Source organism: Gossypium hirsutum, chromosome D07 (assembly GCF_007990345.1).
Source record: "Gossypium hirsutum isolate 1008001.06 chromosome D07, Gossypium_hirsutum_v2.1, whole genome shotgun sequence".
Classification (NCBI taxonomy): domain Eukaryota; kingdom Viridiplantae; phylum Streptophyta; class Magnoliopsida; order Malvales; family Malvaceae; genus Gossypium; species Gossypium hirsutum.
The window spans coordinates 54,261,879-54,406,057 of NC_053443.1; the positions used below are offsets into that span (position 1 = coordinate 54,261,879).

At 32.8% G+C, this 144,179-nt stretch overlaps 12 protein-coding genes, 1 long non-coding RNA gene and 1 other non-coding gene across 24 annotated transcripts; 7 read left to right on the forward strand and 7 right to left on the reverse strand.

Moving 5' to 3' along the window:
- The first annotated feature begins 24,702 nt into the window (after positions 1 to 24,702).
- Positions 24,703 to 34,733, forward strand: LOC121219560 (uncharacterized). The gene is made up of 6 exons (XM_041097873.1): positions 24,703 to 24,901; positions 25,034 to 25,087; positions 25,203 to 25,531; positions 29,040 to 29,094; positions 29,552 to 32,140; positions 34,232 to 34,733. The coding sequence occupies exons 5-6, from the start codon at positions 31,855 to 31,857 to the stop codon at positions 34,600 to 34,602; spliced, it is 657 nt and encodes a 218-aa protein (XP_040953807.1). The 5' UTR covers positions 24,703 to 24,901; positions 25,034 to 25,087; positions 25,203 to 25,531; positions 29,040 to 29,094; positions 29,552 to 31,854; the 3' UTR covers positions 34,603 to 34,733.
- Positions 34,328 to 36,520, reverse strand: LOC121219559 (putative pentatricopeptide repeat-containing protein At3g25060, mitochondrial). Its single transcript, XM_041097871.1, has one exon. It carries the CDS (start codon positions 36,518 to 36,520, stop codon positions 34,769 to 34,771), a length of 1,752 nt encoding a protein of 583 aa, XP_040953805.1. The 3' UTR covers positions 34,328 to 34,768.
- Positions 36,521 to 36,628: 108 nt separating this feature from the next.
- Positions 36,629 to 36,701, reverse strand: TRNAK-UUU (transfer RNA lysine (anticodon UUU)). The gene has a single exon. It is a non-coding gene; the product is annotated as a tRNA-Lys (tRNA).
- A 54-nt stretch (positions 36,702 to 36,755) lies between these two features.
- LOC121219558 (GPI transamidase component PIG-S) lies at positions 36,756 to 40,765 on the forward strand. The gene is made up of 13 exons (XM_041097870.1): positions 36,756 to 37,018; positions 37,121 to 37,775; positions 38,000 to 38,084; positions 38,168 to 38,257; positions 38,417 to 38,490; positions 38,740 to 38,824; positions 38,917 to 39,006; positions 39,284 to 39,414; positions 39,660 to 39,741; positions 39,820 to 39,867; positions 39,963 to 40,035; positions 40,155 to 40,258; positions 40,403 to 40,765. The coding sequence occupies exons 1-13, from the start codon at positions 36,841 to 36,843 to the stop codon at positions 40,520 to 40,522; spliced, it is 1,815 nt and encodes a 604-aa protein (XP_040953804.1). The 5' UTR covers positions 36,756 to 36,840; the 3' UTR covers positions 40,523 to 40,765.
- A 76-nt stretch (positions 40,766 to 40,841) lies between these two features.
- Positions 40,842 to 44,707, reverse strand: LOC107925838 (ankyrin repeat and SAM domain-containing protein 6). Of its 4 annotated transcripts, XM_041097872.1 has the most exons (7): positions 44,448 to 44,678; positions 44,174 to 44,321; positions 43,246 to 43,322; positions 42,866 to 43,137; positions 41,933 to 42,007; positions 41,761 to 41,823; positions 40,842 to 41,256 (listed from the first exon to the last, which is right to left on the reverse strand). In XM_041097872.1, the coding sequence occupies exons 2-7, from the start codon at positions 44,281 to 44,283 to the stop codon at positions 41,212 to 41,214; spliced, it is 642 nt and encodes a 213-aa protein (XP_040953806.1). In that variant the 5' UTR covers positions 44,284 to 44,321; positions 44,448 to 44,678; the 3' UTR covers positions 40,842 to 41,211. The 4 variants fall into 4 exon arrangements, with proteins under 4 accessions (XP_040953806.1, XP_016712055.1, XP_016712054.1 ...); XM_016856566.2 differs by having other exon boundaries at positions 44,174 to 44,707; XM_016856565.2 differs by having other exon boundaries at positions 40,842 to 41,288; positions 44,174 to 44,707.
- Positions 44,708 to 52,361: 7,654 nt separating this feature from the next.
- LOC107925836 (UBX domain-containing protein 1) lies at positions 52,362 to 55,968 on the reverse strand. Of its 4 annotated transcripts, none has more exons than XM_016856561.2 (12): positions 55,728 to 55,968; positions 55,567 to 55,606; positions 55,394 to 55,492; positions 55,192 to 55,268; positions 54,366 to 54,445; positions 54,155 to 54,215; positions 54,025 to 54,092; positions 53,848 to 53,929; positions 53,689 to 53,769; positions 53,529 to 53,606; positions 52,729 to 52,848; positions 52,362 to 52,640 (listed from the first exon to the last, which is right to left on the reverse strand). In XM_016856561.2, exons 2-12 carry the CDS (start codon positions 55,580 to 55,582, stop codon positions 52,446 to 52,448), a joined length of 957 nt encoding a protein of 318 aa, XP_016712050.1. In that variant the 5' UTR covers positions 55,583 to 55,606; positions 55,728 to 55,968; the 3' UTR covers positions 52,362 to 52,445. The 4 variants fall into 4 exon arrangements, with proteins under 4 accessions (XP_016712050.1, XP_016712052.1, XP_016712051.1 ...); XM_016856563.2 differs by having other exon boundaries at positions 55,394 to 55,489; positions 55,728 to 55,745; XM_016856562.2 differs by having other exon boundaries at positions 55,394 to 55,489; positions 55,567 to 55,802.
- A 3,578-nt stretch (positions 55,969 to 59,546) lies between these two features.
- Positions 59,547 to 63,357, reverse strand: LOC107925839 (ankyrin repeat and SAM domain-containing protein 6). Its single transcript, XM_016856568.2, has 6 exons — positions 62,819 to 63,357; positions 61,958 to 62,019; positions 61,578 to 61,849; positions 60,693 to 60,767; positions 60,508 to 60,570; positions 59,547 to 59,991 (listed from the first exon to the last, which is right to left on the reverse strand). The coding sequence occupies exons 1-6, from the start codon at positions 62,926 to 62,928 to the stop codon at positions 59,947 to 59,949; spliced, it is 627 nt and encodes a 208-aa protein (XP_016712057.1). The 5' UTR covers positions 62,929 to 63,357; the 3' UTR covers positions 59,547 to 59,946.
- Positions 63,358 to 76,629: 13,272 nt separating this feature from the next.
- On the forward strand, positions 76,630 to 78,624 carry LOC107925736 (chaperonin 60 subunit beta 2, chloroplastic). Its single transcript, XM_016856456.2, has 6 exons — positions 76,630 to 76,852; positions 77,336 to 77,589; positions 77,700 to 77,825; positions 77,926 to 78,063; positions 78,311 to 78,397; positions 78,501 to 78,624. The coding sequence occupies exons 2-5, from the start codon at positions 77,353 to 77,355 to the stop codon at positions 78,356 to 78,358; spliced, it is 549 nt and encodes a 182-aa protein (XP_016711945.2). The 5' UTR covers positions 76,630 to 76,852; positions 77,336 to 77,352; the 3' UTR covers positions 78,359 to 78,397; positions 78,501 to 78,624.
- On the forward strand, positions 78,411 to 80,462 carry LOC107925761 (calcium-transporting ATPase 1-like). Its single transcript, XM_016856485.2, has 7 exons — positions 78,411 to 78,427; positions 78,501 to 78,703; positions 78,781 to 78,896; positions 78,986 to 79,117; positions 79,218 to 79,307; positions 79,793 to 79,922; positions 80,024 to 80,462. Exons 1-7 carry the CDS (start codon positions 78,411 to 78,413, stop codon positions 80,077 to 80,079), a joined length of 744 nt encoding a protein of 247 aa, XP_016711974.1. The 3' UTR covers positions 80,080 to 80,462.
- Positions 80,463 to 91,959: 11,497 nt separating this feature from the next.
- Positions 91,960 to 101,070, forward strand: LOC107925902 (uncharacterized). Of its 3 annotated transcripts, none has more exons than XM_016856643.2 (17): positions 91,960 to 92,165; positions 92,340 to 92,533; positions 92,680 to 92,806; positions 92,949 to 92,989; positions 93,425 to 93,518; positions 93,848 to 94,671; positions 95,439 to 95,570; positions 96,373 to 96,445; positions 96,770 to 96,815; positions 96,927 to 96,999; positions 97,315 to 97,380; positions 98,924 to 99,001; positions 99,094 to 99,266; positions 99,758 to 99,804; positions 100,129 to 100,381; positions 100,467 to 100,571; positions 100,657 to 101,070. In XM_016856643.2, the coding sequence occupies exons 2-17, from the start codon at positions 92,358 to 92,360 to the stop codon at positions 101,010 to 101,012; spliced, it is 2,664 nt and encodes an 887-aa protein (XP_016712132.2). In that variant the 5' UTR covers positions 91,960 to 92,165; positions 92,340 to 92,357; the 3' UTR covers positions 101,013 to 101,070. The 3 variants fall into 3 exon arrangements, with proteins under 3 accessions (XP_016712132.2, XP_040953808.1, XP_016712134.1); XM_041097874.1 differs by having other exon boundaries at positions 91,977 to 92,165; positions 96,957 to 96,999; XM_016856645.2 differs by lacking the exon at positions 100,467 to 100,571 and having other exon boundaries at positions 91,977 to 92,165.
- Positions 101,071 to 114,413: 13,343 nt separating this feature from the next.
- On the forward strand, positions 114,414 to 118,045 carry LOC107925720 (protein XRI1). Of its 2 annotated transcripts, XM_016856442.2 has the most exons (10): positions 114,414 to 114,609; positions 114,754 to 114,869; positions 115,703 to 115,746; positions 115,850 to 115,969; positions 116,065 to 116,204; positions 116,685 to 116,748; positions 116,850 to 116,952; positions 117,034 to 117,074; positions 117,235 to 117,318; positions 117,531 to 118,045. In XM_016856442.2, exons 2-10 carry the CDS (start codon positions 114,850 to 114,852, stop codon positions 117,806 to 117,808), a joined length of 894 nt encoding a protein of 297 aa, XP_016711931.2. In that variant the 5' UTR covers positions 114,414 to 114,609; positions 114,754 to 114,849; the 3' UTR covers positions 117,809 to 118,045. The 2 variants fall into 2 exon arrangements, with proteins under 2 accessions (XP_016711931.2, XP_040953809.1); XM_041097875.1 differs by having other exon boundaries at positions 114,555 to 114,869.
- Positions 118,046 to 125,463: 7,418 nt separating this feature from the next.
- On the reverse strand, positions 125,464 to 126,207 carry LOC121219188 (uncharacterized; the record flags this gene model as incomplete). Its single annotated transcript, XM_041096884.1, has 1 exon — positions 125,464 to 126,207. A coding segment is annotated over one exon (519 nt), but the record flags the coding sequence as incomplete, so codon positions are not given.
- On the reverse strand, positions 125,464 to 126,861 carry LOC107925952 (uncharacterized). Its single transcript, XM_016856717.2, has one exon. It carries the CDS (start codon positions 126,685 to 126,687, stop codon positions 126,208 to 126,210), a length of 480 nt encoding a protein of 159 aa, XP_016712206.2. The 5' UTR covers positions 126,688 to 126,861; the 3' UTR covers positions 125,464 to 126,207.
- Positions 126,862 to 139,630: 12,769 nt separating this feature from the next.
- On the forward strand, positions 139,631 to 140,753 carry LOC107925916 (uncharacterized). 2 transcript variants are annotated; one of them, XR_001692085.2, is made up of 4 exons: positions 139,631 to 139,870; positions 139,968 to 140,029; positions 140,158 to 140,252; positions 140,351 to 140,753. It is a non-coding gene; the product is annotated as an uncharacterized lncRNA (long non-coding RNA). The 2 variants fall into 2 exon arrangements; XR_001692084.2 differs by having other exon boundaries at positions 139,686 to 139,870; positions 140,136 to 140,252.
- Positions 140,754 to 144,179: the final 3,426 nt, after the last annotated feature.

Consider the following 144,179-nt stretch of genomic DNA (forward strand, 5'->3'; position numbering starts at 1 on the left):
AAAATTATAAGAGGAGGGTAAAATTCTAACCGTAATATAATTAATACAACTCAAACTTAAATCGTACTTGAAACGATAAATATTCTAATCATCATGTCAATATTTGACGGGTGAAGGTAAATTTTGGCACACTCTTAGAGGCTTGAACTAAACATCCTTACATTTATTTTCTTTCTTTTCAAAAAGGGATTGTAAATTTTTTAATATAAATATTATCACACGTGACTCGTTAAATATTATCATTCAAATTATACTCGGGATAATGGAATTTTATTTATACATAAAAATTAAAAAAAATTGTTTGACTAAGAATTAAAAAATTATGACTGTTTTAAATAAAATTTTTATAAATAAATTATAAATAAGGCTGGCTTGTTTGACAGAATGCCACTTGATCCACTTTACAGCCCACACATTCGTGTCATGCACTTATTTATTTAAAAAATTCCAATAAATTATCTAAACATATTACTTTTTTTTAACAATGTATTTAGAACTGTTCATAGATCGGATTTGATATGTGTCAAATTTAGGTTCGGGCCTAACTTAGAAATGTATTTAAAGTTTTGACCCAGTTCAAATAAAAAAATATTAAACTCGAGTTTGACTTGCCTTGTTCATATTAATTTTTTTATATAAAAATAAAATTAAAAAATATAATACATCAAATACACTAAAAATATTAAAATAAATATTTTCCTAACAAATTGAAAATACATTAAAAAAATCTTTATACTTAAATAACACTAAGATAATTGTAACTTAGCAAGCAAATGTTTATATAATAATAGCAAAATTAACAATAAAATAAGAGTTATATAATATTCAAACAATAACAACAAAATAATAACAATATAATAGCAAAACCACAACAATCAGCAGAAGGAAAAAATTTTAGGCAGATTCGGGATGGGTCAAGCCTGGTCGAAAAAATTTTATCCGAGACCTCACTTGTTTAGAAAACGTATCTTATTTTTTATCCAAATTCATTTTTTAGACTTATATTTTTACTTAAATCCTCTCACTTTTCGAACAAACCTTCGAACCTAAAGAGATGACTTAACCCATGATCAAATCTAATATAAATAATCTTATTATTTAATTTTTAATGATTTAATAGAAAAACATGATAAACAAATTTCCAGAAAACCATTGCAATGAAAATTATATATAAATAAAAACGAAAAAGTAAATGAATTTTCTACAAAACTTGATAGAATTTATTTTCTTACATTTCATTTAAAAACAGAACATGATAGCAATTTGTTGGCAGGCATGAATTTTTATCAAGAGTGAAGCTAGAACAAATTTTTAGGAGCCGAATGAAATTTTAATATTTTATAATTTATATATTTATAATTTTTAAAAGATTAAATCATATTTTTATATTTTTAGGAGGGGCCAAAGTACAATTTTATCTTTACTAATTTAAAATTCTTAAAAAGATTCAAATACCTTAATAGAAAATTTCTATTTTAGGGGAGGCCAGGGCCCCTGCCATCCCCTGTATCCACCTCTGATTTTGACAACCATTTTTATTTGGATTTTTATTACATCTATTGTTTTAGGTTTAGAAATGTTCTCATAATCAAATCACATCAGCCGGTTAATTTTATTGACTTAGAAAATACATGTCCAACCCAATTTAAACGGTGACGTATTATAGAAATTAATCAGAACCGAAAAGCGAAAATAGAGAAAATTGATTAAAAATAATTAGAATAGGAAAATGAATTAATAGCTCGAGTTAATCTAACACCAACCTAGTTGATAAAATAAATTATATTATAATGATATTTTTGTTTTTTATACTTTATATAAAATTAATAAAAATTCACCGTAATATAATTTAAATGTAAAATATACCTTAAACGTTATTATTTCAATCAAAATTTTATTTAATTTTTATATTAAATTTTAATAAACAATAATTTTACATATTCTTTTTTATTTATATCATAAATGTGTCATATAACAAGAAGAAATTATTTTATGGACCATTCCCACTATGTCATCTATGGTCCCATTCCAATTATTTAATGATATTTCAATAATTTTTTTCTATGTCATTGACACATAATATTGATATTTTTTTACCTTAAACCCCAAATCCTAAACTTGAACTTAAACCTCGAACTCCGAACCCAAACCATAAACCCAAGTTTAGAGTTCAAGGTTCGATATTCAAGGTTCGAATTTAGGATAAAAAATATACCCAAATTATGTGTCAGTGACACGAAAATAATTACTGAAATGTCATTAAATAATTAAAAAGTAACCATAAATATCATGTCTATAAAAACAACAATAAAAAAAAAACTTACCTGAAATTTGTTTGAATTGGACTCATAGCCAACTTATAAGGTTTACGCAGAACCCATTGCGTTATTGTTGCCTTACTTTTATTTTGGGTTTTTACTAATATAATATATATAAAAAAACCAAAATGACATATAACAAAAATTATGTACCAAAATGGTACATCCAAAGTGGCGGAGGCTGGTGCATAGGCGGCACCACTCTAATTTCTGACGGATCTAACACAAAAAAAAACTGATAAAAAATTGATGAAAAAAAAACAAAAAGTGGTGATGAGACAACACCGGTTGCTGCAGCGATGGGACATGTAACACCCCTTACCCGAGACCGTTTCTGGAGTCGAGCACGAGGCATTACTTAGCTTATCTTACCAGTTCGGAGCATAAAAACTAGGTTTGAAAATTTATTTCATTATTCGTAGCAAATCTGTCTAATCGCGCAGCAGTTACTAAATTAATTATAACTTGAGCTAAAGAACTCGAAATTTAATCCCGTAAATTTTCCCTGAAACTAGACTCATATATCTACTCACCATAAAATTTTTAGAATTTTTGGTTCAGCAAATTAGTACAGTTTATTAGTTAAAGTCTCCCCTGTGTCACCACCAGACTGCCCTGACCTCTAGTCACTAAAAATAAGTTTTCTCGCTATAGGATTTTCATATGAAGTTCTTACTTGTTTCTATAGAAAATAGACTCATTAAGGAATCTAAGCATGTAAATTTCAACTCATAACCATTTTTGTACAATTTGTAATTATTTTCTAAACTCAGAATAGGGGACTCAAAAAAACAGTTCTGACCCTATCTTACTAAAATTCACATATCTTAAAATATAAATTTCTACACCGTTATTTTTCCATGAAAATAGACTCAACAAGCTTTAATTCCATATATCATTCACCCTCTAATTCATTTTATACTATCTTGGGTGATTTTTCAAATTCACGTCACTGTGCTGCCTGAATTCTGTTTCTTTGCAAAATTTTATCCTTTCATGATTTCCATGCATAATTTATCACCTAATCTTTCATAACAACAAACACCTTCATCCTTAATCATTTTAATAACCATACATCATCAACTACTTACACATCACTCATTGTTCATATTATACCAAAAGTAGCTAAGTTTCTATACATGCCATACACAAAACAAAACGTCTAATTATACCGAGTTATTTCTTTGATAGTGTGATCGGCCTCCGACGTTTCCTTCGATCCCCAAGTGGCTAGATAAGTACTATAAGAAGAAGAAAATAAAGAGATTAAGCACTAGGCTTAGTAAGCTTACAAGCAAATAAATCACAACATTCAACATAATGGATAATTATGCATAATATCATCTAACATCATAAATTTCTTTACTTCTCAATTTCTATCTTCTTCTTTATTCCCTTACCTTCTTTCTTACCTGACCTTTCCGTTTTCATAAATATAATCTACTTTTCCTTTGCTGTTAATTCACTGTAATTTAACTCGTATTCTGACCCGTTGAACCACTCGGAATACTAAGGATACTAGGGTCATTCTTGTCTATCAATACCCTGCCAATGCCATGTCTTTGACATGGACTTACATGAATTATTCCTGTCTCCAATGCCATATATAATATGGACTTACATGGCTCAATCCTGTCTCCAAAGCCATATTTCTAATATGGACTTACATGGCTCATTTCTGTTCTGTCCTGTCAACCCTAATATCCTAACATTCCTAGGGTTCAACCGGGGCTTTCTAACACTTTTCCTCTGTCACTTCACCTTAAATTCGACTTTAAATATTTTCATAACATAAATATATAAATGCTAGAAATTGACAATAATAATGTAAAATAAAAGAATATTGCATTTATTTACTGTAAACTTACCTTGATACAAAATGTGACTAAACTTTACAATTTAGTCCTTTACTTTTTCTTTTCCCCGATCTACTCCCGAATTTCGTTCTTCTTGATCAATTGAGCTTGGAACCTTAAAACCTTAAATTTCCCTTTTTCTTTTTCTTTCTTTCTTTCTTTCTTTCCTTCCTTCTCTGCCCGTTTTGCTCTCTGTTTCTTTCTCTGTTTCGTCTCTTCTATTCTGTTTCTTTTCTTTCTTTTTTTCTATTCTTTCTTTTGTTTTATGTATATATATAATATAATATAATATATTAATGATAATATAATATAAAAACATAATCATTACTATAATATAATAATATTTTTAACACATAAAAATCTCAGATTTTTATACTTATGCCGCCTCAACTTTGGAAAAAGGCATAATTGCCTATTTGGTCCTTTTAACTTTTCTTTAATCTATAATTAAACTTTTATCCCTATTGCAATTTAATCCTTTTTCATAATTAACTATCGAAACATTAAAATTTCTTAACGAAACTTTAATATTATCCTATTGACACTCCGTAAATATTTATAAAAATATTTACGGCTCAATTTATAATATCGAGGTCTCGATACCTCGTTTTCGACCCAATTTACCTAATAATTTCTTTTAAATCACAAAATTCACTAATTCAAAAATATTTCTAACTTCTTCATCGAATTTAGTGATCTCAAATCACTGTTCTGACACTACTGAAAATTGGGCTGTTACAGGACATGTCATGCATGAAGGACCATGACTTGTTTGGAGACCATTATAAGGTCCCCAATGCCCATTTTTGGCCAGCCGGAAGAGAGAAAGAAGAGGAAAAGAATAGAAGAAGGAGAAGGAGAGGGCGGGACAAGACGGGAAGGGAAAAAGAAAGAAAAAGAGAGAAGCATAATAGAGAGAGGGAAAGAGAAAGAGAATGAAAAAAAATAGAAAAGGAAATGAGAGTGTGGGTGCCGCCTATGAGGATGGCGTGACCGGTGCCGCCTCTGCCCTAGGCGTGACCGATGTGCTATCCTATCAATTTTTTTCATCAGTTTTATTTATTGTTTTTTCATCAGGCACCACCCTCCACCATTTTGGATGTACCATTTTGGTACATAAATTTTAAAACACGCCATTTTGGTATTTTTAAAAATTTTATATTATTTTAGTAAAAAACCAGTTTTAAAGGCTTATAGACAATGTGAAAGCAAGCTATGAGGTTTTTTACTAAAACAATATTTTAAAAAAAATACCAAAATGGCATCTTTCAAAAATTATGTACCAAAATGGTACATTTAGGGTGGTGGAGGGTGGTGCATAGGCGGCACCACCCTAGTTCTGAAAAAAAAACAAAAAAAACTGTTAAAAAAATAAAACTGATGGGACAACACACACTGGTCATGCCTATAGCAGAGGCGACACCAATCAAGCCTTTCCCATAGGCGGTAGCAGTCAAGCCATGTAACACCCCTTACCCGTATTCGAAGCCGGAATAGGGTACGAGGCATTACCAGAAACATACACTTATAAACATGTTAAACCGAGTTATAAAATTTTATTCAAATTTAAACTCTTCAAATTTTTAACATGCTTTTATAAATCTTCAGGTTATAACTTCAAAATACTATATTTGTAACAAATAGGGCTTCTGAGACCCAATACAGACTCATGCAATTCAATACTTCATTTTCATTTCATTTAATTCACGATTCTCATGTTCACGATTCAATTCAATTTCTCAATCCAATATACATTTCAATACCACAATAATTCATTTAATTCAAATCATATCATTTACAATTTCCATTTAATTCACGTAAAATTCAATTTCGTTAAGTTCAATGCTAATACATATTTATCGTTTAACTTAACGTCCCCTTTTTGCATCATTTTACACTTCAAGCATGAACTTAGTATTTCATTTCCTTTCCACTCATGTTTCCTATGCATATCACACAAGATATAAACATTACACTCAACCATAGTCGCAAGCTAGTCTTTTTGAAGACTAACCACATGATAAATCATTTTAATAAAGATTACAAACTTTAAACCTTACCACCTTTTTATGATCACAAGCATATTTCCATCTAGACATTTACCATCTCAATGCATAATTTTATAAATTTAATGTGGCGTAATCTAGCCACAAATTGGACAAAGCCTAAGAATACACACCAAACATGCTAGCCAAATAAACATATAGTATAAGCATTATAAGCATGGATAAACACCACATTTATTTATGTATCAAACTTATCAACATGAGTTAATTCATAAACTATTTCTGACATTGCTACATACCAAATCATATACCAAGTATACCACATACACATACTATGAAACTTTATTTTCTCACATGAACTTTAACTATATAACTAATAATGCACAATTATAAACATCATTTCTTTTCAATCGTTTATCGATTATAATCGAGCATATGACCAAATATACACAAATCATTCATATGTTCTTCCAATTTTCCTCCTCTTCCTCTCCATTCCACATCCTTAATGTGTATAACACACTTAAACAACACTAACTACAATTTCACAATTCACTCACATGTATTTTCAAAGCTGTCTATTCGAGTCAGAGTCACTAAATTATTTTTACTCGGAGCTACAGAACTAAAAATTAAGATCTGTAAATTTTCCCTGAAACTAGATTAACATATCTTCTTACCATAAAATGTTTAGAATTTTTAGTTTATCCAAATATTATAGTGTATTCTTTAAAATTTCCCCTATTTCACTGCTCGACAGTTCTGACCTCTCTTCACTAAAAATTAATTATCTTATTTTATAGGATTTGGATGTTGTTTCTTTTTATTTCTCTTGAAACTAGACTTGCTGAGGATTCTAACCATATAAACTTTATCCCATAATTATTTTTTTACAATTTTTGACAATTTTCCAAATTCAGAACAGGGGATTCCAAACTCATTCTGACTCTGTCTAACTAAACTTCAAATATCTCAAAATATATAACTCTTTTGCTTGCTCTGTTTCTTTTATGTGAAAATAGACTCATTCAGCTTCAATTTCATATATTATTCAGCCTCTAATTCAATCTCCACCATTTTTGGTGATTTTTTAAATTCACACAACTGTTGCTATCTAAACTGTTTTATTGCTAAATGTACTCTTTCATAATTTCACTTTTTCACTTTCAATCACAATTCAATTCAAAATTCACTTTTCCATTTCTAAGTCGATATTCAATTCAATTCCACACATATATTCATTATTCAATTACACTTAGTCAATTTCCGAATGAAAACTTCGGAATAATAACAGATACTCGGTGGATTCAGCACATAGCAACTATCTTATTAATCAATGATGTCCGGTGGAATCAGCACATAGAAACCACCTTACTAATCAATGATGTTCGGTTCACACAGTAGCCTGCACGTAGTACTACACATGTGACCATTACCATCCGATACACATAGTAGCTTGCACATGGTACTACACACGTGATCGAAACTATCCGGTAAGTATAGTAGCCTGTACATAGTACTACACATGCAACCTATCATTCCGGTACACGTAGTAGCTTGCACATAGTACTACACATGTGACCATCACTTTCATTTTTACATAGTGGCCTACACACAATACGTGCCACACATGTGATCATTTCTGTCACTTCATTCGTATCCCTTTTTATTCCAAAGGTTCATTCGGGAATTTTTCACTTTTTTCTCACTTTTCTTTTTATCGATCAATTTCAATTTCTCGTCTTTCTTGATTTATAACAATACATTTAACTTATATAACCTTAACACTATTCATTCCAGTCCAAAAATCATACTTTGGAAAAATTACATTTTTGCTCCTAAAGTTTCACAAAATTACGATTTTGCCCCTAGGTTCGTAAAATAATTTTTATTCAATTTCCTTACATTTTAGGCCTAGCTGAACCATTTTCATAACTATAGTAGTCCACAATACTCACTTATTCATACACTTGTGACATATTTTATAACTTTTACAAATTAATCATTTTAGACATTTTCATCGAAAATTACTTGGTACAAATCGTTTATCACACTCAAAATATTCATATTATTCCATAAAACATCAAAATACATGCATATCATTCATGGGTAAATTTTTAAACACAAACCCTAGTTCAAAACAATGGTAAAAATAGGTAAATCTTGTTACGAGGATTTCAAAAACATAAAAATCATTAAAAATGGGATAGAACGGACTTACAATCGAGCTTGGAAGCTTGAAAAACCCTAGCCATGGTTTTTCCATGCAATTTTTGGCCTAGGGATTGAAGATGGACAAAAATTAGATTTTAAATTTGTTTTTAAATCATTTTAATAACTAAATGACCAAAATGCCCTTAATGAAAAACTTTGGAAACATGCCTAACCATACCCATTTTTGTCCACCAACTTAACCAATGGTCTAATTACCATATAAATACCTCCAATTTAAAATTTCATAACAATTAGACACATCTAACATATAGAACTCAACTTTTACACTTTTTATAATTTAGTCCTTTTGACTAAATTGAGTGCCCAAACGTCAAAAATTTTGAACGAAATTTTCACGAAATCATTTTGTGAAATCGTAGACCATAAAAATATAATGAAAATAAATTTTTTTCTCATCAAATTTGTGGTCCCGAAACCACTATTCTGACTAGTCCCAAATTCGGGTTATTATAAGCCATCCCCATAGACGGCACCCACTCCCCCCCAAAACCCCATCCGGCTCTATTTAAGGCATCAGTAAAAAAAATATAGCAGAAGAAGAGAGGGAGAAGAGAAGAAAGAAAGAAAAATGTATTATTATTTTTGTTATTTTCAAATAGAATAGATTATGATAAGAAAAAATTATTTTGTTAGTATTTTATAGTTTGTTTAGTGTTATTTTTATGTTTTATTTTAAAGCTATTTTGTTTATTGTGATTTGTTAGTTAGTTTTGTGTTTAAATTAATTATGTGTTTATTGCAAATGTTATGTTTTAAAATTTTTTAATATATTTGAAAGTTTTTTTGTTAATAACTATTATAAAGTAACTGTTAGTTAGTGATAACAACAGAAAAAATAGATAAATACTGAAAATATTTATGTTATAGATATTGTTAGAAATGACAATAAATTTGATATGGCCTGATGAGATAATAACTTCAGCACAAAGGGAGAAAGTTGATAATATGATGAGAGAATTGCAAGATTACAGAATGAAACCAGAAGAAAACGTATCTTATTTTTTATCCAAATTCATTTTTTAGACTTATATTTTTACTCAAATCCACTCACTTTTCGGACAAACCTTCGAACCTAAAGAGATGACTTAACCCATGATCAAATCTAATATAGATCATCTTATTATTTAATTTTTAATGATTTAATAAAAAAACATGATAAACAAATTTCCAGAAAACCATTGCAATGAAAATTATATATAAATAAAAACGAAAAATTAAATGAATTTTCTACAAAACTTGATAGAATTTATTTTCTTACATTTCATTTAAAAACAGAACATGATAGCAATTTGTTGGCAGGCATGAATTTTTACCAAGAGTGAAGCTAGAACAAATTTTTAGGAGCTGAACGAAATTTTAATATTTTATAATCTATATATTTATAATTTTTAAAAGATTAAATCATATTTTTATATTTTTAGGAGGGGCCAAAGTACAATTTTATCTTTACTAATTTAAAATTTAAAAAAAAATTCAAATACCTTAATAGAAAATTTCTATTTTAGGGGAGGCCAGGGTCCCTGCTATCCCCTTTATCCACCTCTGATTTTGACAACCTTTTTTGTTTGGATTTTTATTACATCTATTGTTTTAGGTTTAGAAATGTTCTCATAATCAAATCACATCAGCCGGTTAATTTTATTGACTTAGAAAATACATGTCCAACCCAATTTAAACGGTGACGTATTATTGAAATTAATCAAAACCGAAAAGCGAAAATAGAGAAAACCGGTTAAAAATAATTAGAATAGGAAAGTGAATTAATGGCTCGAATTAATCTAACACCAACCTAATTGATAAATAATTTAAAAGTGGTTCTTTTTATAAAATAAATTATATTATAATGATCATTTTTATTTTTTATATTTTATATAAAATTAATAAAAATTCACCGTAATATAATTCAAATGTAAAATATACCTTAAACGTTATTATTTCAATCAAAATTTAATTTATATCATAAATGTGTCATATAACAAGAATAAATTATTTTATGGACCATTCCCACTACATCATCTATGGTCCCCTTCCAATTATTTAATGATATTTCAATAATTTTTTCTATGTCATTGACACATGATATTGATATTTTTTTTACCTTAAACCCCAAATCCTTAACTTGAACTTAAACCTCGAACTCTGAACCCAAACCCTAAACCCAAGTTTAGGGTTCAATGTTCGATATTTAGGGTTCGAATTCAGGATAAAAAAGATACCCAAATTATATGTCAATGACATGAAAATAATTACTGAATTGTCATTAAATAATTAAAAAGTAACCATAAATATCATGTCTATAAAAACAACAATAAAAAAATCTTACCTAAAATTTGTTTGAATTGGACTCATAGCCAACTTATAAGGTTTACGCAGAACCCATTGCGTTATTGTTGCCTTACTTTTATTTTGAGTTTTTTTACTAATATAATATAAAATTAAAAAAAACCCAAAATAACATGTAGCAAAAATTATGTACCAAAATGGTACATCCAAAGTGGTGGAGGGTGGTGCATAGGCGGCACCACCCAAATTTCTGACGAATCTGACACATAAAAAAAACAAACTAATAAAAAAATTGATGAAAAAAATAAAAAGTGGTGATGAGACAGCACCGGTCACATCCGGGGAAAAGGCGGCACTGGTTGCTGCAGCGATGGGACATGTCATGCATGAAGGCCCGTGACTTGTTTGGGGACCATTATAAGGTCCCCAATGCCCATTTTTGGCCAGCCAGAAGAGAGAAAGAATAAGAAAAAAAGAGAAGAATGAGAAGGAGAGGGCGGGACGGGAAGGGAAGGGAAAAAGAAAAAAAAAAGAGAAGCAAAATAGAGAGAGGGAAAGAGAAAGAGAAAGAGAAGGAAAAAATAGAAAAGGAAAGGAGAGTGTGGGTGCCGCCTATGGGGATGGCGTGACCGGTGCTGCCTCTTTCCAAGGCGTGACCGGTGTGCTGTTCCATCAAATTTTTTTTCAACAGTTTTATTTATTATTTTTTCATCAGTTTTTTTTGTTTTATCAGTTTTTTTTGTGTCAGATCCGTCAGAAATTAAGGTGGTGCCGCCTATGCACCACCCTTCACCATTTTGGATGTACCATTTTGGTACATAAATTTTGAAACATGCCATTTTGGTATTTGTTTTATTTTATATTATTTTAGTAAAAAAACCCGTTTTAAAAGCTTATAGACAATGTGAAAGCAAGCTATGGGGTTTTTTACTGAAATAATATTTAAAAAAAATACCAAAATAGTATCTTTAAAAAATTATGTACCAAAATGGTACATATAGGGTGGTAGAGGGTGGTGCATAGGCGACATCACCCTAGTTTTGACAAAAAAAAACAAAACTGTTTAAAAAAATAAAAAAAATAAAACTGTTAAAAAAACAAAATTGATGGGACAGCACACACTGGTCACGCCTATAGCAGAGGCGACACCAGTCGAGACATCTCCATAGGCGGCACCCACTCCTCTTCAAACCCCATTCGGCTCTATTTAAGGCATCAGTAAAAAAATTGCAAAAGAAGAGAGGGAGAATAGAATAAAGAAAGAAAATGTATTTTTTTGTTATTTTCAAATAGAATAGATTATGATAAGAAAAAAATTATTTTGTTAGTATTATATAGTTTGTTTAGTGTTATTTTTATGTTTTGTTTTAAAGTTATTTTGTTTATAGTGATTTGTTATTAAGTTTTGTATTTAGATTAATTATGTGTTTATTGTAAATGTTATGTTTTAAATTTTTTTAATATATTTGAAAGTTTTTATGTTAGTAACTATTATAACGTAATTGCTAGTTAGTGATAACAACAGGAAAGAATAGATAAACACGGAAAATATTTCTGTTATAGATATTGTTAGAAATGTCAATAAATTTGATATTGTCTGGTGAGATAATAACTTCAGCACAAAGGGAGAAAGTTGATAAGATGATGAGAGAATGTCAAGATTACAGAATGAAATCAGAAGAAGACATTGTTCAACACCTTATTATCGTAAATCAAAATATGCAAAAAGTGTTATGGAAGAGTCATGAATTGATTAGAAAGAATAAAGTGCAATACCTAACCCTTAGAGGGACATTAATAGAACAAGAGCATTAAATCATTTTAGGCCAACTTTGGAAGGCATTGGTACCACGAACCTATTGGAATCTAGTTATATACTTCGTGAAGTTTATAATCTCTTATGAAGTAAGGAAAATAGCGAGACAAAGTGTAGGTTCACAAAACTTGACTGGGAAGCAAAATGTATTTTACATACCATGGATGGATAAATTAGTTGTTAGGAAATTACCAAGAGAATTTCTAAATTCAATACTCGTTATAAAGATTGAAGAGGAAGAAGATCCCGAGGAATTTCCAAATTGGATTGTAGAAGATGAATTTGAAGAGAATTTAGAATTTAATATAGAGAATTTCCCAGAGGAAGATACAGGATCGGAGACGGAAGCAAACATAGAATTGAATTTAAGTGGTTAAATGTAAAGATAAATGTTGTTCATGTACAAAATGAGAACTGAAAAAGTCTGAGCTTGTGAATGAAAAATTTTCGTATTGATATAATTTTGGTATCTTTTTATTCATTAAATTTTTTATGTCAGTATTTTTTTACTGTTCGAAATTGTTTTGAGAATTTTTGTTTATTTTTTAACAGATTGAGTATTGAAGATAGATAATCATTTTTCGTATGCGTTTGTTTTGATGGAATCATCTTGACAACAACCATTGGATGTATATTTGAATGTCAGAAACAAATAGCAATGAGATTTAATAGAAATGTCTTGTTCGATGCTATGAAGGAAATGATTAGCGCAAAAATTGTTAGACGTTGTGGGAGAAGGATCTCGAAACTTTTCTACAAGTTTCCAATTTCGATAAATCCCATCAACTTCACCGAAATGTAACTTGTAGACGATGAAGACGTGGAGATAATGATCGCTCTTTATTGTGGGAATCGGAGTGATCAAAATTGCACCAATTCAGTTATTTGCTGAGTTAGCTGGTGCGAAGCCAACTGAAGATCTCATTGCATCTGGTGAAGAATATAGAGCTGAAGAACCGTGTATGGTGGCTCCAATATCGTATGCTAATAGTGAATCGACTATATGCAGAATCGATAACGATCTTAATATTGCACCCGATATTGATGTGGTTGGTGATGATGGATATGATAGTAATAATCATTGTGATCAAGAGGTCGATAGTGAAAGTGATTCTGATGTGGACGATGTCCCCGATGATATTGACGACGAAGACGTGAATGATGATGAAAACATTAACGCGTCTTCAGTGGGGAACCATATTCGACGTATTGTGATACACAATAATCTTGGGCCACACATGTCGCTCATAAACCCTGACACGGCGCACGTATTCGAGTTCCTAGAGTACCCTAAAATACTACCTGCTCACCAGCTGGCCGTAGATTCTGATCCTGAGGAGTTGTTCGTAAGGCAGAGATTCGAAAGTAAGGAAGAGTGCGTATTTGCTATTAAGCTGTATAGCATGAATATATCGCAGTGTTTAAACTGACATTATATATTAGGGAGTGTTGGAAGTCGGCGGAAGGCTGCAATTGGTGGGTACGAGTTGCATTTATTCAAAATTCGCAGATGTGGCAGATACGAAAATTTTTTGAGCCTCAAACATGCACATCAACACGTATGACAAAATATTATCGAAAACTTGATTCCAAAACTATCTGTACATGTATCATGCTAATGGTGAAGGACATGTCGACCATTAAACTTGGTGAAGAGGATCAACGCTGTGTTGTTGAAAACATGACATCTTCCAATTCCATCTGTCTTTTCGGCTACATTCTACAGGTTGGCTACCTTAATGCCAAGAATGGGTCAGCAACAAGTTAACCAGTTGGAGACGGGACATGTGTTTATCAAAGATGTCAGGGATACAATGGTTGCAAACCGTCAGATGGTAAGGTAGATGAATGTCGAAGTATATTCACGACGTCTTGAAACATTTCGAGTTACGGAGACTATGGGTCGTCAACCTAGTATACCACGTAGGTCTTGTGGAGTTGATCTTCGAAACGGATGGTACGACTGTAGAAGGTTCCAAACACTTTATTATCCATGTGCGCACGTCATGGCAGTGTGTGCTAAAGTTTCGCTCAATGTTGAACAATTTGTCGATGATGTGTACACCCTCGAGTGCACGTTACGTGTCTGGGAGAATGAGTTCCTCATTCTGCTTGACCTGTCTACGTGAGAGGTACCTCCGACGACTTTTGAGCTTGTCCCAAACAAAGGGTTGCGAAGGAATCCGAAAGGTCGTCCGCAATCATCCAGAATCCATAATAAAATCGACATTAGGGAGAAATCCGACGCTAAGCGTTGTGGATTATGCAAATTAACTGGTCATAATCGGAGTAATGTCCGTAGCGAAACTACCATATTAGACAGTCGTCACGATCGGGTAGGAATTGAGCTTATGTAATCCAATGTACCTAATTTATATTACAAAGTTTGTTCCAATTTTTAATATTGTAATGTATTTAATTTATATTACAAAATTTGTTCCAAGTTGTAATGTTGTAATGTTGCAATTAACCTACTTTATGACCATAAAGTTTGTTCCAAGTTTTAATGTTGCAATTAGTCTAATTAAATAAACACAAAGATTGTCTTTTTCTTTATTTATATTTTATTAGAATAAAAAAGTACAAACTTTGTAATATTTAAATTGCAAGAAACCCCTAAAATTGATGGTTTGATGGTGTGGTCCTAAGGGTATATTTCTGCTGGGGTCGACGTTCACGTTATGGGTAATCGCGGTGATCAACATCCTCTTCAGCCGTAGATGGGGGTGTGTGAAACATGGAAGAAAAATCATATGCCTCGAACACCATCGATGAGCTAGAGTTGGGAGGAGTGTTGTAATACGATTGTACCGTACTAAAGATATTATCAAACCCGGAATGATATCTGTGTCCTAACGAGCCTGGGAAATAGTCATTGACCCGCAACTCCGAATAATAAGAACTATCAGCGGAATGTGTATATGACTGCTCGAGCTCGGGCTCTGGCTGATGTTCTGGCTCTGGCTCGACCTTTATATCGGGCACTGGCTTGTATGCCCCAAGTCGATGCATATGTGAGGGGGACTACAGTTGATTGCCCACCAAGTAAATATGGTTTTCCATTACTAGAGTATCATTGTATGTACTCTAATGATGATTGTAAATCAGAAGAAATATCCATCTGAGGTCTCCGCGTCATCCGGTTATCCCACACTACAATATATTTATGGTGCACAACCCCCAATGATTTCCTTGTTTTCTGTAATACCCTGAAAATTATTACAGTAAGAAAGTAATATAATATTCCTAATATAGTAAAATAAGGAAATAAAGTGATAAAAAGGGTAATTTTGAGTTATGTCAACATTGGGAAGTATATTATGACATATTAATTCAAGAAATGATTAAATCGTAAAAGTGAGAAAAGTGTTGTTGCCCAAGAGTAAATATTCAAAATTTGAGGGGTTAAAGTGTAAATAAAAAATTTGAAGGACCAATAGTGTAAATATTTTAAGGGTGCAATAATCTAGAAACTAAGGAAAATGGATGAATTAGGACCAAATTGAAAATGTGAAGAATTTTGAGGGATTAAATTGTAATTTTACCAAATTAAGTGATGACTCAAGGATGAAATTTTAAAAAAATTATAAAAGGTAAAATGGTCAATTAGAGATAGAGAATTCTAGAACGTAATGATGATGTTGGTGATATTTTTAATTAATTAATTAGATAAATATTATTTAGTTAATATTTTATTAAGATTTTTAGTATTATTTTATTATTAAATGAATAATATAAAAGGGAGGAAAGATTAAGAGAAATCATCATCTTTCCCATGCATTTCACGTTAGAAGAGAAGAGAAGAAAGAAAGTTTTGCTTTCTTTACAATTTGGTCCTTCCACCAAAAATTTACCATTTTCACCTCGAAATCAAAAGAATTTCCATAGCCATCAAGAAAGATAGATAACAAGAAGACTATGTGGAGCTATAATATCAAGTTAGATTCAAGTAATAGAAGCTGGAGGAGAGAGAAAATCAAGTTAAAGGTTGAAACCAATAGGACAAGGTAAGAACATCAAGATTTCAACATATTTTTAAGTGTGATATTATTTAAAAAGTATGGAAATGATGTTATAGTAGAGTTTTATTATATAAGGTCTTATGTTTTTGATATATTAGTGAAGAAAAATAAGAGAAAGTGATGGGAAATATTATAGAGAAAGGGAATAAGGGTGTTATAAATTTAGTAACCAACGTTTTGCCTTAAAACAGTTTTGGACAGAAGCAGTAGGTTAATTTTGAAAAATCACCATAAATCGTGGAAATCGAATTAGAGTATGAATAAAATATGGAATTAAATATATTGAGTCTAGTTTCTCATAGAAGAAACGGTGTAAGTAATGGAATTGTAAATCATGAGATATAATAAATTATGTGAGATAAGGTCAGAATGAATTCGGGTTCCCCTATTCTGAATTGGAAAAATCATTAAAAATTGGAAAAAAATAATTATGGGTTATAATTTATATTTTTAAAATCCTTAACGAGTATATTTTCAAGAGAAACAAACGGGGACATCATCCGAATTCTGTACAAAGAGATAATTAATTTTTAGTGAAGAGGGGTCGGAACTGTCAAACAATGAAATGGGGGAAACTTTAAAGAATAAACTGTACTTATTGGTTAAACAAAAAATTCTAAAAATTTATAGTTAGAAGATATGTGAGTCTAGTTTCATAGAAAATTAACGGATCTCAATTCGGGGTTACGTAGCTCAAGATATAAATAATTTTGTGACTATGACTCAAGTGGACAACTTTGAATGAACAAATAAATAGTGAAATTATAGATAATGTTACATATAAGCATGTTATATACATTAAGGATGTGGAATGAAGAGGAGGAGGAGGAAAATATATGATTATTCAACTAGCATGAGTTTTCATTAAAAATGGCTAATTTGCATGTTTTAGGTTTAGGGACTAAATTGAATAAAAGTAATATTTTAAGGGTAAATTTGTAAAAATGTCAAAAAGTGACCAAATTGCATTAAATGAATTTTTTTATTATTTAAATTAATAAATTGAATAAAATATTAATTTAGATAAAGATTGAGTGGAAATTCAAGAAAAATAGAAAATTACCAAAATATCCCTGAATTCTAGTATTTTTACAATTTAGCCTGATAAGTTCGTGTAACTTAAATTATGTTCTTAAATGTTTGAAATGTTTATTATTGATGTGAATATGATTTGAATGTTCATTGTATGAAAATTGATGAAACATTGATATATTTGATAAAAAGGGAAAATAAATCCCGGTTGAATGAAAGGAAAATTCGATGGATCTCTGAAAAGGAATTGACGGTAAAAAAAGAGATCTAGCCCGGACGGGTGATCCTATCCTGATATAGCCCTCCCGAAGAATATGTGGAAAATGGATTTAGCCCGGACGGGTAATCCGAATTAGGGTCTGAATTTAGCCTGGACTGGTAATTCAGATCCAAGCTCATTAGAGTAATTGTCATTGCAGGGGATTTAGCTTGGACTGGTAATCCCGACAATACTCTATGAGTTTATATTACAGGGGATTTAGCCTAGATTAGTAATCCCGCTGTAAGGATGAGGTTCGCGGGAGTATGCTCACTGAAATGGAAATGTGCGCACATGAATTTGAATTGACGGACCTGGATTTGTACACTAAAGTGTACCCCTGAAAATCCATCGAAAATTCCAAGAAATTCAACGAGATAAATGTGGAAAAAATAATAAGGGAATGGAAATCATGATATTGATAAGCTCATCAATCATGGTATATATATTATTGATACGTGGAAATTATTGAACTAACTTGAATGTTAAGTTTGTGCATGTTAGGGGAATAATGCATTGAATGGCATGTATAAGTTAAATTGGCCAACATTAGCTCATTAATGTTTTGATTTTGATTGATTTTAAATATGAATGCTTGATGAAATGAAATGTCTGTAAATTAATTTGTAAACTCTGGTAATGCTCTATAATCCTATTCTGGCAATAGATACGAGTTAGGGGTGTTACATTTTCCTCTCTTGTTAATCCTGTGAATCTTCCCCAACTGCATTAGCGGACCTGGGATATACTGGATGCAACCAAACTATCGAAGCATTCGATCCCCGTGGTACCACTTGACCGTCTGGAAATTGATAATTGGTGCGTTAATGCACCACATGTGAGAATAAATGTGAGCAGACGAGGCTATAACAGTCGCAATTTGTGGTCTCCAATACGACATCCAAATAAACTGCATGATTAATAAAATGGTTAAAATTTAACACAGTTTGAGTAAGATATACAAAGTAATTACATGTCACGAATATTGGAATAGCTTATCCCTTCCTCGGCATGCTGTTCAATCATCAGACGATATATCGGGACAGTGTACGACCTCCTGATACCCGAATAAAAACTTTATCTACGAAAACAAATTTTATCACCTGTTCATTAATGAAAATACGTATGCTTGGTGCCTAATCGATGCCAAGAATGGCATCCGATAAAAAGCCCATGACTGCAACAATATAAAGCATCCACCTATGTCTACGGCGTCAAGTTGTGTCGTCCGACAAAGCTCACGATACAACATAGCCAAAACTGCGGAACCCCAACTATACGAGCGAACATTCTGTAAATCAGCTAATAAGGGTAAATACATCAAATGAACCCTGTTGTTGTTCCCATCCAGCATTGGTACACCCCCTATCATATGCATAATGTACGTTCGAGCTGCGCACATCACCTCATGCTCAGTGGCATTAATTGATAAATGTTCAAAATTAGCTTTCAGCCATGAAATTTTCAAACATGTAAAGTTGGACTCAACCTAGTTGGGCGAGACTCCTAGTAGGCTATAACAAAGGGCAGTCGAGTCAGTTATCTACTTACGCCCGTTACGGCACTCCCGTCAATTGGGAGCCCAAGTTGCAATGCAACATCTTCCAGAGTGATAATGCATTCCCCACACGGCAAATGAAAAGTGTGGGTCTCCGGGCGCCAACGCTCGACCAATGCGAATATTAAATCGTACCGCAAATTAAACATCCGGATCAATGCTGCTGACCCGAATCCATTTAACTCCAAGTACGACATCAGTCGTTCATCCGGGGAATATCCTATACCATTCACCCGACCCCTTAATGCTCGGCACGGGCCCTGACACAATTAAATTATAGAAAATAGTTATAATAACATAATTTATTTCTGTAAATGACGTAGAACTTTTTTTAAGGAAACCCGTGATTAACAAATAACAATATATTACCATATTATTAAATGTATCTGATATGTGACCATCGTTCTTAATCAATGAACCCATTGCAATACCTGTAATTCCAAAACAAATTTCGGTTATTAATTTCAAAGTTTGATGCATTTTAAATATTTATCAAAATACCTAAATTTTATATATTGCTTTTAATTACAAAAAAAAATACCAAACAGTTTTGTCCACATCATATTTTTTGCTATACTGCATTAACAAAATAAATATATCTTAAAAATTCAAACTCAAACTCCAACTTAATGGTCCTATTCACAAATTTCATCTCAATGGTTTAATCTTTTACCTACACAAAAAACAAAAAAATATTAAAATAATAAAAATAACATGTCAATAAATAAATATAACAAAAACATAACATAAACTATCTGAACATAATAAATACAAAAACTTTTATTATTATTTTAAAATGATAATAAATAAAATGTATTAGTTTAAAATATAATATATATAATAACATGCCAACTTAATTATTGTCAAAAAATATAATTTTTTTTTGCATTGAAGGAAGGATTCAAAAGAAATTTCATTTATAATATTTATAAAAAACATAAAATAATATTTAAAAACATAAACTTTTTATTCTCAATTATAAAATCTAAAAAAATGAGAACATATAAACTAATGGTCCCTAATTTATCTCATAAATTCCAACTCAATGGTCCCATTCACAAATTTCATATCAATGGTCTCATCTTTTACCTACATACAAAATAAAAAATATATATATTAAAATAATCAAAATAACATGCCAAATAAATTACATAAAAAATATATCTAATCAACCTAAAACACACATAACAAATAAATTACATAAAAAAATAAAACATTCTTTGTACATAACATAAATAGGCTTTTTTACTTCAATAAATATTAAAAATAAATTATGAATGAATGAAAATATAAAATAAATACAAACATACCTTAATAACTCTTTTTAACCAAATAATACCTTACAAAATTAAAATTAAAAATTAAATCCGAATTAAATCAATATAATAACAACAAAAACAAATTAAATTAACATTAATTTATAACAAATTTTTTTTTACCTTTTTTCTTAAACACCAACTCTCCTTTCCTTTTCTATTTAATTTTTTTTCTTCTCTTCCCCTCTCTTTTTTTCTTTCTTTTTTTTCCCTTTGTTTCCCGCCCTCTCCTTCTTCTTCTTCTTCTCTTCTTTTCTTCTGTAACACCCCTTACCCGAGACCGTCTTCGGAATCGAGTACGAGATGTCATCCAATTTAACTTACCAATTCGGAGCATAAAAATTTGCTTTTAAAATTAAATTCACTGTTCATAACAAAACTGTCCACCTGCATGACTGTCACTAATTTAATTATAGCTCGAGTTACAGAACTTGAAATTTAAATCCGTAAATTTTCCCTGAAACTAGACTCATATTCCTACTTACCATAAAATTTTTAGAATTTTTGGTTTATCCAATTAGTACATTTTATTCATTGAAGTCTCCCCTGTTTCACTACTTAATAGTTCTGACCTCTTGACACTAAAAATCAATTATCTCATTGTACAGAATTCATATAAGGTTATAATTTATTTATTTTGAAAATAGACTCACTAAGGAATCTATACATATAAATTTTAGCTTATAATTATCTCTGTAAAATTTATAATGATTTTCTAACGTCAGAACAGGGGACTACAAAAACCATTCTGACCCTATCTCACTAAAATTCAAATATCTCAAAATACAGAATTCCTTTGCCTACACTGTTTCTTTCATATAAAAATAGACTTGATAAGATTCAATTCCATATATAATTCACTCTCTTATTCCATTTCTACTATTTATGGTGATTTTTCACATTCACGTCACTGCTGCTGTCAAAGAAACTGCTTCTTTGTATTAACTACCATTTACGCATACATAATACCAAAACATAATCTTTACTAACCATTTCAATAGCTAATCTTAGCCATATCATATGAACATACTCAAAATGATTAAAACTCTATACATGCCATAGTTTAAACATTTTGAAAAGCACATAATACCGAGATGATTATGATAGTGTGATACGAGCTCCGACGATCCCCAATTCGATCAAGTTCAAATCACTATTAAACAAAGAAAATGAAAAAATGTGTAAGCTACAAATAGCTTAGTAAGTTACATGTAAACAATATGTACTCATTTAATAATTAACACTTTTAATATATAACTAATTAAAATATTTCTTAACAATTTCAATCATTTACACATGCACAATCTTACCAATTCACTTGCATATACATTTTCACACTTAACATTTATCACATATGCTAATTCTTTTATTTGTACCTGCATACACACTTCATTTCATATTCACTTTAACTCATTATTAATCCCGTTGAACACTCGGAATATACACAGATACGTAGAGATTTAGCACATAAGTGCAACACTGATATGTAGCCGAAGCTATCACTGTTATGTAGTCGAAGCTACCACTGAAGCGTAGCCGAAGCTACCACTGATCAATAACACTGGAAATGTCCACGGGCCTGCTCACACAAGCTGTCAGGTGTCTGCAACACATGCTAGATCACCCAGCACCCGGGACTCACTGTAACACTGTAACACTGATCTCTAGTGACATGTCACTTGTATCCACTTCTATTCCTAAGTTCAACCGGGAATTTACATTTAACACTTTATTTTCAACACTTTATCACTTGAATAATTCATGAACAATTTTCCTTCCACATTCAATATTAATTCACATATCAAATATAATTCACAATTTATAAAAATATAACTATTATTTACACGTAACTTACCTCGGATGCAAAACGATATTTGTTGTAATTTAGTCGATAACTTTCTCTTTTTCCCGATCACTTCCACTATTTCTTCTTTCTTGATCTATATTAACACAATTTAATACATTTTATCAATATTCCATTCAAATACAATTCACACACAACATTTTGGCACATTTACATTTTTCCCCATAACTTTTCAAAAATTCCACTTTTGTCCCTAAGCTCGTAAAAATAAAATTCACTAAAATTTTAAATTTCAAACTTCACTAAATCATATTTCATGCTCATAACAGCCCTCAATTTCACAAAATCACAACTTTATGCACACTTTACCATCTTTCACAATTTAGCCCTTTTTCAACATTTTCATCAAAATTTATCTAATAAAACTTGTAATTAACACTTTAAACATTCATTATCTAACATCACTAATCAAATTGCAATTATATCATGAATGAGTCAATTTTCAAAATTTAATTTCATTTAAATTAAATAGTAGAAACATGAAATTCAAGCATCAATAAGCATAAAATTACGAAAATAATTAAAAACGGGGCAAGAAATCACTTACAATTGAGTTTAGAAAAATCAAGAACCCTAGCTATGGTAACATGAAAATTTCGGCAGCAAGCTTCAACTTTTTAAGAAGATGAACAATTGTTTTCATCTTTATTTTGTCTTTTATTCAATTTGGACAAAAATGCCCTTGACCCATTACTTAGATATTTTTCTAGAAATACCCTTTTGTGTCCATAACACTAATTTATGGTCTAATTGCCACATAAACACTTCCAATTTCATGCAATAATTCAATTAAGTCATTTAATCACTAATTAGACACACTTTGCATTTTTCTCGATTTAGTCCTAAAAATTCAATTAGGCACTAAATCATTAAAATTTTCTATCCATATTTTCACACAATATTTCAATCAATCAGTAATTAATAAAAATTTATAAAATAAAACTATTTCACTTCGGATTTGTGGTTACGAAACCACTATTCCGATTAGGCCCTATTTCGGGCTATCACATCTTCAATTTTTTCTCTCTTCCGGCTAGCAAAAATGGCCATTGGGGACCTTATAATGGTCCCCAAACAACTCACGGGCATGAAATGTCCCATCCCTGCTGCAACATTGGTGCCGCCTCTTCCCCAGGCGTGACTGGTGCTGTCCCGTCCTATCACCCTTTTTTTTCATCAGTGTTTATTTTTTTGTCAATATTTTTTTTGTTTTTCATGTCAGATATAAGGTGGTGCAGCCTATGCACCACCCTCCACCACCCTAAATATACCATTTTGGTACATAATTTTTGAAAGATACCATTTTGGTATTTTTTAAATATTATTTTAGTAAAAAAATTCTTTTATTTTCTATGTTTTCTCACAAGTAAACTATTAAAATTAAATTATGACGTAGCTTCCACGTGAATAAAAAAATAAAATATATTTATTAAAAGCAGATTAAAAATTAAATGATATTTTTTTTTGAAATTTCCAGATTGGGCTTTATTAAGGAAATAAATAATTACTGTTCAAATCTGTAATCGAACTAAAAACAAAAACCCAAAAACAAAGTAAAATAAAAGAACCTAAACCCAAACATGGCCCAAATCAGATGGCCTTAACAAAATAAAAAATCTAGATATTTAAAGCGAATATTCTAAAATCGGTCATTAAAGCACCGACCCATTGCCCAATCAAAAGAAGCTTGGGAAACCGTCTTCAGTCTTTTCTGTCATCTCTTTTCATTATGACGATTTCATTTCCAAGATATGCCAAAAGAAATCGGTTCGTTTCCTTTGCTGTTCAAAGCCTTTCTTTCTTCATTCTTTCTCTCTGAAGACTTCTAATCTTCTTCACATCTCCCATCCAGCCGAGCTTGGTCCATGGCATAATCTGGAACTCCCCTATCCAGGTAAAACTCTTCTCCTCTTCTTAACGATTCTGTTGCTATGATATGAGCAAGACCATTTGCTGATCTAGGTGTATGTTGAAATCTGATATTATCAAGTCCAAATATTTCCTGTTGAATGTCATAAATATATACCCCCACCATAGATCTATCTTGACTCTTTGATTTGCATTTCTTGACTATTGTGAGGGAGTCTCCTTCAAGAATCAAATGCTGCAATCCCCTCCTGATTCCCATTTGAACAGCTTTCCGGCAGGCAATCGCTTCAGCAGCAAAGGCTGATGAAATATTAAAATGAATCTCTGAACATGAAAAAAGAATATTACCATCCGAATCTCTGGCCACAATACCCACGCCTGACTGATTCTTTCCTCTATCAAATGCGCCATCAAAGTTGATCTTCATGAAACTTGCCTATGAGGACGACCATCTCTTTTTTTCTACGGTACAATTCAAATCTCTCTTCTCAAGACCATTAATCTCACTGATGTAGCTGTTTATAAGATTTGCAACTTCCGTTCCCTTTCTAATTTTACCTTCATGTATTCTTTTGTTTCTGTCTCCCCATATTGCCCAGAGTGCACAACAAAATACGCGACTTTGGTCAAGGCTGAGCTCCTCTATTGCCCAGGTAATCCACTGTACAAAATCCTCACATTGATTCCTTAAAATGCACTGAAACGATAATGTTCTCCATACCTCCCTTGTAACATGACAGTCACGAAATAAATGGTTCATTGTTTCAGCTTCTTCTCCACATCGGGGGCAGCTTGGATTTGCTACTAACTTTCGGTGCTGGAGATTCACCTTTATAGGTAGATAATTCCAAGATATCTTCTATATTGTAACCTTAATTTTAGCTGGTAGATTCAGGCACCAAAGTTTTTTGTAAAAATTTCCATAGATGGTCTGTAAAGCATAAGCTCTAGGATTTTCAGTCAATTTTTGTAATAGTTGATAGGCGCTTCTGACCGTGAACTCACCCGACTGTTCGCCTCCCCAGATAAGAAAATCATCATGCGGTGTTTGTGCCAGAGGAATTCTGAGGATTCTAGCTGCGTCGTCTTTCAGGAAGGTACTAGAAATCAACTCTTTTTTTCCAACTTCTGGTATTATTATCAATCAACTCATCAACTTTAACATCACGCATAGAATTAATATCTGATGATAATTTAAAATTAACAGAATCTGGAATCCAAGCATCGTTTATGAAAATATTAGTACCCGTCCCCACCCTCCAACAATGCCCTTTTATCAATAAGTCCTTTGCTGCCCAAATGCTTTTCCATACATACGAACTAGAATTTCCTAAACTGGAATTTAAGAAATTATCATTCGAGAAATACTTAGCTTTAAACACTTGCGTAACGAGCGCATTCTGATTGTTCATAATCCTCCACCATTGCTTAGCCAATAAAGCAACATTGAACTGTGCCATATTCCGGAAGCCCATACCACCCTCCTCTTTAGGCCTACACATGAATTCCGATTGACACCAATGAATTCCTTTCTTTCCTTTTCCTTTCTGCCACCAAAATCTAGCAAATAAATTGTCAAACTTATCATAAAGCGATTTTGGTAATAGAAAACATGTCATAGCATAAGTAGGAATTGCCTGAAGAACTGATTTAATGAAAACCTCTCTACCCCCTTGAGATAAGAAGTGAGAACTCCAATTATCAATCCTTTGCTTTATTCTGTCTTTGAGATTCTGAAACGATTCTTTTTTCTTCCGGCCTACAATATTTGGCAATCCAAGATATTTTTCCATATTATTCGAACATCTTATTCCCAAATCAGCCGATAACTTGCCTTTATCCCCCTCCTTCAAATTCGAGCTAAAAAAGATCATGGATTTATTAAAGTTAACGCATTGACCAGAACAAGCCTCATATTCTTTCAAAATAGCTTTGAGGTTCCTTGCACTACTTTCGGTGGCTTCACCAAACAAAATGCAATCGTCTGCAAATAACAAGTGCGATATTATCGGGCCTCTTCTGCTGGCTCTCACCCCTTTAATCAACCCCTCTTCTGTAGCATTCCTGATTAAGGACGATAAACCTTCACTGCAAATAAGAAAAAGAAAAGGGCTAAGTGGGTCACCTTGTCGGAGTCCTCTGGTTGGTTCAAAGACTCTACCATTCCTTCCATTTGTAGTTACAACATAAGAGACTGTAGAAATACATCTCATTATTAATACCACCCATTCCTTCGCAAATCCCATTCGTATCATAACTTCCTTCAAGAAAGCCCATTCCACCCTGTTGTAAGCTTTACTCATGTCAAGCTTTATTGCCATAAAACAGTTCTTCCCCTTACGTTTTTTCCGAAGTGTATGCAGAATTTCATAAGCAATCAAAACATTATCCGAAATTAGCCTCCCCGGGACAAATGCACTTTGAGCACTATCAATGCATCTTCCAATGACCTCCTGAAGACGATTGGCAATAGCTTTAGCAATAATTTTATAAAGAACTGTACATAGACTAATTGGTCTAAAATCAGCAAGGTTTGTAGGATTGGACTTCTTCGGAATAAGGGTGATCTTAGTTACGTTTAACCCTTTCACATCTTTTCCATTATTTAAAACTTCTAAACAGAAATTCCCAATATCTTCTCCCACTATGTCCCAGTATTTTTGAAAGAATAGAGCCGGGAAACCATCATAACCTGGAGCTTTTGTTGAACCCATTCCCTTTACTGCAATGTAAATCTCCTCTATCGTAAACTTTTTCAAGAGGATTTCATTTATATCCGAAGAGATGCAATTTTGAATACCTGTTAGAAGATGAGAAGGATCTCCAACGCCTGTAGTCGAGAAAAGCTTTTGAAAATACTGCGTCGCCATCTCATTAATTTTTAACTCCTCAGTAATTCCTTTCCCATCATCACTATCAAGCCTACTGATTGTATTAATTCTTCTCCGCATTGATGCATATTTATGAAAAAATGTTGTGTTCTTATCCCCTAACTTTAGCCAATTAGCTCGTGCTCTCTGTTCCCAATACATCTCCTCCTTTTCGATTTCCATGCTCAAATGGATTCTTTTATCAATCATCTTGTTCATAACATCTTCATCAAGTTCCTTCTTCATTAAGTCTTCAAGCTCTTTTGAAATTCTTTCCGTCATTCCCTTTCGCTGCTTCTTAATGGATTTAGCCCATTTCAATAAACTAATCTGCAAGTTCTCAAGCTTTTCCAAAACCGATCCATTTGGAGACTTCCAGGCTTCCCGAATTTCTTCTTCTATTGACTCCTCTGTAGTCCACCAAGCCTCAAATTTAAAGTTAGGGACTATCTTGAATCTGTTTAAATTAAATGTGCTTATTAGCAAAGGACAATGATCCGAAAGGGTAGACGTCAGATGATTAATATTGCCCGTTGGAAATAATTCCATCCATTTTTCATTCGCAACACCCCTATCCAATCTTTCTTGTATATTCGTCTCTGGTAAATTCCCTCTTTCCCATGTATACCATACTCCTGAATATCCCAAGTCTGAAAGGTGACATTCTTGTAGAGTTTCCCGAAACGCTGCCATCTTCTTTTCCTCCCTCAGCAGACCTCCCTTTTTTTCAAAAGAATAAGCTATTTCATTGAAATCTCCACTCACTAACCAAGGATACTCTTGCTCCTGTCCCAAGGTCTTTAGTAAATCCCATGAAGCATTTTTATTTTGTGAATAGGGAGAGCCATAAAACCCTGTGAATCTCCAATTTTCATGAGCACCCTCTCCTTTAACCAGCACATCAATATGACTTATTGACAAAGATCTAAGGTGAATCTGAACCTCCTCCCGCCATGCTAAACAAATCCCACCTCGCGTACCAACAGCTCCTACTTCAAGTCCATTCGTGAAGCCACACCTTCTTCTAATTGCTTCCATACATTTTTCACTTACTTTAGTCTCCATTAAGAAGACTAATTGAGGATTATTTTGCTTCAGTAAAAACCGAAGCTTCCTTACTGCCCGTGGACTCCCCAATCCACAGACATTCCAGCATATGATTTTCATTGCACCTGGTCGGCTTGCCCATTGGCAGCCGCTGATCCTGTCTGGTTGGAAAATTCCATTTGTAAATTGGTTTCATCCTTCGTAGCTAGATCCTGTTCAACAGGTCTCGCCCTTTTTGGATTCTCTTCCCGAATCTCCTTTACCCCATATTCATATTGCACTAACTCTGCCAATTTCATTTTTTGCAATTTACGATCAGCCTCATGGTTCTCCTTCCCTCCTACTATTTTCATTCTTTTCCAACTAGCTTTCCTGGCTAAGACCGGATTATTGACGAGACTATCTACAGTATCTCCTTCATTGATACCTACTTCCTCGTGTGATTCAAGATCTGCAACAACTGATGCCAAACAAGTATAATCCTGGATCCCTCTCACTAAACCACTACTTTGCTCCCTGTACTGATATTCTTCCTGATCCTTTGTAATGCCTCCAACATAAGAGCATTGTGATTGTGATTTTTTCAATAAAGCATTAAACTTTAAACTCTCCCTTCCCACTAACGTTGATTCTTCTTTTAATGCTAAAGAAAAAGGTGGATCCATTTTAATTCTGTTTTTCTCTGCAGGAGTGAATTCTGAGCAATCGTGGATACCATGCCCCAACTTGCCATATCCAAAACAGTAAGTCGGCAACTTTTCATACTTAAAGGGAATCCAAGATTTATTCCCACTCCCTATTGAAACAAAAATACCCCTACGAAGAGGTTTCTGAACATTTAACAGCACTCTAAGCCGACAAAATTCACCAAGAATTTCAGATCTAATTACCCCTCCGAAAGTGACTCCTATAGCATGCAAAAGATCTTTTTTGTCAAACTCTGGTAGACACGGCCCAATTTTAATCTAAAACGGTGATGAGACAAGTCGAATTTGATCTCTTAGCATTGACTTATTCAACCGATCGAACAGGATTAATTGCTTCCTAAACAACCATAATTGGCCTTCCAGAACAGTCTCTAAATCCTCTTCTAATTCAAACGCAATCAAAAAGAGATTTTTTTCAGCAACTTGAATCACAAATTTCTTCTTTGTCTTCCAAATACTCCTCATATGTGCTTTGAAACTATCTTGATTGTAGGGTTTCTTTGTCCATACGGAACAAATCAAAGAGAAATTGCTACTTGGCTCCACCATCGAACTTTTAACCGAAAGTTGAATAAGCTCTTCTGTTAATAGGGCAATATCATCTCCCCCAAATCCATCGTTACCACCACTCTCCATTATCCCAAGTCGCAGCAGCCACTGTTTTTGCTAGGATACCAAGGATAGCACTCTTGATTTCTAGGGTTTTTAAGTTGTAATTTGAATTCTAGACAAACCCTATTTTCAAAAAAAATTAAATGATATTTTAAATGAAATGGTAAAATTAAAACTTGAGTAGTAGTGTAAGTTTTTTTGTTCTATGATGTCTCTGAGCCTATTCATTTTATATAAAAAAGACAAAATACACTCTTCATAATATTTGTTACTTTTTAAAAACAAGTCTTTTTAGTCATTTTTCAAATGATTCAGTGTCGGATTGATTCATGATACCAACTAAACTAATAACCTAAACATAATGTAGATAGATGAGCTAATGCAATGGAATTTGTTTAGGACAATTATTTTATACATTGATAGTATAATTAAAGAATCAACAAGCGAGATTAAGAATCTGCCAAACACCTTTAAATCAGATGGGTTATTTTGACATAGTTTACTTTTGTAAGTATTGGTGTGATGTTTCGTATAAAAAGGATCTCTTAAGGAAATTTAGTTCAAAGAATAGTAAATTTCCAAGTAATTTGAGATTCCGAAATGATAATTTCCCATTTGGATTTAAAATATTACATTTAGACGATAATTTTACATTCTCAATAGTGTTAAAATTTCAAAATTTCAAGGGTAATCTCAATACCACGTTTTTGTAATGTAATGTAAGATTATCGTGAAAATTCAAGAGTTTAGAAATTTTTATCCAAAATTTAACAATCTCTTTATAAGTGCTGATGATATCTGTTCTTTTTGACACAATACTTAAAATTACCCATAGATCCTCCCCTCCTCTTAAATAGGAGGATGATGCGCTTCAGCATACGCGAACCCACGTCTTTTTGCACTGACAACAATATTCATACTAATCGAGTTAAGACTCGATCGGTAACCCTTTAACTAAATGATTAACACTTTAAACTAACTAATAGTATAAAAATAGAGAAATTAAATCCAAAATTTAACCAAAAACCAGAATAGAGCTATGTGTAAATTGGAATGCAAGCAAGCGAGAAGTTGGAGAAAGACAGCAAAGACATATAGGGACAGTTGGATTCTTGAAATAGCGAATGCGTAATTCAATCCGCCCAGTAGTTTTACTACCGCTGCCTGCATTTCAATTGGTTTGGTCATTGGATTGGTGGTACTACCTAACTTTGTCAATGCGTGAATATAGGGAAGCTTTACTTTTCTCAGAACTACAATTACCATAATCTCCAATCTCCCAATTCTTTCAAATTCATCTACGATGTGTTTTTTTAAGGCAAAAGGGTCCATTTCTTTTAGTTTTTATTTAGTTTGAAATTAATTTTTTTGGTATAATAACTTATTTGACCTCTAACTTTATAAAGAAATCGTTTTAGTTTTCTATTTAAATTTTTTTAGCTCTTTAAACTTACATTTTTTTGTTAAATTATCTCAAAATAAATGGAAAAGTTAACGTGTTTTAACTTTACTGACGTTGCATATACATGAATCTATGTGGATGACACGTCAACATTGATTTAAAATTTTAAAATTTTAATATTCAAAAAATTATAAAAAAATATTTTTAATATTTTTTAAAATTTTAAAAAATAATTAAATGTTGATATGTTATATACATGACAATCCACATGTATGTCACACTAATAAAATTAACAAACTTCACTTTTTCCATCTATTTTAGGGTGATTCGATAAAAAATATAAATTTAAAATTAAAATTTTGAGAGTTAGAAAGAAAAAGTCATTATGCTTTTTATTTATTTATTTTTAAGACACTGCCTTACTATAATTTATGTTTTAACCTAAAATATTTGCCTTTGCCTAAAAAGCAAGCCCATTTGCAGCATACCACACTCCATTAATAATCCCAATGCTTGGTCCCTTTAACTTACATGAATCAATCGACTTAGCTGTGTGAAGTTTCTTGAAAAGAGCTTCTTGCTTTTTACATTAGGGCTAAATGTATACATCTTTTAGCCTTAAACCCTCCTTTTCCAAACATAATTCCTACTTCACTGAAGTGGGTTTTTTGAGAAACTAAAACCCAATTACCAGAATCAAAGATTCCTACTAGTTTCTTGCTGAGTTCCAGATTAAGCTATCTTTTTTTTTTTGGTTCATTTTGAGAGTTTGGGGAGGCAGGATGATTCAGTTGTTGTTTTTGGTCCTTTTTGCGGAGGGTGCAATGGCGTTCCTTCTATTGGTAAAGATTGGGCCTTTGAGAGAGCTTGTGATAAAGAGCATAGATCAATTAAAGATGGGGAAAGGTCCAGCTACTGTGAAAACTATTGCAGGTACTATGTCTGTGATTCTTTTATCCAGTCTCATGAGCATTGTTAAGATCCAGAACAAGGGTGCAAAGCTTGGAACCATGTCACCTATGGATCAGGTTCTTTGGAGGACACACTTGCTTGAAGCTTCACTCATCGGTATCATTCTGCTCTTCATTTTTTCACGCCTCTTCTGGTTCATGCACATGTTAGTAACTTAGTAGTTTATGTACTGACTGTTGAATTATTTGCCTTTATTTAGTCTCTACTAACTACAATGTTGTTGGGTACCTTTGATTTTAAGTTTGTGCTTCATCAGTTAAGCTTATGTTTTCTACGAATTTCCTAAGTTTTAGATTGTAAATAGGTTCCGATCAGGCTCGACTCCAGATTTAGCCAGACCGCAATGTGGGCTATTCGATACCTAATACTGGAGGGTCTCCGACCGAAAAAAGATTGGCCTAACTCAAAATGTTGTAGTTAGTAGAAACTTTATCTAGGCAATTGACAAAACTGAAAACTGAACTCCTAAAATCTAATGAACCCCAGAAAGGACTCTGGAAATCCTCAAACTGTTGATGTCGAAACTTAGAGAGAAAACTTTGCAGCCAATGACAACTACAGGGCATATAGGCGAGACTGACCACCGTTGAATAGTTTGAGTTGTCTCTCTGCATTGGGAAAAACATTCTTAATCACGAAATCCGGTGTACATAAGCTGTAAACTGACTGCATTTAACAATTATAGACTCATTATGTTGTTTTCTTCAATTCGGAGTGCTTTAATCTTTTAATGTGATTTTTGTAAGTGGCACTAAAAGAAGAGTTAGTACTTAGTAGTCTTGAACTCAATTTTGTATGTCAGCTTAGATAATCACTGGTACATGATGCATCATATGCTGTTCAAGCAGTAACGTATAGCTTTTTGAAGTCTGTGATAGAAAATGGTCTATTTGCTTGATAAGTCATTAGGGCATTTTGGTTAATGAAACTGAACCTATATTAATAGTTGGAGATGTGGATTTGAACTCAAGACCTTTTGGAGGTTAGGTGTGGCTAGCTTCATGCCGCTACCTTGGCCTCCTCCGTTCTTATATTTTGTATCTTTGTCTTGCAAATATTTGGTTATTTCAGTCTTATGTAGTTTGTTCTTCTCTTCATCCCTTGTGCCCACGAACCCACATATGCACCAATGAAGTATCATTTCTGTTTGTTCCCATACCAAGAACCTCTTGCTGGATCTTTTAATCAGTTTACTGTTGTCTAGATTTAATTGAGCCATGAGGAATTTGAGAAATTCACGGAGTGAAAATTGTTGGCTTTCCAGTGGAAAATTGGAGTATCCGAAACTCTACAATTATAAACTTAACTCTATTATCTGTTGGTACATTCTACAAATAACACAAGATACATAATCTAGCATTGCCGCTTTTGTGGAGCATATAGAATTTGAAGCAGTTGGGTTAAATAAGTTTATGCCTGTAACGTAGCTAACAGGACTTTTCTCACTATGAGCTCTACCAGGTCTTGTAGCTAGTATGCTCTACCATCATGAACCCTTTTGTGACTAATTGTTAATTCCTGATTAACAATGTAAAGGTTATACATACAGTGGATATCAAATTAAAGTTCGGATGTCTCATAATGAAACCCTTGCTTGAAATTAAACTGTTTTAAGCTTTATTACCATGCAATGAAAGTAGAGTTAAAGGTGTTTGCAAGAGTTTTCTCAAAATTAACTCAATTGTTTTTGGTTGAAAAAATAGATGACTTTTCTCTTGATATATCAGAACGGCTTGTGACATCCATTAATACGAGACCAAGATGGGATTTCGTATTGTATTGGTTAGCAAGTGGTCCTTTATTAACATTACAAGGTTGTATGCTACATATTGTAAACAAACATATTATAGTTTGTTAAGTGCTCAATAATAAAAACTGAATGGCATAAATATATAATAGATACTAAGGATTTTGGCTAGTCTTTACGGCATGGTACATTTTGAATGTTAGTGATTTTTCTGACAAAAGCTTTAGTATGTTTCTAAAAGTTGAATCTTTTCCATTACCATCGGTGAATTTCAGTTTGTAGCTATTGCTGATCCGAAAGTGTAAGAGAATTGCTTAATCATTGATCATAAACTGAATAAGCGTCATGCCTGTAATATCGAGTGAAATGATTTTTCTATTTCTATCCCTTTATTTAGTGGTATTGATGTGTCTTTGTGCTGTCTGAACTTGATCTTGTAGGTTTTACTCTATTTCTCGGTTTCATAATTGATCGCATGCACCATTATATTAAAAAACTTATTGGGTTGAGGAGTAGGGTGGGATCTTCTAAAGAGGAAGCTGAACGTATCGAGAAAGAGAGAATACAGCTTAAAGAAAAAGACGACAAAGCCTCCAAGGAGATAAAGCTACTGAAAGAAGAAATCTCTACTTTATCAGAGAATTTGAAGAAGCTGAAATCAGAATCTGAAGAGAAAGACAAGAAGATCGAAATTGCCGAAGCGCACGTTGCTTCTCTACAAAAACAATCCGCGGATTTGCTACTCGAATATGATCGTTTATTAGAAGATAACCAAAATCTTCAGAATCAAGCTTTAGGGTACAAAAGTTGAGGCAAATTTGAAGGGGTCAGATAAAAAAGAAATGTGTTTAGGGTACTGATTAGGCCTCTGCATTGTTGAAATAACTGAAGTTAACTTTATTAAGAATGATTTAATTTAATGATCAGAAGCTAGTTAAAGAAGCAATCATCAATATATGATCATATAAGGAACCCCATCATTTGACTATGAAACTCATCTCACGGTCTAAATTATCCAATACGGTTGCTATAGCTTTATATTCATGGTGGCTTTTATCTCCCATAAGGAAAGCATGGAGCTTCCCATCCACATCCAATACACTGTATCCAGGTACTTTCTTCTTCCCCGAGTCTTTCATGAGTTTCTTTACAACAGCAACTTCATCCCACATGTTTCCCATGGCGAAGAAGTTCGAGACCAACGCATGAATTCCCAAGTCGTCTGGATTTAACTCGAGGACTTTCTTTGCTGCCATTTCCCCGATTGACAACTTCCCATGATTACGGCAGCCAGACAGGAGAGCAACCCAAACAGCCACCCCGGGTTTGTTGTTCATAGACCCTATTAGTTTATAAGCTTCTTCCACAAGTCCTGCACGAGCTAAAAGATCGACCATACAAGTGTAGTGCTTCTCAATTGGTTGGATACTGTATTCATTTACCATGAAATTAAACCAGTATCGACCTTCGTTAACCATTCCTGAGTGGCTGAGAGCTGAGAGAAGTGCTGCAAAAGTTGCATGATCAGGTTTTAAGCTCATTTTTGTCATCTGGAGGAAGAGTGATAGAGCTTCCTTCCCATGCCCATGTACTCCGTAGCTGGCAATCATTACATTCCAAGAGATTATATCTTTAGAAGCTATCCGATCAAAGAGTGCACGGGCATAAGAAAGCGATCCACATTTTGCATACATGTCAATCATTGCTGTGCCAGAAACTGGTTCCAAATCAAACCTTCTAGTGATACATCCATGTGTGGATTTACCCAATTTTAACAACCCGCATTGCGAACATGCCAGAAGAGCACCCACAAGGGACATCGAGTCCGGCTTAAATCCACAACCCTGCATCTGTACCAACAATTCCAGTGCATTTCTAGCAAAGCCATTTTGAGCTAAGCCAGATATCAATGCACCCCAAGAAATATCATTCTTGGTTGGCATCTTGAAGACATGCAAAGCATATTCCAAGTATCCATTCTTAGCATACATATCGACAAGGCTAGTCTGAACCACGACGTCCATGGAAAAACCTTTCCTAATCATATATCCATGAATTGTACGTCCCAACTTTGAGTCCCCCAGATTTACAGATGCTTGAATCAACCCCAACATCATAACACTATCTCCTTCCATCCCTTCCATTCGCATTTTTCTATATGAATCAATCGCCTCACTTGCCCGTCCACTCTGCGCCAGCCCTGTTACCATAGTAGTCCAACAGACAAGATCCTTTCTTGGCATCCCGTTAAACACTACAATTGCCTCGTCCATTTTCCCACATTTGACATACAAATTCAAAATGGAAGACGCCACAAAAACATCCTTCTGATATCCGAAATCCACCGCTTTACGCCAAATCTCGTCCCCCATTTCCATGTCCATCAAGCTAACACAGGCCTTAATAGCCATGGTAAAAGTGGTGCTGTCAGGCTTAATGCCTTCCATAATCATCTGACGATACAAGTCCAGAACTTCTTTTGGAAAACTTTTACGAGAATAGGCAAGGATCATTGCATTCCATGAATCTACCCTTCTATTAGACAATTTATCGAACACTTTGCGAGCTGACAAGATATCACCAACTCCCGCATAAGATGCTATAAGATTGCCAACAGAGTTTTTATGGCCGGTTTGGATCATCATGGCGTGAATTTTTGCTAGGGGTTTCTTGTCTTTGCAGGCTAAGAGCAGAGGTTTAAGATGTTTTCGCCATTTAAGAGACTGCATTGCAAGTTAAGCTATAGCCGTTGCATAGAAGACAACTGCAAAAGGAGCTGCACTGTAAAAATGGTATTGGATGAGACATGAAAAAGAGTAAAACTAAAAAGGAGCACACGCCGTCTGTGGGAATCGAACCCACGACCACATGGTTAAAAGCCATGCGCTCTACCGGCTGAGCTAAGACGGCCCACTTGTGTTTCATTTATTCCTTTATATTTGTTTGGTATATCTAACACAAGACCAACTTCAAATTTCCGTAGCAGTCTAAGTTAGTAATTTCCGAAAGCAAAGCAGAAGAAAGTGCAGCAGCAGCAGCTTCTCCAGCAATGGCCGAAATCTCAGAAGCTCCAGACTCCGATTCCTCCAAATTACTCGGCAGTGATAGTAAAGCACCACAACGACCCGATTCTGAACCCGAATTCGACCCTAAATTGATGCGTAAAACCAAACCCGGATTGAAGCGCCTCTTTCTTACCTTCTCCGTCCTCTTTTCCTTCCTCCTTGGTTCGCCTCCACACCTCTGGCATAGCTTCATCTATAAAATTCCTTCTTCTTTTTTTCCTTAATAAATAAACAAATCTTTTCTTTAATTTAATTTAATTGCAGGTTTCCCATTCTTATGGAAATCCGTCGAAATCTACCGTTCTCCTCTGCCGTTTCGCGAAATCGACTCGCTCTCGACTCAGCTTCGATCCGACACTTTACTCTTTCCGCTCCATTTCCACGCCCTTTTCGTGGGATTCGATTCCGATCCGGATCGCCTCCGTTGGTCAATCCTCTCCGAAATTACCAAACTGACCTCTCAAAACCCTAAATGCTCCGACAACTACACTCTCTCCGTCACCGTGGACTTAGGTTCCCGTTGCCTCCGAGGCCCAACCTCGTCCCCACATTCGAGTTCTTACCAGTGCGGATCGGTCACTGGCGATGATGTTGTCCAGAACGATGACGTGGTGGTCGATGAGAGGTTGGCGTCGGTTTTTGGCGGGAAAAACAATGAGTATAGTATGGCGGTGGTGAAGGGTGTGAGTGAGAGAGCTGTTGTTGGGAAGTATAGGCACGCGTGGATGGTAGTTGGCGATGGCAGCGATGTGGAGATGGCAGTGGTGAAGGTTGCGGAAGTGCTTATCAAGGTGTTCATTAATGGAGGGAGAGAGGAAGGGTTGATCCGGAATGAGTTTATGCCTGTTGGAGCCGATGGCAAGATCGTTCTTTCCTTCAATTTGCTCAATGCGGATCCCCATGATTGGGTTTATGATTGGTATGAGGCTTTTTCATGCTAACCTTTCCTCCTTTTTACTTTCTACAGATTTGATTGATTTTTGAAAGCTTTGTTGGTCTTGTTTTGATTCTGTTTATGTTGAAAATCTTTAGTCCTTGAAGTGTTTGATAGAATTATGCTAAACGAAACTCACTATAGTTAGAATGTTACAGTACTTACTGCATTTTGCTCATATGATATTTCCTTGTATCTCTGGTCTGCAGGGATTTTGAAAAGATTGATGATACCTTGTTAACCCCTATGATAGAGGCTTTGGGACCTGTGGCAAACATCAGTGTAGAGAGTCAGGTCAAGGGTCATCTTCTTCGTTTCAGTTTTATAGCTTTTATTCTATTTTCTTCTGATTGGGGTTTCATTGTTCTCATGAATAGGTTTTGTACCATACACCAAAGGCCTCATTCTCTTATTGGAATCAAAAGTTGGAGAGCTATGTCTTTAGCACCAAAGATCTTCCTTTCTTTGTATGCATCTTTAAATTTTTTTCTGTTCTGTTTCTGTAGATCATTGATAAAAGAATGCTGCATTTTAATTGGTTTTGTGTATGTTTCTGCAATTATTGCTTTCTGGCCACATGAAATGTCGGACATGGAAAATAATGGAACCTCTCATGGTTCTAACAGGTAAATTCCAATGAATGGCACTTGGATACTTCAATTGCAGCTGGTGGGCGATCAAAGATATTGCAATTTGCGGTGTATATTCTTTTGCTCAATACTTCTTTTATCTCTTAACTGTAATGATTGCATTTATTGAGTTATAGGATGTCTATAACCGTATGGTTTCATCCTTTTAATGTATTTTTGGTTTAATATCCACTTTAGGCGAAGATGTTGGTTAAGAGTCTCAGCCAGATTTGATATTTTCTTGTTCCCTCTCATATTTGTGAGTTGTTTGCATGCCTCTTTTATTTTCTCAAGCTGTTCACTATTCTCTTTGTTGCCAGCTATGTACCATCTGCAAAGGAATGCCCTCTTCTTCTCCAGCTGCCAAATGGAGAGATTTCTAAGACAAATGGCTTTATATCTCCAGTTAGTTTTCAAGCCTTTGCTATATTCTTTCCTTTCACCACTAATTATTCTGTGAGACGGGTTATCTTATTTCTTCTCATGAAACCTTTTAGATGTGGGGAGGTGTTATTGTTTGGAATCCCCAAGGCTGTTTAAAGGATTCAGAATTCAAGCCCAGTGCCAAGAACATAATTCCCATACAGGTTAGATGATACATAACTAATTCAACAAAAAAGTTGCTGTTCCTCGTAAACACGCTTCCATTTACATGCTGGTGCAGTAAATTTCCAGAGAAATTATTATTTGGGACTGAAAAGTTCATAAATCTGTTCTGAACCATTTAATTTATAGATTTATTGCCATCCAGCTTGGACCATGGGAAAGAAGGGTATAATTGAATGATTAGTACATGTTCTGTTATAGTAGCAGGTGGCTTCAGTGTAGTTTTCTGTAATTTGATGCATGAACATTCTTAAGCAGGACCTTGAGAATATGTTTGAAGTATTCATTGGGCAATTCCGGCAACTATTTGGTTTCAAATCTTTGAATGTTTACACGGGTGCATCAGGCGATTGGAACCTTCTGCCTAGTGAAAGAGGTTTTACCGAGTGGTAAGATAAAATCCTATGCAACTACCAAGCTATGCCTAATAGTTATATTTTGTAGTTTCAAAAAAAAAACGGGTTAGACCAAAACTGATCTCTACTTTGTAGTGGTCTAATCAGCAAGCTTGTTCTTTGTGGTTGCTTAAGCCTTAACTTCCATCCAAATTTTCTTAAAGAATAAATATAGTATCATCTTGAGCGGTTATTCATTCTGTATATGTGGAGTTTTCTTAGTTTCAATTCTTGTCCAGGGAATTGGACGTCTTGTCACGGCAACACACTTGTTTTAATCTTCATTCATGTGCTACGACACTTGGATCTCTTTCAAGATTGGTATGTTGTCATTGGTTTTAAAGAAGGACCATCTGATTCAATAAGACTTTTTGCAACCAATGACAAGTTTTAATGCAGGTTCAATCACTGCCAAGGATGATTATCAAGGATGAGATAGGAAAACAGGTAAGATACTAAGTTGGACTACAATTGCATTTGTAACTCTCTTTGAAAATAACCATTGAACTATCTGTTTATGATTTTACGGTGGTGTCTTCCAGGTAAAGCTTTCTCTTGAAGCAGCAAAGCTGGCACTAAGTAATGCCTCTAGTGGAGTGTATGAATTTTCAGCTGGTATGTTCCTAGACTTACCTGTGGATTATCATTGTTCAACTGTATCCTAAAATAACCATCTGTTGTCCAAATCTCTTGTCAAATTAGACTCTAACAAACAGTTTACATTCTCTGGTCAGCTTCATCCAGTCAGGCAAGGTCTCTGGCAGAGGATGCCTTTTTCCACCCATCTATTATGTCTGTCAGCTACTATTCTTTTGAGCACTGCTTTGCTGTCTACTCGGTTAGTCAAATGAAACTTTCACGTCTCTCTTGATCATATCATCATATCATTAAACAGAAGTTGAAATTTTTCCTACCAAACTATGTTTTTTTATCTATTGGATTCGAATTACAAGGCTCAACCTCTTTCCTTCTATTTGTGCAGCCATTCTTTTTGCCCGTTTCGATGCATGTTGTGCTTGCAGCTCTAAGAGAACTAAGAAGATATAAGCAAGAAAAGGCCAAGTACCTAGCTTGGAAGGCTAAAGCAAACACGGCAACATAAAGCAAAGGCCCCAACTGCAAAAGGGATTATTCTAAGCCATGGGAGATATTCAAGAAACAATTTGGCGACAGGGTCCGAAACACAATTTTTGCAGCCTTGTAACCCTACCAATTTACCTCATGCCTTATACCATAGAAACTTATCTAAAAGTGGTTGAATTTGGGACTATTTTTTATGAGTCCAAGTTTTGGCTATATGCGACTGCTGTTTGATGGAAATGCAATGAATGTATTCTTTATATAATCTTTGGGGGTATTATGCTGACTTGACATCTCGATATTCTTAAGAGAGAACAAATAAAACACAAACTCATAGCGCATTAGTTAAACTCTCAAACACTTGGATTTAGAGTTTAGAAACTTTACAAAAATATAAATTTAAGACGATGCAGCCCATACGTCAGTTTAAAGTTTCTAACTGAATGCCACTAATTGGCAACAAAGGAACTTCCTACCCTACTTTCAATCTAACGATATTCCATCCTTCCATTTCAATAACAAAGTCTCGTGAAGCCATACTTTTGTTGATAAAACTTAACCAGAGAAAAAAAAAAAAAGGAAACACCAAACAAGAATTGGTACAAATGCAGGTTCTTATCACCCAACACACAACCTTACAATCTTGTAGGAATGGACATTAACACATCTCGAGATTCGACAGGCAACCACCTCTTGCTAAAACTCCGATTATCAGCCTCTTGACTCCAATTCCAGAATTATCTTTTTTCTTGGTCCCTGGAGATGCAAAGGAGAAGATTCTTCAAGTGCTGGGAACACAAAAACAAGTAGAAAATAGGGAAGATAAAGAGTGGGGGGTCTGATGGTTGAAGGAAGCTCTTAAAAGGCAACAAGTGAAGGCCACATACATTATATAGGACTAAATAAAGGGACCGACACAAATTAGGGCTTTTCTACAACTCCTTCGGCACTAATTATCTGTATATTCCAAAAATTCCAGCTTCTTTTGACAAGGTCAGCACTTGCACATAAACTGTTAATTTCAATAATACCTTCAAATAATCATATGCACTTAGAAGAAATTCAAGAAAATCAACCAAAATAAACAGATTTTCTAGGTCCAAGAAAAAAGGACATTCTTGTAAAGCTAAGGTATGCCTTGGCTCTTCAAAAAAGGAAAACATTTGGATGATCTCAAACTTAAAAACTAGGTAAAACAGAGGGGCCATATAATGTAATTGCATGAGTGCATCCAAATTTGAGGATTTGGTTTAAAGTTACCATTGGTATGCCTAAAGCTTTTAGATCCCCATCTGTCATGTGTACAAGTGCAGTCATATCAACCTGCAGAAAAAGTTCTCTTATAACAGACGCAGAAATTTGTTTAATTTGTGTAAAGATGTAAAACAATAAAAGAGGGGTAAATTTACAATAAGAAGCATAAACTACATACTTCCTCAGCTTGAAAAGTGATTGCATATTTTTCAAGACCCAAGGACTGGAGGAAGCCCTCCACGGATGTATCAGCCTGCATGTGAAAGCACATGGCTTAGACACAAATTATAACAAGAAAGCGCATACGGGCAACACTATTGTCATAATTCAATAAAAGATGGGGGAATGCCTCTTATGTTGGATACAACCAAAGGAAATATCAAAGTGCAAACTCGGGCACATTTAGAATTCCATTTAAGAGAAAACCAGAAGCCTTTAGTTCACTTCTTTTTGCATATTCCACACGATCCATAGCTGGGCATTACACATCATAAGTCATAACATGGTTTCTTTCCCGCTTATTAGACTTTCAAACTGCCAACACTTCAAATTCCGATTTCACGTAAATGTTAGTTCACAATCCAGAGTTGGCAGGTCAAATTTTCACTCAGCTGACTTCATTGTGCATTCCAAACCAATGTAAACAAGCCCTGGTGACATGCATGCCATGAAGTGGCAGGTGTCTGAAACCCCCCCCCCCACCAAACACAAAAAAAACACGCATACGCACAAAAAATACAAACTTACAATGTCAAGTTCACTCAGATCAATTCAACATGCATTGCAAAGAAGCCCTAGGGATATGCATGCAATCAACATAGCAGGTCTCTACACCCCTTGCCCACAACTCAAAGTTTATAGGTCAACTTTACTCAGTTCACTTCACCATGTAATGAAGCCATTGTAAATAAGCCTAAGGATATGCATAACATTACATGGCAAGTTTTTAAACGCCTTCACACACACAGGCATACACCTAGGACAGGAGGAACAGAGATGATAAAACAGAGGTTTGATGTATCATGCTTTTCATATAAACAAATAAATAAAAACAAACATACAACATATAAGGGAAGATGCTAAATGGCAAAAAAGAGCACAAGTTACATACGCTTTGCTTAGCCTTCTTTCTTGCTGGAGTATTTGCAGCTCTCCTGGGCTCTGGTTCAGTTGTTTCAACTGCTACACTTTTCCTGGCAGGTTGGGCAACCTTCACTTTTTGTTTTGGTGGATCAGCACTTATTGGCTGTGCATTCATTGTTCCAGATAACTTTTCACGAAGATCACGGACACCTGAGAGAGTTCCCCTTCCACTTTGAGACACATTTTGCAGGCTTTTCCTTTGCAACTTCAACCGAAGATCTCGAGCATCGACTTTACGATCTTCACAAACCATTAACACACAGTCAAAACTAAATAGAGATGATTTAGTTGCATCCAACTACAGCAGCAATATTTTAGTTGCATGTGATTGTGTCAGGCAATCCATACTTGAAACATTAGGTCTTGAAACATTAGGTCCATCTTCTTGGTAAAGATCATGTTCCCACTTGTCATCTTGCCTCTGTCTGCAAAAGATATAGCAAGAAGTCATTCACAGATTAGGAGAATTAAGGCACAAAGTGCAAATGAAACAAACTCAGCTTCTCCCTTGGATGGAAATAAGGTGACATAAACCAAACCCAACTGATCTGAGCTAATATCAGCTTAAAAATCTATCGCCTTTAAATATATATTACCAAAATTGTTACCTAAGAGGCAAAACCACATGCTTACAAGCTCAAATCACAAACAGCAAAGTTCATAATCAACACAACAAGCACGCATAAGATTATTGTAGAAGGTCAAAAGACAAAAACCATATAAGCAAACTGGCTGCCCTTTCCTCATTTTTCTTTCTTAACACTAGGTTAAACAAGACTCAGTACTCCATGGTTTAAAAAAAAACTCATAGTTTTCAGTGCAACCAACATACATTGAAATGAAAGGTAAAACTTAAAAGCTCCCTTTCCAGTTTCAGTTCACAATTACTCGGGACCCAACCCCTTTCTTCTTCTACGCATCATATACTTGATTTTATAGAATTAGGAACCCAAAAAGACAAATCTAACCCCTGAATTTTGCGAATTCAAATAAATAACCATTCATTCAAATTGTCTTGAACTCCATCTCAAATCTTTAACATCATATTAAACTCAAATATTCATGGCAAACCCCGCTACGAACTTGATTCATCATCCAAAAATACCAACACAAAGGGAAACAGTTTTTTTTTTCTCCCGAAACACAAGGGAGGGCTGTTAAATTACTGCATTTCAAGTAAAAAAGAAAAAGAAAAATTCCTATTAATGCAAATAAACGCAGATATTCCCCAATCATCATCCGTCGAAACAAAAAGAAAATGAAAGTAGAAGCAAACCTCTTGCCAGCGATTTGACGCCGAGGAATGAAGTTACCGGAGGGATTGCCATTGAGTCTCTCCTTCACCGACCTTTTCCCAGCATCCTCCTCCACCCGATCAGCGTACATCTCTATCAGCTAATTAAAACCCTAACCCTAACACTTATCTTTGCAAATCACGAGAAAATAAAAAGAACAGTAAAAACTCCGAAAGATTGGCCTTCTAGAGGACTTCCAAAAAAAATCTAGCAAGCGTGAGGGCAAAATCAAAGAATAAAATAAAAAACCCTAACCCCTGTTTTGTATTAAATGTAAAGATTATTTTTGTTTTAGAAGATTGATTCTCACACCCTCCCCGCTTGTCAATTGGCGAATCCTTTTTGGGGATTTTTTTTTTTAGTTCCTTTTGGCTTTCGAATTTTGAGAATTCTACGCGAAGCGGACTGTGTGGGATTCTTTATATGTTTAAATAATGCTGGGAATTATTACCGTCGGCTTCGCATCACCGCCTCGTGTCCAAGAGGTATTCATACAAAGGTAAAGATTGTAATTTGAATTTCATCATTCAAATAGTCTATTTTATTATTTTAAAAATTATTAATTTAATTATAATTATTATTAAATTATTTTATTATTTCTAATAATAAAATGTGTAAATTTAAAATTACCACATAAGCTCAAGTGTCACGGGTCAAAGTGCAAAGCCCATGATCATGGTATAAGATGCGCCCAATGGAGGTCTATCGATAAGATGGGGATCATTTAGCCCAAGAGAACTGGCTCGATTCAAAGAACTGTTAGAGAAGCTTGTCAGATTAAAGCCTGGTTGGCCCGATAATGAAGATATGGCAACTTAGGCTAATTTGGTAACTAATTTTAGAAGATTGAGAGAATCATATCTTGTAAATGTTAGATTAGATTTGATATGGCTCAATGATTGGTTGCGAACAATGCAAGAGCAACTCAGGGAATTTGTGTGGGATACTATCGGTTCCTCGGAGAGTAAGCTGGCTGAGAAAGACGATGCTCTCGAGGCTATGGTGACAGCTTTGAAGGAAGAGATCAATGAGCTTAAGGAGGAGCTCAAGATTTTTAAGGCTGTCATAGGAAATTGAATCTTGGCTTCAAAGCCGAAGCCACAAGCGATGGATGTGCCCAAGCCGAAAACGTTTAAAGGGGAAAGGTCCACAAGTGAAGTGGACAACTTTTTTTGGGCCATGGAGCAATACTTCCTTATGATGAACATCAAGGATGATGTCACAAAGGTAAATATTGTTGCTATGTATTTCACTGACGTTGCTTTGTTATGGTGGCGACGTAGATTCACTGATGTGAGACGTGGTGGGACTGAGATTGGGACTTGAGAGGAGTTTTAAAAGGAATTTAAAACACAGTTTTACCCCGAGTATGCCGAGAATGAAGCTCGAGCAAAGTTGCGGCGGCTTACGCAACGAGGCACGGTTAGGGAGTATGTACGGGAGTTCAGTGAACTCATGCCCCAGATCTCTGATTTGAGCGAGAAGGAAGCATTTTTCTCCTTTATGGATGGGTTGAAACCATGGGTGAAGTAAGAATTGCAACGTTGAGGAGTTCAAGAACTTACCAATGTCATGATGGTAGCGGTGTAACACCCCGAACCCGAGACCGACGCCGGAGTCGAACACGAGATGTTAACAGACTTTAAACCCTTTATAAAAATATTTCTCAGACACTGCCAATCTGTGTACTAGTCGCTTTAAAAATCATATCTTGAGTTTCACAACTCGAAAATCAGTTTCGTGATTTTTCCCTGAAACTAGACTCATATTCCCATCTACATATTTTTTTCTAGAATTTTTGGTCAGCCCAATTAGTACAGTTTATTAGTCAAAGTCTCCCATGTTACAGGGATCGACTACACTGACCTTTGCGCATTACGACCTGGATATCTCCCTGCACAGAGCTTCAATACTGATGCCGTTTGTTTCTATAGAAACTAGACTCAGAGAGGAATCTATCCATATATGGTATGACTCCTAATTGTCTCTGGTTAATTTATAATGAATTTCCAAAGTCGGAACAGGGAATCCAGAAACCGTTCTGGCCCTGTCTCACGAGAACCTGAATATCTCTTAACATACTGTCCATATGATCTTTTAGTTGCTTCTATATGAAAATAGACTCATCGAGCTTCGAATACATAATTTATTCATCAATTAATTCCACTCCTACTATTTTTAGTGATTTTTCAATCTCACGTCGCTGCTGCTGCCAGCATCTGTTACGAAAGCAACTATGCCCATTTCGTGATTTCTCCTTGATCTAACTAGTAATTCGTCATACATATCACAAATTATGATCATGACTAGCCATGCCAAAGGCTAATCATTGTCAAACATCCCCCTACTACACTATTGCCATATCATGAATTTTAACACCAAAATAATCAACCATGACATATGGCATAAAAAGGTCGAATTATCAAGATTTACGACCTAACGTTATGAAACCAAACCCAACCGAACATTTATGCCATTTTCGCATGGCTAAAAGTTTACATACCAAAGTTCAAACACAACATAATAGCCTATACATGCCGAAATGTTCTCCTAAGCCGACTAAGAAGAAAGTACCAAAACTTGCTAGCCGGTGTGATGACTTCGACGACGGCCCGATCACGCAAAAAGAGACGAGTCCAAGAAACCTAGAATAGGTGACAAGCAAACACCGAATGAGTATATAACTCAGTAAGCCATAAGCATTCCACAACCATCCATTAATAAAATTATCACAACAGGAAACAATGAAATGAGGTTAAGTACTCCATCCATACCAAACTATACCATAGTTCCTTAAACCCTATGGTTCAATCTCATACCAAGTCCTACATTGGCCTTTCATACATCATTTTATTTTCGTTATAATCATACAATTAAACGAACTTTCACCTATTCCACAATGAACCTTATGTACGTGACTTCAACTATAATCGTCACATAGGTTCAAAACTTACCAAGCTCAACTCCAAATATAAACATAGCGCCTATTAGCCATGAACTCAAGGTACTTACCTTTTCCGCTGTCCAAAATTGACTCGGTAAAGTCGCACCCTTCATGTAAATAATTTATAGAAAATATATATTGGGTTCGCACACATAGTGCTTAATAATCAACCACGCACACTTAGTGCCATGTACTTTAAACTCGCACACTTAGTGCCATGCATTTCAAGTTCACACACTTACCTTTTCCGCTGTCCAAAATCGACTCGATAAGGTCGCACCCTTAATGTAAATAATTTATAGAAAATATATATTGGGTTCGCACACATAGTGCTTAATAATCAACCACGCACACTTAGTGCCATGTACTTTAAACTCACACACTTAGTGCTGTACAATTTAAACCCGCACACTTAGTGCCAATCTCATGACCGTGAACACTTATTGCCCGCACACTTAGTGCCGAAAACCAGCCACTCAATAGGCTTCACTTCCTTTTTACATTCGACAAATTTCATCTCTACTTACATATACATTTGTATACATTTCATCTCATTAAACACAATGGTATAGGTATTACGATCCTTTAAATCAATACCAAAGATATGCTTAATGACTTACTTGTGTTGGGTAAGATGGTTCCAACTCGGCTACTCGATGATCTTTTCTTTGCCTTTGCTCGATTCTCCTCCTTTAACTCCTTGAGCTTAATCAATAAATCAACTAGTTTAACCGCCTTGCTAAATATTTACAATCCAATTACACATGCATATGTATGTTAGTATATTCGGCAATCACCCTTACTAATCACCCACTTGATCAATTATGGAGAATCAAAGTTAATATCACAATGTGTACCCTATATGGCCCATTATACATAATCAAATTTAACATCATCTATATATTTACTCATATGGCCGAATATACCTAATCATTCATACACCTAACCAAAAATAATTTCTAAAATCTTTATATCATTTATACACTAGTAAAGCATCCTCTCCCTTTCCATCAATTTAGCACATGCATTACTCATTAACCTACAAAAATTATATTCGGCCTTAGCACACAACTTGCTAGCCGATTCTTCCCCATCTAGCAACTAATGCACATATGTGCTCACTCAAAAATGCTAAAAAAAAAGATTCAAGAATCATCAATCCACCATCACATGCATCATTAACAAGCTTCATATTTAGCATGCAATGACATTAACACAAACTCCACCTAGGCCGAATCTTAACTCATCTTCATGCCTCATCACCACAACATCAAACATCAAAATACCAACCAAGAATGTAACATGCATGGCCGAATATCATCTCCATCATTTAACAAAGTTTGAACCATGGCTAGGTAGATTTCAAACTTACAACTTAAAATATACATGAATCTCAAAGAATAATATCAAACATACCTCAATCTAGTTACATGCATGGCCAAACTTCCTCCTAATTCTCTTCCAAACCAAACATGAAGCAAGAACTCCTTCCTCCTCCCTTAGAATTTTCGGTCAAAAGAGGATGAAAAAGGATGAACAAGTTTTTCTTTTCCTTTCTTTAGCTCACGGCAATGGGGGGGGGGGGAAACAACCACTCATTTTTTTGTTTTTCCTTTCTTTATTACCCATACTCCTTATTTTATTTTTTTCCTACATACCTCACTAGGCCAACATGTTCCCAACATGTTTCCACTCATAGCATGGCCAACCACTAGCTCAAATTTTGGGTAATTTGACATGCAAACCCATCATTTTCACAACATGCATTAATAGACCATTTTAAATTAGCCTATCATATTTTCACCATGTCTCATATCGATCCCTATTTAATAATTTCTCATGCAATTGGCAAAATTGGAGAATGAAACTTCCACATACTCATGTACACACATAATAAGCATAGAATATGGAAATTAATTATTTTTATGACTCGGTTTTGTGGTCCCGAAACCACTTCCCGACTAGGGTCAATTTTGGGCTGTTACAAGCGGAGTCCATAGTAAACTTGCTCCGAGAAGGGACAGGTTTGAATCTTCCAAGCCCAATAGGAAGGGTAATGGTGGGTACCTAATACGATCTCGGGTTAGTAGATAATTCTGAGTCGTTAAGTTTCCCGATCGATAAACGAAGAAGTATGTTTTGTTTTAGAGTTTTAAAGAAGATAGGTTAAATTTGGGTGTACGGAAAGAAGGTTGATTCGTAAAAGAGAAAAGATAATGTGTGTGGTTAGGTTAGATGGGATGTGGTTCAGATTTGGTCGATTATGGTTTAGGTTTTAGAATGAAATGGCTCGTGATCGGGTGATAGGACCTTGGGGCAGCTCCAAAGGTTCCTTGTTCGAGCTAGGTAGGACTTGAGGCGTGGCCGTATCAGTACCATGAGGAGGATGAAAAGGGACATAGCTATGATAGCAACGGTAGTAGCAGCGATAGTGATGATAGGAAACCACGAAATGAGAAGTGGAGACCTAATAGCCTGAAAAAAAAGAGGGGAAAGTTACGATGCTACTTTTGTAAGGGATCGCACATGAAAAGGGACTGCCCAAAGGTATCTTCAGTTTCGACTATCAAGAGGAATGATGAGCAGGAAGAGGCGAAGCCTATTGAGGGAAAGACATTGAGGGTCAATTGGATGGTGCTTATTCCTAAGAAAAGGAATGGTGAAAAAGGGTTGATGTTTGTAGACATCAACATTGCGGGTCAAAAGCGCAGTGCTCTTATTGATACGGGAGCATCGAACTTGTTCATATCGGAAAAGGCTACGAAGAAGCTTGGTCTATCAATTAAGAAATTGAATAAGAAGATCAAGAAAGTAAATTCCGAGGATGCCCCAACTGTGGGAGTGGTTTATAATGTGGAGCTAACAAATCGGCAAATGAAAGGACAATGAAGACTTTGAGGTAATCCAATTAGATGATTACGATTATGTACTTGGCTTAAACTTCCTTGACAGGATTCAGACAGTTCTGTTTCTATGGGCCGATGAAATTCATATTATCAGTCTGTTAACAAAAATTATTGTGCCGGTGCATCGAGATATGAAGGTGGGGGCAAAGGTGTTGTCGTCAATCCAACTAGTCGATGATGTTTCATATGGGAGGAACATTGACTTGATAGAACGGAAAGTTACAAAAGCTCATTCGGAAGTGTTAGTGGCGCAAGAGTTCGATATGAAGCCTGCAGATTCAACTGTGGAGCCGACACTTTTGGGAAATGTGGGTTATGCATCGGGCTTCAAGAAAAAGGGAGCGATGCAAAAACAGTCGGGACGAGTAAATACTTTTGAGAGTGTTTTGAATTCTGACTTGTTGGCTTGGCAAGGTCGCAGGAGCCCTTTAAAAGTTCATAAGCAAGGAGGCCAATGGACTATGGGCAATATGAAGCCGAGTTGTGAGAATCAAGACGATTCAAAAGGGAACAAGTCAAAATTGAGGCAAGTTAGAGCAGAGACTTCTTGCCAACAAGATGTACCAACGAGTACAACGGTTCAAGTGAAGACGCGACGGAAGTTGAGGCAAAGGTTCCGAAGGGAGGGACAACCCAATCGCAAGGCAAGTCTGGAAGAAGCCAAGGCAACGAGAGAGTTCAAAGGCGAATCAAGTCAATGCCATTCGGAAGTCGCAACGAGGGCGTTGCGAGAATGGGTGGGGAGAATGTCACGGGTCAAAGTGCAAAGCTCGTGACCATGGCACAAGATGCGCCCAATGGAGGTCCATCGATAAGATGGAGATCATTTAGCCCACGAAAACTGACCCGATTCAAAGAACTGTTGGAGAAGCCTGTTAGATTAAAGCCTGGTTGGCCCAATAATGAAGATATGGCAACTTAGGCTAATTTGGTAACTAATTTTAGAAGATTGAGAGAATCATATCTTGTAAATGTTAGATTATATTTGATATGTCATATCTTGTAAATCCCTAAAATAAAGAGATATAGTTAATCTTGTCAGTCGATGTAAATATATCTTGACCATCGATTTTGGGGAGTTCAACTATAAATAGAGAGCCTCCCCCTCATTTGTACTCATTCCATTGTATGTTGAATTCTTAAGAGTAATAGAATTTTGAAAGAGAGCATTTACTCAAACAACTTGTGTGTATTCTTTTTTGTGGCTTTCTGTTGTTCTTTGTAGCTTCATTTGGCATAAACCGCTTCCGCTCTTCAACTTGGTGCCATAGAGGAGTTCTTAAGGAATCCTCACTTGAATAAAGGCTGACTTAGGCGAGTTTGGACGAACGAATCGCCTAAGGCCGCACGGATCGCAAGACGAAAGATCTATCCCCGTGACACAAGCATGGTCCAACTTGAGCTAACCTTATTAGACTGGATAAATCATTTCACCCATGAATATTTCTATATGAATTACACGATTTGGATTTCACCTGTCCATAGACCGAGTCCGTCCGATCGATCTGTCTGAAAAGTAAAAGGGTTTTAGTAAAAATATAGATTTAAAAAATAGATTTGGATAAAAAATAAAGCCTATTTAAAAAAAGATCGGCCCTCAGGTAAGGTTTTTTGAGCCTGGGACCGGGTCAACCCAAATGAGCATAAATATAAAAAATCTACTATTTTATTGTTGTTTTATTACTGTTTTGTTGCTATTTTCTTGTTATGTTTTCACTGTTTTACTTAAAATTTACTATTATGTTATTACTATTTTATTGTTATTATTGAGATATTGTATAACTCTTGTTTTATTATTAATTTTATTACTATTTTAGAGGCATTTGCTTGTTAAGTTATATTTTTCTTAATGTTATTTAAGTAAAAATATTTTTTAATTTATTTTCAATTTATTGAGAAACATTTATTTAATGTTATTAGTATTTTTTTATGTATTATACTTTTTAAAAAAATTATATAAAAAAATTAATTCAAGTCGGATCGAGCTTGAGTTTTAGCATTTTTATTTGGATCAGACTTAAACAAAATTTCAAATCCATTTTTAGACTAGATCCAGACCTAGCAAATGGGCCTCAAATTTTGATAAAACCTAACCTAACCCATAGACAAGTCTAATTTAGATTAAAAGTAGAGAGATTAAATTTTATAAACCCTAAAAAGAAATAGTTAGGGGCAAAATTAAATCTAGTTCATATAATCATTGAGTTTTGACCTGTTCCTATATGTTAGCATAGTAGTATTGAATAGATCTAATTAGTAATCCGAATTCATAATATTTTTTAAAAGAAATTTTCAAGATATTTATTGGGACGAGCTAAATGTTTATTTGTCGAGAGGATTATTATTATTATTATTTGCATTCAGCCAAATTATCACTGTAAACCTTATACATTATTTACAACTCTAATCTTCTTTCATCTTTTCAAGAAGACCGAAGTACGGATTTGTCAATGCAGATTTTAACATAGAACCAGCCGTGTTAAGCGATTGCACATCGACTTTGTCACGAGGGAAAACCAAGAACTCGTCCCCTTCACTTCTCTCGAATCCGCAAAGCTCGAGAAACTTGATCCCTCCTTTCAAGCTCCCAACTCTTTCCTGGTTTGAGGCGAAGTTCGTTGTCACAAAGAATAAAAACATAGGGAAGGACTCGATGCGATTCTAGATAAAATTATGGGACCGTTACCTGGAATTTCGGGTTACTAAGTCGGATCTTCCTGAACTTTTCTTCATCGGGACTCCTCGCGACGTTTCCGACGTAAATCAGCAGTGTTTGGAATGCTTTCTTAACTTTAGCATTGTCATCCTGGAATCAAAATAAGCAGGGAATCATGTTTGCTTTAATGTAACATATACTAGATAAAGAGTACATTAAAATGGCAATGCAGCTTAAGCTTTCAAAGTATGAAAATGGAAATGGGAAATCTGTATATCTTCAAGATTAGAAGTTTGAGGGTAAAAGCACCATGAAAGCCCCTGTACTAAGCGTCAGATTGCATTTTACCCATCCACTAAAAAAATAGGGAAATTGGTCCATGTACATTAGATCAAAGAGCAAACCGGTCCTTCTGTTAAAAATTGGTCTCTGCATGTCTAGCATGTCACATGTCATTGTTTGGTTATTTCGTCAACCACGCCAGTTTTTAATAGTACAAACGGATAGAATTTTTAATAGAATGGACCAATTTGCCATTTAATCTAATGTATAGGGACTAGTTTGCCCATTTCTTGAGTAGAGGGGACAAAATGCAATCCGACTCCTAGTACGGGGCCTCCATGGTACTTTTACTAAAGTTTTACTTGAAACCAAACGTAAACTAAACCGATATTGCTTTCAAAGCAAGCAATTAGTGTCTAGCAGAATTAATGGATCATCAGTAATTTAAAAAATTCAGTGCCATAAACCAGTTTCCTCAGTTACATTTTTCATGCACATGGTCATTCATGGAGCCGATTATAACATATTATAGGCAGCTGAACGCTTACCTTGTAAGCCAGCTTCAGAGATCTTAGACATTCTCTCATATGGTCAGCCTTTGTAATAGACTTAACAGGCAAGGAACTCTGCAATTAAAACAGAATCAAGCTCAACAACATTTCCTAGCATTCCTTGTGTTTCGACATAGAATTTGAAAGATATATAAACCTTTTCTTCTTGTATACTAGGTAGAGGCGGTTTCGCTGCTCGGTTTTCAAGTGGCAATCCAAGTGCTTGCTTTCGCTCTAACTGTGAAGTTACAAGAATCATTTGAAGCACGAGCAATTTCGAGAACATATCGAGATTAACATAGTAAGGAGACCAGACCTTATCCAAATCTAATTTCTTAAGCACTTTCTCCCTTGCTCTTTTCTCTTCCTCCTTCTCGGCTTTTCGTAAGGCTAAAAGGCTGATAATATTATACATTCAGAAGTTGATGATGAATGGTACCATTGTTTTATGAAAGTATAGGAAAAAGAGCTTATATATGGAGTATATGCAAACCGTTTTCGTTCATTTTCTTCTGCAATTCTCTTTGCTTCAAGTAGTGCTTTGCCTGCTCGAATTCTTTCCTGCAAAAAGGTGTGTCATATAGGTGGATAAAATCGAAGAAAACGAAGGTTTAGAGAAGTACCTTCTCCCTTTCTCGTTCGAGTTTCTTTTCATCGTCCCGGTTCTTCATGCAAACTCGATCCCTAAGAGTGAGCAGCTTAATAAGCATGAAATGGAATTGAAAAAGGGTAATATGAGTTTTATCAAAGACAGAACAAAGTATATCAAAGAAAGAGGGCAGCCATTGATACCAAGGGAAGGCAATCAGATTAAAAAAGTTCTCAAAGACAAACCTTAGTTCCTGTTCTTTGAGTTTTATTGCTTCTGTGATATCATTTGGCTGAGGGGACTCTACATCCAAGTTTATTACCACCTGTGTTTAATTAAACAAGAAAACCTTTTGATTACAAAACCAAATCTCAACATTTTCAAGCCTTTTCATGCGAAGTATATCAATATTTTTGTAAAGGAACATGTCTTATATCCAAGGGGACCGATTAGGCCTTAGCTCCTCAAAACTCTCTTAATCCGAAGTATCGTCTAATTCAAGAAATGATAAAATTTTATTTTGACCCCGAAAATTTTGTACCCAAGATAATTTGTTTGCATTTGCTCTTGCCAATTATTACTACTCTAAGTGAGCATCAATACAACTACATTTTATTAGATTAAAATTGAAAACCTAAAACCAAGTAGTCATCTAATGGTATATTTATCATAAAAAGTATTATAAAGTCTCTTATATTAGGAGTTGGATTGCATTTTGGCCATTCTATTTAAAATGGGCATAGTAGGTTAAATCAAATAACAAATCGGTCCTTGTATTAAAACTATCTATTTTTACTATTAAAAATTGACTTGGCCGATAGAATAAGAAGACAGTGACACATGATTTGGCATGTATAACTTATGTTAATTACAAGGAGCAGTTTTTAATAATAAAAAAATTAATGAAATTTTTAACAGAAATAACTAATAAATAATTTTCTAGCAAAATGTAATCTAACTTCTAATACAATAAGCCCCATATTACTTTTAGCTATATTTACCAATAAAAAGTCGATTAAAATGTCCTGAAGTAATTGATGGAACACAATCAAGAAGGTGAAAAGGCCATACCAAGGGCATTTGGTCAATGTCTGCATCATTCTCATGATCAATGAGCCAATTTACAGCATCCTCAACTGTAGTATTCCCTGCGCCAGTGCATAACAAAAGAATCATACAAAACATACCCCCCCAAAAAAAAATCTCTTAGAAGCAAAACATTACATGGAAAATATTGTAAATGCATCTATCACATTGCATTCAAAAAGCTCACCTGTATAATGAAGTCCTCGAACTGCTCTGGCCCGTGGGAACCCCAGCGATTCAAGTTTCCCCAACAAGTTCATATTTACTTCCATGACCGGAACTTCTGCTGTACAATGAAAAGCGTGGGGGGTTAACAAAGAGTTAAACAAAAAGAAGAAGAATGAATGAATGAGACCATACCTTGTTGGGGTTGCATGGATTACAGGATTCAAGAAAAAGGCTGAGATTGTGATTTGAAAAAAGGGAAAGAAAAATGAGGTTTAAAGGATTGTTGAAAGAAAACCCAACAAGTTAAAAGATTGAAATGCGATGAGATCGGATGGTGAATAAGGATTTCATACATATTCCAAGCCTTAGAAAGCCCTGGCAACTTCGGGTTTGGAACTTTCTTTTTCTTCTTGCTTTCTTCTTTGGCAACAGTTTGATTCCCCATCATTATATACCTTTGGGGGGGCGCCATTGTTGTTATCTCACACGCAAAGAAATATTGATTTACAATTAAAGAAAAGGGATAAATTACATTATTAGTAACTAAATTTTCTTTAAAATATCAAAATTTTCATAAAAATTACCAAAAATTTCTAGCTTTACTAATAAGTATTTAATAAAATTATATAGAATGTATTTTTCTATATTTTGTCGGTTCATTATATTGATCATTTCTATTTTTAAAAGTATTTTCCAGTCTATAAGTCAACTTTTTTCATTAAGTCAACTTTAATTTTAAAATTTTGGTTAATTTTTTTTTATATTTTTAAAGAATTTTGTCTTTTTACACAACATTTGATTGGATGAGGTGATTCCTGGGGGAATTTAAAAATATTTTTCATTAATTTAAAATATTTTTTTGTAGTTTTCTAAATTAGATTATGAATTTTTAGTTTTTTTTATAATTTCCCAAGTTTTGAGTTTTTTGGGGGTTATGGATTTTTATTAAAATTTTAAAATATATATTTTAAAATTTTTGCTTTTTCTACACGTGTAGCATATCATTTATTACAAAATGATAAAAGACCGAATTTTGAATCAATTTTAACAAAAATTCAAATTGGGATAATCGGGGCTAAGACAGAAAAAAGTTTTAGGAGTCGAAATTAAATTGTAATTTTTATAATAGTAAAAATGTAATTTTATCATTTTAATAGCCTATATTTTTATAATTTTTAAAAGATTAAATATTTTTTTATTTTAAGGGGGCTAAAGTATAATTTTACCTTTACTAATTTTTAAATGGTCTAAATGAAAATTGTTCCATTTTAGGGGGCTGTGCCCTGCCAGCCCCCTAGTTAGGGGTGAGCAAAACTCGATTCGACTCGAAAAAATTGAAAAAAATTCGAATTTCGAGTTAAACGAATCGAGTTATTCGAGTTAATCGAGTTATTCGAATCAACTCGAATTTTTTTTTTCGAATTTCGAGTTCGAATCAAGTTGAGTTTTCGAATTCGAATAACTCGAATAATTCGAATATCAAACTATAATATTTTACATTTTTACCCCAAATTCTCAAACATTTTTACTTTTCCCTCAAAACTTTTACTCCTTCCCACTTTGCCCCCAAAACTTTTACTCCCCTCCCCTCCCAACCCCCCAATCTACCCAAAATCCATTTCCCACCAAAATTTTACTCTCCCATTTATTTTTTCTCAAAATGTTACTCCTAAAAACCCTCAAAACCTTTTATTTTCCCCAAAATTTTTACTCCCTCTTACTTTTCCCCTGAAACTTTTATTCCCTTCCCATCCCACCTCCCATCTATCCCAAACCCTCCCCCTCCAATTTTTTTTAATATTTTCCCTCCAAAATTTTACTCCCCCTATTTACTTTCCCTCAAACTTTTATTCCCCAAAACTTTTTATTTTTCCCCTAAACTTTTACTTCTCACCCTTTACTCTCAAATTAAAAATCAAAATTATCCAAAAAAAAATCACTAAACATAAATAGTAATAATTTTATTTATATCTACTATTTATATTATTAAATTAAATTTCATATTTTATATTATTTATATTATTGAATTGTTTAGTCATATTGAATATTTATATTAAAATTGAATTATTAATTATGCCATAAAATATTCGTGTTAAAATTTTATATTGGTATCAATTTCACATTTTATTTTTAAAATAACTTTTATTAAAAAAATCATATTTTTACATTTAATATATTTTTCAATTTTAAAATACATAGTGACAAGAATCTGAAGATAATTGAAACAACTAAGCAAGAAAAGAAGCTAGCCAGTATATAAAAAATTAATAAACAAATTATGAAGTGATGAAAGTTAATAAAAAATTTGATTAAGCTGGACAAATTTTATTACGATGGGTGACAATAGTTACAAGGACCCAAAATTATTTTTTAAAATTTAACTCGAATAAATATATTCGATTCGAATTCCATCTCACTCGACTCGATTCGAGAAAACTTCAAATAAAGTTAGGATGATAAAATTATATTCGAAAACTCGATTAACTCGAAAATTTTCGATTCGATTCGATCGAATGCTCACCCCTACCCCGAGCTATGCCCCAAGGAATAACATGTATGATAAAATGACAATATAGGGTTAACATGATAAAAAATTGTACAGATACCAAAATAATAATCTAATTATAGTACAGGGGTTAAAAGTGATATTAAGCCTAAAAAATTAATTGAATGTATTTCATTGAGCCATAAGTAATCGTTTACATTCGTACTTTTATCCAAAATTTTAAAAAAAAATTAGGGCCATCAATGTCGAAATGTCGAGATATAGCCTATAAGGGTATTTTTGAGTTTTCAAATCTTAAATAAATAATAATAATTAGGAAAATATCACAATCGACCTCAATGTCTTGGGTTCCGACCTGTAAACCCTAAACAAAAATCTATACTAAGTTGTTCTCAAGAAAAATCTCCCACTATAATTTAAAAATTTTATAACATAATTTTTTTACAATATAATAATATCTTTTAAGATTGATTGAGTCTTAGCTTAATTAACATGAGCATTTTTGTCAATGCAGGAAGCAGGGGTGAAGCCAAAACAATCTTTTAAGGGGGCCGAATGAAATTTTATTTTTTTATAGTTTATATCTTTATAATTTTTAAAAGATAAAATCGAATTTTTATAATTTTAGGAGGGCCAGAGACCTTTATTAATTTAAATTTTTTTAAAAAAATTTAAGTGCTTAAATAACAATTTTACATTTTAGGGGGTCAGTGTCCATGCCAGCCCCCTCTAGATTTGCCATTGGCAGGAAGATGTGAGTTCGAGTATGCTGAAGTACATTATCCTCTTATTTATAGGTTAGGGAGGGGTTGTTGTAAAAAAAAGAAGATATATGATCAAAACTTATAATGAGGTGCATGAATAAAAAAAAGAAAGTTAATTTAGAATCATAGATATGATTCTTGTTGAAGTTAATTTAAATAACTTTAAAATATTCTAATTCAATCATTAAAATATTAATATTATATTAATTATATTATTCTATCAAGTTAGCTATTAATTTAGATATTGAATGTTAATTAAATTTGATTTGGAGCATATTTAATATATATTTAATTATTCATGTTGTTGTTACACATAATGTTGTTTGAATCAGATCAGACTAGTTGGACTTGAACTAGTTAGGAGATCGATTTTAAATCGATCACTGGTTGGACCGATTGAACCGAAATTTTAATTTGTTTTTAATTTTGAATTTTTTTTTAAACAAGCTGGTTGAACCGATGAATTGGTGATCTAATTAGTTCAACCACCGATTCAATTTAAAAAAAATTGGTTACACAAATCTTTACAATTAGCTCCATGTTTCTTTAAACATGCTATGCACCAAATTGCAACTAATACTACTCCCTAGCTAATAATTAATGAATCTTAGACACCCAATTAAAATCCAGGTCATATATATAATCACATTATTTTTATTTGTGTTAAAATTATTATAATATTATATCATACTCTTTTTTTTTATAAATTACAATAACAGGACAAAACTCAAATAACAAACTCGACTACCACAACTTAAATCCAAGCCACACCTGAGATAATGAGCACCCTTAGATTCCGTATATCATTCCTTTCATATCATCAAATGTTTTTTTGTGATATGTCTTAATCCAATCCTTGGGTATCATGCTGACTTGATATCTCGATATTTTTAGAGGAAAAATAAAACACAAACTAGTTTGGTCACGACTATCATTATCATAGCGCATTAGTTAAAGCTCAAACTCTGGGATTCAGAGTTAAGAAAGTTTACAAAAATATAAATTGAAGGCAATGCAGCACATATGTCACTTTAAAGTTTTTCTAACCCAATGCCACTAATTGGCAACAAAGAAACATCCTACCCTACTTTCAATCTAATAATATTCCATCCTTCCATTTCAATGACAAAGGCCCGTGAAGCCATATTTTTGTTAATAAAACTAAACAAAAAAAATACCAAAAAGAATTGGTACATATGCAGGTTCTTATCACCCAAAACACAGCCTTACAGTCTTGTAGGATTGGCCATTAACACATCTTGAGATTAAACAGGCAACGACTACTTGCTAAAACTCTGATTATCAGGCTCTTGATTCCAATTCCAAAATTATCTTCTTTCTTGGGCCCTGCAGGTACAAACAAAAAGATTCTTCAAGTGTAGGGAAGAGAAAAACAAGTAGAATATAGGGGAGATAAAGAGTGAAGGCTTAATAGTTGAAGGAAGTTCTTAAAAGCCCACAAGTGAAAGGCACATACATTATATAGGATTAAAGATGGAATTATAGTGACTGACACAAGTTAGGGATTTTCTACAACTCCTTCAGCACTAATTATCTGTACGTTCCAAAAATTCCAGTTTCTTTTGAAGAGATCAGCATTAACTTGCATATAAACTGTTAATTTCAATAATACCCATAAATGATCAAATGCACATAGAAGAAATTAAAGAAAAGTGACCAAAATAAACGGATTTTCTAGGTCCAGAAGAAAAAGGACATTCTTGCAAAGTTAAGGTATGGCTTGGCTCTTCAAAAGAGGAAAACATTTGGATCATCACAAACTTGAAAACTAGATAAAACAACGAGGGCATGTAATGTAATCGCATGACTGCATCCATATTTGAGGGTTCAGTTTAAAGTTACCATTGGTATGCCTAAAGCTTTTAGGTCCCCATCTGTCATGTGTACAAGTGCAGTCATATCAACCTGCAGAAACAGTTTGTCTTATAACGGATGCAGAAATTCATTTAAATTGTGTAATAACATAAAACAATAAAAAGGGGGGGGGGGCAATTTTACAATGTACATAAGAAGCATAAACTACATACTTCCTCAGCTTGAAAGGTGATTGCATATTTTTCAAGACCCAAGGACTGGAGGAAGCCCTCCACGGATGTATCAGCCTGCATGTGAAAGCACATGGCTTAGACACAAAAATTATAACTAGAAAGCACATATTGGCAAGACTAATTTCATCACTTCAAAAAAAGATGGGGAAATGCCTCTTATGTTGGATACAACCAAAGGAAATATTAAAGTGCAAACACGGGGACATTTACAATTCTATTTAAGAGAAAACTAGAAGCCCTTAGTCAACTTCTTTTTGGCATATTCCACACAATCTATAGCTTGGCATTACACATCATAAGTCATAACATGGTTTATTTCCCGCTTAATACAGATTCCAATTTCATGTAAATGTTAGTTCACAATCCAGAGTTGGCAGTTCAACTTTTCAATCAGTTGACTTCATTGAGCTTCCAAACCAATGTAAACAAGCCCTGGCGAGATGCATGCCATGACGTGGCAGGTTTCTTACCCCCCCAAAAAAAAACACGCACAAAAAAGTACAAAACTGACAATGTCAAGTTCACTTAGTTCAACATGCATTGCAAAAAAAAGCCCAAGGGATATCCATGTGATCAACATGGCAGGTCTCTAAACCCCTTGCCCACAATTCAAAAAAAGCCCTAGGGATATCCATGTAATAAAGCCATTGTAAATAAGCCTAAGGATTAAGGATATGCATAACATTACAAGGCAAGTTTTTTAACCCCTTCACACACAAAGGCATACACCTAGGACAGGAGGAACAAAGAAGATAAAACAGAGGTTTCATGTATCATGCTTGTCATATAAACAAATAAATAAACACAAACATACAACATATAAGGGAAGATGCTAAAAAGCAAAAAAGTGCACAAGTTACTCACGCTTTGCTTAGCCTTCTTTCTTGCTGGAGTATTTGCAGCCCTCCTGGGATCTAGTTCAGGAGTTTCAACCGCTACGCTTTTCCTGGCTGGTTGGGCAGCCTTCACTTTTTGTTTTCGTGGATCAGCATTTATTGGCTGTGCATTCATTGTTCCAGATAATTTTTCACGAAGATCATGGACACCTGAGAGAGTTCCCCTTCCACTTTGAGATACATTTTGGAGACTTTTCCTTCGCAACTTCAAACGAAGATCTCGAGCATCGACTTTACGATCTTCACAAACCATTAACACACAGTCAAAAATAAATAGAGATGATTTAGTTGCATCTAACTACAGTAGCAATATTTTAGTTGCATGTGATTGTGTCAGGCAATCCATACTTGAAACATTAGGTCCATCTTCTTGGTAAAGATCATGTTCCCACTTGTCATCTTGCCTCTGCCTGCAAAATAGATGGCATGAAGTCATTCACAGGTTAGAAGAATTAAGGCACAAAGAGCATATGAAACAAACTCAACTTCTTCCTTGGATGGAAATGAGGTGACATAAACCAAACTCAACTGATGTGAGCTGATATCAATAAAAAATCTATCACCATTACTTTAAGCATATATTTTACCAAAATTGATACCTAAGAGGCAAAATCACTGGCTTACAAGTTCAAATCACAAACTCCAAAGTTCATAATCAACAAGTGCCCATAAGAAAATTGTAAGTCAAAACAAAAACCACATCAGTAAACTGGTTGTCCTTTCCCCATTTTTTTTTCTTAACACCATGAGAAACAGGACTAAATACTCCATGGTTATAAAAAACTCATAATTTTCAGGGCAACCAACATACATTGAAAGATAAAATTTATAAAGCTCCCTTCCTAGTTCCAGTTCCCAATTACCCAGGACCCAACCTGTCCTACGCATCATATACTTGATTTTATAGAATTCGGAACCCGACAAGACAAATCTAACTCCTGAATTTTGCGAATTCAAATAAATAGCCATTTATCAAATTGTCTTAAAAATCCAATCAACTCATGAACTCCATCTCAAATCTTCAACATCATATTTAAACTCAAAAATTAATGGCAAACCCAGCTACGAAATTGATTCATCATCCAAAAATACAAACACAAAAATGACTGCATTTCAAGTAAATAAGTAAAAAAAAGGAAATTTTCCTATTAATGCAAATAAACGCAGATTTCCCATCGAAACAAACAGAAAATGAAGGTACAAGCAAACCTCTTGCCAGCGATTTGACGCCGAGGAATGAAATTACCGGCGGAATTGCCATTGAGTCTCTCCTTCACCGACCTTTTCCCAGCACCCTCCTCCACCCGATCAGCGTACATCTTTGTAAGCTAATTAAAACCCCTAACCCTAACACTTTATCTTTGCAAATCACGAGAAAATAAAAGGAACCGAAACACTAGGAAAGATTGGCCTTCTAGAGGTCTTCCAATTCTAGCTAACGTGAGGGTAAAATCAAAGAATAAAATAAAAAACCCTAACCCCTGTTTTGTATTAAATGTAAAGATTATTTTTGCTTTAGAAGATGGATGAATCTCACGCCCTCCCGCTTGTCAATTGGCGAAAGCTTTTTGGGGATTTTGTTTTTTAGTTTCCTTTTGGTTTTCGAATTTCGAGAATTGTACGCGAAGCGGACTGTTTGGGATTCTTTTTTATGTAAAATAAATTGGGGAATTGTTACCCTTGGCTTTGCATCACCGGCTCATGTGTTGATAAACCGGGTTGAGAATCCATTAAAGGATTAAATATAAATTTGGTATCCAAATTTGTCAACTTCTCTTAAATTAGTATTTATTGTTTTTTTTTGTCTCAGATTGGTATCTAAACTTTTTTTCCATCCACTATACTGGTACCTGATACTAACACCGTTAAAACTTTGCTATGTGACATCCTATTATATTTCCTTGCTTCTACATTTTTTCATTTTCTTCTTTCTTTCATCTATCAACCCCCCTCAAAATTTTCCCAATGTTCATGCATCTTTCTTTTTCTTTTTGTTTTTATTTTCTTCCTTCTCTTTTTCTTTTTCCTACCTTTTTCTTCTTCACTCTTTTGAACTCTCAGTTTAAGGGCCCAATTGCAACGAAGAAAGTTCTATATGATGATTGTGAAATCAAATCTTACATTAAATTTTTGAGGTTCTGTAAGTAAACCCCAGTAGATCTTGAAATTTCTACTCAGTACAGCCCTTAAACACCAAGTTAGTATAAGGCATAATTGCAAAAAAATCCCACAACCTTTGGGGGCTTTTGGATATATGCCCCTAACCTTTTTTTTCTGAAATCGGCCCTTCATGTAACGAATTTTTTAGACATCAACTCAGTTGAAACGATAATCGTCAGCTAACTGTTAGTCAACAGCCGGTCAAAAAAATGGTCTACGTGGCGTTCCAGTTGACTGATGACGTGGCTGACATTAAAATAAATAAGCTGATGTGGCAAAAAAATTAAACAAATTTAATAATCATAAAACAAAAAACCCTAAATCCCTAAACCCCAAAATTCGATATTTTTTCCCAACTTCTAAAATCTCTAAATTGTAACAGCCTAAATTTTCAGTGGTAACGGAAACGGTGATTTGAAGTTACCAATTCCGATGAGTAAGCTCATAAATTTTATTATTTAGTATTTACGAGTTAAATGTGATTTTAGAAAGATTTGTGAAATAGTGATTTGAGTTGAGAAGGAATTATTAGGTTAATTGGTTTTGAAAATAATGTATCGAGACCTCGATTTTATAAACTGAGATTTAAATATTTTTATAAATATTTACGGAGTGTCATTAGAGTAGTATTAAAGTTTTGCTAGAAAATTTTATCGTTTCGATAGTTAATTAATTAAAAAGGACTAAATTGAAAAAAATGCAAAACTTGCTAAAGTGATTAAATAACATAAATGGTAAATAAGGGAGGACTAAAAGGGAAATTAGACACCCAAAGAATAAGCAGAAAAAAATCTTGGAATTAGGTGATTTAAGGGCAAAATTGTAACTTTTGTGAAATTAAGCTTAAATAAAAAGAAATCTAAAGATTTCTAGGCAATTCTTCTTAAATTCTCTGCCAAAAACAGCCATTGGAGAGCTTCTTAAGCTGGTTTTTATATTTTTACTTCATTTAAGTTTGCTTCTTGCTTTTCTCTTAAAATTTTTATATTTTTGAGACTTTTACAATTAGGTCCAACTATCTATTTCATTAGTTTTTGATATTATGGGTAATTTTGAATGTTACCATTGATGACTGCTGGATGTTTATAATGAATTAACATAGACTTGAAGCTTTAATTTTGTTATATGATGATTTTATCAAGAAATTTCAATAGAAATTGATTTTAGGATCTAATGTGAAGAAAATTAAATATTAGGGTTTGGCATTAAATTCTATTTATCAAAGGATGTGTAATAGCTTATAATATTTAGATAAAGTGTTATTTGAGAAAATTTAGCTCATTTGATGAGTTAATTGCTAATGGACTAAATTGAAAAAATTGTAAAAGTTGGGGTAATTATGTAATTTCAAAATTTGAAGGGTATAAATTGTGAAGTGGACTGAAATTGAAATATATGCTAATGAATGAAAAATTTTACATTCTAGATCAAGAGCTCGTAGATCAACGAGAAAAAGGAAAATTAGTCGAGTAGTCTCTGAACTATTACCAATTTTACAATCCAACCCAGGTAAGTTCATATGGTTAAACTTTCATGATTATTTGTTAATTTAGGAATGGTATAATATATTTATTCATATTTTGTTGTTGAAATTAAGATTATTGTAAAAGTATGAAAATTGAATTGAATGTTTAAAATTAGTAGAACGCAGGATTGAGTACGATCGTTCCGTGGCAAAGAATGAATTGACGGATAAGACCATGGTTGGACCATGGCAGTGTTTAAATGTAAGACCATAGCTGGGCTATGGCATTTTAATGAAAAGATCATAACTAGGTTATGACACCTTGAATGTAAAACCATGGTTGGACCATGGCAGTATATATACATGTGTAATACCATAGCTGGGCTATAGCATTCTGATGATAAGACCATAACTGGGTTATGACACTACAAATGTAAGACCATGGCAGGGCCATGGCAATGCATGTTTAAAACTATAGTTGGACTCTGGCACAAAAAGAATGATATACTCATATCTGTAAGCCGTTCTTCGATTCAGTACGAAATGGTAAGAGACTTATATAATTAAATTGAAAGATTTATAGATTATTATTGATATTGATCTGAAGGAAGTGTGTTTATTAATAATGTTGTATTTGACAGGGAAAAATGTAAGATTTATTTACAATTTAATTTATTATACTATATTAAGTTCGATAAGATCAATGTTTAACCTATTGAACTTACTAAGCTTCATTAAGCTTACTCGTGTTATTTAATATTATTGTAGATTAATGTGTAGTCGGAAGATCGGATCAACACATCAAGCTACACAATCCAGTTTAATCCGATAGTTTTTGCAATGTAAATTTTGGTTTATATGGCATGTATTGGGTTGAATTGGCAATTATATAATTTGAAATGTGGTTGTGAATGATATATATTGTATGTATGTTTATGTAATTAGTAGTAGAATTTGATAAATCAATGAAATGAGTTAAATAGGTAAGTATAAGTAAATGAAATATTTGTGACGTTATGACATGTTGTGAACATGTTTTAGTTTGTTTTGATTGCTTGGTTGGGATATATTGGTGTATGTGAATGTTAAGTGCAGGTTAATGTCAAAATGGGTGAGAAAAGTGACCTTAAAATAACCTATTTTTGTCTATACGGGCAGAGACACGGGCGTGTGTCTCAGCTGCGTGTGACACACGGCCTGGCACATGGGCGTGTAGTCTGGCCGTGTGACCCTTGCACATTAATTTCATAAATTAGTTACCCACACGGCCTGACATACGAGCGTGTGACTTGGCCGTGTGACCCCTGCACCTTAATTTTATAAATTAGTTACCCACACGGCCTGGCACACGGGCGTGTGACTTGGCCGTGTGACCCAAGTCAGAGAGTTACACGAGTAAGGACGGGCTGGGATATGACCCTGTGCCTCATATCAAATGCCCACACGGCCTAAGACACGAGTGTGTCTCCTAGCCATGTGGCTCACACGGCCGGCCACACGGGCGTGTGTTCCCTACTTCTAAGAAAATTTTTGAGATTTTGGAAAAAATCCCTAAGTACCCGGTTTAATCCCGATTCACTTCTAAGGTGAATATTGGGCCTCGAGGGTCCATCTAAGGGACAATATAAGTGTTATATGATTGATTCTTAGTATGTGTAACAAAGGTTAGGAAATGCCCGTATTTAATTCGTAAAGTTCGATAATGCTCCGTAACCCTATTCCGGTGACAAATAAGGGTTAAGGATGTTACACAAATCGTGAAATTCCCCAAATCCCTAACCTTCGAAATCTTCATTAAATCCTTAAAATATTCAAATCCCTAAATCCTTAAATCTTGAAATCCCTAAAACTTTTACAAATCAAATTTTTGAATCCCTAAAAATATTAGGAACGAAGTCGTGAAATCCTTTAGAACCAAATCGTGAAATCCTTAATCTTTCCAGAAATTTTTATTTGATTCCTTGTCGTCTGAAATCATGGATTCACATAGTTCGAATAGTCAGTCTAGAGGTTGGGTAACGCATGGATCGAATGGTTCGAAGAAAAAATCGCCATATACAAATGATGTTACTTCATCGCAGAAGAAGTATGCCTACGATGGACCAACAGTAAAATATCACTGCAATAAGTTAGCTCCAATAGACACTTCATGGAACGATTTAAATCCGGGGAGGAGATTTTATGGTTGTTCAGATTTTCGGGTAAGTGAAGAATTTTTATTTGCAAATTGAGCTTGAGCTCAATTTTGATGATTTCATAAATCTCAGTTTTTGTTTTGTTTTCATTTTGGATTATTTCAATTTGGCTGAATTGGGATTTGTTTGTAGGACGGTGGTTGTGATTTCTTCAAGTGGTACAATTGGAAAATGTGTGACCGTGTGATTGAATTACTGCGTCAATTGCATGATAGTGAACGAAATCTTTTGAAGGATAATTTAGCACTTAGAAAGAATGCTATGGATTTGGTTGCATTTGATGGTAACCATAATGGTGGCAGTAGTGTTGTTGGCATTGAGGTTGAAGGAAGTAGATCAATTTGTGGTGTTGAAGGAAAAGTAGCATTAAGGAACAAAATGTTGACCATGAAGCAAAAAATTAAAGTTATCAAGAAAAAGAAGTTAATGTATAAGATATTATTTTCTTGCTCTATGTTATGTATTGTATGCATCACTATAGGTTTCTTTTTTGGCAGTAGTGGTAAGAGGCATATGCAACTAGCAGTTGCAAATGTTGATTGAAAAATATTGTTTGTTTATTTTTATGTAATTTAACATTATGCTTGGAAGTAATAACCAATATTTGTTGTTTATGCCTAATTTAATTTAGCTTAATAAATAATGCAGTGACAATAAACATAAGACTAAAAGGACAAATTTGATCATTTATGCATATGATTTCCCCATTGCAATTTGGATAAATGTACTTTACAAAAGTCTATACACCATTCACCCTATACACCATCAACGCTATACCAGCCAAAAACCAAAATGTGAGTGAGCTATACATGAACCAAAAAAAAACCCAACATTTTGGTTTTCAATACAACAAAATAACATTCAACAGTGGTGTATCCCAAAACTAGAATGTTGTAGGCTCAAAATATGACTACCATCTTCTGTTCCAAAACCAGAATGTTGTAGGCAAAATACCTTACACCTTACTTTTTGGATCACGAGCTATCGCGAGATGGTCCTGCAAAATAGAAAATAGATACAAATAGATAAATGAATTATGGCACAAGTTCAAAAGCAAGTTATCATTGTGAATCACAAGACAAACAACATAAGCCATTCAAAACAAAATAACGATGATTTACTCATGTTTCCTACAACTAATTCTTGTGTTCCCAAATGGTCAAGAGGAGCCTTTTGCTTGTTATTTTGTGACTTGGGTGTTGAAAAAGATTGTCCACTACTATCTTGGCATGAAGCTGTCGTCATGCTCATTGTGGTTCTACCAGACTACAAGAGTATTTTATATTAATATTAACAATATATAAAATAACTCATATCAATAGTAAAAGGAAGAAACTTACACAAAATGTTTGCTTTCCCTTAAATTTATCTAAGGTAGTTGACCTTTTAATGGAAGATTTCCCCTTTTGTTTAGGTGGTTGTGCATCTTGCTGCAAAAAATGGATCATAATCATTGGTTAGACAAAATAAAATAAAAAATTTACTCAACATATTTAACTGAAGAACAACACTGTACCTGTTTCAAATTTGTGCAAGACCGCTTGTTATGGCCATGTTGGCCACATTAAGTATATGTCATTAGTAGACCTTTCCTACTCAAGTGACCATGCTTCAATTTTTTAGTTCATCTTTGGCCATCCTCCTATTCTTTTTGGGCCTTCCAGACATATTCCTTTCAATAGGAGGTAGCACTGGCTGAATATCAGTTTTTTCCCAATCATGTGGCCTATTTATAGGCTGTATTGGAAAAGAGTAAGCTTTTTTGTAGGTATCAATGTGATAATATTCATGCAGATATTCATCTGGTTGAAACCCTAAGTGATATATGGCAACATATGCATGGGAACATAGAATCCCACTAATTTGCCAACTTCTACAACTACATATCCTTTGACTTAGGTCCACTGTATACTAATAACTTTCTTTCCTCAACTCACATCCATTTTCACCATTACATATCAGTTGCCACCCTACATAGTCCTTCTTGTTGGCATCAAACTTAGCTTTCACCAATAGACCATAATTTTCCTTCCATCCATTACATAACTTCGTTTTTTGTACTATCACAGTCATCATCTTGGTCCTAATATCCTCAAGCATTCTGATAATGCTTTTGAACCTAGCTTCAACAATGCTTGAATTGAATGTTTCACACAAATTGTTGTCAGCTATATCTGATTTACAAGTAGTCCTCAAAAATGCCCTAGTCCACATCTTTGAAGACTTTTTCATCAAATTATTGTAAACATCCTTATCTTTCTTCTCCAGTACTGAACATAGATCCTCCCACTCCCTCTTAGTCGTGCACTTCACAATCTGCCAGAAATCACACTCATAAGATTTCCCTAACTTCCTCCCTGACCAATTTGCAAACACGTGCCGCGCACAATTCCTATGCTCCACCTTTGGTAGTATGTCAGAAATTGCAATCTCAAGGCCCTAATTCAAATTAATTAATGAGATAGATTGTTAGAAAATTTTAGTTAAATACAAATAACAGATTAAAAAAATAATACCAAGCTTAAAATTGCATATTTACTAACCTTTTATTGGTCACTGATGATTGTGTACCCATACCCATCTTTCAAGCCCAAATCAGTTGATAGGAGACTGAGAAACTAGACCCGTGAATCAGTGCACTCCACCTCAACCATAGCCCATGCAATAAGGAACATTTGGTTGTTTGCGTCTCTTCCAACAGTTGTGAGAAATTCACTCTTAAATGGGCTTTTTAGGAAGCAACCATCTAGCCCAATGAGTGGCCTACACCCCGCTTGCCAGCCTCTCTTTAGTATATCAAAGCACACATAATACCTTTTAAAATGAAGAAGAGAGTCTGCTGTCACCCTTTGAACAACCATTTTTATTGTGCTTCTTGGCATCTTTGACCTTAACTCATGGGCATAGTCCCATAGCAAGCCAAATTCCTCCTTAAGATTCCCAACCGTTTTCTCTTTCACTATTTTCCTCGCTCTATAACAACAGTCAATGGTCACATTTACATGCATATCAGAAACACTTCTTCTTTGAATTTCCCTCAGCTTCATCTTAGGGTGATCCTTGATAGTTGCTTCAAAATATTGGGCAATCATAGCAGCAGTCACCATTTTGTTCTTAAAACTAACTGAACAATGGTGCTCATCCTGAAACGTCTTTATTTGCAAGCATTTCGTAACAGGATTGTAGCTAGTCTTAATTCTCCATGGACAGTTAGGGGAAGAAATGCACCTCACAACAACATTTTTTGGTTCATTCTTAATAAACTTTAGTTGTCTTCTACATTCTTTGGAGTACTTTCGAATTACACTCTTAAACTGTTTGCCATAAACAACAATCCCAGACTAAATTTTAACTTATCAGTATATAAAGGAAACTTGCTCCTCCTTCTCTCACGATCTTCATGTTCTTCATCTTCATCGAACCTAACCAAGCTTCTATGTTCATCTGAGTCCCATACCTCAGTCTCATTCTCATCCTCCTCTTCTCCACTACATGCAACATCAACATTATCCAATCCATTTGATGTTGCAAAATCACTAGCTTATTCATCAACAACGTTATCCACTCCATTTGATGTTGCAAAATCACCAGCATATTCATCAGCAACAACTTCACTATCATTATCCTCTCCAACAGTAGACCCTAAACTAATATGTCCATCATTTTCCATACTAATATCCTCATTTACCTCAATACCAGTAGCAGACACACCGTCCCCATCAGCTTGTACCTCTCGTACTTCACCCTCTCTGCCAGATTTTACCTTTTCTAGATCTCATTCACCATTAGATTCTACCCCTTCATCATCACCCTCCCCATCAACTTCCACCCCTTCAACATCACCCCCCTCAATAGTCAACAAGAAAATTTCGTCTACAATTATAGGGTTATCAACCTCATGTTCAACATATAACTCAATCTCCTTAAACTTGACCTAAAAGTCTAACATAGCTATGGTGGAAGTGTCATCATAAATCACCCTTAGATTATTTTGTAACCCTACTGTACTAGGCTCATAAAAATATATTAACATGACAGTGTTAAACCCTAACCCAATTTTTTTTTAATTTTACATAATTCAAAATAAGATATTGTGTCTGGGTCCTCTTTAAGCCTAATCACTTCCCCACCTACATATCTAACATATGGGTCCTTTACAAAGTGCCCACCCACATGCAAAATAATATAATATTCATTATCTGATGACATCTACAAAAAATAGTAACACATTGTAAGCAAAAAAAATTAAAAAAACAAGCAAAACAGTAGCAGAAGTCTACAATTTTAACATCTTTTCTGAGCAAAAACAAATTGCTTTGAATAAACAAACAAATTTCTAAGCAAAAAAAATTAAAAAAAAAACAATACTCACTACCTACATCGGGACCACTTCTTTGAATACAATACAAAACAGTAACACATGTCTACAATTTTAACATCTTTTTGCTTGGGTAACAGAAATCAACATCATCGGGACCACTGTCGCATTACAAATCGACAAAACAAACCCTACATTGTGGCACTGAAATTGCAATAATAAATCATCATTAACCATCTACAATTTTGACAACAGTTTTATCAACAACATCGGGACCACTATCGCATAAAAAATCGACAAAACAAACCCTACATTGTGGCACTGAAATTGCAATAATAAATCACAAATAACCAACAAATCAAACCAAAAATGAAATTTATTTTCCCAACAAACCAAATAAGAAAACACCTACCTTTTGATTTTAGGTTACGAAAACTGCTCATGATTGTTGAAGCTTTTTTGTTCCTAATAGTTTTAGGGATTTAATGATTTGATTCGTAAAATTTTTAAGGATTTCAAGAATATTTTGGAATGGTAACGATTTAAGGATTTTAAGATTTAGGGATTTGAAAATTTTAAGGATTCAATAAAGATTTCGGAGGTTAGGGATTTGGGAAATTTCACGATTTGAAGATTTTAGAAGTTGGGAAAAAAGTATCGAATTTGGGGATTTAGGGTTTTTTTATTTTATGATTATTAAATCTGTTTAATTTTTTGCCACGTTAGCTTATTTATTTTAATGTCAGCCACATCATCAGTCAACTGGAACGCCACGTAGTCCAATTTGTTTGACCGGCTATTGACTAACGGTCAGCTGACGGTTACCGTTTCAATTGGTTTGATGTTTGAAAAATTCATAACGAAAAGGGCCGATTTCAGAAAAAAAAAGGTTAGGGGTATATATCCAAAAGCCCCCAAAGGTTGAGGGCTTTTTTTTGCAATTATGCCTTAGTATAATCTGCAGCTGTACCAACAAAAGAAAATGACCCAATAAAGATTAAGTTATAAGTTCCATTTTGTTTTTCAAATTTTCATTTTATTTTTTGTTTTACCAATCCATTTTCATGAACAATGAAGAACAACATTCAATTCAAATATCAAATCATTCATTATAGCACTAATATTTTTTTAAACCCATTTCTCGAATCCACCATTTCTCTTCTTATTTTCACCGTTTCTCTTTTGCTTTCACCTAAAACCTAGATCCAAAAACCAATTATTTGTGTAAGAAGAAGTAAAAGAAGAAATGGGTCTGACAAATTGACTAAGCTCGCACTCGAGTTGATCTCAATTTTGGCTTCAAATCTCAAGATTTAGTTGCTACAGATGAAGGAGGGCTTGGGTTTTTGAACGGCTTCAATGGAGTAAGATTTAAAGAATGGAAAAAAAACTAACAATGAGAAGAAGAAACAAGAAGAAAATTTTAGGGTATTGTATTTTTTACTTGTTGTTGTGTTGGGGTTTTTGTAGTACTGTGATTAAGGGAAAATGAAGCAATGAAATGGGTTTTTGGCAGAAAAAAAAGAGAAGAAAATGAAAAAATGTAGAAGAAGATGCAAAAAAAGAAAAAAAAATGAAGGAAGGAAAAAGGGAAGAAGAGGGAAAATAAAAAAGAAAAATGAAGTATAATAAGACGCCACGTGGCAGCACGTGATTAGCCAGCACTGTCACATCAACAAAAAATTAACGGCGTTAGGGTTAGGTACCAATATAATGGACGGAAAAAGTTCAGATACTAATTTAGGACAAAAAAAACTATAAGTACCAATCTAAGAGAAGTGCATAAGTTCGGGTACTAATTTTATTTTTAACCCTAAATTTAATTATAATTATAATTATAATTATTAATATAAAATTTTATTTAATTTTTGCACTGTTTTTTAATAATAAAGTGTGTTGATCTATAATTAACCTTGTGAGTTCAAGCCTGATCTAAATTGAATCTAGACGAATTGGATTGAACGGACCGTTTGACCCAAAAACACTTTTGTTACCGTTTTAAATAAATTCCTATACTTTTTATATATTTAAAATTTAATTTATTTGCTTTTAATTCAAGCAATTTAGTCATATTACTTGTCTGATTTAAATGTGTTATTAATTAAATTTTAAATTTCAAAATTAGAACTTTAAATATTAAAATATCTTATATTTAAATTTATTGAAAAAATATTTAAATTATTATTTGTACTTTAATTATGGGCAAATGACCAAAAAAAGCCTTTTTTTTTAAATTACCGAAATGGGTCAATTATCTAATTATTTACCGGAATGGTCCATTTTCCGCGAAATCGCGTCCACGTCAGAGCGATGTCAGGGTACGCGCCAGGAAATCGCGTCCACGTCAGCGCGATTTGCTGACGTGGCATCAATTTATGTTTTTTAGCTTGGAAAACTTTGAAAGGCCATAACTTTTCGCTCGGTTGTCCGATTGAGACGATTTTTTTTTATTTCGAATAACTTTTCGAGATCTACGCGTTGACAAACAGCCGAAGGTAGTTTTCCGCACTTTTCATCAAAAAAGATCCTTTTTGTCCCTAAATTTCGATTTTTTCGGTTTAAAATTGAATTTTGAAACATTCAAATCATTATTTTCCTTATTTATTTGGAGTAAACACTGGATTTTTTTACAGAATTGTTGTATTATTTTTTCTAATTTGACACGTGTATGGAATAGGTCTGATAAATTGTTAGAACGTAGGTAATATAATTAAGATAATAACAGTATTTTAATAATATGTTAATTAATTAGTTTAGCTTAGTTGGTTAATATGCTTGCTCTTTTCTTTTAGTACCTTGGTTCAAATCTTGTTGGAAACAATTTTGAATCTTTTTTGTACTTGTTGCTATTGATGTAATATAGAAGAGTTAATTGATTCAAAAAAAAATGTTACCAACAAGATTTGAACCAAAAGGAAATGAGCAAGCATATTAACCAACTAAGCTAAACTAATTAATTAACTTATTATTAAAATACTGTTATTATTTTAATTATATTACCTACGTTCTAACAATTTATCGGATCTATTCCATACACGTGTCAAATCAGAAAAAATAATACAACAATTCTGTAAAAAAAATCCGGTGTTTACTCCAAATAAATAAGGAAAATAATGATTTGAATGTTTCAAAATTCAATTTTTAAACCGAAAAAATCGAAATTTAGGGGTAAAAAAGGATCTTTTTCGACGAAAAGTGCGGCAAACTGCTTTCGGCTGTTTGTCAGCGCGTAGATCTTGAAAATTTATTCGAAATAAAAAAAAATCGTCTCAATCGGACAACCGAGCGAAAAGTTATGGCCTTTCAAAGTTTTCCAAGCTAAAAAACATAAACTGATGCCACGTCAGCAAATCGCGCTGACGTGGACGCGATTTCCTGGCGCGTACCCTGACATCGCGCTGACGTGGACGCGATTTCGCGGAAAATGGACCATTCCAGTAAATAATTAGATAATTGACCCATTTCGGTAATTTTTGAAAAAAAAGGCTTTTTTTGGTCATTTGCCCCTTTAATTATTAGATTAAATAAATAAAAATAACTAAATTATTAAAAATAAAAGTATAGAGATTAAATTTTAACAAAAAAAAAAGATGCATAATTAGATCTAAAAGAAAAAACGACTTAACATGAAGAAATATGATGTTTGGTCAACAAAAAAGAAGGATGTAATGGTAAATTTCCTTTATAAACAAGTAGACCTACAAACATATTTGTTTACACCTTTCTAGAGAAAGATATAGGTTACGTATGAGCTAGTTAGTCTTAGGAAAAAAGCGAGTTATAAGGGTGTTGGAGTTTTTGCTCTGAGATGCTCTCCAATGCATGACTCAATGAGGAATTTAAAGAAATATGTAGAAATTTATAGAGAGTTGTTCTTTGGTTCATGAGTACATAACGATTGAGTTGTTTTTTTATCCTTAATCAACAACCTTAGTAGGTTAGTGTGCAAATTTAACAATTTGTTAGTTCCAGCCTGCTACAAATGTTAGTGCTGAAAGCTATGGGCTAGAAGCTAGTTAGCCATAGGTTGTCCTTTGTCAATGTAGTGAGCCTATGGTTCGTATAATCATTAGGTTTTGGCATATCTACTTCATGATCCAAATTCATAATTTATATTAAGGCGGTCTAAATTGGACTAAATTAGTTAGGATAATTATCTAAAGAGAGATCAAAAAGAAATTTATTGGCTCGCAAACTACTATAAACCGGTTGAATTGAGTTAAAAAATCAATTGAATCGGTAATTGAACCGATTTTGGCAACACATCCCAATCATTTTATTCATTGGCGGCTGCACACTATAGCCATTCACGTTTAACTAAAATGTCATTGTAAACCTAATATATTATTTACCACAACTTTAATCTTCCTTCATCTTTTCAAGAAGACCAGATAATGGATTTTTCAATACAGAATTTAACATTGTTAACCAGTGAGGTAAACAAGAGAAGAAGGTAAAATTAGAATAAAGGAGAGAATGATGAAAGATGGGAAGAGAATTTTGTTTTGGGAGTGAGTTTGAAGATTAGGAAGACGAAGCATGAGTTTGGATGGACGGTGCGTTTACTTGCGGTTAGTGTAAAAACAATGGTGGCGGTGAGATTAGACTATATAGCGTGAGATAAAAAGTAAACTAAACGCACCGCACCGCACCCAATTGCCCATCCAAACCCACCCGAAGTGTCTTAGGTTAGTCTTTATGAATTGGATACCTGTCCTAAGGTCACTGATGTTGAAGTCTGATTAGTAGTGACAGTGATGTTATATCCTAGAATAAGATGTTATATCCTAGAATAAGACGTTGTAAGGTGACTAGCAATATGTCAGTTATAGGTTGAAAATTAATGGATTGGATGGTAACAATGAAAACCTTTTGCTCCTTTTTGTGTGCAGAGGAGGAAAAAGAACCATATGAAGCAAAGGCTAAAGTAGATATAAAAGACGATACGATGTTGAAAGGAATGCATATAAAAATCCTCAGCCGATGCACACAGATTCAGGAAATGAATCTGACAGTGAATAAAATTTAGAAGGCAGTTGGGGGTGCTTTAGGGTTGGAGATTCCATTTCATCACTGGCATAGAGAGATTAGAAGGAAAAAAATGGGTAAGAGAAACTATTTTGTAGTGAATAGGGTTTGGGTTTCAGAGTGTGCATTCTAAAGATATTTACATGTTGTAGGAATATGGAGAACGAACATATATATTTATATATACCCTGAAATCCTGAAATATAATTGTATGGTTGTAGTATTAGAAAGGCATTATTTGAAGTCTCAGGTTTGAATTCTATGAATGGATTTTCTCTCGATTTATTCAGGTCGTGAGTTTTTTTTTTTAATACAAGTTCACACGATGATGTTTGAGAAAAACTTTAATCACAGTTTATACAAATCAAAATAGATATATTATGGTTATTAGTTTAGTTGTTCGTTCATTGTTGAGCAAATTTGAGCATATTTTACCTTCATTTGTTTTTTTACTGTGTTTTAGTTGTAGAAATTAAAATATTTGAAAAAAAATTGCTTTTTCATCAATTTACATTTGAGATAACCTTGATTCTAAAACCATGGTTTTGAATATTTTTCAGCTTATTAAGAGAGTAAGATGGCATCCACTTTCACAGCCATGTCATCAGTTGGCTCATTTGTTGCACCTAATGGTCTGGTCATGGATAAGAAGCTTTCATCTTCTTCCAACAGATTGTCATCTTTAGCATCCGTTTCTTCATCTTCATTTCTTAGTAGACGAAATGTTGTTCTTGGAAGATCTCGTCTGCCCAAGATTTCTGCAGCAAAAGAGCTACATTTCAATAATGATGGGTCAGCCATAAAGAAATTACAAGTGAGTCTTTGTTTCAAATGCTAAAAAGTTGCCTAACTGGTTAAGTATTCAACTGAACTTCACAGCCTGTATATGTTTGCTCTAGCTTACTTCATGTTCTTTTGTTGTAGACTGGTGTGAACAAGCTTGCTGATTTGGTTGGAGTCACTCTTGGACCAAAAGGCAGGAATGTCGTTCTAGAGAGCAAATATTGCTCTCCCAAAATCGTTAATGATGGTGTGACAGTGGCTAAGGAGGTATATTGCGTTTGCTCTAACCATTTTCTGAAGTTGAAAGCTTGACCAAAAGTTTTAAGAATTTTCATTGATTGAATGATGTGCCTGTATCAATTTCAAGGTTGAGTTGGAGGACCCAGTTGAGAACATTGGGGCCAAGTTAGTAAGACAGGCAGCTGCTAAAACTAATGGCTTGGCTGGTGATGGAGCAACAACTTCTGTTGTTCTTGCGCAAGGTTTGATTGCTGAAGGTGTCAAGGTTCGTTCATTTATCTTCATATAATTATGTTTGGGGTACATGAGAGAACTTTTAAGTTAGACATTTCCATGCTATTTGTGTTTAATTGCTAAGAGCTATTGTAATCTAGTTACTTGGTTTACATTTGTTCATGAATATATGAATGCAAAAAAAGGAAGGCATTAAGAACTCCTGAACAGAAGTCTAAAGAGACTTACATGGTCCCGGTAACCTGAGTGCTGATGTGCGTTTTTTTGTCATCATATAGCTTTGGCAATCCAAAAGGGAAGTCCCATCCTATTCTTCAGCTCTTTGATCCTTCTCCTCATCTTCCCTCTGTTTCCTCTTGCTGCAGGTACGACCTATATATGATTATAATATTGGTGTGCTCTGTTTCATGTTCATTGCTTTATAATTAGTTGCATAATTCAATTCTGCCATTTCATTAAACGTTTAAGGTGCATAGATGTTGGATACTACAAGATCCTGTCTAGCCTATGGCTACTTGTTTTGGGACTGCTGGTTGATAAAAAAATTACTAATGCAAGAGATCTTATCAACATCCTGGAAGATGCCATTAGGAGCGGATACCCAATTTTGATAATTGCTGAAGACATTGAACAGGAAGCATTAGAAACTCTGGTTGTGAACAAACTTAGAGGTGCTTCGAAGATTGCTGCTCTCAAAGCTCCCGGCTTCGAGAATTTTATATTCATGTTAACCTGTTTGTGCTATTAGTGCCAGGTACCCCAGTTACGCTGCCAGGTGCTGCTGGTGATTTTGCAGTTGGACTAGAACAACTTGCTTCGATGACCCGGGATCATAAATTATCTGCTCTTCAACAATATGGTGGGGTAAGTTACCTGTTAATGTAATTTTGTCATTTTACTTGGTGTTTCTTTTATGGTCAATTGATGTGATTCATGGTGGATTCCTTCATCAGGTTAAGGGGTTGTCTGATCTGTTGAAAACAAATTTAGAGACGGGAATTTACGGGGATGAGGTTGATTTGTTAAACCGCAAGACTGCATTTGGATCAAATACATATCCACGGAAAAAGGGACGGAGTTTCTGGGTATATTATTTGCTTCTTAGTCCTTAATTATTAGTTTTAAAATTCTACCATTATGTTCAATTTTTTGCTTGCTGGTAGTGATACCTGTGCTGTTTTGCAGAGGTTTCTTTGGGAGGCATGGCAAGATTTAACCCTTATCATATTGGTTGTAGCTGCTTCTGTGTCTTTGGGGTTGGGAATAAAGACAGAGGTTCAACTTTTCTTTTTACTATTATATTTACTAATGTTTGTATCTTGGATAATGGTTTCTTTGCTAGGGTGTTAATGCTCCCCTTCTTTATACGGGTTTGAAAGTTTTAACTATTGTGCTTTTTGGCATGAATTGACACTTTGTTTATATGCTATGATTGCACAAGGAAGTTAATGTAAAGGCAGATTCTAACACAAAGTATAACCTTCTACAGATATTATCCTCTGAAGCAATAATTAAATTCCTTTTTTGTGCAAAAATCTGTTAACATGTTCTTTTCTTCCCTGTAATCTCCTGGTTATGAGTCTTGATTAAACCTTAGCGGCCACATGCAAACGGGATACTTTTATAATTTTGTTAAACATATTTTTAATGTCCTTTTGCAATTAAATGGATTGTCCTTGTTTTTCCAATTATTGCTTCTTTCTTTTGGCTGATTGTTTTTCTTTTCTTTCTGATGAGTTAGCTAATTTCGTAACCTACAGAACATGGAGAAGGTCTTCAAGTTCTCCATTATGAAGTTGGACAGAAATATGAACCACATTTTGATTACTTCGTTGATGAGTACAATACTAGACATGGAGGCCAGCGTATGGCTACTATGCTCATGTATTTGTAAGTTTTATAATTTTCTCTGTACATGCCTATGGAAACTGAACCCAAGTTAAAAGAAAAAGAAATGTTACCGCTTACATTAGTCAATGCTACTGATGCAGGTCAGATGTTGAAGAGGGGGGGAGACAATATTTCCAAATGCCAAGGGCAATATTAGCGCTGTTCCATGGTGGGATGAATTGTCCGAATGTGGCAAAGGTGGTCTTGCTGTGAAGCCTAAGGTGGGTGATGCATTGCTGTTCTGGAGCATGAAACCGAATGCCACAGTAGATCCTTCAAGTTTGCATGGTTTGCAGTCAATCCCTTACCTACCTTTATTGGGTTTGCAGTCAAGGATACGGCTACTAAAGCAGATGTTGAAGGGAAACCGAATAAGGTATCAAATCTCCATCGTAGCAACGATGAACCTATTTAGAGTAGAATGCTTATTTTCGTTGTTGATTAATTATTAAAAAATCCTTAAGATCCCAATGATATATAAGATTTGCATTTTGCAGTTCAGTGTAACAATTTTGAACATCAATTTTCAGTGAAAGGAATAAAGTTAATATTTATTGTTTGCTGTTTTTGATTGGTAGAAAATTTTTCAACTGAATTTTATTTAAATGGCCGTAATAAATTGAATTTCAACACATTATTTATAATTCTTATAAATAAAACTAATTTCATGGGGAGCGTTACAGTTGATATTACTATACAAACAAAAAATAAAGGTAAATGATGAAGAAAAATCACAGGAACTACAAATTATGAGGAACATCAAATGTGAAACATGAAAGAACGATAAAAGCAAAGAAGCAGCTGGATAGTGGTGACTTTAAAAAACATGACATTTAGCGGTGTTTTTGGAAAATTGCATTAAATAACATGTTCTTTAGTGATGTTTGTGGGGAAAGCGTCGTTAAAGGTCATGTTTTTTAGCGACATTTGTGGGGAAAGCGTCGCTAAAGATCATGTTCTTTAGCGGCGTTTGTAGGAAAAGCACCACTAAAGGTCATGTTCTATAGCAGCGTTTTTCCACATAAGCGCTGCAAATTTTAGCGGCACTTATAGGCCCAAAAAAACGCCGCTAAAAACCTGTTTTGTTGTAGTGACTAATATAAGTTGTCTTTCCGTATTACGATCTGACCACGTAATACTGCTTAGTATTAGTTAAATATTAGATAACCAGTTAGCCAATAGCTTTTATTTTGCTTTAGATGCAAAAAACACACGAGGACATTATACAAATGATATTAATATAATTCATGAATAATTTTATTAACCAAAATGAAAATGAAAAATGAAGAAATGGAATCATTTGGAAATGAATGTGGTTTTCTCCAAAATGAAAATTAAAATGAAAATGACCTGGAAATAAATTTATGTTTTTCGAGTTAAATGAAGTTCGAAAATGGAAATAAATTATTCCAATTTACGGACTCAGAATCCGAAATCCCTGATACCGAAGCTCTTTCTGATCCCCCAAAGGTGCTGGAAGAATAGAATCTCCTTAGTGATATTTAGCTCAACCTCGATTCCTTTGGAAATGGTGGAACTTTCTAATTCACATTCCTCCGTCGATGTTTTTTATCTCAATCTCTCTTCCAAGGGATTAAAAGAAGATTTAGCTTATCAAACCCTTGCCATGAAACCGGGAGGTCGGATGCTCTGATCATACTAAACCCGTTGAATGTAGAAATATTAAATATATTCTCTCATAACAGTAAAATTGTCATGATTTTAACGGAATTAGAATTGGATTGAGAAAATTATTTAATTGGAAATATAGTGAAATGTTTATTTTGGGAAATAGAAAAACAAATATAAGGTTTGATCGAATTATAAAGTACTGGGTTAAAAGCTCGGGAAGTACTTGTAATTAGACTTGATATAGGAGAGGCCTAAAATCCTCTCATGTTAAAGGGAGAGATGACAAACCCTAGTATTATTAACTGCCCCCTATACTTCTAGTTAGACTAGTAGTTTGTTTTTCTAGTTGAAATAAACTTTTACAATTCAATAAGGGTTTTACTTCTTCTCCCTATAAATAGAGGACAATGGTAAGGTAATTTACACAACTTTAAGATATTTTTACTCTGTCCAAAAACAATGAGAGTTTTTTTCCTTAAGTAATAAATATATTTTCCAAAATAACAGTTTTGTTGGTTTCTATTAAAGAGAGAATTTTTGTTTTCATACTAAAAGTAAAGAAAATTATTTCTAGTTTTGTGTTTGATTCGAATCGTTCCACCCCACACTTGAAACAGTTCATGGTACAAGAATAGCGGAAAAGGTCGTTCGGTTGAAAGTCAGGAACGATTTTGGTAAAAGATTTACTGCTATAAATATCACAAACCGATTCAATTTTCAAAATTTTTATTTTTTGTTGTGCAAGAAAACTATTTTTAAACCGGATTTTTTCCAACACGCTGTGCTTACAACTTAGCTTTCTTTGACTCCTCATTTTCAGCAAAGACGTGAGCTTTTTCATATAATGTTGACAAGTTGGGGGCTTATCAATTAAATTATACTTCAAATTTTGGTGATTTGTTCCAGACATGAAAGCTTGAACATCAAATTCTTCAGGAACATCTTTTGTGACTATAGTTGTTGCGTTGAACATTTTCACAAAATCTCGTAAAGGCTCATCCTCGCACTGCTTGATAGACATGATGTACGCGCAAGATTGTTCCAATGTCTTATTTTCCAAGAACCTGCTCATAAATAGGTCCCTCAACTACTCAAAATTCATGATGGAATGTTGTGACAATTGCAAATATCACACTTGAGCTGAGTCATTCGGTGTTATTAAAATGCATTGTATTTAACATCATTCGAAGCCCCAAATATATTCATATGATTTACATAATGTGTTAAATGGTCTTGAGGGTTTCCTTGACCATCATACATCATTTTAGGGAATTTAAACATGGAGAAAACATGATGCCACAATACCTTTTTAGCTAAGGGCTCATTTTTATACTTCTTCACTAATTTAGAGGATTTCATTTTTTGAAAATCCTGTAAATGTTTCTGTAAATTATTTATTTTTTGCTCTAAGGTATTTTGACTAAAAAAATTATAACTATCTCCATGGTCCTCGTCATAGCTATCATCTTTATCATCCATGTCAACATCCTCATCTATTAAATTTTTATTACCTTGGCTTGCATGTTGATGATCGTGTTTAGAATGGATGGAATCTTCTTACGCTTAGGATTTTTCTCCCAGTTCATCCTATTTGCTTTGAGCTCCTTAATAAGCTTTTCGTTTCTTTCATCCGTCTATTTTTACCTATCCATTTGCTCTTGGATAAACTTCTATTGCTCTTCGTATCTCTTTTATTGGGAGGAAATTTTCTCTTCCATAACTTTTATTCTCTCTCGTATGCGTAGATACTACTAATTACCAGACCGATGATGCTGAGACCCTTGATCTATCAGTGATGCTCTAACGTGGTGCTGGTTCTAGAGGTTGTAATACCATGAAGGATATTGGTAAAACTAGTGGTATGGATTTTGTTGGTAAGGGTTTTGCTGATTTTGGTTTTGTAGGTTGATTTGGTTTCGTGAAGGATATTGTTGACTAGCATGCAAAGGGTCTTGGTTTGATTTCCTAGTTTGCTCCTATGTTATGACCAATGGGGTTTATAACCTGATCATTAATAGGATCAAACTCAGTGCTAGGAAGATTATTGCTACCTAGACGCGTCATGTTTGTCCATGTTCACTGCACCAATTATTAACCAGTGAGGTGAATAAGGTAAAAGTAGAATAAATGACAAGTGTAACAGCTCGATTTTGGGCCTAGTCGGAATAGTGGTTTCGGGACCACAAATTCAACGAGGAAAAAAAATATTTTTATTATATTTTTATGGTTTATAATTTCACAAAATTATTTTGTGAAAATTTCGTTCGAAAATTTCGACGTTTGGGCAATCAATTTAGTAAAAAAAACTAAATTGTAAAAAGTGAAAAAGTTGAGTTCTACATGTTAGAAGTGTCCAATTGTTATGAAATTTTAAATTTGAGGTCCTTATATGGCAATTAGACCATTGGTTAAGTTGGTGGACAAAAATGGACATGGTTAGGCATGTTTCCAAAGTTTTTCATTAAGGGCATTTTGGTTATTTAGTTATTAAAATGAATTAAAAACAAAATTAAAAGCCAATTTTTGTCCATCTTCAAGATATGGCCGAATTTTGCATGCAGAAACCATGAATAGGGTTTTTCAAGCTTCCAAGCTCGATTGTAAGTCCGTTTTAGCTCCGTTTTTAATAATTTTTACGTTTTTGAAATCCTCGTAACAAGATCTAGCTATTTCTACCATTATTTTGAACTAGGGTTTGTGTTTAAAAATTTACCTATGAATGTTATGCATGTATTTTGATGTTTTATGGAAGAATATGAATGTTTGGGGGTGTGATGAATGTCTTTTACTAAGTGATTTTCGATGAAAATACCTAAAAGGATTAATTTGTAAAAGTTATAAAATATGTCACAAGTGTGTGAATAAGTGAGTATTGTGGACTACTATAGTTATGAAAATAGTTCGGCTAGGCCTAAAATGCAAGGAAATTGAATAAAAATTATTTTACAAGCCTAGGGGCAAAATCGTAATTTTGTAAAATTCTAGGGGCAAAAATGTAATTTTTCCAAAGTGTGATTTTTGGACAGATTGAATAATGTGAGTGTTTATAAGTTTAATGTGTGATTATAAATCAAGAAAACAAGAAATTGACTTTGATCAGTGAAAAAGAAAAGTGAGAAAAAGTGAAAAATTTCTCGGTTGAACCTCCAGAATAGAAAGGATACGAATGAAGTGAAAGTAATGATCACGTGTGGCACGGACTGTGTGCAGGCCACTATGTGAGAGTGATAGTAATGGTCACGTGTGTAGTACTATGTGCAGGCTACTACGTGTACTGAGTATCATTGATTATAAAGGTGGTTGTTATGTGTTGATTCCACCGAGTACCATTGATTATAAAGGTGGTTGTTATGTGCTGACTCCACTAGAAATCATTGAAAATAAAGGTGGTTGCTATGTGCTGATTCCACCAAATATAATTGATTATAAAGGGTGGTGCTTTGTGCTGATCCACCGTGTAACTGTTATTATTCCGAAGTGATCATCAGGAAATTGGCTAAGTGAAAATACATGTGATCACATAAAAATTAAGTGTAATTGAATAAGACCATGTGATGAACAATGTGCTCGATATTTAATCGACCCTTTGGTATAATGAAATGAAGTAATGAAATTATGAAAGAGTAAATTTAACAACAAAACAGTTTAGGACAGCAACAGTTGTGTGAATTTGAAAAATAATTAAAAATAGTGGAAATTGAATTAAAAGCTAAATGAATTTATTTTCACATAAAGGAAGCAGAGTGAACAAAAGAGTTATATATTTTGAGATATTTGAATTTTAGTGAGACAGGGTCAGAATGGTTTCGGAATCCCCTATTCTAATTTTGGAAAATTTTTAAAAATTGTACAAAAATAATTATGGTCTAAATTTTATATTTTTAGAATCTTGAATGAGTCTATTTTCAAAAGAAACAAACTAGAACATTATCTGAATTCTGTACAATAAGATACTTAATTTTTAATGAAGAAGGGTCAGAACTGTTGAATAGTGAAATAGGGGAAACTTTAAAGAATAAACTGTACTTATTGGCTAAGCCAAAAATTCTGAAAATTTTATGGTAAGAAGATATGTGAGTCTAGTTTTGGAGAAAATTAACGAATCTTTATTTGGAGCTCTGTAGCTCGAGATATAAATAAATCATTGACTCTGACTTAGACAGTCAGCTTGAATTTACATATGGGAAAATAGTGAAAGTATGTATAATATTGTTTAAGTGTGTTATACACATTAAGGATGAGGAATGAAGAGGTGTAATGGCCCAAATTCAAGGTTATCGGAATAGTGGTTTCTTAACCACAAATCCGATATAAAGAGAAATTTATTTTAATATTTTTGCATGAATATTGGTATGATAGGAAAATCGTATGAAAATATCGATAGAAAAATTTTACCGATTTAGTGGTTAGTTAGAAAAAGAAATTATTGAAGAAATTGGGTAAAAATAAGGTATCGAGACCTCAATCTCGTAAAACCGAGTCCAAAATATTTTTATAAATATTTATGAAGTGTTAGTAATATGATATTAAAATTTCGTTAGAAAATTTTAATGTTTGGGTAGTCAATTAAGTGAAAAGGACTAAATTGAAAAATGTGTAAAAGTTACTAGAAGGATTAAATAGCTCAATTTTTAAATGAGGAGGGACATAAATTGAAAATAACCCCAAAATGATATATTTTGGGCGGCATAAGCTGAGAAAAATCAGGAGAATTGAAGAATTAAGGGTAAAATTGGAATATTGCAAAATTTGCTTTCAAAGTTAGGACTAAAGTGGAATTATCTAGATTTCTCTTTATTTTTCTGCATTATCATCAGCCAAAAACATCCTAAGGGTTTCTTCAAGCTGGTTTTTCATAATTTTTGCACCAAGTGAGTTAATCCTTGCCTTTTTCTTGTAATGTTTGTGTTTCTAAGACTTTTACAACTAGGTCCTATTACTAAATTCATTAGTTTTTGATTTTATGAATAAATTTGAAAGTTTCTATGAATATGTGCTGGAAGTTATGATGAAATAGGATGAAATTTAAGCTTTGATTTGTTTATGAGATGGTTTTATTAGGTAATTTCAATAGAAATTGATTTGTAGGACCTAATTGTGAAAAAGTTTGGAATTAAAGTCTAGTACTAAAATTATGATTTCCAAAGCTTATAAAGTAGTTTAAAGTGATGGGATAAAGTGTTAATTGAGAAAAATCAGCTCAATTGAGAGGTTAATTGAGCAGGGATGAAATTATCATTTATTGAAAGTTTAGGGAAAAATGGTAATTAACATCATACACTAAAACAGTTTTTAAGAGCAGCAGTAGTCTAACTTTTAAAAATCACCAAAAAAATGTAGAGATCAAATTAGAGGATGAATAAAATATGAAATTAAATCTTATTGAGTCTAGTTTCTCATAGAAGAAACGGTTTAATCAATGGAATTGTAAATAATGAGATATAATAGATTTTGTGAGACAAGGTCAGAATGAATTCGGGTTCCCCTATTCTGAATTTGGAAAATCATTAAAAATTGTAAAAAAATTATTATGAGTTATAATTTATATGGTTAGAATCCTTAATGAGTCTATTTTTAGAAGAAATAAACAGAAACATCATCTGAATTCTGTACAATGAGATAATTAATTTTTAGTGAAAAGGGGTCGGAACTGTCAAACAATGAAATAGGGGAAACTTTAAAGAATAAACTATACTTTTTGGCTAAACCAAAAATTTTTAAAATTTTATGGTAAGAAGATATATGAGTCTAGTTTCAGAGAAAATTAACAGATCTTAATTTGGAGTTCCGTAGCTCAAGATATAAATAATTTAGTGACTATGACTCAGTAAGACAGCTTTGAATGCACTATAAATAATAATGGAATTATAAAGAATGTTACATATGAACATGAAATGTATTAGATTAATGATTAAATTTATTTATTTAGATCCAAAAAATTCAAATACGAAGCTAGATCGAGGAAAATAAAAAGTTCGGGATTAGTAGATTTTGTTTACGAACAAGTGTCGAGGTAAGTTCGTGTAACTTGAATTATATTCTTAAATGCTTGAAATGTTTGTTATTGATATGAATATGATTTGGATGTTTATTGTATGATAATTGATGAAGTATTGATATTCTTGATGAAAAGAGAAAATAAATCCCGGTTGAATGGAAGGAAAATTCGATGGATCTCTGAAAAGGAATTGACGGTAAAAAGGATCTAGCCCGGACGGGTGATCCTATCCTGATATAGCCCTCCCGAAGAATATGTGGAAAATGGATTTAGCCCGGACGGGTAATCCGAATTAGGGTCTGAATTTACCCTGGACTGGTAATTCAGATCCAAGCTCATTAGAGTAATTGTCATTGCAGGGGATTTAGCCTGGACTGGTAATCCCGACAATACTCTATGAGTTTATATTATAGGGGATTTAGCCTGGACTGGTAATTCCGCTGTAAGGATGAGGTTCGCGGGAGTGTGCTCTCTAAAATGGAAATGTGCGCACATGAATATGATTGACGGACCCGGATTTGTACACTAAAGTGTACCTCTGAAAATCCATCGAAATTTCGAGAAATTCAACGGGATAAATATAGAAAAAATAACAAGGAAATGGAAATCATGGAATTGATGAGCTCATCAATCATGGTATAAATTATTGATACATGGAAATTATTGGACTAATTTGAATGTTGAGTTTGTGCATGATAGGGGAATAATGTATTGAATGGATGTATGAATGTTTATTGCATTGTATTAAAAATATTAGGTAAGTATAATTCTTGTTACATGAGCTTACTAAGCACAAAGTGCTTACCCTGTTTCCTTTTCCCCTGTTTTGTAGTGTTAAAAGCTCAGAGGTCGGATTTGGTCGGAGACGCATCACACTATCAACCTCAAGATCTTGGTATATAAAGAAACTTTATTTTGGAAATCAATGGCATGTATAAGCTAGTAAAGTAGATGTTAATGTGAAATGAATGTATAGTTAGCCATTGGTATGGCTAACAAATTTTGGTTTTGGTATGTGATAAGATTTTCTTATGAATACGATAAATCTATCTTGAAAATATATTGAAATGGATTGGTTGTGTCGGATTAGTCTCGGTTTAAAATTTGCAGGGAAGATTAGATATTTATAAAGAGGTTATATTGAATTTAAAAAAAATTATTCGGTAAAATCTGGTAATGCCTCATACTCTATTTCGGCGACGAATATGGGTAGGGGGTATTACAATAGGAGGTGGAGGAAAAATTGGGAAATATATGAATGCTTTGTGTATAATTGGTAATACGCTCGATTATAATTGATAAACGATGAAATAGAAATGACACATATATTTGTGCATTATTGGTCATGGTTTAAGCTCATGTGGGAAAATAAAGTTTCATAGTATGTGTGTATGGTATATTTGGTATACGATTTGGAATGAAGTAATGCCATGAATGGGTATTGAGTTAACACATGTTAGTAAGTTTGATACATGAATAAATATTGTGCTCATCCATGCTTATAATGCTTATGTTATATGTTTATTTGGCTGGCATATTTGGTATACATGCTTAGGCTTTGGCCAAGTTGTGGCGGGATTATGCCACGTTAAATCTATAAGTTATGCATCGAAATAGTAAATGCCTAAATGTAAATATGCTTGTGATCATGAAAGAGGAGGTAAGGTTTAAATTATGTAATCTCTAGTGAAATGGTTTATCATGTGGTTAGTTCCAAAAAGAATTATGTTTCAATGCACTAGCTTGCAACTATGATTGAATGATATGTTTATGTCTTGTGTGATAAGCATAGGAAACGGGTGTGGAAAGGTAATGAAATAATAAGTTCATACTTGAAGTGTAAAATGACGAAAAAAGAGGATGATGAGTTGAATTGATGTTGTTATTTAAGCTAAAATGATATTTTCATTGCAAAATTGAGAATTTCATAAATGTGTTAATGAATGGTATAATCGATAAACATTGAGTTAAATGATAAATACGTATTAGTATTGATCTTAATGATATTGAATTGTATGCTAGTGATATGATTTGAATTGTAAGCATGAGAAATTGTGAAATGAATGAAAAGGAAATGAAGCATTGAATTGCATGAGTATGTATCGGGTCTAGTAGGTCTTATTTATTATGAATATAATATTTTGAGGATATATAGTGAAGAATTATAAAAGTACGTTAATAATTTGAAATTTTTAATTTAGATGAAATTTTATAACTCGGTTCAATACGTTTACAAGTGTATGTGTTCTGGTAATGCCTCGTACCCTATTCCGGTGTCGAATACGGGTAAGGGGTGTTACAACAAGGGGATAAGAGTTGGGAAGAGATTTTTATTTTATGATAGAGTTTAAAGATCAAGAAAAAGTAGTGTCTTACTTTGGTCTTTGTGAATTGTTTGTATGGCTTTTTATAGTGGAGGATAAACTTGGATACGTGTCCTAAGGTCATTGACATTGAAGTTTGATTTGGTATTCTTGGTAGTGATGATGATACTACATCCTAAGATGAGACATTTTAAGATGACTAGCAATTGATTACCTTAGGCCTCCATGTGGTCTTCATATAGTCTTAGCGGAAATGTCTCTTTCCAAAGTTTGCTGAATTGGGGTTCGCGAACTAACCCCAAGTTCGCAATGTCATTGATTCTATTGAGAGACATGTGTTTAGCTTTCTATGGGTACATTGTGAGGCCCTTAAGGTTTGCTACATGAGGTATAATAAACATAAAACCAACAATGTTATGCAGTTGGACATTGACTTCATCAAGAGGGAAAACCAAAAACTTGTCCCATTCATTTCTCTTGAATCCATAAAGCTCAAGAAACTCGATTCCTCCTTTCAAGCTCTCAACCCTTTCTTAGTTCGAGGTGAAATTCATTGTCATGAAAAAATAAAAAAGAAGAAAAACATAGGGAAGGTCTCGATGCGATTCTACATCATACTAAAAACACCTTACCTAGGATTTCATATTAATAAACCTGATCTTCCTAAACTTTTCCTCATCGGGACTCTTTGCGATGTTTTCGACGTAAATTAACAACGTTTGGAATGATGTCTTTACTCTGGCATTGTCATCCTGAAATCAAAATAAATTAAGGAATCATGTTTGCTTAATGTAACATATGTTAGATGACAATACAAAAAAAAAAACCATGAACATGGCAATGTAGCTTAAATGGAAAGTTTATAAGATGGATTAAAAAAAAAAACAAAATTGATATTACTTTTGAACTAAGCATTGAAGGTCTCTAAAAGCTCTTATTGTGACCATTGTTATTGTCACCATTGTTATCGACCAGAGTTAATAAATTCAGTGCTATAATTTAGTTTCATCAGTTACATTTTCATGTATAATAATATTTTTATAATTTTTTTTATTTTTAATATAAAATGCCAATCAAACATGTTGTACAATCCTGGCGTAAACCCTAAGCCGTTAACTTTAGCAGTGGCTTAATTGGTTGTAATTTTAATATACATATTTAGGCATAATAATTTGTACAAGTTATTTTAACATTTTATATACTCTTTTCATTTTTTTTAGCCTTTAAATTTATATTTTTGTCAAATTATTCTAAAATAAATAAAAAAAATCAAAATTTTTAACATTGCTAAGATTGCATACACATAAATTGTCACAGAAGCATTTAAAATTTTTAAATTTAAAAATTAAAAAAACTATTTTAAAAATTAAAAATCATTAAAAGATTATAAAATTATAAAAATATTTTTAATATTTTTAAATTCTAAAAAATTAATTAAATGCCAACATGTTACGTGGCAATCCATATGTATATCATGTCAGCAAAATTAACAGAAGATAAAATTTTCATCCATTTTTGGACGATTTAACAAAAAATTCAAATTTAAAAGTTAAAAGAGACGAAAATTAAAAAACAAAAGTTAAAATGATTTTTTTTACAAAATTAGAGGGTTAAAATGTTATTATGTCTTTTTATTATACAATACTTGAAAGTACTGATAACCTATTTTTAATCATTTAATAAGAGGATAAACGTATTTCAACACATTGTGTTCCCACAACAAATGTAAAAAATAATATAAAACCTAATTGATTTTTTTTTTAAATTCAAACTTTTTTAAAAGAAATTAAAGTTCAAACCTTTTTAATACACTTTAGCATAGATAACAATATAGATAATATTCAGGGCCGAATCTAGGACCTGGTAGGCCTCCGCATTTAAAATAGAATTTTTTTTTATTTTAATTCTTTAATTTTAAAATTTTAAATTAATAAAAATAAAATTATAATTTAACCTTTAAAAGTAATAAAATTTTAATTTAATCATTTAAAAATTACATTTTTACTGAATTAAAATTAGGCTCATTACAATTTTGATTATCTAATTAAATAATATAAATATAGGTACAGTCTTTATTACACCCTAATTATTTTTGTTCATTTATTTGAAGAGTCTTTTCTCGTTCGTCCATCATCATCTTCCTCCTACCATCGTCCCTCTTCTCTCCCTCTCGCGTCTCTGCAAATCAGTTTCTTTTTCTTCTCTTTTCGTCTCAGTTCTCACCTGCCGCCGTGTCCGCTGGTTTTTGCCGGACCTGACGAGTCCGGGTAACGAAGATTATGAATTAGAGTTAGTGCTCAAACAACTTTGCATTATAGTTAACGCACCAAATTGGGTTTCTTTATACATTCATGTACCGTATTTAGCATTGAGTTACAGTTTAGGTTCTATTTCTTATAATCAATTATTGAGCATTATGCTTTTGTATTCGAGTGATTGACAAAATATGTGTTATGATTGTAGTGAAAAAGACGTAGAAAAATGGCAGAAGAACCCTTGTATGGTGGTCCAGGAGCTAAGGTCTCTGTATTTGATTATTCGGTCGAGAATCATTTTAGGGCAATGGATACTATATCTAAGCTTTGTGAAGAGCCCAAGATTGATGGTCTGTATGAAACTGATATCCGGAGATTCTCTTCTTCAATCACCTTCTTAAGGTAGATTTATATTTGTCTGTGAGCATTTAGAACTTCCATGTGTTAAACAAGCAAAATTTGATTGTTTCTTTTGATGTTAGCTTTATCAGTGTAATGTAGAAATCTACAACTACATGTTCCTAATTTACTATTAAACATGCTTTTAGGGAATGGAGGCATTTTGATTATGAACCGAGGATCATTAGGTTTGCTAATGAGCTAAAAGACTCACCGGGTAAAGATGTTTCTCTTGGCATAGAGTTGCCCCAGTTTTCATCAGCAACTGTTCCCAAGGTGAAAGTAATCTTTTTTTTTGGGTTCTCCAGTTGGAGTGATCTTTAACGACAGTAGAAAATCTTCTAGAGTAGTTATTACTTATTATAGCATAATATTTTGTTAATACTGGTTGTTTTTCTTCTTTTTTTTTTTGAAGCAGCAGGACAGAGTGTACGGAAGCAATGCATCTGTAGAATACGGGTTAGATTGGATTTTTGTTTGTGATAATAGTTTCCAATATTTTTGGGTTTACTTTATGTGGTAAAAGGATGGTGTAATTTGGGTTTGAAAAAGGTCATAGTTTCATTCTTGACAAGCATACATGCAAATTAATAGACTATGAAAGTTCTGCTATTGTATAGGATTCCTCTCTCTCTCTCTCTCTCTCTCTAAACAAAAAAGAAACTCTTATGAACATGCCCCAGATGGTGTTTGTTCTTGTTAATCTGTGATGCATATGCATATGATAATTATAAGAACTTGGGTGTTATTGTTCCTCTTATTTAAGATCTGTGTCATAGGTTACCATATTTCATTTGTCAGACAAAATTGAGTCTAAACCTGTCTTACAAAGCTTGCTACAAAATGGTATGTCGTATACATTTATTAACATTATTGAAGTACATCTTCTTGCAGTAAGGACTTTGTGATGTATGTTGGAGGGTCTGTTTGGGCATTGGATTGGTGCCCTCAAGTTCATGAGAATCCAAACAGTCTTGTCAAATGTGAGGTACTTCACTACTTCTCCCCTCTGAAATCCTAACCTACTTGTGAGAACCTTTCTTTTGTTTATAAATTTAGTCTTCTGTATTTGAGTTTCGGTTGTTTTGCATTAAACTGTTTTATTCTCAGGATGCACGTTGTGCTAGCCCAAACCTAGTTCTACTTGGGTATTTCAAATGAAAGAGACAAAAAAGCCTAGATCTTTTCTTAGATAATGGTTTAAAAATTTGCTTGCATGCTTAATAAGTAGGATTAATAATAATCATCACCATCTTAATGCTACAATCTTGTGAGACCATCCGTGTGACTTATTTTTGTTTGCCTTCTTTTTCCTAGTTTATTGCTATTGCTGCTCATCCTCCTCAATCTTATTATCACAAGTTGGGTGCCCCACTTGTTGGTAGAGGCATCATTCAAATATGGTGTGTGCTAAATGCTGGGGTGAACGAGGAAGAAGCTACTCTGGCAAAGGAAAAGTCGAAACAAATACCTCAAAATACAGAGGCCGTGAACGAGAGCTCAGCAAAGAGGACTAGAGGAAGACCTAGAAAAATGCCAATAGATGAATCTCAGACTGATCAGGTTAAGAGACCAGAAGGCAGATCTAGAAAAAAATCAATTCTTGAATTTCCTGACAGTGATCCAGATGTCCAGCCTCTTGCTGTTCAGTACCCAGGCATTTCCTTCCAGCCAGTTTCTACGGACAATGTTCCTGGGAATACGCAAGAAAATGTTCCACATAAGAATCATAAAAAACGAAAAGTTTGTAAAGAGGCAACATGCACATCTGATGCAACCCCTCAAACTTCTAAGAAGAGTATAAAATTGAAAAGTACGACACAGGAGAAAAATAACAGTGATAGAAAAATTGAAAATGAAAAATCAGAATCTTCTTCTGCAATAAACCAACAAATTCATTTTAACACCGGGCAAGAAGCTACTGTGTCAAGTAATGTTTTAGGTTGTAATTCGATCAAGGTCAGCCCGGGTTCTCTTTCTATTCCAGGCGACATTGCCTTGCCAAGAGCTGTCCTCTGCCTAGCACACAATGGAAAAGTTGCTTGGGATGTAAAATGGCAGCCATATCATAAACATGATTCTAAATGCAACCAACGGATGGGCTATCTGGCTGTCTTACTGGGAAATGGATCTTTGGAAGTGTAAGAGCTCTGCCTTAATTGTCTAGACTTTCTATTTTAAATTTTCTTCGTAATTTTTCTACCTGTCGTTGCTTAGGACTGAGTCATTGAAGAATAAGCATCATTATCTTTATACAACACTAATAGAACACAGAAGCTCTTTTAAGGGGGTTGTTCTCGTGCCATGTCTTACTTAACAGAATAGGTTGGCTTCCTAATTCGACGTCTGGAAGCATTGCCGCTAACGGCCCTGCTTGTGGATTATTAGCACTAGCAGTGGATTGGATTGGATTGGGGAAAAGTCCATAGAACTATATGTTGATATTAATTGTCATTTCAAGACTTCAAAATAAGGGAATATCTGAAATGCTTGTAATAATAATTATTGCAATATAAAATCTTGAATACAATAATACTCAGTCAAGTAGAACGTTTTGGAAGAATTAAATTAAATTCTACAATATTGCAACTAGATTGGGTGCATAAGATGCTTATAAATGAGAGTGGGGTAGAAGGTGTTTGTCAAATACCTGAAATGTAGAAATCAAAGGTACCACGGTAAACATTGAAAATTAATACTTCTGTGTCATTTTTTAGAAGCCTACTTTTCCCCTAATTTATTATGAATTTTAGCTTTCCATGCCAGCTCCCCCTGTTTCTTGTTTTAAATCAGTTCCGTGTCATCCACTTTTGCAGTTGGTTATAGCAATTAGTTGATTTTATGTTTCATTTAGGTTTATCATTGACAATTTCTGTTAATGTTGTGTGATTCCGCCAATGCATTGCAGGTGGGAGGTTCCTCTTCTAAATATGATAAAAACTATTTATTCAACTTCACCTAAGCAGGGAACCGACCCTCGCTTTGTAAAATTGGACCCAGTTTTCAAGTGCTCAAAGTTAAAATGCGGTGATATACAGAGGTAATTTGCAATCTATAGTTTTTCTCTATTAAATTGTTCTATATGTGTGTGTGTGCTACTTCTATAATGTTGCAGTTCTTTAGAATTTCTAAAACATGTTGGAAACAGAACATTTATCATAGTGCTAAGTAGGGTTGTTCTTTGCTATGCGTACAAAGAAAATGGAGGGATGGGGTGGTTGTGGACATGTGGGTTATTAAGCAGCATGGATCCCTATTTATACTTAGGCAGTTATATCACAATATGCAATGCAACATGTCTTGGTTGTTCCTGGTTGCAGTTCATCTCCATGGCGCATTCCCATTGACTACTCCCATGTTTAGAATTATAGAAATCCTTTGCATGTGGAATGCAGGAGAATTTTTCTGTTAGAAAAAGAAAACTAAAGAACAAAATTTTGCATAAATTGCTATTGAATATCATACTTCTGAGACTTTATTGATATACTAATTATTTATTAGAACTTCCTAGATTATATGGAAAACATTGTAAAAGAAAAGAAGAATTATTTTCACTTTACACCATATGCAGCTCTATTACTAATTTCATGTAAATGGGTCTGGGTCCTTCTCAGTGATATTGCATCTTCCATGTTGAGGAAATTAATTTGTAAACATAGAATTCAACCGACTGATTTACTAATTTAAAGCTTTATTTGGTTGCTTGTAAATCCTTTGATTCATAAAATTCTTTAACTAGTCCTGTGACCTTTTGCTACTTTCAGTTTTCCTTTATGATCTTGTTCTTGCTTTCGATTCTACTTCATTTATCACTAATTCAGAGGCTACTGTTTATTAAACAGCATTCCTTTAACAGTTGAGTGGTCAACCTCACCTCCACATGATTATTTACTAGCTGGATGCCATGATGGAATGGTATAATGTTAGTTAGTTTGTTGTTTTATATACTTTTTCTTATAAGTAATTTCACTTATATAGTATTTGTTTTTGACTCTTGGAGAATCAGTATAGTGCCTTTGCATAAAAGGAATTAGAAGTGTTCTTTTTGTTTACAAAATTGGTCTATAATCAATGGAACTTTTCCAGGAAATATTTGTAAAATATGTTCCTCCTGCATTAATATGTTGATTGAACATTTGCTGGGTTGCTTAGATTTTTCCTATTATTTCAATGGCTAGGATTATCATTTACTCATGATTTTGATTTTTGTAGCATCAAAACTAATGTAGTTAATATCAGGTTGCTTTGTGGAAATTCTCTGCAAGTGGTTCACCAAAAATTAATGGTAACAAATTAGTCAAAGTTTTTTTGGTTATTGATGTGGTTTGAATTAGGGCTTTGGTTATCAGCATCAAATCCCTAGTTGAATTTTATTTCCCACTTTGTAATTATGCAGATACGAGACCTCTGCTTTGTTTTAGTGCAGATACAGCACCGATTAGATCAGTTGCATGGGCCCCATCTGGAAGGTCAGTGATGTCTGCAGTGTTCCCTTTCCAGACTAGATTTTATATAGCTATCTATGCAGCAATACTTTCTTCTGTTCAGAACCCATATCTTATGGGAATTTGGTGGCTAAAATGCAAAAGGACTGGCCTTTGGTAGATTTGTGCCTATCTTCCCTTTTTCTTTAAGTTTTCAAGGTTATGGGCTATCTGCCCTCTGTTGGACAATTGCTAATAAATTGGAACTACTTTATTAACCAGATCTTTTTGTCTGTCAACTATACAGATGCTTGATGCTTACTGATTGTTGTAAATAAAAACTCTAATGTTGAATTTCAGTGATATGGAGAGCTCAAATGTTATTCTTACTGCTGGACATGGAGGTGTTAAATTTTGGGACATACGGTAACCTTGATAGCATGTTAAGTTTGATCGCTTTGTATCTCAGTTATCTCTGAGCTTTTGCTTGTCATGTTCCCTATGCATTCATTTCAATTGAATCCAGATGTTTGGGTGGCTTTATTCTGTTTATTAAGATTGACTCTTTGACTGTATAGTTCGAAAACTTAATTGAACTTTAGAATCTTCTTAAAGATGGCATATTGCAAGACATAGATCAAAGTGTAGATTGACAGCTTATGTTCACTTTTTAATTTGCTATTATGTATTTCATTTTCTTTAGAATTCTTTTTAGTGCCATAAGCTTACATGATGTATTGAAGCTTACAGAGTCATAGGAGGTTCAACTGAAGTTAGAGTTTTTTTTTTGACTGAGAAGTCAAACTAATTTCCATTTGTTTCGCTACTTGTGGATGGAATTTGGTTGATCCTCTTCAGTGTTTCCTCTAATTCATTTTTACCTTCACTTGTAAATCACTCAAAATTAGAGTAGCAATTGTTGTAGCTATTGTTGAGTAGATGATAAATGAATTGGCATTTCTAATGTTGTCAAGGGTGCAAGGCAGGGGTGAAGCCAGAAATTGCCAAAATGCAATTTTACCATTCTACTAGCTTACAACATTACAATTGTTGGAGGGACCAAACTAAAATTTTACCTAGGGGTGCATTCTAGGTGAATTGTCTGAGGCTTTAGGCCCAAAATAACCATTTGCCTGAGTGAAGTAAGGTGTGATGTACGTGTGTGTAATAATGTAAGGCTAAGATATATAACTATGATAATGAACTCTAAAGAGTTATTCTGTTTATCTACAAAACATGCATAAAATTATTTTTCTTTTTTGGCCAATATGCATGGTTTCCTTATAATCACATTTGTTGTGGAATACTGTAATACTTAGAAGTATATTATCCCCATTTTTACTAGTGATGGTACAATTAATGGGAAGTTTAAAAGAAAAAGAAAGAGAACTTCAATTAGGTGGGATTTTTTTTGGCTCTTATCTCCATACAAAAAAAAGCTAAGTGCACCGGATGTGTGCCTTGCCTGAAAGGGTTTGATGCGCTTGTGTTTCCTGGCGCTAAGGCACAACCACTAGGTGCATACCTTGACAACAACGGGCGATTCTATTGCATTTTATGCTTGTTTAGTTGATGAAATTAGGCATTAAGATGAAAAGATTTTACATATCAATTTAATGCTTAACTTGATCTATGTACTTGCTTTTCTTTGGTTGATTGGGCTTATGTGTGGAATTGCAATTTTTTGCATAGTCGAAGTGCTTTCCTATTTTCCTTTCATGTTCTGAATCATTCAAAGTTTGAACTTTGTGTTTTAAAAGAATTGTAATTGTCTAGGATTTCACAGAAACACATTTACATATGTTAACTTCGAAATAGGTCTCCCTTGTTTTAAGGGGAGGGATCCTGAATTATGGGTCCCTTTTAACTAAAAGCACTGAAAATATGTTCTCTTGGTATGTTGTACTGAGCATTTATCTCCAAGAACCTACATGTTCTTTAAGAGCTCTACTCTGATGATTGTTTGCAGTGATCCATTTCTTCCATTGTGGGATGTCCATCCAGCACCAAAGTTCATATATAGCCTGGATTGGCTTCCAGAACCAAGGTAGGTTATATGTGATGTCTTTCCTATTATTTTCATTTGGAATTGATGGTCTTCTCTTCAACTAGAATTGAGGCAACCTTTTATGTTTGTAGATGCGTTATCATATCCTTCGATGATGGAACAATGAGACTGCTCAGCTTAGTTCAAGCTGCATGTGATGTGCCTGTCACTGGAAAACCTTTTGGTGGGTCTAAGCAACAAGGACTGCACGTTTATAATTGTTCATCCTTTGCAATCTGGTGTGTACAAGTGTCACGATTAACAGGTATGCTAGGCAATGATTTTCTTACATTATTAATATTGCCTTCTGACAAGAGCAATAGCCTTTCAAACTATTTGTGCGTGTAAAATTACAAATAATTTTTTCTCACTGTAGTAAAATTTGCTGTGGACCTAATATGTTGGACAGTAAGTCAAATTGTAGTTTGTTTTTTTCTAAAAGAAATATGGTGTGCAAAAACCTGAAAACTTTTGGAGTACAAGATATGCAAACAAAAGATCATGTAAAAGATTACATGTGACAACTATCCATTTTTTCAGTTTGTGAAATATTAATTATAGATCTAGTATTTTAGCTGCAACGTTACATGCCTACTTAGTCATAAATTCTCTTTGTATTTTTTGTACTTGCAAGTCATTGGAAATGCTTACAGCGGTTACAAATGTGATTTTTGACTATTAAAGTGGGATGAAGAGCAACTTGATTTTCAAATTGTCATTTCCAAATTTACATTGACTGGTGGATTTAAATTTTAGGCATGGTTGCATATTGTGGTGCAGATGGTACTGCCACGTGCTTTCAGGTGAGTTAGTTTACCTTTATTTACAATGCTTGCTATAATTTTTCCCCTACAGACTTTGTTTCCAATGAGAACTCATCTTGGAGACTGTTCGAGAATTGTTCCCATGAGTTGTTTTTTGTTGCTTAACATTCTGCGTTTCTCCCTTCGTTTTTAATCAACTGGCTGTGTAAAATTGTTTTAATCCTTTCACTAATGCTGCATATCATGAAAATCTGTCATACAACTGCTTGAAATTTCCTTAATAAAATTTAAAACCACTTGTCATATTCCGTAAGCTGCTTCTTTCGAGTTTTGCCTCATTGATACTATTGTTTCTGTAACCAGCTAACCTCAAAAGCAGTGGACAAAGATTTTTCACGAAATCGATCACCGCATTTTGCATGTGGATCCTTGACCGAGGAGGAACCTGCTGTAATAGTTAACACTCCATTACCAGATAATCCTTTGCCGTTGAAGAAGCCGAGTAGTGAGTGCGGGGACGGCCAAAGATCCATGCGTTACTTCTTAACCGAGTCACTTGGCAAAAATGCAAAGGATAGGAAAGCGAAGGTTCCAACTTCCAATCAGCGAACTTTAGGTAAGCTTCAGAATTGGGTTACTAATCAGATATTCCAACTTTCTTTCTTAACAATCAGCCAACAAATTACTTAAACCTGTTGCAGCCCTTTATGATGGCAACGATCCCAGCGTGGAATCTGAACCCGAGGAAACATTGGCAGCTCTGAAAAGCAAAATGAAACCAAAATCTAAAAGTGAGCGAACTTTAGGTAAGCTTCAGAATTGGGTTACTAATTAGATATTCCAACTTTCTTTCTTAACAATCAGCCAACAAATTACTTAAACCTGTTGCAGCCCTTTGTTCTGGCAACGATCCCAGCTTGGAATCTGAACCCGAGGAAACATTGGCAGCTCTGAAAAGCAAAATGAACCCAAACTCTAAAAGTGACGGCAAGAAGAAAGCCAACGATAGTCAAGCATTGGCACAAGGAACCAAAGAAGCAACGAATAAAGAGAGAGAAGAAACCGAAAAAGAAGGTGAAAGCCAAATGGAGACATTTCCTCCCAAGATTGTGGCAATGCATAGAGTGAGATGGAACATGAACAAGGGTAGTGAGAGATGGTTGTGCTATGGCGGAGCAGCCGGCATTGTTCGATGTCAAGAAATTACAGTGCGTGATGTTGATACGAAGTTAACCAGAAAACGTTAAAACAACGTTACGAACTGTGCCTGTAGCATTGTGGCAATTATGTACATATTTAATTTAATGGCCTTTCCCCCCTTTATTTCTTTTAGGTCAAATTGAGCTAGCCTTGGGAAGCCTAGTGTGCATTCCTTGAATTGAAGTGGATGAAAAATGAAAATAATCAAATAAGAAATTACGTGGCTTTAAAAGAATTAATAAATATATTGATATACTAAATTATCATCTATAAGTATGTCATAGGGTTTTTTTTTTGTTTAAATATGAAGTTTAAAGGGTAAAATGATCTGGGGATTAAAACTTAAAAGTAAGGCGGTTGGAATTGGATTGTTAGATCGGGAATCAGTTAAGGTATCAATTCGGAGAAGGGTATTGAACCGGTTGGCTTAGGAATTGGTATGTATTGGTTGAATTAGGTAAAAAATTGCTTGAACTAGATTTTTAATTTTTTTATGAATTTTTTAATAATTTATTTAAGAACTAGTTTGACTATCAGTTCGGTTTTGAAGACCTTGCTTAAAAGACAAATATGTTATATACGAGTCGGTTTTGTTATTTTAATTTGCTTAAGTGTACTTAAATTCATGTCCTTCTAGTAAAGCTTAATATAATATTTGGTACCTAAATTTAATATATTTTTTTAAATTTAGTATCTAAACTTGTCACTTTTTCCTAAATTGGTACCTAAGCCTTTTCTTGGTCCAATTTGGCACTTAATCTTGACTTTTTTTTTTTTTAATTTGGCACTAGAGCTTTTTGAGCTATGTTTGTCGAATGGATATTGAAGAAGAAAGCAAGAGTTTTAAGAACCCAAAATAAAAATTGATTATATTAAATTAAAATAAAATAAAATTAAAAGTAATTAAACATTTGAAAAAGAAAAAAAATTCCATGTCATTTGTCACATGTCAGTCATATACTGATTATTTTTATTACCTCGTCAAAAATAACACTTAGTATATTAGAGTAATTTGTATAACATTTGACAAGGTATCAAATTGGAAAAAAAAAGTTTTAATGCCAAATTAGAAAAAGTGTCAAATTTAAATACCAATTTGGATTAAAAAAATTTAAGTACCAAATTAAAAAAAATTAACATCAAATTTTTTAAAAAAAACTTAAAAACCAAATTTAAAAAAATTGTGAAGGTATCAAACATTATATTAACACTTGTTGCTAGCAACAGTACTATTCATTATAGATCCTAATTATATCTGCTTTTTTTAAGACAATATTTAAAATTATTCATAATTCCTCTCCAACCTTAAATAGGAGAATAATGTGTTTCATCACTCTTAAACCCACATCCTCCAATGTTGACATTTTATTTAAAATTTTAAATTCGATGATGAGAGTAAAAATAATTCGACTTGAATTAGTTTGCGGAGTAAACATTGCGTCATGAAAATATAAATTAAAATTATTTTTTTTAACGAATTTAATTATTTAAATTATTATTTTATTACTAAAAATAAAAATTTAGATAAAATGATAAATATACAAACAATGTAAGTTAAGTTGTTGCTATCTTATCCAATTTCACAGTAAATTTTAAAATAGAAATTTGTCTCCATCATCACGTAAAAGGGTTTTTTCTTTAAAAATTAATGTTTAATTCATTTTTCATAAGTCTCAAATTGTGGTAAAGAAAATTAAAACAATATCAGCCTTAAATTAAAATAAATAAACAGCAAATAAATAAATAAATAATCCATCAAATACAATTAAATAAAAAAAGGCCTAAATACAAATTGGATCTTTTTGAATTTTGCAACTTGAGTCCTTATTTATTTATTTGGACCAACCTGTATTGATTTCATCTAATTTTAAGGTTAGTGACCAAGGGCGATTCATGTCGTGGCAAAGGTGCCAAGAACTACTAGAGGTTCAGAGAGGTGGGTTGTCAATAGTCTAAATGAAGGAGAGAATCCTTCTTATTGTTGGAAAAATCCAGTTTAGGAAACGATTTTCAGTCACAATGGAAGTCTAATTTTTTTTTAAATTGAGCCAGTTTGTGATATTTATAGCAATAAACTTTTTTCCCCGAAAAGTATCTGTGTTTTTTTTTTGCGAGGCTGATTTCAATCGTTTCAACTTTCAACCAAACGACCTTCTTCTCTATCCTCATATCCCAAATTGCATCAATTGTGGGCTCGAGCAACACAAACCAAACACAAAACAAGAAATTGAATTATTACTTTTAGTGAGAAAGTAATTCTCTCGGCTAATTTACCAAAAAAAGCCCTTTTTTTCAAAATTTACCAGAATGGGCCATTTTTCGAGAAATCACGTCCACGTCAGCGCGATGTCTTGCCACGTAACGCGTTCCCGGGGACGCAATTTTGACGTTGATTTCACATTTGGGTTTTTTGGCTTTTAGGGTTTATGGTGTAGGCTTTTTAGGGTTTCGCTACAGTTGGTCATGTAAGAAATAATTTTTTTTGACGTTTCTGAGCAAATAGTATTAAATCGCTTCTACCAGGATGATATTTGAGAAGAAATTGTGAAATCGAGCCCTCGTGGACGCGATTTCGCTATAGTTGGTCATGTAAGAAATAATTTTTTTTGACGTTTCTAAGCAAATAGTATAAAATTGCGCCCTCGTGGACGCGATTTTGCTACAGTAGCAAGTTTGGGCTGAGGCTATAAATTAGGCAGAAAATATTCTTAGAGTGCATAAGTCATAGCAGAAACATTTTAGAGAGGCTAAGAAAGTTAGAGCTTCAAAATGAGTGAACGTATTAGTGCTGTTATTTACTACGATGGTAAGGTTTGCCACACCGAGAATGGTGTTGTTTTTTTGTCGGAGAATAGGTGCGACTGTCATTTAACCAGAACATCGATTTGACAGAACTTCGTAAAAGAATTAGGCGTAAAATCTTCAGAATGACGCCAATGAAAGTTCTGTCAATCACGTATCGATTTTGTTCTTGTGTTGATCCAGTGACATATGACTCGTTCGACATAAAAGGTGCTCATAGCTTGGAGGCAATGGTGCAGACTCATATTGCTAGTGGAGCAACTTATATTGAGTTATATGTACAATTTACGTCGCCAACTAATGTACTTCCGTCCGGTGTTCGAAATGTATACACGACCCCTGGCTGACACTCGGTTAGCGGGTTGCAAAATACGGAACAGCCCATGTTTGGTAGCAGTGTCGAATGCACATCCCCCGTAAGACACTCTGTCAGTGGATGGGACATGTACGTCGGTGGCTCGACGTTTGACGCTGGGAATACGTACTGGGGAACTGCATCAAGTTCTAGTGGATGGCAATCTACATCCAGTTGGGGACATTATCAAATACCCAGAAGAAGGGATGACGTACTACCTACGACATCAACCGGTGAGGGGACGTCGTACGCTGCAGATGATTGTGGGTTTGAAGATGACTCCGATGTGAGATTATTTTTTGAACTGGAGCCTATTCCAACAGAAGGTGAAGATGGTGAAAAGAGTTCAGATGATGAATAAATCCATGATTCAGAGCATACTCACCTCCAGCCCACATGAATAATGTCGATCTGTCAGCAGATGATGCGTTAGAGTTTCCAGATCTACCACATCGGTTGCGCGATCATACAAGTTCGGGGGTAGATTTCGGTGAACTTGAAGTTGGTAATCAGTTTACCAATAAGGATAGTTTTATTGGTGCTTTGAAACAGCATAGCATCAAAAACGGCTTTAATTACCACGTCGTTAAATCAAAATCTGATAAGTTTGAGTCGAAGTGTGCGGTGCAAGACGGCACATGTTCATGGAAAATTGTCGCATCGTTAAGGAAAAGGATAGGGTTGTGGGAGATAAAAAAAGTACAAAGGTCCACATACATGTGCTGCAGGTACATTGTTGAATGTGTCTGAATAATAATTTTATTTTTCGATGTTGCATTATTTAATGTACTCCCTCTGTAGGTGTTTCACAAGATCATCCCAAAATGGATTCAGCTATGTTGGCTAGCTTGATAATGCCCACGATAAAAGCAAATCCTAGGACTTTAGTGCCGGTGATAATTGCCAATATCCGTAGCCAAATGGGGTACACGCCCTCTTATCGTGACTGAACTCTCCCTAATTACATACCATTACGAAAGCTACTCAATAGGTGTTCGTCTAATGACCTTATCATAAGTGTGTTACCTTCACAGGATATTCTTAATCTTTTTGAGATAATATGTTCTCCTAATATGATTTTGTTTTATCTCATGGTAACCATTACATCTTCCTTCATGAAAAGTTAATTACTATCAAATAGTAATCAAGTCATTTATCACAAAGACAAATGACTCATGGTCATGTTTACTTTTCATATATCATGTAATGTCGATGAGAGGATATCATTTACTCATTAGTTGGGCTATGAATTCCACTACTGTGAATGATACTACATACTGTAAAAGTCATATACCTAATGCATCAGCTTTCGGTTCTTTATCTATTTGAGCTTAAGCTTTTACTTACATCAAAGTATACGAGTCATGTATACATAGTTCATCATCCACTTAGGTTTAATGTATGTCACACTATGAACGTCACAAGTGAATAAATCCATAAACAGATCTAGGATCTATTCTACTTGGCTCCTATTCAATGTACTATCAGCCCAGTCAGCCACATCAATGTCTTTATCTTTTGGGAGTCATCCACTCTGATGTTCAAGATAAAGCATCTGCCCAATTGGACTTGATAGACGACATATTAGTCTTTCAATCGATTTTCTCATTGTCGATTAGACTAAGGACATGTTTAGGTTCATCTACTAATACAAGTTGTCTTTTTGTATTACAATCCGACCACATAATACAGCTTAGCATTAGTTAAATGTTAGATAACTAGTGAGCCAAAATTTACTTCCATTTTGCTTTGCAGGCAAAAGTGTTGAGAATAATATACAAAGGATATTAATGTAATTAATGGATATTTTATTAAACCAGTTTGTTTAAAAAATACAAGTATACTTAAACGAAAATACTATACTGAGGGCATTAGATCCTAACACTTATTGATCTATCGTAATTTGATACATCAAATTAGGCTCTCCATTATACTTAAAGAGCTTATTCTCAAGCAAATTAGTGTCTTTTCATTGCATTTATTGAGTTTTTGTTCTTGTCGTTAATAAAGAATTTTTGTTAGTTTTATGCCATTTTTTAGACCCAAATTGATCAAACGCGCCATTGGGAACTAACAATATGGTTGAGTGGTGTAGGAAGTCGAGGATGGCTTGAAATCGAAGAAATTACCTTTCGAAGTAGGAGTATTGCGACACTGAACCTTGGAATGCCGTGATACTCCTGACAGTGCTAAAGTGAAGAAAATTTAGGTCAACTCCAGTGATATCGTGATACCAAGAATGGGTATCGCAATATCGAGAACTCCAAGGCTCCCAATTTTAATACTGACTTGGGTATTGCGATATCACTGGATATGGCGATATCAAAGTTCGGGTATCGTGATATCGACGCCTGACGTGGAAAAAAAATGACTGCAGAGATAGTTTTTGTCCAATACCCACACCAATCAAAATTAGGCACTTAGAGGCTTTTTGGTCCAAAATTTTAGTTGAAATCAACTATTTAAATCCACTTTTGGCTGAATGAAAATGGGGACTCTTTTGCTTAGGTTTTCTATCATCTTTTTCCTTAATTTTAGGTTAGGGTTAAGGTTCTTTTCTTTTCTTTTTTCATTTTTAGTTTAAGTTTTTTCTTTTATTTTTTAGGTTAGATTTTAGTTTTGTTGTTTACTTTCTTCCTTATTGTTAAAATATTTTGTAAACAAGGATGGACAAACTCTTGGCTTCAATGAAATTTCATCAATTGAATGAGTATTTTCTTAAACCGTTTACTTTCATTTTATATTTACAATATGTTTTGATAAAATGCTTGTTTGGAATTTGAGTTTGAGTATGTGCTAAAATTGTTGAATGATTGATTGTTTGGTTGGTTGTTAGCTTAAGTTGATGTTTATTCTTGATTGATTGATTGTTCAATTATATAGAAATGCTTAATACGTTAGAATTGACAGCTCTAGCAAAAAACCTAGATAAACGAGATCGAGAGGAGAATTTATCCTTAGATAGTTCGAAATAATTGTGCCAAGTAATGAGGCCGAGAGGTAATCTATATGCCTTGGTAAGACCGAGAGGTAATCTTAGGTGGTATCTCTTAGTTTAGGATGAGACCGAGAGGAGATTTGTAACACCCCTAACCCGAATCCGTCGCTGAAATAGGGTTACGGAGCATTACCAGAGTTTACAAATTAATTATCAGACATTTCATTTCATCTAGTATTCATATTAGAAACCAATCAAAATCATACATATTGTCCCTTAAACGAGCCCTCGAGGCCCAAATTACGCATTAGAAATAAATAGGGACTAAGTCTAAAACTCAAAAAAATTTCAAAAATACTTAAAATTTTCAATATTGCAGGGGTCACACGGTGTGACTCACACGGTTTGGAGACACGCTCGTGTCTCAGGCTATGTGGGCATTCTAAATAAGGACACATGGCCGTGTCTCGGCTCGCGTGAGTATACTGACTTAGGTCACATGACCAAGTCACATGCCCGTGTGCTAAGCTATGTGAGCATTCTGTTTTGTGCAAATTTTAGATATAAGGGACACACGGCCGTGTCACCTGGCCGTGTGTCACACACGGTTAAGACACACTCCGTGTCTCTGCCTGTGTGGACAAAAATAGGCTATTTTACAAGCCATAATTAGACATTTAAAACAAGTCAAAATAAGTGGCTAAACTCAACAAATTACATATAGGTCATCATTAAACAAATACCTATGCATGCTATTATAACCAAAATCAAAACATTCGAAAGTACTGATAAAACCGATGGATAGTGTGATATAACTCCGACAAGCTTCCAACCCAATCGAGCTTCCAATAATCTGTAAAGTAAAGGAAAACAATTACATAAGCAATGAATGCTTAGTATGCTCATATAAGCTTTAATCATAATACTTTTTTTAAAATATGAAATTTATACATATAAAGAATAATCCAATATTGATACCATAATACTCATGAAGTTATATTTAACAACTCACTAAGCAAATAAATCTACAATATCATCTATACATATTGTTCCTAGCATAGTAGGATTTTAAGCAACTTTAACTCTTCCAAAAAATTTTTATTTTCATTTGCGTTTATTTTACTTTCCACACTCATTCCATATACATAACACACCAGTCATAAATATATCATTCAATCATAGCTACTAGTTAGTGCATTTAAAGATAGACCTTTTTCGAATTAATCACATGATAACTCTTTTCATAAGAAATTGCATAACTTAAATCTTACCACTCTTTCATGAGCACAAGCATATTTTCATTTGAGCACTTACCATTTCAATGCATCTTATAATTAAACATATTACCATTCAACTAGTAGTTTGGCACTTGCCTAAGCATCAAACAACAATACTTGTTAGCATACTTGAACATATTTCATATAATTTCAACATCAATAACCTTATTATCTCAACATGTCACACTTGAATTTATTACTCGTCTCAACTTACATAATTTTCATGTATCAACATATCAAGATAGTGATACATATATATACATTTCATGATACATATCATCTTTTACTGTTTCTCCATATACTTATATCATCCAAGACAACTCCCGATAACTTACCATTCGAAGAACGACTTACGGATATGAGTACATCGTTTTCAGAAGCCCAAAGGCTGAATAGAAGCTCATGAGAGCTAAATGGAAACCCATAAGGGTTGAATGGAAGCTCGTAAGAGCTGAACGAAAAATCATAAGGTTTAAACAAAAGCTCAAAAGAGCTGAACGGAAACCCAATAAGGTTAAATAGAAACTCAAAAATGCTAAATGGAAAGAAAACACGAAAGTTCGCAACAAATGTTGAGCCTCGATTTACTTGGGTAATTTGCCATCAATTCATCCTTTGCATTTACCGCCAATTCATCATTTGCCACAGAACGATTGTACTCAATCCCGCGTTCCACTCGTTTTGAACATTTAATTCAATTTCATAATTTAACAATAATTTTATCTTCAACAATATATATGAATAAATACATGATAAAATTCATCAAGTTAATAAATAAACATTAAAGTTTAACCATATGAACTTACCTTAATTAAATTGTGATAATTGCAGAAGTTCAGGGACTACTCCATTATTTTTCCTTTTTCACGAGTATCTACGAAATCTTGATCTAACATATAAAATTACTCATTCATTAGCATATATTTCAGTTCCAATTCATTTCACAATTTATACCTTCAATTTTTTTCAAATTTACACAATTACCCCAGGTTTTACAACATTTACAATTTAGTCCCTTAACTAGTTAATCTATCAAATCAACTAATTTTTCTCAATTAATAATTTATCCAAATATTTTAGGCTATCATACAGACCTTAATAAAATATAAATTTAATAACAAACCCTAATATTTTAACTATTTTCACAATTTGATACTGATATCAATATTTAACAAAATCACTTTATAATATCATCATACAACAAAATTAATGCACTAAATCCACTTGATATTAATAATTTATTTCAATATATTAATTTAGACAATAAACCAATTCATTTCATGCAATTTTGTCATTTTTAACATTTTTACGAAATTGACTTTAAAATTTTACTTTTATTCAGTTTAGTCCTTGAGCCTAAAACATGCAAATTAGCCATTTTTAATATAAACCCATGCTAGATGAATATTCATATATATTTTCCTCCTCCTCTCCATTCCACATCCATAATGCATATAACATGCTTATATGTAACATTATCTATAATTTCACTATTTACTTATATGTTTATATCAAAGTTGTCCACTTGAGTTATACACTAAATTATTTATATCTTGAGCTAAAAAATTATAAATTAAGATCCGCTTGATATTTTTGAAACTAAACTCAAATATATTTCTACCATAAAAATTTCAGAATTTATAATTTAGCCAATAAGTACAGTAAATTCTTCAAATTTATCCCTATTCTATTGTTTGACAGCTTCGACCTTTCTTTACTAAAAATTAATTATCTCTTACCAAAGGGTTTGGATGATATTTTTGTTTGTTTCTCTTAAAAATAGACTTATTAAAAATTTAAACATATAAATTTAAACCCCTAATTATTTTTTAAAAACTTTTGATGATTTTCCAAAGTCAGAATAGGGAAACCCAAAATCAATCTGACCTTGTCTCACAAAAATTCATATATCTCATAATATGAAATTCTTTTGCTTACAACATTTCTTCTATGTAAAACTAGACTCAATAGGCTTTAATTTAATACTTTAATTAACCTCTAATTCAATTTCTACAATTTTTGGTGAATTATCAAATTTAAATTGCTACTGCTGTCCAAAACTGTTTTGGTGGAAAATGTTGATAATCAAGTTTATAACACCTTCCTTTCCTTTCTCTACAATATTTCCCATCATTCCTCTTATTTTCCTTCACTAACATATCAAGAACATAGAACCTTATATAAGAAAACTCTATTTTAACATTATTTTCATGCTTTTCAATAATATCAAACTTAAAAATATATTGAAATCTTGATGTTCTTACATTGTACTATTGATTTCAATCTTTAACTTAATTTTCTCTCCCCTCCAGCTTCTATTTCTTGAATCCAACTTGATATTCTAGCTCCCCATAGTCTCTTTATTTTTTTTCTCTCTTGGTAGCTATGGAAATTCTTTTGATTTCTAAGTGAAAATGATGAATTTTTGGTAAAAGGACCAAATTGTAAAGAAAAAAAATTCTTCTTTCTTTTCTCCTCTCACGTTGGTGGCATGGAAAGATTAAGAGAATTCTTCATCTTTCTTTCCTTATATACTAAATAAAATAATAATAAAATATAATAAAAAAACAAATCAAAATATTAATAAACTAATATTTATTTATTTAATCTAAAATATTACCAACATCATCATTACTCTTCAAAATTATCTTCCTTGCTAAATGACCATTTTGCCCCTCATAATTCTTCAAAATTCCTCCATTGACTCATCACTTATTTTGGTAAAATTGTGATTTAACCCCTAATTCTTTTTCCACTTATTCAATTTGGTCCTAATTAATCCATTTTCCTTAGTTTCTAGATCATTCCACCCTTAAAATATTTGCACTATTGGTCCTTTAACTTTTTCATATTTATACTTTAACTCCTTAAATTTTGAGTATTTACTCTTGGGCCACAAAACTTTTCTCGCTTTTACGATTTAGTCCGTTCTTAAATTAATATATCATAATATACTTCCCAACATTGACATAACTCAAAATTTCCCTTTTTATCATTTTATTTTCTTATTTTACTATATCAAGGATAATATCTTACTTTCTTACTGTAGTAATTTTCGGGGTATTACAAGATTCCTAACTAAGAGTGGCAACCAATATAATCGTCATAGGTTCATTAGTTTAATTAGCACTCAACTAGTCAATCGACCATCGTTTAACCATTTACATTATCTAAAACATTAGAAAGAAAGTTTAGCTTAGTTGGTTTAATTAATAGTTTAATTTTAGTTTATAAACAATTCTATTTGGACTTGCACTAATAATTTTCAACTCAATTAGATTAGTAATTGCGTAACTTGTAATTAACTTGATAAACACATTGACCCACTTGACAATCTTTTGGGTTCGATCTTTGGGATACTTGGGTGTCCCATTGACACTACAAATATTATAACTGACATTGTATGTTTGCAGTTAAAACCCGCTCTTTAAATTGTTTCATAAAATTGTTTGTTTTTATGCGCACAAACGCGAACGGGTCACTTATATAGGTGATGAACTTGGAGAGGAGTTGTCATAGGTCCCATCAAACAATAATCCTATCTCATAGGCTAGACAGTAGGGTTATGAGGATCTTGCAACGATGTAAATTGATGGCAAAGGCTATTTGGTAGATAGCTAGTGGTAGGATGTTAGGACATGCATTGGGACATAGCACATGTGATGAGAATCATATTTAATAGATTTTTGGCAAGATATGAGTGGTTCTCTAAATAGGCAAGCCTTTAAGTCGAGCAAACCTTTCAAGAGATATGGCATTGGCACACTATTGGTACAACAATTGCCCCCTGTCGAGGGAAATTTTATAAAGTGATATTATTCAAAACGATTAGGTCTGGGACTTTGTAGTATAGTGAAGGGGTTATGCATTTTTGGCTTTGGTGATTAAGCTTGAAAGCGCAAGGTAGAAAGGCAAGCCTTGACAATCAAGCCTGAGAAGCCAAGTTAGAGGCGAAAGCTTTGATAGTAGAGCTTGAGAAGGTAAGCTAGAGAGGTGAGTCTTAAAGATTGGCCTAAGAAAGCAAGTTAGAGAAGCAAGATTCGTCCTACACTTGGAAAAATTTACTTTGTTGCTATTTGGAAACTGATAGGTTTTTCTAGGGTACGTGTTTACCATGTGTGACCTTTATAGTCTTTTTACTACTAGTTTTCACGGTTTGATATGGTAGGCCTTGTGTTAGTTTTTAAGTAGACACTAAAACATCATGTACTTAATGATTTTTCCATGTGCCTTTCACTTATTTGCCATTTGATTCCCATGTCTTTACAACTCCACCTTAGTCGAGAGCTGTAAAAGGGGGTCGTTACTACTGATGGATAAAAACATGAATGAGATGATCTTAGGTACCTCGATGAAAGGAAATAATTCCTCCTAGCAAGAAACCAAAAACAATGTTTGAACTACCGATGAACAAGAGGACCACTACTAAGGCAAAAACTTCTTGCAATGCATCTTAGGAAAGGATTTTGCCTATGACAAGTTTTGTTACCACTCTTCATGCTTCATCACCCTAAGTTTCCACAAGGGGTGATCCTATTGAAATTATGCCTCGAACACTCCTAGGTGGTCCTCTTGCTTTTCTCCTTATGTTGTGCCACAAAGGGAAGGTAAGTTGATTGAAGACTATCAAAAGATTATATTAAGCGAGGGAGGTCTTGGATCTGGCTCCTAGTTAAGAAAACGAAGTGGAAGCCGTACGCACTTGTACTTTCTTAGAATGATGATCTCAATCTTGGGTATTGATGTGTCCAATATTTTTATCTCGGAGTAGGAATTTTTATGATCTCAAGTGGTAGAGCTCGAAAACCTTCATCCTCTTAAATCTATGGTACAATTTAGCAACAACACCTGACAGATAGGTCTTTCATTGTGCTTGTATTTTTGTGAATTTTTTAATAAATGCCTACTCGCTATCTATAAGCATATAATAACAATTTGCACTTAGCATGGAAGTGTAAGTAGATGAAACTAGAATTAATAATATATTAGACTAATAACTAGAATATATCTAGACTTGAATAAATCTAAAAAGACTCACATATAGTGAGACTTGAACTTGAAACCTCAAAATAGAATTGTTCACAAGTCGGGTGTCTTTCCTAGCTTGCTTTCGCTTGGGCTTGGACAAAAATTTTATGTCCTCATCTTGGTTCGGCTTGATGCAAATTTCGAATTAAATAACTTTAAAATTATTTTGGAATAATTTTAATACACTACCCATTTTTAAGGGTTGGGAGATTAACAAATGTTCTATATGGGTATAATATAATATTTAAAAAATAAATATTTTTAAAAAAGAGAGACATGTGACAAGTTTTTAAAGCCCCAAATGCTAATCCAATTATTCTATTGAAATTTAACTGTAAAAATATATAAATATTAATATGAAACTTTTTAATATTTTATTTCTTTTAAACATTTGGGGGAAAATTCCAATCGAGCTAAATCTAAGTTCTAAAAAGAATTAAATCGAGCCATGATATGACTTGACCAAAACATAAATATTATTATTTGAAGTAGACCAATCGAATTAATTAGGTCGAGAATCAATAGAAACATCTATCTGGATAAAGATATTAGATTAATTGACTCGAGAAATATAGACATGTGAAATCATATTTTTATATTTATTCTCATTTTAAATTTTTTTAATAATTTATTTAATCAAATCAAACAATCAACTAATAATTTAATCGATCCTTAACCATAAACGCATTTATATCGCCCTCTCAAAAGTTGCGAAGCTTCCGCTTTGCCATAGATTTGATAAATAGGAAGGGCAAAATCAAGGGGCCCATTTTATTTTAGCCCATTATCAAATGTCAATTTCTCAATTCACTCCTCCCACCTAAAACGCGACCGCCGGCCCCACCCTATGTTTCTACCTAAAATACTTTTTTCTAAGTCCACCACCACGCGCCTCGTTCAACTCTTCGTTTACAAGGCACGTATTTTCAAAGCTTACTCCGATCGTTGACTCACGCTCTTCAAAAAATCGCGTGAACTAATCTCCCGGCAGAAAAACTTGAAAAAAAGTAAATAAAAAAGACCCAGGAAATCCCTGCCTAATTAATGACAGATTAACAAAATTAAAACGCAGCTTCCTCTGTTTTGCTGAATGGTCATGGTAAAGAGTGGAAATAGTAATTAAGAAATCCAAAAAGAAAAACATAAAAAAAGTTTAAAAAGGAAAAATATATGAGAGAGTAAAGGCCAAAAGAGTAAGGCTGAGAAGTAGCAGTGAGTGCTGCTTCCACTGCTTTATATGACATGTAAGTAAAATATTACTAGTATTTATTATTTTATTAATATTTATATCTATATTTGTCCGTTTAGTGAGTTTGCTTCGCTTCGATAAATAGTGAAAAAAAGAAGATGAAGTAATTGTCGATCTCTGTGTAACGGCTACTTTTTAGGGTGTTGTTGTAGAAGTGAAGACTGGGATTGAAAAAAAAGAAGGGTGTTATTTGATTCAGTTTTGAAGGGAGGAAGAAGAAGAAGAAGAAGAAGAAATGGATTACAACTATGATCAGTAAAGTTTCTTTTCTTTCTTTTTCTTTTTCTTTTTCTTTTTTTCTTCTTTGGTGTGATTTGGTTTTAAAATGCATGATATTGTTTCTGGGTTTTTCTTGTTTTATAATTTTATGAGAATTTTTTTGCAATTTTTTTGAGATTAATGCTAGTTTCCTTTTCCCCCTGAAATGGGTTTTTGCTTGATTTTAAGCTTTTTTAATGGGTGTGCTTGGATTTTTCTTTTCCGTTTAATTTTGGTAGTGGGATTTGTTGGATTTGTATTTGTACTGTAACTAAAATTGTAAAATTGAAAGAGTGAAGGTGTGGGCTCTCAATAAAAGGGTGGGTCACTGTGTTTTTTTTTTCTTTAATTCTTCTCTTCTTTTTTCTTTTGCTTTTTGATTAGCTTAAACATCAATGCTGAAAATCATATAGATTATGATCCCCTTTCCTTGTTTCTAGATCTAAATGGTACAGGTGTCCTTTTTATTATTCAGCATGTGATGTTTGTTTAGGTCATAAATAATTATTGGATACAATGCTTCAATTTTACTTTTCTTTTTTCCTTTTGTTGTTTTACTAGTAAGGTGGAAATGTTTACTGTTTAATGTTGTTTATCTGCATAATAATTCTTTTTCTTTTTTCCTTATTATGTCTATTTAGTTTTTTAGATTATGTTGTTGATTTGATTCCTAACTTATTTAGGAACCCCATTTTAAGATTTTGGCTTAATGCTGGTAAAATGTAGCATGGATTCCACTTTGGTAAAGCATTGGATGATTCATTGTGAGGTCTATCTGCTTTGGCCTAAATGCTTTACTCTTTTTTTGTTTATTGTTTGATTGGTGACAGGGAGCCATGGAATTGGCATGGAGATCAAAAGAACAACGATTTTGGTAAGTTAATACCTGAGGTTATCTAGTTAATATATTTGAAATGACGAAGTGAGTAAAAAGATTTAAGACAAGAGATTAGTGATGTCTGAACTATATTGAGCAGGTGCCTCCGAAGGTGCATGGACTCAAGTGACCTTGAACGAGGAAGACCTTTCCTACATGTTTGTTGAAGCAACCCCTGTTAAGGAATGTGGGGATCTGTCATACCATGTTACTCAAAATGGTAAACTTTGTTTCTTGATTTTCTTTGAAAACTTGTTATCTTTGTAAGACATGTTCTTCTCATTCCTTTAGATGTAATACCATTGTGACCTTCAGATGATATAAGTAAGGAATCAGAGGAAAAGAGGGAGACTGCTTCACAAGTTAAAAGGCGTAGAATGCTTCAATTTGACACTCATGCGGTAGATTCTTCCCTTATCTGTGAAGAGATGCCATCCGCATTCCTAAAATCAAGGGTGAGTGCTATATAACTTTTCTATTCCCAAGAACTTGAAGGAAGCTTACCATTCTTTCTGAACAGCTATCTTTGAAATTTGTTTTGAAAAGTTGACATGAGTTAATATATTAGATGAGAATCCTGATGTTAGAACTTATCAGTTAATCATAAGTTGTTTTATTTTACTGAGAATGAATACTCCATCATCCGCATTATTTTGTGCATCCCATCTGCGACTTCTTTGCACAAGCCGACTTTGTTTAGTACATCTACTGGCTTGAGGTTGCTGATATTTTCAAATCTTATTCTCTACAATTCATTACTTATTTAAAACAAGTTCTGGACTTCTGCCTATTCTGGCGGCCTTTGAAAAACATGCATGATAGATCTATGTCTAATTACTTTCTCATGAGATGCAGTCAGAACTTATTAATACTGGTTAAAATGTACCATGGTTGTTACTACGTTTTGTTTATTTCGTTCTTCTTTCCATGCATAGGAGAGGGATGATATGATTGAAGAGATCTTGCCCGATGCATCTGAGTGGGTTGCTGGTTTATCAGGTTTTTCATCCAAGCCCATTTTCATAGGGTTTAGGGTATAAATAGTAAACCACTTTATTCAAATGCATACTTGGGTTTTTAATCATAAGAAAAAATTGCAGAAGATGCATCAGCCTCCAGTTATGATGGCCTAGATCAGTCATGTGAAGGATGGCTTGCTGAATACTTTAATGACCCGGAGCTGCTTCTTAGCTCTGATGATATGTATGCTTCTATGGACTTTCAAGATTTTTGTTTGAATCATGTTATTAATTTGTTCTGATTGCTTTATAACGTGAGATTCAGGAATCTGACTGGGGCATCCAATGTTCAAATTGATACTTCAGGTACATGAGTGCTTTTCTTCCGAATATATTGTATACAGTGTACTGTTGTTATCTTCATTTTTTCTTTTGAAATCATTTTGGACATCATTGTTCCATCACACACTCTCTCTCGAAGTGCACATTTTCTTAACTTTACGATGAAACTTGGCTCTGTTCATAGAGTTGTGCAATGCCCAACCTGAGTCTGGGGCTGATGCTGTTCAAAAGCAGGCAACTCGAACGCTTGGAAATGTTGTTCTCAAAGGTAACCTATCTAATCTTGTTTATTTTTATTTACTTTTGTTTTCCTTTCAATCGTTGTGTCTCGGCATGTTCTATATCCAGTATCAGCCTATTCCCTGCTGTTGTTTAAAGGACAAGTATAGCTTCTATGAATTGTGTCTCTCTATTTCAAATACCATGTCCTCTAAGTAAGATTAACTCTGTCAGATCGGGTTTTTTTTTTTTTTCATTTAGGTAGGAAGTCTTTCATCCGAATGCCCCCTAAGGTAGCATCATCTGTTGCCTACCCATTTGCTTTCATTAAACCCTGTGGTTTCCATGGAGATGTCACCCTGAAGGATATAAATCAGCGAATCCGAACTCCGCCACCATCAAAATCGAAACAAAGCAATGAAGATCTTGCTGATGCTTTCCCTACTTCTGCTTTTTCTGGGAAGCCTGTTGTCGGCAAAACTAAAATTCGTACTGAAGGAGGAAAAGGCACCATCACAATTATGAGAACGAAAGGCTGAGTAGATAAGTGTTCTTCTAAACTTATTTTTAACTTTTTTTCTCCTTTTTAGCGCCCTTTGCTCTCCCCCGTGGTTAAAATCTGGTGGTTGAGTAACTCTGTATTTTTTTGTTGGACGCTTGGAATTCATAATACACATCGAAGTGTTTTATGTTTCCAAATAGTATTCTGAGGGTCTAATATTTGTCTAATACATGCTTTATTTTTTAAGGCTATAAATGACATGATATTTGAGATCCACCTATTCTTTTCGGTTTGCCAATTTAATGCTTTAGCTAAGCTGAAATCATGTATTCAAATAGTATTTAGATATTCTGTAGAAGCATAAGATTGTAATGTTGTGCCTCTCTTATCTCCATATCTAAGTATGACAATATTATTATCTTGGTGTATAAATGGTCATTGGCATCAAATTTTATGCTGCCCCTCATCTTTTGCTAATGCACGTCTGTTTAACCTGTATTTGGTATATGATCACTAGGGCGATTGCATAGGTCCGGTGTTGATCTTTGTGTCTCAAAAGGAATAGGATTTGATTTTTTGAGTACCAAATTTCCAACATAGTTGCAATTTCTTTTATTTTTCTTCTTTCCTTTCGTCGTTATGTTGGTACAGATCTTGTGGTCCGTATATATATGTCGAATTTGTTGGAAACAACAGATTTCAGAACTTTCTCTTCAAATGGTTTTACACTTTTAGTAGCTGTTTAGTTCCCAAATTCCAGAAGGAAAAAGTAGAGGTTGTGATGAAGGCAGCTTTGGGGTTGGCCTTTGGGAACTGTATTTTGATGTGGAAACTCTTTACTTTGTTCTGCTTTAGAATGCTCGAACCTTGTGAAAGCTGCCTTAAAAAGCTAAATTATATGATTTGGCCCTTGAACTTGTACCCTAAAATTGTTGGTGGTCCCTAAATTTGTATTCCATCAACCAGGTTGGTACCTCCGCATTAACACCGTCAATTTGTGCTGACATAGCACTACTAGCCAATCCAATGGTGCCATTTGGCAGTCTTGCGACAAACATAAATATAATTTTTAATTTATATATTTATATATTTTTATTTTTTAAAATTATATTTGTCATTTGGTGATTTGAGAGGTTATCACATGACACCATTGGTTAATTGTGTCATGTCAATGCAAACTAATGGTGTTAATACTGAGATATCAGTATAGTTGACAGAAAATACAAATTCAGAAATCAATTAGGTTGAATTTAGGGACCAGTGACATGTATCAATTTAAAAGCTGCAATATCCATGGATTAACTTTGACTTACATCAGTCACAAGAATTGTTATATATGTGTCCTGTAAGAATAGGATTTTGCTTGTGATCGAACTTTTTCAAATTGGACCGGACGGTGTTGAATCAAACTCCGGTCATAGACATATAGCAACTGAAGAATTTCATTTTTGGTTTTTTTGTCTATTATTATAATTATTTTTTAAAATAATTATTATTTCTTCTTTATTTTTAAATGCAACTTCTTTTTCTAATTTTTAATATATTTTTTTGTTAAAAGTTAAATTATTATGATTTTATTTTTTCAAGGAGTTAAACCGATCCGGTTGACATTGATGATTTTATTTTATTCAACATTCAATTGGCTTAGTTGTACTTGTTATAAAATTACTCATAGTTTTATAGGGTAAGCATTCGATCGTTTCAATTTATATCTATAAACCACATAATCGGTAAAAGTATTATAAAAGCCTCTGTATCAGAAGTTAAATTACATTTTTGCCCCTTTTAAAAAATAGGCAAATTAGTCTCTATATGTCAAATCAAAGAACAAATTAGTTTTTTTTTAATTCCATCAATTTTTACAGTAAAAAAGTTTATCCTTGTGTGTCAGTATGAGGTACACATGGCACGGCATGTGTCCCTATTTGGTAATTCTATTAATCACGTTAGTTTTTAACGGTACAAATGAATGAAATGTTTAACAAAAATGATCAATTTTTCTTTGATCTAACTAAGACTAATTTGACCATTTTTAGTGGGGGGGGACAAAATGCAATTCAACTTTTAATACAAGAACTTTCAAAGTACTTTTACTCGACAAACATTTCAACTAACCCTAAGTTGTTATTTTTAATATTGTTTTACAGAAAAAAAAAAGTTTAATTATTAATTGCAAACTAGTGACGGTGGGTTGGGTATTTGGATTTTAGAATTTGTTTAATTAATTTTGGGTTTGGTTAGATATGTATATTGAGTTCAGGGCTAAGTAAGTTATTAAACTATTTGAATTTTGAGTTTAGTAAATGTGTAAGTTGATTAATTCGAATCGCAAAACGTAAACTAAAAACCGATTGAATAAATCCATTTAGATTAAATTACTTAATAATTAAATTAATTCAATCAAATCGGTTTAGTTCTATTCGATTTTATAGGGTAATTCTTTTACGGAACCCTAAAACATGTAGCCCACCAATGGGGGACAACATTGTATGATGATGTACCTCTTTCATGTTATACAATTTACAAACAAAAGCTGTTTGTTAAGCCAAACCTAGGTTTATATTTTTTTTACCTACAAAGTCGCCTCATCCAAAATAATGGGAAATCATAGTTCATTAATGCACTCAAAGGCAAACCCCGAGACATGGGATTTCTTTTTATAATTTTATCTCGATCTTCTAATACAAAGTTTTTTGCTTAAAATGCACTCATGGCTTCTCTCTAGGACTGGGATTTGTATTATCTAACACATGGTTGTAGTTGAAAATTGATTGAGAGGGTAGGGTAGCATTGCCCCCACTCTATTAAACATTACCAAAAGGGGCCTTTTTCAAAACAGTTGTGTTCCCATGCCTTGTGTTAATTGTCTGCAAGCTGCTCGTCATTAATATGGTGGCTACCATGTTTTGGATTTTGGGAGTAGATATAGTTAACAAAAATTACTTTAATAGTTGATCAAGTCTTAGCTCGATTGATATAAATATTGTTATCAATGTAGAAGAATATGGGTTCGAGTGCACTAAAGCGTAATATCCTCTTATTTATGAGTTGGGATGGGCTATGACTAGTTCTAGGTATTGTGTCAAAAAGAATAGATATGATCAGAACCTATAATGAGATTGTTCAAAAAAGACTAATTGGCTAAACCTTGAGAATTAAATTGATTTGTGTAAGGTAATTGAATCGAACATCTTCAAACTATCATTTAGATTTTAAATTAACTTAACTTTTAAAATGTTATAAATGAGTCATTAAAACATCATAATTATATAAATTAGATCCTTCCATCAACTCAATTATCAATTTTGCTGTTAAGTGTCAACTTGGTTCAACATGGAGTATGTTTTAAACAGTAACTTACAAAGATAATTCGCACAATTATAACCCTTTCTCCATCATGAAGTAATCTTTTTAGGAGAAGCTATACAAATAGCCACCTAATTATTAGCGTGTTTCTATTTTAGCCACTCATATTTAAATAAAGAATTATTTTAAGAAATTTTAAAAACTTTAAATTTAAAAAAAATAAAGAATTAACCAATTAATTTTGAATTTTTAAGAATCAAGATTAATTTGACATAATTGTAAAGCTGAGAGTTAAGTTTGTTGAATTGTTAAAATTAAGACCAAATCGATAAAATTTATAAATATTGGAGGGCTAAATTTATTATTATACCAACGAAAAATAGTTAGGTCCACGCTCCACTATAACGGATGAAATTTTGATAATATTAATAACTAAAATTAAAAATAATTAGTAATATAAATAAGAGTATTTATCAACAAATGAATCAAAACAAAAGTTTAATTGATTATTATGTGTGTAAAACAAAATGATTGAACCCACAGAAAGTGAAATTCATTATAATTGTTCATCCTTCATCACCATCCACGTTGTTTGTTTTATGGGACAAAAAGGGATTTCAACCTAATTGTATTTTTAAATATTTGTTTTTAAAAATAATTAATTTATTTTATGAATGAGATTATATAATTTGAAAAAAAAATCACGTGTTATTTGTGGCGAAGAACAGACTCTGTTAACACAATAAAAAGGTTTCAGTTTTTGCAAGAGCTGAACATGATGGCATGTTGAGAATTAGTTTTGTCACAACTTAAACACGACATATTTGTGTGATTGATTGAAAAAATTTATCTCAATAAAAGAACCAACCTCGAAAAATCCAAAGCGATGGACAAAATCAACAAAAGAACTAAACATCCACCAAAGTAAAAAACACAACAAATCTATTTCTACAAGCAAGTAGTCTAATCACATTTGCCGACCAAACAAGTCTAAAAAATTATAATTTATTGTAATATACTTTTTTGGGTAGCTGGTGAGTGAATTTTTTATTTTATTTTAAAATATCACTGCAACAAATTTAACCCAAAAAAAATAAACAGTTGGACCTAATTTTAAAATCTAAAAACTAGAGAGATTAAATTCTTAAAAATACAAATATAGAGACTAAATTTTAAATTTTCAAAAAATACATAGCCTATAGGCACATTTTAACCTACTTTTTTTTAATCTAATCATTGTCTTGTAACACCGAGTACTTTGTTTGGTTGGTTTTTTAGATATTCTTTTAATCTCATTATAGGTTTGTATCCAGGGACGAATCAAGAAAAAAATTTTATGGGGCTAAAATTAAATTGTAACCTTTACGATAGTAAAAATTAAAAGATTAAATTAAAATTTTATCATTTTTAGAGGGCCAAAGTACAATTTTATCTTTACTGATTTAAAATGTTAAAAATTTTAAAATGTCAGCCCCCTAGATTCACCCTTGTTTGTATTTTAATGGAATGTCTATAACTATCCATAGTCCCTTCCCAATCCCAACCCTTAAATAGGAGGATAATGTGTTTCAACTTTCAATACACTCAAACTCACGTCCTCCTGCATTACCAGCAATACTCATACCAATAGAACTAATATCCAATCGACTTCAATCAATTTTTTTATATTTTAGAAACTGTGTTGTGACAGTTGAAAGTGATAAGACAAAACTGGCCTTTCTTTTTCTTTCTTTTTCTCAATTTATTTTATTTGCCTTTAAATTCCTCGAAAAACTACCAACACTCAACATTTCCAAGTAGCAGCAACAAACAACCATCCTCATCCCTTTATAACACTTCCAAAGCCAAAGCCAGAGACAGCTTTGCTTTTCTGCAAACCCTTTCATCACATCTCTATCATTCTCAATTTTTGAATTTTAATTCTATGAATAAAATAATATTATTACAACAACTTACCTCCTATTTAAATATTCAATTTAATTTGGTCCCCAATTTAGTCCACTAAATATTATAATTTTTTATTCTTTTGTAAATAGGTCCACATTTTTGGAACATACCGACAAGAAAATTATATTTACTTGATTACCAATTCCCATCAACCAACTCCCTTGCCAGCCGCCTACCTACGGGTATCCAATATATAAATTTAAATTTTGTTTTTTATTTTAAAGTTTGAATTAAATCGGTGAAAAAGCCTTTTTAGTCCTTCTCAAATTTGATATTGAGCAAATTGATCCCTTTCAAAAAAGAACTGGAGCAATAAAGCAAACTAAAGATTATTAATCACAATTTTAATGCTTTACATAAATTTGATTGGTATAATAACAAATTTAGCTCTAATAATTTACACATTCTATCGATTTGGTCATGATTTAATAAATTTAGCCCGCAATATTTTTAGTAAATATTGAGGCTAAATTTGTTATTATACCAATTAAAAATATGCACAATTGATGAAAGATTTAAAGATGTGATTAATTATTCTTAATCACTCACTTTTAAAGTTGATAGGGATTAAATTGCTCCAATTGAGAGGGATTAATTTGCTTAATTTGAAAATTTTTAATCTTTATAAAAAATAGGAGTGCTCATGATGTATTTTTCTTAATGCATGTTAAAATAAGAGTACTCTTCTAAATTTCCAAGTTATAGTTTGATTTTCTTTTAACAAATTTGGTTTTTTTAATTATTTTTTAACAATCTCATTATAGGTTCTGATCATATCTGTTATTTTTGACACAATACCTAGAACTACCCATAGCCCCTCCCCAACTCATAAATAGGAGGATAATACGCTTCAGCACACATGAACCCACGTCCTCTTGCATTGACAACAATGTTTATGTCAATCGAATTAAGACTCAATCGACTTATTTAAAAAAAATAAATCAAATTAATAGTGTGTTTGGATGAAAAATTTTAAACTTTTTGAGATTTTTAAAATACTTGTTTTAAAATTCATCAATTCAAACTATTTGGATTTGTAATTGTTTTGTTTGGATAAATAATTTATTTAAATTTACCAATTATAAAATAAGAATCATTATATCAAAAATAAATAATATAAACATATTCAATATAAGTATCATTACATTTATAAAATTTTATAAATAGTTTTACTAAAATAATTTTAAATATATATTATAATTAAATAAAAATATTTTTGAAGTTTTAAGTTTTTTATATTACAATGGGATCATATATATTAAATCAAATAAAATTACGAGAAATTTTGAAAAAAAATACTTATTTAGGTGAATTTTGAAAAAAAAAATTGAACTATTAAAATTATTTTTTGAAAATTACTTATAAAATTTGAAATTTTAAAATATATTTACCCAAATAAATAAATTTAATTTTAAAATTTTAAAAACAAATTCAAATTTCCCTCTTTCAATTTTAAATATTTTTCCAGAAAATAAATGGAAATCAAATGAGCAGCATTTAAACTGAAATCAGGATAATAAATGCAAATTTTTCATTTTTTTGAAAGTGGGATAATAAATGCAATTTTAATAGCCTTATATTTATCTTAAATTAATTACAAATATATCATATCTTTAAATTTTAAAGACGATATTGTTGAAAGGATAAAGAATATGTCGAGATGAATTATAAAGACAAAGAAAATTAATTACTAAAATAATTAAGAGTCAATTACACCAAACATTCTCAAATTATGACCCTCATTTTAAATTAGTCCTCAAACTTCAAAACATTTTAATTGCATATTCAAACTATAAATGTTATATCAATAAAGTCATTCTGTTACTAAAATAGTTAATCTAATTCTTAAATGAAACGTCAAATCTTATACGATATAATTTATTTCGTAAAGGAAAAATTATTGTTTATTGTTTTTCTTTTTTTCTTTTTTTTTTAGTTTTTACTTTTAAAAGGTATGTCAACATTTTACCTTTTTTTTTAATTTTCAGTTTAAATATGCCATATAAGATTTTACATGTCATTTAATGGATAAATTAATGATTTCAATAATGGAAAGACTTGATTGATATAACATCAATAGTTTAGAATTGTATTTAGAACATTTTAAAATTAGGGATCAATTTAATATGAAATCATAATTTGAGGATTTCTAGTACAATTAACTCTATAATTAAAGTTGTCAACCACAAACACAACTCTAAACAAAAAGGCAAACTTCCATCACTTAATTATAAAAAAAATTCATTTTAGGCACTCAAAATGAAAAAAAAGTTTGTAATTTAAGTGCGTATGTTACATAGTTAGATCATTTTGGTCACTTCTGTAATTAAAAAATTAATATAATAATAAATTTAACCCTAAATTTTTACATAATATATCGATTTAGTCATGAATTTACAAATATTATTCACATGTGTGATTTACCCGAAAACAAAATCATTGAAAGCAACATCGTCTCTTTTTTTATCATCTCAAAGATTATATAAAAATCACACACAATAATTGAAAAAAAAAAAGGAAAAACAAGCGGAAGAGAAGAGAAGAACTGTTGTTTACAGAATTTCTCCACAATCGGAGATATGGGAGAGATGATTTTAAGTTACTGATATTGAAAAAATAATTACTAAAATTCTAAAAAAAAAAAGAGAGAGAGAGAGAAAATTATCAAAAGATATCAAGAATTTCCTGGATTGTGCCATTGCAAAGCGGGCAATTCCCTCGCTGAACCCAAAGCTCCCTTGAACAAAGCCGGCAAAACGTATGGCCGCATGGAATAAACGCCGCACCTTTATGCCTTACCATGCACACGCAACACGTCTGCTCCATCCCGCCGCTCCCTTCCGCCTTGTCTTTCTCCTCGTTTTCTTCGTCATCGGCGTCGGCGTCGCCCGTCGTGCATTTCGATACCGTCAGGCCCATTTGTCGCTCTGTTTCTTCCAAAAAGTCCATCAATGACATCCTCACCGGCTCCTCGGTGGAACCAATTGGCCTAGCATTGGTCTCTGCCACCGTCGCCGCTTCCTGTGCCGCCGCCGCTTCTCTCGCAGATAACGCCCTCTCCTCCTCTAATGCCGCTCCAAGTCGGCGCGTTTCATCACGCGCCACAGGAGAATCGTCGTCGTCGTCTTCGCTGCTGTCAGCGTTGTTCCTGGCGTTGTTCGAGGAAGGAAAAGGAGTCAAATGTTAACGGCTAATTTCTGACTCGTGATCCTGCACGAACCGACCCGAACCAAACCGCGCCAATTGCGGCCTAGAGTTCATAACCGTCGGGTCAGAAACAGGAGCACTTCCTCCTCGGTCCTCAACACCAGTCGGGTCAGCCGAGTGAGAACGAAACGAACCTTGCCGCGAGAACTGGGATCTATTATTATCATTAACAATAACATCAGAAGCCGGGATACGAACCGAGGAGGTCCGAGCAGACACCGCCAGTCGCTTGAGCCGGAGCTTGTCCCTTAACGCTTTCCAACTCTTCTTCTCCTTGTTGGAATCATCGTCTCGTATAATCTCCAGAAGGGTACGGTTCTGAGCAGGCGGTTGCTCAGGCCGCTTAGCGTTTCCCAAAACGGCGTCGAGAGTTAAACCGGCCAGAGCATCCCGGCCGTTCTCGACCGCCGAAATCTGCTCAAAAAGCGTAAGCCTCCTCCGGTTACCACCTTCCATTGCATCACAGTTTCATTAAAAAAATTGTACTTGTTTGGAATTAGTAATATATATAGAGAAACCAAATGGAGGATAGAAAGAGAAAGTGATCTTCTAATGAGAGATTAAACTGTAATTAAAAGTGGTAATGATGATTATCATCTGAGAATTTAAATATTAACTACAGAGCAGTTTGTTGGGTTGTACAATAACAGACAGTTGCTCAACATATTTTTTAACTAACTCAGATATTTATAATATTTATAATTAATTTAATTTTAATTTATTAATTTTAAATTTATATTATCCTAAACATTTTGATTTTTACTTAAAATAAGGTAAAATGTTCAAAAATTAAACATCCGTAGACCATATATAGGTGTAATAGATTTAGATATATTTTCAATAATAATTAATTTTTATTATAATTATTCCACATCTAACGAAAATTACATTATGTTCAATATACTAATATATTAGAATAACATGCAATTTATAATTTAATTTAATAATTATTTAAATATTTATAATTAATAAATTTTACTATTTTAATTGGAAATTATTGAATATAAGCTTTTTTTGGATCCGATTTGGTATATGAATTTGTCTTCTTCTTTTTTTAATTTGACGCCTAAACTTTTTTATATTCAATTTAGTCTCCAAACTTGTTAAATGCTATACAAATTACCGTAAAACGATAATGGTGTTAAAAAAATTTATATCATGCTACAAAAATATCATCAATAAATGTACTTAAAAAATTATGCATTGAGTGATACTTAATGAATTAATATTAGATAAGAAAACAAGAGTTCTAAAAATCTCAAAATGGAAAAAAAACATTATTTTAAATTAAAATAAATAAATAAATTAAACCAAAAATAATTCAACATTTAAAATACAAAAAGAAACATCGTGTCATTTGACACGTACCAATCATATATTAATTATTTTTCACTGCCTCATAAAACATAACATTGTTAGTATATTGGCGTAGTTTGTATAATTTTTGACAAGTTCATGTACCAAATTAGAAAAAAAGATTAAGTACCAAATTAAAATAAAAGTGTCAAGCCTATGTACCAAATTAGGAAAAAGTATTAAGTTCAAGTACCAAATTGGACAAAAAAATGTCAAGTTTAAGTATCAAATATTATATTAAGCCTAGGAGTGAGCATTTGATTGAGTCGAGTTGAACCGAGTCAAAAAATTTTGAGTTAGTCGAGTTATCGAATCCTATTTTAACAACCAAACTCAATTTGAAAAAATTTTCAAATTGAGTCAAGTCGAGTCTAGTTAATGAGTCTTATTAGTTATACTCAATGTTACGTTTACATAGACCGATTATTTAACTAGTGGACAAAGAAAATAATTATTTAACTACATAAACAATATAATTTACTTAATAATTACATGTAAAGAACTATTTTAGACATGCAAAGTAACTATACGTAATGTTGCAAGACAATCATTGTGGCCATAATTCGAGTCAACTATATAAGCTATTACACCACACGCATGGTTATGCGTCAAGAACTATCCTATATACAAGACAACAAAATGATATATCAAAAGTATGATATAGGGATTCGGGAAGGAAAGGAAGTGCACAGGCAAAGTAAGGTTGATGGATTAATAGTTTTGACTTTTAACTTTAGAAAAGGTAAACATTTATCAAAACAACGTAGTTTTACCTTTTTTATTATTTGGATTTTCGGATAACTTGAATTGTGTAATTCATATTTGAGTTAAACCGAAAAAATTAATTTTTTATTTGAGCTTATTCGAATAACTCGAACCATTTAATTCAAAATTTGAATTTTTTATCAAGTTTTCGAATCGAATTTTGATCACCCCTAATTAAGCCTAAATAAATTAAGTTTCATTTCTATCAAAATTTAGATGTGTTTTGTTTATTTCGACCGATATCAATGTATACTAATCCATATAATTTGATACGAAAATTTGATATTTTAAACTAAAATTTAATAATTACAATCACATAATTACATAAAAAATATAAAACAAAATAAAATTCAAATATTATACGAAAAATTACATATGTAAACCTTTTATACGAATTAAAATTTTATCATTAAAAAATAAATAGTATAAGCTAAGATATATATATAGATTTATTATATATTACAAAAGAAAAACATAAGATTACATGCATTAAAAAATGAAAATTGTATATCAAATATTATAATAATTTAATATTTTCTATTATGAGTATAATACGAAAAATATTAATATCATAATTGTAGCGACGTAAAAATTTGGTGGATTCGGGGTCGCTAATTGTGGCGATTTATTGAAAATTTGACGTTTGATTTTTGAAATAAATAGGGAGTCGCCACCGATCCTTTTTCCTAGGTGTGATCGGACACCTATTAGATCTTTTATTAAAACAAATAAAAGGCTGAGTTTAGGTCTACGTTAAAATCCAGAGGAAAATTAGGGTTCGGGAGTCGGTTACGCGCGAGGAAGGTATTAGCACCCTCGCGACGCCCAAAAATTGGTATCTCATAAACACATGTTGTCTTAATTTTCAAAAATGCGAATTCAATGTAAAGTTTAGTTGTGATCTGAAAAAAACGAGAAATTTTAGTTTATTCCGGTTTTTGAGAAGGGCATATCGCTTTAACACGAGTCAATTGACGTTCACCCAATGTAGCGATGAACTCGATGACTTAATGTTAAGTCGATATGTTGCCTCGATTATTGAAATTAATTAGAAAATGAGAATAAGATTTTCATTGAAATGCCAAGCAAAATGGATATGAAATAAAAGTGAACAAATGGAAGGGCTAGAAATATGTTGAAATAAATGATAAATACGACGAGAATATTAAAACAATGGCCATATATGCGATATTAAATATGTTAACAATAGTATTAAACGCGAAATAAGGATTAATATATACAAACATATAATAATGGTTAGCAAAGTGATGGGAGCATGATATTAGAACTATTAATGATACTACATATATGTATACATAATAGTAACAATAAAAAAACTATATACATGATGGTATTTAGAGCATGTACACGATACCTATAAAAACGTATAAATAACATAGTATTAAAAAGTGTGTATACAATGATGTTGAAAGTTACATACATAATACGGTGTTAAAAATACATACCTCATATAGTTATTAAAATATACATATAAGATAGTACAAAAACATTAAAACGTATATACATAACATACATAATATGGTAAAATTTTTTGTAATATAGTATTGAAAATATATACAACATGGTATCAAAAGGATAGGTATATAATATAATATGAAAAATATATGTACATAAGATAATGTAAAGAATATATACGTAACTAATAATATGAGAAGTACGTACATAATATATGAGATTGTGATATACAATATAGAGTTAAAAATGATGTGCATAATATGAAAGAGATATAATGTTTAAAGCAAAGTATGTGAAACAATTTTAAAATGAGCAATAAAACAATTTTGACTAAACAATACATGAAAGCAAACTTGAAACGAAATGTACGATATATGTAAAGTATAGCATTAAGAACATAATGAAGAATATACGAACATAATGAAGAATATACGTACATATATAATTTTAATCATTTAGGTAATATATACATATTAAAATAAAACTTTTAGTACTAATATTATATAAGTATATACAAATATATTAAGCGTGTATACATATTATAAATATATAATTGTATAATAAAACATAAACTAATACATAATAATATTAATAATAATAAAATTAATAATATAAAAATAATAAGAGTATTTAATAAGGAAATAAAGGTAACGAAAAAGGACTAAAATTAAATTAAAAACAAAGTTGTGGGGTCAATGTAAAAGGAAACAAAGAGGAGGGATCAAAATGTGAGGTGCGCGCAACCTGAAGGGACTGAAATCGCAAATAATCCCAACTATCTAAACGCTGCGCAGCACGGAGACCAGATTGAAAAAGATGAAAAAATTCTAGGGCCGAATTACAAAACATGAAAAAAACGTACTTGTGAAATCTCAGAAAAGCGGAAGGGCCGAGCACGCAAATTTCCCTTCCACTAAGAAACACGCGGATCTTGCCCTGGTGCGGGTCGGGTCGACCCGACCCGCGTCCAAAACGACGTCGTTTTATTTATTAAAGGGGGGGACCAAAATGGTGCGTTTCGGTCCCTTATATAAGTAAAAAAAAATTTTAAAAAATTCATTTGGGGATGGGGAAAGGGAAAAAAAGAAAAAGAAAGGGAGAGGGAGAGGGAGAGGGCGATTTCCGGTGGGACTCCGGCCAGGGGTCCGGTCGCCGGACGGTCACCGGAGACTCGTCGGCGCCGGCGCCGGCCACTGCACGCGGTGGCCGGAAAAGGTAAAATTTCTTCTTTTTTTTGCTATATTTTTTTATTTATTTTTGGTCTTAGAATATATAGATTTTAGGTTTATATTAATTTAAAAAAATGTATAGATATGTATATGGAAATCGAAAGAAAATGGATGAAAAAAGTAACATTTTCCGTTTGCCTTTCCTTTTTTCTCCGAATGCTTGCTATCTCAGTACTGAAGTCTATGTATTTTTTTTTATTCTAGCTTCTGTTTTTTTGTATTAAAATGCCGAAAAAACAAAAAAACAAAGAAAAACCCCCCCTTTACAAATTTTTCATTTAGGCTTTATAGCCGAATGTTTCAAAGAAGAGTACAAAAAATATTGTTTCTTCCATTCGCTACTGTTCTGTTGCTGCTGTTGTTTTGTTTCCTTTTTGCAGGTATAGAGTCTGTTGTCATGCGTACGGGGTGTGGGCGTGGCGTACGAGGACTGTGGAGGTATGGGGCTGTTGTAGTGGGGGTATGGGGCGTGGCAGACGTCGGTGGTGACAGAGGCAAGTGGGCGCCGAATGCTAGGGGGGCTAGGGTTTGGGATTAGGTATTTTTGTTTCTGATTTTGTGTAATGGGCTGTTAGTTTAGTGGGCTGGTAGTTTAGGTTATTGGGCTTCGGGTATATGGGTTCAGGGATATTGGGTTCTGGTTGTAAATGGGGTTTGAATTTTGGGTTGGCTGATGTATTAGTTAGGCTTAATGGGTATTGGGCTGTTTAGGTTAGGGTAGGTTAGTTGGGTTTTGGGGATGGCCCAAAATTGGCCTGTACAATAATTAATGTAAATATAATCATTTAATTAATTGAAAAATGTAATAAAATATTAAAATTAATAAGATTTAAAATAAAAATTACCAATTTTATCATGCAAAATTATAAATTCTATAAAAAATCAAATTATAGAACTTTGGAGCAGTGGAATGTCAAATTATAAATCATAAGTATAAATTATAAAATTTTAATTAATTAAAAATATTTTTAAATTGAATTTTATTTATAAAAAATTATATTCATGATAACTATTTAAAATCAAGGCTATTTTAAAGGCTATTTTAGTCATTCGACCTGTTTCTACATTTTCTTCTCTAGGGATGTATTCAAATGTCCAGTTTTCGACATTCTTCAAGAGATGGTAACTAATGCACTTGATTAATATAAAGCTTTGGTTGAGTGATAAATTTAAGGTTTTACTAACCTAATTGGTGTGAGTTCAAATCTTATCGTATGTATTTTTTTTGGTTTTTGTTAAAATGAAAAGACTAAAATATCCTCAAATTTCATAATTTCTTAATCAATTAAGGGTTTTATTAATAATATAAATATACAATTAATAGATATTATAAATTATATATATTAAAAAATATGTATAAGAAAAAGAAATAAAATTTTGATTAAATTTTAGTACTCGGTTTACTCGTAACACCGCTGCTACTGCAAACCTATTTTAAAAGAAATGAACATACTGAAGAATAAATGTTGTAGGATATAAAATTTTGTAATTGGTGGTGCGGCTGTTGTATTATTAGCCGCAAATAATACAAAATTCAATGCTGCAAATAATTCATAAAGACAACCGGTTAGCTGGCTTACTTACTAGCTGCCAAATTCTGAAACCCATTTCTTCAGTTTTCCCTACTCTGTTACTGGCCACCCTATTTCAACCAATGATAATAATAATATAAATGCAATACGGTAAAAATATAATTATATAATAATAAATATATTTATATTTTTTTTGAAATAGTAAAAAAAATATGCTTCAAATGTTTTAGGTTTAAATTTTATGACGTGTGTTTTTTATTTTTCATATAACAGATATAAAAAGATAAAATATTATTGCTATCTTAAGTTGCTTATTTGCTTAACACAATAGATGTTAAATTGTAGTAGCCATTACGATCTGGTATTATGAAACAGTGCAAACAAAATAACAAATAACACTAAAGATTTGTTTAGACAATTTGGTTTTCCTACATTTGTGGAGCTTAAATCAATTGAGAAATTTCGCTATCGTTAGTCAATAATACAACAAGTTACTCACACTCTATCACTCTCCAAATATAGAGACCTCAGTATTGTACTTAAAAACTAAAACTATCATCTCTTGAAAACTTGGGCAATAAAACACTCTCAAACAATGTTTACAATACAATATTTGCACTCTTTCACAAAAACAGTTCATCATTGAACATATATGAATCTAAATGACTACAAAGTAACTCCTTGAAAATAACTATTAGAATCATAATAATGAAACTGCTATCAATTAAAGATATGATTTTCAAAATAGCTACTTAGCCTTCATCGATCCTCCATGTTTCAAGGGATTGCCAAACCAAATAAGGCAAGTATTAAAACTATCTCAATGGCAGTATGCATTTGGCATCGTCCAGTGCCACTCAACTTCTCATTATAGATTTTGATCATATTGATCTTTTTGACACAATGCCTAAAATTACCCATAGTCCCTCCCCAACCCATAAATAAGAGGACAATACATTTCAACGCACTCGAACCCACATCCTCCTGCATTGACAATAATACCCATGCCAATCGAACTAATAATCAATCGACACCGACTCAATTAACTTTATATAAATGGGAATAGTTAGTTTGACTCAAAACATGATATATTATTATTTATCTTTATCTTTATCTTTAATTAAAATTATCTAATATTTGATGAGCTCACATGTAAGACCATTTTTTATTTATTAAGATGATTTAATTAAGAGCTTAATTAACGGACCACCTATCTTTCTTAATGTTCTTTTGTTTTTATATGACATGGAGGAATCGACGTGCACTTTACGCCACCACACCTATGAGTTTTACTCTCCAACTTGAATCAATAATTAGTGCATCAATATTCTCTAACACTTTGTTTTAAATCAACACCAACACATACAGTAATAAATCATTTTACTTTGGGATATAGATTAGTTCGGTTAACATGGATATTATTATTAATGTAAGAGTATATAGATTCAAGTGAGGCGTTATTCTCTTATTTATGGGTTAGGGAGGGACTATTGGTAGTTCTAGGCATTTTATCAAAAAGAGTGAATATAATCGAAACCTATAATGAGATTGATAAAAACAAAAAAAAAATTTAAAAGTGGTAGTAAATATAAGTTTTAAATATTTTTAACAGATTGATTTAACTTAAAAAAATCAACAACATGTATATATATATTCAGATAATTAATTGTATTATGATATCTCTAAAAATCAAATTAAAAATTGATCGAAATATGATTTAAATTAGACTCGTTTTCTAGGTTCGGGTCTAGTTTGGTCCAAAAAATAGGCTTAAAATTTTATCCAAGCTCGGTCTAGATTAAAAATGCTAAACCCGAGCTCGACTTGACCCACCTGTATTTTTTTTAGATTATTTTTTATATAAAATAAAATTAAAAAAATATAATACATCAAATACACTAAAAATATTAAAATAAATATTTTTAAACAAATTAAAAATACATTAAACAAAGTATTTATACTTAAATAACACTAAGATAGTTGCAACTTAGTAAGCAAATGCCTCTAAAATAGTAACAAAATTAATAATAAAACAAGAGTTATATAATATCTAAACAATAACAACAAAATATTAGCAATATAATAACGAAATGATTGTAAAATAACAGTGAAATAGCAGTAAAATAATTTATTTGGACTGGGCAAAAAAATCTTACCCGAGGCCCGACCCATTTAGAAAACATGTCTTTTTTTTTAGTTCAAACACATTTTTCGAGCCTATATTTTTTCCCAAATTGAACTTTTTTTTAACAATCTTATTATAGGTTCTGATCATATCTGCTCTTTTTTTACACAATGCCTAGAATTACCTATAACCCCTCCCCAACCCATAAATAGGAACATAATACGTTTTAGCATACTCGAATTCACGTTCTTCTATATTGACAACAATACCCATACCAATTAAATTAAAACTCAGTCAGCTTAACTAACATTTTCTTAATTGGAATTGAAACAAAACCAATTATAAAACTCAAAATAAATATTATTTTTACATTAAATTTAATAAAAAAATTTATCTAGAACTAGTTCGGTTTGTGATTTTAGCCTCACATATAATTGATTTTTTCCGATATATATATATAAAAGACATGCTTGATAGAGATCTTCATGTGCTTGACTATAAGTTAATATCAGCTGGTCCTTTAAATATATGAATTTTTGTTTGTTTGTTAGGTTTTATTTTTTAAGAATTTTATGTATTTTCAACCAAGTAATTAATTCCAAGTTAAAAACAATTTAAGGATCAAGATAGATATTTGCTTAAATTTAAGGGGCTTGTTCGATTATACCTGTCTTGTTTATTTCAAGGAATATAAGATTGCGTTTCGTAATAGTATTGCGGGAATGTAAAAATACTTAAAAGTACATTTTACTAAATTGTTCTTGTTATATTTTTCATTTGATTTTTTTGTCTTAATTTCCATAAAATTATGATAAATTATTATAGTTCTTACTTTTTATTACAATTTATATATATATATTAATAAATATAAAATATTGAAATAAACTTATAAATCATAATTATAATAATTCATGAAAAGTGATTGCATCACCGAGACACCAATCATAATTATAATTATAACCAAGATTAATATACTAATAAATAACTTATAAGTGTAAAATGTAAATATACTAATTATGATTTTAAAGTATGATATTCGATGTTTCACTATTAAGAAAATTTATTTATTTATTTTTTAATTGATCTTAAATTTTATTTAAGAAAACAACTTAAATTGATTCCCTAATGATATTTTACCTAAATTACGACATCTTAATACTTTTTAAAAATGCAAAATTACGAAGTAGCTGAAATGTTGAGAATCTAAACATAATTTTATTTCGAAATATAATATTATGAGTCGTAATATAATATTCAACCAATCAAACGTAACAAACGACATTTTGCTTTGCACGTACTATTTGGGTTTGTTTTCTTGAAATAATCTTCTATTCAATTTTAACACTCACATGAAATGGGTATAAATATTACTCAACATAAAATTTTAAACTTCTTTTGTTAATGATCCTCACTTCATATATAGTTTTTTTTTTCTAACTTTTTTTCCGCCTAATTTAGGAATACTTTTTAAAAGTGTTTTTGACAAAAAAAAACATTTTTGGGAGAAATTAAAATTTTCAGTTTCTGAAAAAATTGCTTTTGGGCCAATTTTTAGTTTGAGAAAAGCATTTTTTCTCTAAAAAGGCTGCTTGTTTAGGAATATTTTTATCCGAAAAATATTTTTTGTCACAAAAGCACTTTTGAAAAACATTTCTAAACTAGGTCTTCGTATTTTCCTTTTTTTAGTTTTTCACCCAGGTTGTGCATGAGAAATCTTGTATATATCTATATTATGAGGATATTTTTTTTATCTTTTTATTTTTATTTATGTAAAACCTATAAACAAAAATAATTTAGACTTAAAATAAATATAAAAACATATATATGGCTAGACTTAAATTGTTAGGCTCAAAATACATCGAGAGGGGAAGATTTGGTGTTTAAAATGTTTAAAAAGAATTGCTCAAATAAAATTAGTATAGAAGATTTAGAGTGGTTTAGTCTCAATTCCCTATCTCCACTACTTTAGGTTTTCATTATTAACGATTCTCCCAATTCATAAATTGGTACCTTTTAAGGACAACCTATAACCTTTATAATATACTATCTTTTCAATAGTAAAGATAAAACCATTTTCTCTTAAAGGTTTTCTATTCAAAACTTCAAGTAAATCCGCACAAATTTGAGAATTTAAATTGAAAATGAATAAGTACCTCTAGAAGGTAGATATATAAAGAGATAGCTCTCACTGATACAAGTGTTTGTACAAGAAAGCTCGTTTCTTGTCTTCATTCAAGTGTCCTTGAAGTCTATTTATATTCCCTAATGAGTTTAAAGACATTTGGAGATGTTGGAAGCAATCAATTCATGCATTACATGCAATATGTGGGGTAATTTTCTGGTATATTGCTTAACAATTTATAGCGATTGGATTGGTACATGGGGTAATGTATTCTTACCTCACATAGATGTTCCATTATACTTTTACTAGATTATGCAAAAAGCTTGTTGACTTGGTTGTTTCGTACTTTTCCAAGCAATGTACCAATACATCTGGGCATGTTTCGGTACTTTTCTCCCTTCTAGTACATCAAAGTCTATGTAACAATACAACACTCGAGACTTGCTTAAAAACACTTAGAAACATTTTCAGTGACTTGGAAATATTTTAACATCTTTTGTAATATTTGAACACCCATTTCTCATATTTTATCACTTGAAAATAAATTTAAAATATTTGAAGTAATTTTTACAAATTTAATTCATTTTGTTATATAGAAATATTTGAAAATCAAAGCTAACATGAACTTATAACACTAAAATTTCTAAAACTTCAATTTTGGCATTTCAATCAAAGCATATTTGGTTTCTCATTTTTTTTATAAATATGATTTTTACATAAAAAAAAATTTACCCACAACATGTATACATAGTAATCTAGTATATATATGTTAAAATATGCTATTAGTCCATGTATTTTACAAAAGTTACAGATTTAATCATTATACTTTAATTTGGTCATTTTTAGTCTCTGTATTTTTTTAATTTTAAAATTTTGGTTAGTACTAAATGACAATTGTTAAATTCATTCAGTATGTTATTTCCAAACTTTGATACGACAAATATATTATCAAGTATGTGATGCCATGTCAGCTTTAACAACACTAAAAATCCAGATAATAGATTAACGGTTGTTATTTGCGTCAAGATTGAAATTTTAAAATTAAAAAAAATATGGGACTTAGAATGATTCAAGTGAAGAATATGAACTAAATCTACAATTGTACGCATAGTACAAGAGTGATAATTGAATTTAACCAAACAAATATTTTGACTACTACAGTTTTGGGTTAGGACTAAAATTTCAAAATTCAAAAAGTATAAGGACTAAAATTGACTAATTTAAATTGTACATAAACTAAATTTGATTAAATAAAAGTATAATGACTAAATCTACAACTTTTACAAAATATAAGGACTAATAGTAAAATTTAACCATATATATACTATATATCAAAAGGTCATTAGTATTAATTTTTTATATTAAAGATATAATTATTTTACATAAATATGTATCAAAATTTTAATTAAATTTAAATAAATAATAAGTATTTAATTTTTATTATAAAATAAATTGAAGCGATGCGTGGGGAAAACATTTTAGTGTATATCAAATGTGGTTTTGGTTGAAATAGTAAAACCATAATGTTTTAAGTTCAAGTCCCATTATATGTATGCATTTTTTCACTTTTATATAAAGGAATAATATTTGGTACACTGCGAGTGACGTTTTTAGACTTCATAAGTAGGGTAATGGAGTTAACAAGTAACTTATAAGAGTATACAAGTTCGTTCTTGACATTTTTGGGGCCCTAAATGAAACAATAAATTAGGCCCCTTTTAAAAAATATATAAAAATATAAAACAATAAAAGCTGGAATTTTTTTGAGGCACTAGGAGATGAAGCATTTATGGTGAAAAATTGAAAACTCTAAGCATTTTAGTCTGAAATTCTTTTTCCTACATTAAAAGTTGAATATTTTTTTGCCTATTCCAGCACTGAGTCCTGGACGACTGCACTCTTAAATAACCCCCAAGGTTGAGCCAGAGAGTATAGTAAAACATTAAAAATTAAATATTTTAAAAAAAAAGACACATGACAATTATTTAAGTTACTTGTGGAATACAAAAAGTACAGTGTAGTGTACTAAACACTAATCCTTATATAAAAGGTTAAAATATATCATTAATAACCAATAAGTAGTTGTAAGAAATGGAAGTGGACTTCTTCGCTGATCATTTAAACCAAGTTTGAATCCTATAGCTCACATTGTTAGTAGAGTTTTACTTGAATAAAGCTCTCGACCCGAACATGGTTATATTCATACTGTAAAATGGATAAGGACACTTGCGGTTTTTACTTATTTGATTTAAAAATATCAGTACAACCATTTGAAGTGTGAGTATTTTCTATCAAATTTGTCAACTTGAAATTTTGAGTAGATTGTCCTACATGATGTGACATACGAATAACAAAAAAATAAACATGTTAAACAGAAAAATTTTAACAAAATTTACCAACGGTTATAATGAATGGGCTAGATCTTTTAAATTGAAAAAGTAGGAAGATTGAAATTTTAACTTTTAAAATATAAGGACCAAATATCAAAATTTATACAAGTACAGGGACTAACAAATCAATTTAACATACATAAAAATATAAAACGTACTAAAAATAATATTAGTTTTTTCGTAAAATTAATAAAATTTTGATATTATTACAAGAGTTGAGACCGATTGAAGGGTGATACCAATTTAATTAAATAGCTATATAAAAATTAAGGCTCTGTTAGTGTCCCAAAACCTTCGGTCCAATAGGTCCAACAAAATTGGCCCAAATCAGAAATGCCAAAGAAGAGGCGGTCAAGGAAAGTCTCCTTGAAATCAGACGGTGAGAACGTGGTACCCATTATTCCACAAATCGAAGGGCTATAAATTGGCATCAAGCAGCAACTTGATCACAGCTGTGATCCCAACTTGTTCCCAAAATTTAGTATTTTATTTAAATTCCGATCAGAACGGGTAAGAACGAATATATTATACGCGACTTCACGAATCTTCCGCAGACACATTGGCTCTCAAGCAACTCTCTTTCTTTTAAAGTCCACGCCTTCTTTCTTCCTCACATTAAGATTTCAAATCCCCTTTTTTTGCGGGTAATATTTTTTTCTTGCTCACTTTCCCAATTACTTCATTTATTTTCTTTGTATGTTTCATCCTTTTGTTGATTTATGGACTGTTTGAAATTTTCAGCGGTTAACGTTTGCTGATCGTTGCTTGGTTTCCGAGGATCAATCATGACTCATATCCTTTTGGTTTGTTTTGATTAATGCATAATTCGTGAAATTTGGGCTCAACTTCTTGTTTTTTTTTTTTTTGAATTGGGTCTTTATATATATTATATATTTGTTAATTCCTTAGTGTAAGTTAACGTGGTAACCAGAGAGATCGAGATCGAGAAAGGGCTCAATCCCGAGCGGGCGGCAAAGGCAGCAAGACCAAGGACGATGGCTTAACCCCAGAACAACGTCGTGAAAGGTTTCATCTCTTTTTTTCCCCAAAATTTCTCGGTTTTGTTCATTTTAGTCTTATTTTTCTGACTTTTGGAATTGTGTCTTTTTTTTTTGGATGGGTAGAGATGCAAAGGCCTTGCAAGAAAAGGCGGCAAAGAAGGCTGCGCAGGCGGCAGCTGGAGGGAACAATGCTGGAGGCGGTAGTAAAACCAAGAAATAATTATCCGATGATGTCAAATTGTTAATGATTTATTTACGCTGGACGGTAAAGATAGTGTTGTTTCGTTGATTGGGGAATCAGATCTATGTGTTTCTTTTAGGGTTTTTCAGAGTCTTTGCCTATGTCGTCTTAAGATTAACAAACTGTTGTCGTGTTTGCTTGATTTGACATTGATCTTGACTCTTAAATCTTCTATCTGATTTGTATTGAAATTGATTTCCTATGTAGCATTTGTTCTTTTTGTTAATTTTCTGTAATTATAATCGACTCCCCGTTAATAGAACCCCATTTCATAATTTTTGATCATCTTGGTGGTTGAATTATTTCCCTCTGCGTTGCATTGCATAGCATAGTGCAGATATGAATATAATTTGGGAGAGTTGAGGCATTGGGGCTGATTTTTACCGTCACAATTGTTTGTATGTAGCTATATAGAACTGTCTACTCAACTCATGCCCTGTGTTATCTGAATTTGGATGAGTTCTAAATATATGGATGCGTCCGTATGAACTGAGGTAGTTTAGGTTAAGTAAGAGTTCAAGAAATGATGCTTGTTGTGCATCTCCACCTCGTACTCGATTCGAGTAGTTTAGGGAAATAAGAGTTCAAGAAGAAATGGTTGTTGTTCATAGGGGTGTAATCAAGTTGAGTCGAGCCTGAATATTTCCAAGCTCGAGCTCGACTTGAAATTCGGAGCTTGATACTCTGCTCAAGCTCAATCGAACATTTGTTTTTAAGCAATAGCTCGAGATATAATAGAGCTACTCGAGTTGGAGTTCAGTTAAGTTTACTTATCAATTTTTGCACACGAGCTTCGCTCGATTAATAATAAATATATACTAAGGGCAACAATGTAATTTAATAATTTAAAAATGTGAATAGCTCAATAAGGCTCATGAGTAGTTCTGAGTCAAGTATTATTAAGCTCAGATTTGGCTCGATCAATAGCTCAAGTTCGAATATTTTTTGAGACAAACTCAAGTAACTGGTAAGTACTATATCTCCACCCCTAGTTGTGCATCTCCACCTTGCCTAGAGTACCTCACTTCACTATGAAGCACCTTGGCAAACTCTTCTTAGAAGGATCTGGCCAAAGGGTTGACTCTTGGTCGACTCTTGGTTGTCTTTCTGCCATTTGTCAAAAGAAAAAAAGGCAGAATCATGTAGATTTAATGCTTTCTTAGAAAGTGACACTTGGTTACTTAATTACATCCAAACAGACGTGCAGGAGTCACACAATGGTTCAGCTTACTAGGATGAACACCTTTGGTCATAAAAAACTGTGTGTCACACCTTGCTCAAGAAAGAGCTTGAGTTTGAGCATATCTGTGAGATTTGATGAAAAAAAAAGGTAAATCTCGGGTCACCAGTAAGCCCATATGTGGCCAACTCGGAAATGTCATTGCTTCCATTTTGGGTTGAGTTGTGGATTGATAATGAAAACAGGTAATGTGTCTCAAGCATATATTGGTCTTGGCTTTTTCACAATCTGGTTCTACTGTTTTGTTGTGCCTGGTTGAAGAATTTTGATACACTTGAGCTTTTATTGCTTAGTGACCACCACTGTCTAAGCCCAAGGCATGCCGGTTAAAAGTACTTAGCATAGAGGATTACTGTATAGTAGACTACTGGCATTCTCTATCGCATTTAGTGTTCGCAGCATGACGAGCCAAATGGTAGAGCCGTAATGTATAGATGTCTTGTCGTATGGGCTCAAGTTTCCAATAAACGCGTAGAACTCGAAACAGTTTCTTCCATTTCTGTTGCGGACAGAATAGTTGGACAGCCTATATCCAGGAGTTTCGGAGTTCCATTAGTATTGATCTGGCTAGGAGTGGTTAGGAGAAGTTCGAAATGGAGTTCGGAGTGTACCATGTAAGATGTAGCCATAATTAGCAGCATTGGTGGAGCCAAACAGAGGCTCAGGGGGATACGGCCCTCCCAAAGTTTAATTTTTTTTTCAATTTAGTCCTTTGTACATATATTATGGCCCTCCGAAAAGTATGAGTATGCCCCTAAGCTTTAAGATTTTTTGCAATTCTCTTTATATATATATTATAGCCCTTTTAAAAATATAAATAAGCCTCTTTAATATTTTTATAGTATTAAAAATAACATTAAAAAATTATTCTTAATAAAAACAAAGAAAAATCTCCTTGAAGAAGTTAAACTACTCATGACGACTTTTGAATGATATTTTTGTTAAATAATAATTTAATATTTATTTAAAATAATATTTTATAAGTATTATAATAATGTATATAAAAAGAAAATAAATAATGAATAAGTTTTTATCATCTTTCTTCTTCATATTGGGGTCTAGTAAGAAAAGAAAAAAAATTGATATTTTTTTTTTCAAAATTTAAGTATAAGGTATGTTTTTATTTAATTTTTTCATAGATTTTGAATCTTTAAAACTCGTTTTACATATATTTATCAATATTTTTTATTTTATCTGTATTTAAAGTTGTCATTAAAAGATATTTAGGATAATATAATATTAAAATAAATAAAATAAAATAGAATGAATCGAAAATATTCTCCTAAGTGATTAGTAGTTCATATTTATTTGTTATTTTTTACACTTTTTTATAGAAAAAATTATTTTTATTTTGAATTATTGGGTAAAAAATTAAATATGTTTTAACTTTTTGAATGGTGAATCCAACAAGGCCTTAGTTAAGAGCATCTGGTATTTTCTTTGAGTTTAAGAATGTGTTTGGAATAAAAAATTTAAAATTTTGGAGATTTTGAAAATGCAAGCATTCTAGAATTCATTAATTCAAAAGGTTAGGATTTTGTAATTGTTTTGTTTTGATAAATAATTGATGATAAAATAATATTTAAATTTAATTTTGGTACTTCTCTTAGCTTGATCTTCAATTTTTTTTCTCATGAAAGTTAGTCTCTAAATTTAAATTTTATTAAGATGCGATGATTCGTCATTATTACTTAAAAAAAGCAAAGATATGATATAATTTCAAGTGTCATCTCTTTATACTTTATAAAAATTCAAATTTAAGGATTAAATTGTAAAAAAAAAAGTTAAGTTTTGAAATCAATGTAAAAAAATAAAAAAATTAAATGAAGAAAATACCAAAATTAAGGTTAAATTTTGGTTTTATCTTTTTGTAAAAGTAGAAAATAGAAACCTACTTAATTTTCTTTTTTAATTTAATTCAGTTTTAAAGTTAATATAATGTTTAGAACTACCCATAATTCATTCTAACCTTTAGATAAGAGGATAAACGTGCTTCAATACACTTAAACGTATATATTTTTATATTGATAATAATATTAATACTAATCGAATTAAAATTTAATTGGCAAAACTTACTTAATTCTTGAATCAGATTGGATTCGAGAATTTGTAAGAATGAGATCATCTTTGTGTTTTATATATGTTTTACTATTTTAAGAAATTAATGCTTATCCTTTTCATTCCTTGGATTTATCCATTCATTTTATACCACTTCGCTTTTATTATTTTTCATCATTCGTTACTAAATAGGCAAAACTCAACCGTAATTTTTCTCCCTATTCTTTTTCTGCAACAGTATCATCACAGATGTCATATCATCACCATCAGTGGTGGATTTAGGGGAAATTTTTTATTTAATTTTTTAATAAAAATAAATTATATTTTAACTTCTCTAAAATAATAAAAATTCGATTCAATCATTTAAAAATTATAAAGATATAGATTAGTGAAAGTAATAAAAATAAATTTTT

Bases quoted from the DNA above. Each gene is read 5' to 3' on its own strand.
- LOC121219560 (XM_041097873.1), top strand. From the start codon at position 31,855: ATGATTCAGTTGTTGTTTTTGGTCCTTTTTGCGGAGGGTGCAATGGCG. The intron at 32,141-34,231 runs GTATCATTCTGC...TTGATCTTGTAG, and splicing joins GCTTGAAGCTTCACTCATCG to GTTTTACTCTATTTCTCGGT.
- LOC121219559 (XM_041097871.1), bottom strand. From the start codon at position 36,520: ATGCAGTCTCTTAAATGGCGAAAACATCTTAAACCTCTGCTCTTAGCC.
- LOC121219558 (XM_041097870.1), top strand. From the start codon at position 36,841: ATGGCCGAAATCTCAGAAGCTCCAGACTCCGATTCCTCCAAATTACTC. The intron at 38,085-38,167 runs GTCAAGGGTCAT...TCTCATGAATAG, and splicing joins ACATCAGTGTAGAGAGTCAG to GTTTTGTACCATACACCAAA. The intron at 39,742-39,819 runs GTATGTTGTCAT...GTTTTAATGCAG, and splicing joins TTGGATCTCTTTCAAGATTG to GTTCAATCACTGCCAAGGAT.
- LOC107925838 (XM_016856565.2), bottom strand. From the start codon at position 44,283: ATGTACGCTGATCGGGTGGAGGAGGATGCTGGGAAAAGGTCGGTGAAG. The intron at 43,323-44,173 runs GTTTGCTTCTAC...TATCTTTTGCAG, and splicing joins CGTCAAATCGCTGGCAAGAG to ACAGAGGCAAGATGACAAGT. The intron at 41,824-41,932 runs GTATGTAGTTTA...CTTTTTCTGCAG, and splicing joins TCACTTTTCAAGCTGAGGAA to GTTGATATGACTGCACTTGT.
- LOC107925836 (XM_016856561.2), bottom strand. The intron at 55,269-55,393 runs GTGAGCTTTTTG...GCACTGGCGCAG, and splicing joins TCGAGGACTTCATTATACAG to GGAATACTACAGTTGAGGAT. The intron at 53,770-53,847 runs GTCTGGTCTCCT...GTAACTTCACAG, and splicing joins AGAAATTAGATTTGGATAAG to TTAGAGCGAAAGCAAGCACT.
- LOC107925839 (XM_016856568.2), bottom strand. From the start codon at position 62,928: ATGTACGCTGATCGGGTGGAGGAGGGTGCTGGGAAAAGGTCGGTGAAG. The intron at 62,020-62,818 runs GTTTGCTTGTAC...TCTATTTTGCAG, and splicing joins CGTCAAATCGCTGGCAAGAG to GCAGAGGCAAGATGACAAGT. The intron at 59,992-60,507 runs GTAACTTTAAAC...TTGTACCTGCAG, and splicing joins AAGCTTTAGGCATACCAATG to GGCCCAAGAAAGAAGATAAT.
- LOC107925736 (XM_016856456.2), top strand. From the start codon at position 77,353: ATGGCATCCACTTTCACAGCCATGTCATCAGTTGGCTCATTTGTTGCA. The intron at 77,826-77,925 runs GTATATTGCGTT...ATCAATTTCAAG, and splicing joins GTGTGACAGTGGCTAAGGAG to GTTGAGTTGGAGGACCCAGT. The intron at 78,064-78,310 runs GTTCGTTCATTT...GTCATCATATAG, and splicing joins TGATTGCTGAAGGTGTCAAG to CTTTGGCAATCCAAAAGGGA.
- LOC107925761 (XM_016856485.2), top strand. The intron at 78,897-78,985 runs GTAAGTTACCTG...TTCCTTCATCAG, and splicing joins CTCTTCAACAATATGGTGGG to GTTAAGGGGTTGTCTGATCT. The intron at 79,118-79,217 runs GTATATTATTTG...GCTGTTTTGCAG, and splicing joins AAAAGGGACGGAGTTTCTGG to AGGTTTCTTTGGGAGGCATG.
- LOC107925902 (XM_016856643.2), top strand. From the start codon at position 92,358: ATGGCAGAAGAACCCTTGTATGGTGGTCCAGGAGCTAAGGTCTCTGTA. The intron at 95,571-96,372 runs GTAATTTGCAAT...TTTATTAAACAG, and splicing joins AAATGCGGTGATATACAGAG to CATTCCTTTAACAGTTGAGT. The intron at 100,572-100,656 runs GTAAGCTTCAGA...AACCTGTTGCAG, and splicing joins TAAAAGTGAGCGAACTTTAG to CCCTTTGTTCTGGCAACGAT.
- LOC107925720 (XM_016856442.2), top strand. From the start codon at position 114,850: ATGGATTACAACTATGATCA. The intron at 117,075-117,234 runs GTACATGAGTGC...CTCTGTTCATAG, and splicing joins TGTTCAAATTGATACTTCAG to AGTTGTGCAATGCCCAACCT. The intron at 117,319-117,530 runs GTAACCTATCTA...TTTTTCATTTAG, and splicing joins TGGAAATGTTGTTCTCAAAG to GTAGGAAGTCTTTCATCCGA.
- LOC107925952 (XM_016856717.2), bottom strand. From the start codon at position 126,687: ATGGAAGGTGGTAACCGGAGGAGGCTTACGCTTTTTGAGCAGATTTCG.